At 49.6% G+C, this 121,896-nt stretch overlaps 1 protein-coding gene and 1 pseudogene across 4 annotated transcripts; one reads left to right on the top strand and one right to left on the bottom strand.

Moving 5' to 3' along the window:
- Positions 1-3,552: 3,552 nt before the first annotated feature.
- Wscd2 (WSC domain sialate O sulfotransferase 2) lies at positions 3,553-115,838 on the bottom strand. 4 transcript variants are annotated; one of them, XM_021257317.2, is made up of 9 exons: positions 114,819-115,838; positions 53,153-54,062; positions 44,095-44,209; positions 39,753-39,937; positions 27,178-27,299; positions 24,061-24,235; positions 18,745-18,909; positions 12,740-12,890; positions 3,553-5,623 (listed from the first exon to the last, which is right to left on the bottom strand). In XM_021257317.2, the coding sequence occupies exons 2-9, from the start codon at positions 53,529-53,531 to the stop codon at positions 5,224-5,226; spliced, it is 1,692 nt and encodes a 563-aa protein (XP_021112976.2). In that variant the 5' UTR covers positions 53,532-54,062; positions 114,819-115,838; the 3' UTR covers positions 3,553-5,223. The 4 variants fall into 4 exon arrangements, with proteins under 4 accessions (XP_021112976.2, XP_004843677.2, XP_087054564.1 ...); XM_004843620.3 differs by having other exon boundaries at positions 12,690-12,890; positions 114,819-115,833; XM_087198438.1 differs by lacking the exon at positions 114,819-115,838 and adding an exon at positions 97,582-103,457 and having other exon boundaries at positions 12,690-12,890.
- Positions 15,494-15,644, top strand: LOC147821982 (U2 spliceosomal RNA; annotated as a pseudogene).
- Positions 115,839-121,896: the final 6,058 nt, after the last annotated feature.

Below are 121,896 nucleotides of genomic sequence, written 5' to 3'. Positions count from 1 at the left end.
AGCTATCATACAGTAGGGCGCTTTTGTCTCCCTCCTCCTCCTTTCTCATTTCTCTAAAATTGAACATATTTTTGTTTTCCCAGTAGGAAAAAGTGCCAGATCAATGATTTAAATCTCTCTCTTCCTTCGTGTCTCTCCATTTTCTATCCCCTTCTTTCTCTTCCACCTTCCAGACAGGCTCTGGATCATTCCCAGCCTAGAATGTCACTGACTTTTGTGTCCTAAAGCAAATTACTTAACTTCTCTGAGTCTCTCCCACCCTTAAGGCTGCTCTTGTTCGAGGAATTTTGGGGGACAGGGAGCTATATCTCCTTAACTTCTCCCCCACCCTCACCCACCCCTCTGTCCTGGTTTCTCAGTCGCAAAGGAAACCCCCTCCCGGGAGCTGCCCCGGCCAGCATCTTGGGGTCATTTACCTTTTTTTGTCTCTTCTTCCTTCCTACATCCAACCTGTCTGTCACTAAGTCCTGTGGGTCCTACCTCCTGTTCTCTCCTATTTTACATGACCATTTCTGATCCCAACTCTTGTACTTTTGAGTGTCCCTAAAGTAAGAGATATAGAGCGAGTGTCAGACCACTGTCCCCTCTTCTGAGGGTCACTACAGTAGGGTGTAACTGTCTCCAAGTTTATCTCCCCCCACCCTCACACCATCCATTCTCTTTCTCTTTCTCCTTACTGTAGCAGCGAAGGGGACAGGCCATTGCAGCACGTGCCTGCAGATTCTGTTGCTAAGGAAACCACTTCCTTGGTTACCAGCCCGGGTACCATTTGTCTCACTGTGTCTGGATCCTGCAGAGTCACCCCCACTCTCCAGGATGAGGAGATGGGAGAGGCAAGCAGGGATGGGAGTGGGGGGAGAATGAGAAGGAGAAAGAGACAGAGAGCTCAGAGATCAAGAGGTGGAGAAGGAGAGACACTTGCAGAAACCTAGGCAGCAATCAAGAAGGAGAAAAAGCGGAGATGATGGGAACAGGGAGAGAGGATGTGAGGAGAGAACAGAGCAAGTGTGGAGAAAGACAACAAAGAAAAGTGGCTCCTGAGCAGCTGGAGAAATTCGACCATAAAGAAGGAGATTGAGAGCAGGAGGCAGGGTAAAGAAAAACAGAAAGAGAGGAGGGGTGGGAAGAGAAAGACAGCAATGCAAGAGAGAAGGGCAAGGGACCAGGGCTGGATCTCTGGAAGGTGATGGATCCGCACGGGGTGTGCCCCCCTCTGGGCACCCCCGTTGCCTTTGCTCCTCTCCCTTCCCACACTGTCCACTGCAGACATTCGCCGCCGCCTCCAGGGTCTTTGGAGAACTCGGGAATGAATCTGCAATCTGCAGATACTGAGCCCTGCTTGCTCTGCAGTCCTGGGCCCACAATAAGGGCACAGTGGGGTGAGAGTCTGGTGTCTCAGCACCCAGGCCAGGCTTGTCACCTGCACTGGGGACCGCTGCGATCTATAACTTTTCTTCCTGTTCTTTTCTGCACATGGAATGGACCCTTAGGCCCTCGAAGGAAAGGGCAGCGGCCTCAGCTCTGCAACAAATCTCTGCATCTTGGGCTACTTACTGCACACTTTGTTCCCCGTATAGAAAGAACTAACCATCTCCCTTCCACCTACCTCATGGGGATGGTGAGGAATGGCCCACAACCTCCACCCTTACCTTCTTTGTCCCATTACCATCTCTGCAGAACCTTTCTATCATTCTAAAGATATCTGCTCTCTACCTAGTCAAACGTAAACTGCAGGAATGGAGACTGTCCCTCTTTCAGTCCCTGAACAAGGAACTAGGGCCTAGGGTTTTCAATAGGTGCTTAACAAACATGTGTTGAATGAATCAGTTCTTTCTGAGCTCTAAAATACAAAGATTTGGTTGCAGACAATGAAGTGTGGTACAAAGGGCGAATGTTAGCCAAAGACAGAGTTGCAAACTGTCCGTTTCAGCCCCACCTTTGGCCCAGAGAGGTTTTACACCAGCTGCCCCCTCTCACTGGCAATTGCGGTGAGGAGGAGTAAGCAGCTGGATATGGTGTAGAATCTATGAGATCTGGAGAGGATCCAGGAAAGCTGGGTGCTTTGTGGTTCCCTCATTTCCAGCTGGGAGAACTTGGTTACACAGGTGATATTTAGAGAGGGAAAAGGAAATTGGCACATTGGTTCAGGGCTCAGCCTGGCACAGAGTCAAGGTTTGGTCTGAGACCAGGCCAGGGCTCAGAATGATCAAGGCCAGGGCTCCTCCAGGGTAGGATGGGGCTCAGTTTGTGGCCAGAATCAGAGCTCAGGAGACAAAGATTAGGACTCTGTCAAGAGACACTATCAGCATTTGTTCTGGGGCAGGTTGAGGCTCAGCCTAGGGCCCAGGTTGGAGTGTAATAAACAACCAGGATCAGGGCTCAGCGTGCTGGGAACCAGAGTCGGGACCCAGTCAATGTGGAGTTTGGAGAAAAGATCAGTGCGAGACGAGGATCATGGGTCAGTATATGTCCAGGATCGGAGACCAGTCTGTGATCAGGGTTCAAGGGTCTAGGACTGGGCTGTGTGTGACCAGGGATCAGAGGGCAGCCGGAGCCCAGACCAGCGCTCAATCAGCCATCACAGGATGGTTTCCGTGAGCCAGTGCACATCTCCACGTCCCATCTCTCCTTGAGGTCTTTCTTCCCCTCCTTATCTCATGATGCCAGGACCCTGAGCCCTGAGCTCTCCCTCTGGATGAGGAGAAGCCCTTCCCTCTCTCTTCTGCCTGTCCCTGCTCCTCCCCCACCCTTACCACCCACATGGTGGGGCCTAAAACCTTCTTCCTCCCTTGGGCTGGGAAATGGTCCGGGCACCAGTACCTCTCTGCAGAAACCTCTCCAGTGAGAGAGGAGCGAACCCAGGGTCTCCCCTCAGCTGTAGTCAGAGGTTTGGAGATGGAGACTAAGCCCCCACTGCTACCACCACACACTCCAGGGAACAGAGGGGCCTCTCAATGCTCTTGTATTCTCACTGGCTTCCCTACTGCCAAAACGTGCATAGCACACGCTCAGCATCTCTCTCTCTGTCACACACACTCACACACAAATATATGCAGAATGGATACCTTCCATAGATGACTTCTTCCATACCCTTGCACAAACCCAAACAAGGACACTTATTGTGGCTGTCTCTTCCAGCCCACATGTCCACCCACATCCCTTACAGTTACCAAGGACAAAAGGAATGTGCAGAAGGCAGCTCCTCCCAAAACAGACTGACAGCTTCTCATACTTGGGTAAACCACACCAATCACTTCCCTCTATCTACACACAATTCCACACAGATGCATTAAGAATGGGCTGATCACCACACCCATGGGGAAATATGGTCTCACAACACAGACATGATTTGATACAGAGGTACAGAGTTCCTCCTCACAGGGAGCTATGCCAGAGACAGACAGACGCAGAAGCAATTACACACAGCTCTACCTCCAGACATATCCAACACACACACACACACGCACATGCACACACATGCACACACATACATCCCCCCCAGAGAAAACATCCCCTTTGTGAATTCCCCGTACATAACACTCCACCACATGGTAGAATTATCAACAAAACTTGAATTTAATGATAGTGTTGACCTGAGGAATCTTCAGACACAAGCCTGTGGCCAGAGGGGGCCACCAGCAAAGAACTGGCCCAGGTCTTGGACCAAGAGTCTTCCAGAGAGAGCTGGCTTCCATGTGAGAGGGGAGGCCAAGCCCTCTCCTGCTTTGTGAAAGACTAGAAATCAGCTGGGGGAAAGAAACAAGGTATAAAATACATTCAGAGCCCCCTGGCTGAGCCATGGGGTGGCCAAAATCCTATAGATGGGGGAAGTTGGAGAAGGATAGCACAGGTCCAATCCTTGTGCCTTCTCTTTGCGTGGCCAGGGGTTAAGGGGGAGGAATGTATTAGTCATATTCCTCTTAAAAAAATATATTCTTTTCACTTGCCTTCTCCATAGTCCCTTTGCTCTTTCGGGATGAGCCTTTACTTGCACCCCAAGGTTGCAGAGGGACTTGGGGGGCACTCCAGACAGAAGAGCAAAGAGGCTGTGACCTATGGCTTTTGCATCTACAGGATGGGATGGTGCAAACGTGGGCTGGGTGTCAAGCCACTGGGATCCCAGGTCTGGAAAGAGAAGGGGTCCTGGATTAGTGTTTTAAAACAGACGATCAGTGACTCAGGTCCTCAGAAATCCTTTGGTTTGGTGTCTCAGCATCAAGAGAGCAGCGTTACAATGGAAACGATGAGCCGTTGGTCACCCCCATTCCTTAAAGGACCCTCAGGGGAAGCTGGTCCTGTTGAGCTCTGAGCGAATGGAGGCTGGTAGTCTGGGCAGGTCGCGGGAGTCTCTTGTGGGTACGGAATGGCTCCGCCTGATTTGGAGCACTCATGCTCTCTCAGCTGCTCAGCAAAGGACCCACTGGCAGGGGTCAGGACGGGAGTGTAATATGGATGTGTTGGGCCACAGTGGACAGATGTGTCCCCGGGGCCGCTAACGCCTACCTAGATTCTGGGCATGGCATCCTGTTGGGTTAGCTGATGCTGCTCAAGGAACCCTGGGAGTGGGATAAAGGACCTCCAACATCACCTCCTAGACACAGCCGGGGAAGAACAGGGCAGGATTGGAACCCTAGAGTGCAAAGGCCACCAGCTGGCTCTTTGGCTGCAGTGTGGCTAGGGTATGGGTTTACGGTGCCAGGGACCCCAGGTGGTGGCTGTCCACCTACTGTGAGCACCACTGTCTCCCGACTCTACCCGGAGTGTCACACACCCAGGGCCCTGAGGACAGGTCCAGCAAGCTTTCTTCCCAACAGAGGGTGGCTTAAGAGGGAGACAGTGCCAGGGCTTCCTGAGCAGAGAAGGAAAGGGGTGGGAGATCTCAGCCCACGGGGTGGCATCAGGTCCTCAACAACTACTGCCCAGGGCAGGCAGGGCCCAGCATGTCTCCGTGACTATAAGAAGTCCTCTCTCCCACCAGGGGAGCCCAGAGTGGGGGAGACAGGGACACAGGGGCAGGTGGGTGTGGGTGAGAAAAGGGTCCATGTGCCCGGAACTCTCCAAACCAGGTCGCCCATGTCTCCCAGGGGAAGCGGTGGAGAGCAGGTGGGCACGCCCGGACAGCTCTTCCCTCGGGTCTCCTTATCATGCAGGAAACTCGCTGAAGGCCACAGCAGCCAGGGGGATGGATGGTCCCCAAACCAAAGACAGAACAGGTCAGGGGGGTCACCAGAGCGTGTTGAGGGCTCCCACCCCTCCCCCGCACCGCGACATCATCTCGGATAGTAGTCGTCGGGCACGCCCGTGAGGTTGCGCCCCTTGAGGGCCTCGTCCACCAGCTTGATGTAGGCCGAGATGCTCTTCTGCATGTCGGCCGTGTACGGGTCGTACTCGAGCTTGCGCAGCCCCGAGCGCTTGAAGTTCCCATCCTTCTGGCTCTCCACGCACAGCAGCCGGTCCTCCCTGACGGCCACGCCCAGCAGGCTGACCATGCGGCCCAGCTGCGCGAAGAGGTCCTGCTTCAGGTCCTCGAAGTGCACCACCAACACCTTCCTGCCAAACTTGAGCCAGTCCAGCGTGTGCGTGGCCCACCAGGGGGCGTAGTTGCGCACGAACTCCGGCCACTCTGCGGGGAGGAGAGAGGGTCAGCCTGGGACAGCGACCTTTGCTCCCCGCGACTGCACGGCCCGCCCGCGCCTCGCAGGGGTATAGCAGGGACAGTACACCCCTCACTTCCAGCCTATCTGTCTCCGGGACAGCCTCTCGCCCCGCTGTGCTTACTACAAGCCAAGCAGAGCCCGCTATAGACATGTATGCTACTGCAATATAGACACGTAATATGCAGGTATATGTATTTATACTCATTTTGGATTAATATATAAACCTATAATAGTGAGTGTCCACTGCACTGTAATTATATATAAACAGATGTAGGTGATACACATAATTATATAAATTATATAGTATACCATGTGTGATATAAAAATCACATATATTTTATATATTATACTCTATATTATATAAAAATATAAAGTATATTATTGTACACTACATATTACATAAGGTATACTAATATGTAAATGATATATGATAGGTATATAACTATATTACATTATAATTACATGTTAATAACTGTATTAATATATCTCTTCATTCCACTTAATCCTCACAATCACGTGAGGTCGGTATCATCATTACCCTCATTTAACAGAAGAAGAAACTGAAGGACAGACAGGTTCAGTAAGCTGCCAGGGTCATTCAGCTAGCTAGCAGGGCCGGGGTTTGAACCTAGGCAGTCTGACTTCAAGATCTGGGTTTTTAATTACCAAGGCATCCTGTGCTAGTGCCTATTCATGGGGTAACCACAGGGCTGTTATTCAGAGTAAGCCGCACAGCACATGAAGTCGTCAGCATGGTGACTTGCACCCAGTAGGCTCTTATTGCTACTGCTGCTAATCTGTTCTCAGGTAAGATGCCACCTTCTCCGGCTTCCCCGGGCTCAGGCAGGTGCCTCCTCTTGGGTTTGAACCCTCTCTCCTCCCCCCTAAAGCCCACAGCACCGACTACACTGTGCCACGACTCCCTACCCACACTGCCTGTCTTCCTTTCTGCTGTCCATTACCTCACCATGGTGAAACCGCAGGATGGATGTCACCCAGATGGGAAGGGGATGCTTGGACTGTCTGACCAGGTCACAGGGAACATAAGAAATTCCCCGGGGAGCCTTGGTGAGGACCTCAAAGAGGGAGGCAGCCAGGCCAGAGAACCGCTGTGGGGTAACTGCAGAAGGGGGACCAGGAGGATGCAGGGAACACAACAAAGGAATCACAGCCTCAATTCTGAGCCCCATCTGAAGGGAGGCAGGGTAGGTCCTCAAAGCTCTCAACTGAGACCAGAGGACAACAGGGGGCCCCAAGGTAGCCTGGGGAGTTCTTTAAAATAAAAACATAATCCCTGGCTGAGTGAGGGAAAGAACTACTGTTCACTCTTCGTTAGGGAGGAAATTGAGGCTCAGAGAGCTGCAGGAACCTGCTGAAGGTCACAGGGCCGGAGGCACCATCCGGATCAAGCTTGCCCCATTCCAGGCCCTGATCTTCCCAGGCACCAGCAGCCCTATCCCCACTTCCTCCACTGCTTCCCTCAGCAGGGGCTTCACGAAAGGCTGCTGAGCTAAATTGAAATTCCCAACCACCAAATTGCGATGTGATGAAGGGCCTCTCTTCTTTGAAGAATACATCAGAATCTGTGTGAGCTCCTGCTCCCCAGGCTGTCCTGGAACCCCATGGGTTCTTGGGCAATATTTATGTGATGACAGGAGATTTTTTATTCTCAAAATAGATTATTTACAATGTCCCTAATTGAGCCCGTACTGTTATAATGGGTTAAGACCAGATGTATCTGGGTGATTAGGCAAAATCTAGTATGCTGATGGTCTGTTTTACTTTTTCAGAATTTCCCAATGACCGAGTCACCTTGCAGCATCCCTGGAGATTCGGAAAGCTGCTAATGCTCCTGGGAGAAGCCCAGGTGATGCGGGTGGCATCTGTCACCCAGCACCATGAAGCTGGCCATCTCTGGTGTTGCCAAACGACAGTTGCAGAGTGGCCCTAAGGAAGAGGGAGGGCTGGGCTGCATGATGGTTGGGGTCCCCTAGGTCACCCCACATGCCTGGCCTTGGATGCAGTGGGATGAAGATGATATAGTGTTGTTGCTGACTGCACACTTCTGCGGGGCACCAGGCTCCTCAATCTGGGGAGCAGATTGGGAATGTATGCTGCCTGAGCACGTACTGGGTGTCAGGAGCTATGCTGGGCTCTTTATTTGTGATCTCATTCTGAGCTCTCAAGAAGCCTGGAGAGCCAGGTGTGGTGTCACTTGCCTGTAATCCCAGCACTCTGGGAGGCTGAAGCAGGAGGATCCCAAGTTTGAGCCCAGCCTGGGCTACTCAGAGACCCTGTCTCAAAATAATGTAACGTTTAAAAGGTATTTTTTTAAGGGCTGGGGATGTGGCTCAGTGAGGTTCGATTGGTAATAATGTAAAAATGACAGAGAGAGAGAGAGAGAGAGAGGAAGAAGAGGAGGAGGAGGAGGAGGAAGAAGAGGAGAAGGGGAGGGCCAGGGGGAGGGGAGGGGAGAGGAGAGGAGAGACCTGGAGGGTAAGAATTGCTAGCACCGTTTCAGATGCAGGGAAAAGGAGGCTCAGAGACATGAACCAGTTGGCCAAGGCAATAGGGGATGTCCCAGGCGGAATTGAAACCCATGACTAGCACATACTGACCAGGGAGCCACCCTGCCAATGAACTCCGTAAGAGCTGGTGACTCGTTCAGCTGACGCCCTCTTTTGCTCTGGGTCCAGAGCAGCTTCCTGGTCTACCTGCTGTGTCCTTCACCTTCAGACTGCTCCCTGATACACAAGGTCCGTACACAGATAACTTTGCAGTCCAATTGCCCAGGTTCAAGACCCAGCTCCTCTCCACATGAGCTGTGTGACTTTGGAGATTTCATTTGATCTCCTCGGGCCTCAGTTTACCCATCTGCAAACTGGCGATGTTGATAACACCTGTGTGCAGACAGAGTGTAAGAAGTGCAGAAGTCCTGGGAAGGTGCCAGGGATGCAGGAGGAGCTGAATACATGTTGGTCACTGTTGTGATTATTTGTGCTGATGCTCCCTCTTCGGGGCATCTCCTGTGATGTCCCATGGGCCCTACCACATTGTTCTGCGCTTCCTCCCAAAGCACCACAGATACCCAACCTGTTCTGGCAGCAGATATTTGCCCAGTCCACCCCCTCCTATGACAAAGCTCCTAAAATACTGCATCGGAAAGAAGAAGAAGAAAAATTGAACGCAAAGCCCTCAATCAGCTCAGGATTCCTGGTAATTGATCACTGCCCACACATCCAGTAATAAAGATACACAGGGCTATGGAACACAGGTAACGAGCCCCGCCTCAGCCTGAACTGCCTCACAGGTGTGCCTGGCTGGGCACAGCTGGCCAGTCTCTGCCGCTCCATCTTCTTGTGGACCGAAGAAACCAAGTCCTGATTAATGGCTTCACTGTACTTAGTTCCCCATGGAATCATTAAATACAGTATCTGTTTCATTAAACAGATCCAGGACAATTCACCTTGTGTAATCATATCACATAAAATTTTGCTTTGGACTCACTCCACGGAGATTATAAAATTAATGTTATGGAACCAAAGGTGTGGGGGGGGCATGGGAGCCTCGACTCAGCTGTAATTGGAAAGGAGACAAGGGCAAGGTGGGGTGGACATGCTCAATGGCTGAGTGGCCCCTGCTGTCCTAGGGTGACCCTCCCACCCCACACCAAGGGCATCCGAGAGCAGCAATTCTCAGACTTTCAAGTGCACCCAAAGCCCCTGAGAAATCTGGTCAAAATGCAGATTTTGTTCTCCTGAGCCTGGGCTGGGCCTTGCTGGACACCTGGCATCTGTGCAGCTGGTCCTCTGGCTGCACTTTGAGTAGTGAGGGTTACTACTCAGTGGCACCTCCGCTGGAGTGCTCATCGGAAGACCTGGGGGCCATGTTGCAAGGAGCAGGGGCCCTCACTGCCAGGGTTTCTGATTCCATAGGTCTCAGGTGCAGCCTGAAAATTTGCATTTCTAATCAGTTCACCAGCAACACTGCTGCCAGGGGATGAGGAGTCAAAAGCAAGGGTCTCAAACTCAAGGGCCAGGAGCATCCAGAAGGTGGGTGCCAGTGAGAGGAATGGCCAGGGTGGACACTGATGGCTCTGCTCTGAAGGGCCCTGGGTCTGGCCTGGGAGGAGTGCTGGCAAAAGGCCTCCCAGCCCCAGACCAATGTGGGACTGCAGGCCCCCATAGAGGTGAGTGTGGTAGACCATCTTCCCCATGTGCCCTGCAGCCTCTTGGTTCAGCCCTTCCCAACTCCTTCCTCCCCCTGGTTTAAAGCTCCTGGCTGTCTTGAATAAGACAAAACAGGAGAGGTGACTCCTGGGAATCAGCAGACAGGTCTGAAGCCAAAGCAGGGGGCTCTGGAGGAGAGAACCTCTGAGCACACCAGGAGTCTGCAGCATCCCAGGGGAAGGAAGAGCAGGAGTGCAGTGGTCAATGCTGAAGTTTGGACCCCAGCTCAGTCTATGCCCAGGGCTATAGCCCAGTGACCTGCCCCTACCTGGGATGGTGTGCTCACCTGTACAGTGGAATGCTACTGAGTTTGTGGCAGCCTTTCTTGCCTCCCCTGGTTATCGGGGAGTTTAGGTAGCAAATGCTCAGTGTCCATGAACTTCCTGAGTCAATCCCCTTCCTCTTCCCTCTGGCATCAGGAGGCCTGGGAGCTGGGAGGGCTGGTCCTAGCGCCTGTCTTGCCACTAGTGCCCAAGTGACCTTAGCAGACTCTGACTCCCTCTAAGCCTCCGTTTCCCCACTAATAAACAGGGAATCTGAGGCTCTCAGCCCCACCTACTCTCTGGAAGGAGCTGAGATTTTAAAAATATGAATGTCTTGGCTCCACCCTGGCAATGGGTGGGGTGCAGTCTGGGCACTGGGCACTGGGGAGTCAAATGTGCAGCTCAGGCTGAGAACCAGGGGTTCAGTGATCCCCAAGTTCTTCCCAGCTCTGGTGAGCAGAGTCTGCTCCTGTGACGCTCTGCTGCCACCGACATTCAGTGATGTCTCCACCTGGCTCTGGCCAGTGCTCATTCTCAGCTGTTCTACAAAGAAATAATTCAGTGGCCTCTTTCCTCCAGGGAATAAACAAATGTCATCCGGCCCAGCTTCCAACCCCTCCAAGAGGAAGAGCAAGGCTCGGGGAGGGATGGACAAATCCCCTTGAGTGAGCTGGGAAGCCAGAGCTCAGCTGCTCAGGCCTGGGCAAGGGTTCGCATCAGCAGTATCAGTGTAGAGGCTGGAGCTGATGCCAGCCTGCTACGCTGTCTCTGAGGAGGATGAGCTGGGGGCAGCTCACATCCACAGAGCACCTCCTGGCCTTCCGGGACTCAGGAACAGCTGATGCACAGCCACCGATACCTCAAATACAATGAATTCCCCTGACCTACCAAACATCCCAGCTTAAGCCCAGCCTACCTAAACATGCTTCAGATGCTTACATTAGGCCACAATTGCTGATGTCATCTAACAAAAAGCCTATTTTTAATAAAGTGTGGAGTATCACATAATTTTTTGACTAGTACTGAAAGAGAAAGCAGAATGGTTGCATGGTTATGCTTTTGCACCTCATAAAGCCTCCCCATCATTATAAGTTGAGGACCCATTATAAGTTGAGGACCATCTGTAAACTATTATCAAAGTACAGTGCTTAACAGCATGGACTCAGGAGCAAGCCATCTTGGGTTCAAATCCCTACTCCACCACTTCACAGAAAAGCTCCTCCCACCCAGCTTTACCCAGGCGTAACTGGTATGCAGAAACCTGCACATAATTAATGTGTACAAGCCGGAGTCTGGATACGTGGATACAATTCTGTTCTATCCGTGCAGGTCATAAGCATTTTCATCATATCCTAAAGTCTCCTGGTGTCCATTTTCTTTGTGCACCACATGTATGTGCCTCTGTGCTAAGAGCACTTTACATGCAATCTGCCTTCCTGACAGTCTAAGCAGAGAATACCTTCCTGTTGCCCACAGAACCCACTCACCTGTGTAATGCACACCCCCACCCCGCAAAGCTCCCTGACTTCTCTGAACTAGGGTCGTCCTAGGGATACAATGGGAGGAATTACTGTGGGGGTTTAAGAAGTTGACCTCTAGCTGGGTTTGCCCTGCAATCCTAGCACTCTGGGAGACTGAGGCAGGAGGATCTTGAATTTGAAACCAGCCTGGGCAACTCGGTGACTTAATGGGAACCTGTCTCAAAATTTAAAGAGGGGTTGAGGATGTAGCTCAGTGCAAAGGCCCTGGGTTCAATCCTCAGTACCACAAAAAGAAGAAGTTAACCATTTCCAAAATACTCAAGACTTGATAGAGATCCTCATGTAGCTGATAGGGGATTTTAAAGACACTCAAGGTGACAGAATTTGGGTCTCACCTCTAAGCTCTGACCACTACCCTGGACGGCCACTCTGTGCTGAAACGTTCGTCACACAGGCGTCCTCTCTCACCTCGTAAGGGCCGGAGCGGAATCTCACACCCAGGTGCTCTTGGGGCCAATACTGTCATTTCTAAGCTCTGTGGCGTGAGGCAAGACCCAGGGCTGTTGAAAGGTTCGCTGAAAGGATGTTCTGTACCTAAGCTCTCAGGATCTCCCCGACACACAGCCACTGGTGTGGAGCTGAATTCGGGTCTCCTGCCTGAGTCTACGCCGCATCAGTCTCTCCACAGCGAGAGTCACACCCGCTGAGTGTCTGTAAAAGGAATAACCTCCCACATCCGCACGCTTTTATCAACCTGCCTTATAGATGGCACAATGCAAGGCTCAGAGAGAGGAAGGGGCTGTTCCAGGAAGTGGTTGGCATGGACTTGAGCCTGGCACGTCTAGCAGCAGAGCCTGCAAGCTTAACCACCATGCTTGCGACAGCCGGGCTCAGAGGCTGTCGCTTGTGGGCGTGGCGGGCAGTGAGACATGACCCTCCTGGGCGGGAGCAGGGTAAGCAGCAGACACAGGGACTAGGAGGGTGACTTCCACCTCCCGAACCCCGCCCCTCCCTCCCAGGCCAGCCCCCCCAAGGCCCCGCCCCCTCCCCAGGCCCTACCTTTGCCCTTCCAGTGCGCATGCGCCGCAAAGCCTATGTGGCCGCCGTACTTGCGGTTGAACTCCGCCATGAGTGCCTTGTAGGGGTTGCGGATGAGCAGGATGGCGGCGTCGAAGGCTTCGATCTCCTTCTGCCCGCTCTCATGGGTCTTGATGCAGATGGTCCGCCCGCTGCGCCAGTGGTCCCGCTCACCTTTGAACCCTTCCCGATCCAGGCCAGAGGTTAGGGAATAGGCAGGCTAGCTGGGGTGACAAAGCCCACCTGACCTCCGGATTTAGTGAGCACCTATTGTGTTGTGTGCTGGGTACTGCCCTAGGAGCCGAGGATAAAAGTGATTTGCAAAAAAGGAGCTGGGTATGGTGGTGCATTCTTGTAATCCCTTGTAATCCCAGTATTATGGGAGGCTGAGGCAGGAGAATTGCAAATTCAAACCCAGCACGGGCAATTTAGCAATTTAACAAGTCTCTGTTTCCAAATTTAAAAAAATAAATAAATGAAAAAAGCTGGAGATGTAGCTTGGTGCAAAGGCCCTGGGTTCAATCCCCAGTGCTGCAAAATAAATAAAAATATCCATGAGGCTTACAGTTTTTGAGAGTCAGATTATTCGAATAATGATGCAAATGAATTAGAGTCACAGTCATGCTTAATGCTGTAAAAGAAAAGTGTTAATGTCCAGGTGGTAGGAGAAGGACCTGGCAGTTCCTCTTTGGGTACAACCACTAAGTGTCCACTCCATGGGTGCCCCATAACACTTATTTTGGCACATGGGAAGAGGGCGGAGATGGGTCTCCACCAAAGCCCCAAGACATATCCTGTGTTTGAATATATCTCAGGCTCCTCTGCTTCTGCCATCACCATGGGAAGGACATCCCTGGGGCAGCAGAGGGCACTGATTGTAATTAGTGAGAGACACAGGACACACATGGTCTTAGCCTGCAGCCTGGAGCTGCCAGCCAGGTCAAAGGCAGGCAGCGACCAGGAAGGTGCCTGGGGTGGGGGAAGAGGCGCTGAAGCTGAGATCGAGAGGGTGAGGCACAATTTCCTTGCACAAGAAGGGAGGGCTGGGGGCAGGCGCAGAGGTGTAGAGTCCTGTGGCAGGTGGGAAGAAATGTGTTACAGGAGAGAGGGGCACAGAAACCAAGAGGGGAGGCTGAGGAAGTGGTCAGTACTCGACTGGGAGGGTCCAACGGCCCTTAAACAGATTCAAGGTAGGGATAGGACTGCTCTTCATTTCAGATGCTGAGGACCCACAGGGCTTCTGGGCAGGTGGGCAAAGAAGGAGCACTTTTACACGATGATGCCACGTGGGTCACTGGCCTGAGCCCTCTGCAGAGACTGGACCGAGTCAGTCTTCTCAGTGTTCCTACGCAGGATGTTACAGGTGAGGAAACTGAGGCAAAGAGGTCAAATAACTCATCCCAGTCACAAAGCCAGGGAGAGGCAGAGCCAGGAGACAAACCCAGGACACCCAGGTTTCGGAGCTGCACCCCCAGTCTCATGAGAATAAAGCATTTGGGTGGAATCTCAAGGGCCAAGGAGAAATGTTATCAGGCAGGTCTCCAAGATAGTGACTGAGCTTCCAGCTCGCGGAGCGATCCTGACATTATGTCACCTCCCTGGGCCTCAGTTTCCCCACCTGTAATACGGGATGACGCCTCCTCCTTCTCACGTGGCCATTATGAGAAGTCGATGGGGGACTCAGTCAGATTTCAGAAAAGGGCTGCTAGCACAGAGCAAGACTAAGGTGAAATTGTGTGCAGAGAAGCCACCTCCCCGCATCAACCCCCTCCCCGCTCGCTCAGGAAGTCCCGTCCCATGTCCCCCCCTCCCTCCGGAAGTTTTTAATGATTTGTGCTCTGGCTTTGAAAGTGGATGAAGGTGAGGGCTGGTGTGGTACCTGGTTCTCTTCCTGGAGTCAGGGGCCAGCCAGGGGTGGAATGAGCTTCCCCAAGTCAGGCTCTGTTTTGGGACTGACCACATCAAGTTGCAGGGATCAGACTAGCCTCGAAGTAACTGCTGGCCTATTTCCATGATCAAATATTCTCCCTCAGCCTTGGCGGCACATGGGATGCACGGTATTGCGGGAAAAAATCATCTCCAGAGAACAATGAGAAGCTTGAGAGTGTGCGGGACCTAAACGTTTCCCCACATCGCAGCCCTGGGTGCAATTTCACGCATTCCATATGGGGTGACTCTGAATGACAGGGACAAAGGGGCTTCCCTGTTTGTCTTATCTTTGCTAAAATCCATTTCATTATGTGCACGGTCATGGAAAGACACAGGCAGGAAAGCACGGAAGAACACACAGATTCTCAGAGAAGAACAATAAATCATCAGAATCGTGGTATCATGGTCAGACAGCTTTAAATCAGCTCTGTGCACTCTGAGGGCAAAGTCACATTTCCCCTTGTCCATGGTGTAGTCAACCTAGCACAGTATTTATGGAGATGAAAAACAAACACAAACAAAGAAACTATGAACACTGGGAAACATCTGCTTCAGATCCCAGAGTCTGGTCGCCTGAGGAGTTATTCTGTAAAGGAGCACTGGAAATGCAGCGCGGCGGGGAAAATTCCATTCAGCAGAGTGTCTCTTAGAGAAAGGGGAGTTCTGGGTGTGAAAGGAGCTACTGAGAAGCCACAGGGGATGGGCTCGCCCGAGGAAGCAATAGGTGGTTTCACAGCTGTCCCTGAAGGGCATCAAGTGGCACCAGAGATGCAAGATCAGGGCCACAGCGGAGTTGGTGAATGCTACCACCAGGGCTGCCTTTCTCAACCCTTCCTTGCCATAGGATTCCATTACCTATCGCTTCTCGGCCTTTTGGCTAAGATCAAGTGTAGGACTCCATTACATAAATGTGGCACATTTAAGTCACATTCCTTTTAAGAGTCACCAAAATATTAGTTTATCTTGGGGGCCTCCACATGACCTTTGAGTTCTGAAGGGGCTGCCTGCACCCACTGCCACCCAGGCCCCAGGGAGAGTGCAGCATTAACTGTGAGCGCTCAGACTGCAGGAAAAGTTTTTAAGCCCTGAATGAAAAGGCAACTCAAAGCCTCTGCTGCCTGTGACTGGCTACACACCTGCCCTTCTCAGTAGGGCCATCCACAAACAAGACGCAGCTGGAGACGGTAGTGTCGGGGATGGTTTGTACTTTCTTTCTTTCTTGGTTTTTTAAAGAATCAAGTTTAAAGTGTACGGACACCTATTGCAGTTTGGAGATGAAATGTCTCCCAAAGGCTCCCGTTGGAGGCTTGGTCCCCAGGGCAGCAGTGTTGAGAGGTGTGGCTTTTGGGAAATAATCGGATCATGAGGGCTCTGACTTCATCACTGGATGAATCCATTGATGAGTTTCTAATCTGATGGGCTATTGGAAGGTGATGGCTTAGTTGAAGGGAGGAGGTTCTTAGGAACAAGCCTTGGAGACTATATCTTGTCTCCTATCCATCCTCCACCCCTTCCCAGCTGCCATGAGTGAGCAGCTCTCCTCCACTGTGCCCTTCTGCCATGATATTTCTGCCTGGTCACCAGCCTGAGAACAATGGAGTCAAACCCACCATGGACTGAGACCTCTGAAACTGTGAGCCCAGATCAAGCTTTCCTTCTTTAAGGTGTTTTGCTGTGGCATTTCTCACAGTAATGGAAAGCTGAGTCACCAGCACCTCGCTCCAGTAATGGCCCATCATTATTGTGTAACACTAGATAGTAAAAGAGGTGAGCAAAGATGAAGTTTTGGAATATTACAGCTCTGAGGAAAAGAAGACTGAGTTCTTAGCCTAGAGCTGGGGTTTCAGCTCTGGCTTTGCACCAGAATCCCCTGGAGAGATTGTGAGAAAATACCAAGGCCTGGCTCAGCCCCAGAATTCTGGTGGAAAAAAAAAAAGTGTAAGGAGCAGCTGTCGAGACTTTAAAAGTTTATGGTGATTCCAAGTGTTTAGTCAGAGTCTAGCCCCTCTCTGACTTTGATAAGTAGCTGACACTACTGGTCATAGGTCATTTAAAAGATCGTGTATATATTTTACACCACAGCCTCACATGCATTATCTCACAAACATTATCTTATTACATTTTTGGAAAAGCTTTGAGCTCTTTAGTGACCTCCCCATATTATAGATGAGGAAGGCAGAGCTCAGAGAGGTGGCAGATCTTGCCCAAGCATCAGAGTGAGCTTTTAGAGTGAAGGCTGGATCACCTGACTCCACCGTAAGATTTAATTTCCCTTTTTCTGAAGTCAGAGACTGCGTTAGGTCAGAGGTAGCAAATACTTGGCATACAGACCGCGGTTCCCCCTTCTACACTTTCAACAAGTGCTACATTAAGTCACTCTGCTTCTGAGGGAGGACAGAACCGCCGAAGCTGTAACCCCGCATCCTAGCGCGTCATCTTCACACACGCTAATGCACCCCCATGGAGCTGACGCATGAGAGGAAGCTGCTCTGGACCCCTGGCCTCCGTGATCCCCAAGGCCCTTCTGTTTGTGACATTCGGCCATGCCATGAGGAGCCCTGCTGAAGATGGGAAGTGGGGAGCTGTGGATGCTTCCTAGCCTGCTCCCAGCCACTCTCCAGAATTTGCCTCGGCTCTTCCCAGCATCTCTCATCAAGACAGTGCAGCCCTGGGTCAGGAGCACAGGTACTGTTGCTAGCCAGGTCTGGGTTCAGATCCTTACACAAGCATCCAACACGCTCAGCCACACATAGGTGCTCAATAAATAACCACTGAATCCCAAACTAGAAATCAATAATTGCATGAAAGTTGGGATTTTACACTGGTCACCTGTTCCTCCGCTGATGACTCCAGCCTTTGGCCTCTCCCTCTTCACCCTTCATGACTTTTCTCCCCCACTCTATGCCTCCCTTCTGCTTCTTTCTCCAAGAGACCTGCCCCTGGCTTTCTCTGGGCTACAGTTCCGGGGTGACTCTGTCAGCCCCCAACCTGTGCATGCTGAGTCCCCAGTATCCAGCCCCTAATGCTCAAAGCCTATTTAGTATGTGCCAAGCACGCTACATATATTAACTTATCAACCTTGTGATAACCGAAGTATATAGGGTTATCTCTAATTTGTGCCTGATCAGAGAGGTCCAGTAGCTTGTCCAAGGTCACACAGCCAGGAAGTGGTCCTCAGCTGCTTTGTAGACGCAAAGACCATGGCTAAGGGTTGTTCCCTACATGAGTGTAAAACCCCTCACAGGCAGAGGACTTACTTCCCTGATGCCCCCACCATGCCAAGAGAGGGCTTCATGCCCAGTGTGCAGCCATGGTTTCTGGATCCCCAGCAAGAAACCCAGGGATTTCTTGCCTGGGTGATAGAAGGATGTAGAATCTGAAATCAAGAAAGAGTAGGGTGCAGTCCCTGATCGGTGCAGTCCCTGATCACTGCATTGAGAAAAGTTTGTGTGACTTTGGGTAAAGTATTTCTCCTCCTCCAGCCTTGTTTTTTGTGTCTGGGGAAGAGCAACATCATCCTGCCCCAGGCCTCATGTGCAGGATTAGGGAAGCGTGCCCCGTCTGGCCCATTTAGCAAGTGGCCAGGACATCTGTGGCCATCTGAACATCTGCAAAGTGCACACAGTTGGTGCTCTATGAATGCATGCAGCAAAACCAAACCTTAGGAAGCACATCCCAAACATAGCAGTGTTCAGGAAACATCTGCGAACTCAGTCTGGTACCCAATCAATGTTCCCAAAGTGAACGTGCACCTCTATGGACAGCATGGAGTTGCTGGTCAGTAAATATATGTGGTAAGGTGCTCAGCACACAGTAGGAGCTTAAGGGACATTTGGGTTGAACTGAATGAGGGAAGGGACCAGACATGATAGGTGATGGATAGATGTCAATTACTGAGTGGCTCCAGGTGAGGTACCCAGGACACAAAACTTGAGAAATGTGTGTCAGATATAAAAGAAGGGAAGGCCCCAAGCACATAATAGGTCTCAATAAATGGGTCCTGGCAGGCTCAGTGGTACACAGTAGGTGCTCAGGAAAGGGTAGTCCCTGCCCTGCCCTGGGTCCCTCTTGAAGTCCAGGAAGCCTCCCCCTCTGCCCATCTCCTCACCTTTGTTGTACAGGGAACCATCGAAGTAGTAGCTGCCTGTGTAGAAGCCAGTGGCCAGCTCGATGAGGTGTCGGGCCCATGTGTTGCCGGCACCTGGGAAGCTGGCCAGAGCAATGAGCTGCTTGGACTTGGCTGGAAGGAACCTTCTGTCCATGCAGCGGTTGTCTGCAAAGGGTGGGGCACAAGTAGACATCAGTGGCGCAGGCAGCTGGAGCCTGTCCAGAAGGGAGCGGGGGATGCATCCCACCGCTGCCCCTTCTCAGCTGTGTGACTCAGCACACATGATCAGAACTTCTGTGGGCCTTGGTTTCCCCATCGGGAACATGAGGCAAATGTGTCCTTCACAGGGTTGGGGTGAGGATTAAATAAGGTCCTGTATGAAAAGGGGTAAGCACAATGCTTAGCACACAGCAGGTACTCAGTGAAAGTCAGCCAGATGGATGGATCTTCTCTCCCACCTCAGTTTCCCCCAACAGAGCGAGTCTTGCACATTCACTGCACCCCTTCCTCTGGACTGAAACCCTCGGTGGTGTCCAACCACATGGGATGGGGCCCAGGGTTCTTCCTTCGGCCTACAAGGCCTGCAGGGCGGCCCTCGCATATCCCAGACTTGTCCCGCACAGCTGCCTCCTACCCCTCCACTCCAGCCACCCGCTCCTGCTTTCCTCCTTCGCTGCACTCTGCTTCTTCCTGATGTCACACCTCATGCCTGCTGCTGCCCGCTATTGCCTCTTGCCTGCTTTGGCTTCCAACGTGTCCTCCCTCATGGAGGGAGTGCTTCCTTCTCTCTTCCCTGACTCCTTGAGCTATCATTACTGTGCTACTATGTCCATCACCCCGACGTCCATTGCCACAATTGTAACTCAAGTAATGCTGCCACGAGTTGCTTCACAAAAGGGTTACTTTCCTAGAAATGCATGATTTTTTGAGAAATGCATCATTTCGTCATTGTGCGAACATCACGGTATGCACTTTCACAACCTGCTACACACTAGGGCTGCACAGTACAGCCTGTCATTCCCAGGCTACACACCAGCAGGGCATGCAACTGTGCTGAGTGCAGCAGATAACTGTGGCCCAGTCATATTTGGGTGTCTAAACACAGACAAGCACAGTGCAGATACCAGGTGACAGGAATTCCTCAGCTCCATTATAATCTTCTATCTATATACCTATCTAACTCCCCCACCCCCCAACTCTGTTGTTCTGTTGTACTGGAGATTTGAACCCATAGGCTTTTCGTTGAGCAACATCCCAGCCATTTTTTACTGTTTTGAGACAGATTCTTGCTAAGTCACTAAATTGCCCAGGCTGAGCTCTAACTTGTGATCCTCCTGCCTCAGCTCCTCAAGTACTGGGATTAGAGGTTCCATTATAGTCCAGTGGCACCACTGCTGTATACGCTGCCAGAAACCCTGCCTGTATTGTGCTTTGCTGATTCCCCGCTACTTTCCATAATATCTGGTATACAGTAGACACTTAATAAATGCCTTTTGGATGGCTGGAGAGATGGGCAATGAATGAGTGTGTGGCTGGAAGGATGACAATAAAATCTACTTTGCAGAAATTTTTGCAAGGATTAAATGAAATAATGCATGTAATATGTAATACTCTGACATGCTCCAAAGGAGTAGTTGTTATTTTTCCCTAGCCCTCAGTTTCCTAATCTGTGAAATGTGTTGGGTGAGTACCATTCTGATATTCTTGATTCTCCGGCTTTGCTGAGACCTCAGGGTGCCACTACTGTTGAAATTCCTGAAAAATGCCTGCTGGCTGTCTCCACTGCAACCCCCATGGGAGCCAAGAACCATCTATGATTTCCTTGGGTCCCTGCAGCTATGAGGGAAGCTGAGAGAAAGCCCAGCATCGGGGCTCTGGAAGAGAGAAGGAAGACGAGAGGCTCCCAGATGCAGGCTTGCAGCAGCCCGGGGCTCCTCCTGCCTTCTGCACGTGGGCAGGTGAACTCAGTCCTTCCTCACCACCTACCAGAAGGGAAGGTGGGCAAACGTCCTCACCTCCCCTGGCCTCTCCTCCTCCCTCCCACTTCTGGCTAAGCAGGTGTCCTCTGCTCCTGGTGGGCATTGCATTTCTGCCCTCTTCCCTCAGCTTCGTGCTCTATCTGTCACCATCATCCCTTCTTCTCCCTTTCAGCTGGCTCAGTATCATTAGTGTTCAAACATGAAGCAGCTCCAGCATTTAGACCTTCTCCTCCGGCAACTGCCATCTACTCTCCTCCACTGCGTAGCAGCTGCACATCCGATGGAGCTGTGCATGCGACCCACTTCGCATCCTCCCTTCCATGTGCTCCTCGGCCCTGCACCTGCCCCTCTGTGATCACTGTCCAGTGGCAGCTCTTGCCAAGGTCCCCAGGGACTGCCCAGTGCTCAGTGCTGCCCATGCTCTCCTCAGACCACTCAGCCCCTCTGACCGTTCCTTCCCAAGGTGCCACCCTAGTTCCTTCCCATTCTGCCTTAGCTGCCACTTATTGAAAAATCCTACCATGAGCCTCGCTGATTTTCCACAACAGTCCTTTGAAGGAGAAGTCTGACATTCCAGATTTAGGTGACAATTCTGCTATTTATTTGCTGAGTGACCTTGAAACGATTTATCTGAGCCTGGATTTCCTCATCTGTAAAATGGGACTATTATGTAACAGTGAATGCCTGAGGGTGTCAGGAGGCTTGACTTGGAGAGTGCACTTCGCACCTCACCTCAGTACAGGGCTCACACACTGTGGAGCCTCCACCACCCACCAGCTGTAGCTCTTGTCACTACCGGCCAGAGGTTCAATTCTCTTCTCGCAGTGTGTTGACTCTGGTCTCAAGGGGGTGGATTCAGGAGAGAACTGACCAAATAATGTCTGTGTGGCATCTGTGAGTGGTTTCACAGAAACACACCAAAAGGGGAATCCTAGCTGCAGGCACTTTATCTAGAACATGACCATGTTCTACTATATTTCGATAGGGGTGTGGATTGCCAAGTGGTCATTAACTAGTACACTTAAAATTTGTGCGATTCACTCCATAGAAATGTGACTTCAAAAAGTCCCAAGCAAGCACTCAATTACTGAAGTACAGTGGTGTTTGCAAATTCAAAACGCATCAGAAATAAGAATCAAGGGATGGAGAAATGTACAGATGTACAATCAAACAATGTGGCAAAAGTTAACAAATATAAAACCGATGAAAGAGCATATGGGTGTTCCTTGTGTAAGCCTTGATTTGTCTTAGGTTTGACATTTTCTCATAAAGAAGGGCTGGGGGTGGGGGTGGGGAACCAGCTTATAAATTTCCCCTGAAAACAGAATTCTCCATTCCAGTAATTCCTGGGAGAACAACAACAATGCTGAGGTACAGGCTGTTGTTCTCAGTGCTAAAAAGAAAGTTTATTTGGGTCTTAAGCCCCAGAAATCACAGCAAAGGCTGCTGGTCATATTCTAAGTGCTTTCAAATCAGACTCCTGGTTTTCCATCCTGGACCTGAGTGACACTGAACAATGTTCTTCACCTCTCCAGTCTTAGTTCCTTCACTTGTAAAACAGAGCTACTGAACCTCAGCATTAAATAGCATAGTGAATGTGAGGTATTCACAATGTCTGTTGAGAAGCTGTGGATAAAAACACAGTCTTGAGACCTGGGCTTGAATTTGCCTGGGTTTCAATCTCAACTCTGCCCTGTCTGAGCTCTGGCCAAGCTCCTCACTCTCTGGGTGTTGAGTCGCTTCACTTGGAAAATGGTAATCGCAGCACCTATGTCTTTGGATCATTGAGAAGATCAGATGAGGATAGCTAGGCAAAGGGCTTCAACAATGCTTGGTACACAATAAATGTCTAATAATTATTTAGTTCCCCTCAGGAAGACCAGGAGTTAGCATGCAGTAGGTTCTCCATAAATGGCAGCCAGGGTCCCAGGTAGACCAGGTTCTTGGCAGCATGATAAACCACATGATGCTCAAACCTTCTTTGTGTGTGCCAAGGTGACATGGAAACAGCCATAGTGACATGGAAAAATTGAGGAGCAGTGATGGCCTAGGGCAGGGCACTGGGAATGAGCAAACTCATCAATTGAGACTGTTTATCTACTGTTGAAAACACTCCAGCATCTATCCAGGCCGCCTCAGAGCCACTCATGGTCACAGCATAATTAATGTGTAACTCTCCCCTTCTGGCTGAGGCCCCACGGTTCTGCCCAGATGAACTGACACTTCCCCGAAAACTAACAACACTCAGTCCTCCTCGCTGGAGCATAAACGGGGCCAAGAGAGACACTTGCTCAGTAGGCCGTCAGCAAGATGTTAGCTGGCCTGGAAGCGGCCATGGCCGGCCACCACCAGTACCTATTATGCCAAACAGGGGCTAGGCGTCAGTGGGGCTGCCATGAGCTCCGGCAGCACTTTTGTGGAAATCAAAAAAGGGCAAATGCCTTTTCCTCTGGGCAGATGTGCTGCCATCTGGAATGCATGGTGTGATGGCATGTGCTGGCTTCCGGGCATCATTTTCCTGTATGATGCCCAACCTGCCCATCTGTACATGGTGGCCTGGTGACAGGAAGATGGGAAGGAACAACGTTTGGCTCAAAAATGTGTTGTTGGCTGTCCAGGCTTCAGAGGGTGTGGGGTTATTCTTCATACCGTGGGCAGAGGTTTCTAGTAGGGAGTTTGGAGTCAGAGACCTGAGAGCAAACTGCATTCATGAAAGAGTAACTGTGGCCAGTTCTGAACCCCCTGGTCTTGGTTCGCTCATGTGTAAAATGGAGATGATGATGATACTGCCTAGACCATCAGCTTCCTGTGGACTTCACATCCATAGATGAGATGAAGCTTGGCACGAAGAGTGGTTCAGAGTGGACAGTCAGTACATTCAGACACTGGGGTGACCCTTCGGGGGCTTCTGTGGGGCCGAGGCTCCCAGGGAGCAACGCCTGCACCCCCACCCAAGTGCCAACCACCATCATGATGCTTCAGTCAGGAGAAAGGTTTTCTCAACAATATGACTTCAGGCGAGTCCCCCACCTGAGGCCTGGAGAGGTAATGAGCTGCCCTTGACCACAGGTCTGTCTGGGAACCAGTGGGAGAGCCGGGTCTCTCTCCCCACTCAATCTCATTGCCTCTACTATTAGAAAAGAACCGGCAAAGGTCCTAGCGATGGTGGTCAGAGAGAAGCTTAGAATCTCCCCAAGCACTTCCTCTATTTTCTCCCACGACTTAAGCCTAGCCAAGTTCCCAGCCCTGTCCTCTGGCCCCCATGGCCAGGACACATAGGGCAGGGAGGCCCCTGGGAGAGCACCCGGGGCTGGGGGGTGAGGCTCACTTGGCTCACCTTGAACCTGCGTCTGATACACAATGAAGTAGCTGGGGGTCCCGCAGCTCTCAAACTCCTCTGCGCTGCACTTCTGGGCGCAGAGCTGCTCATCCTCTCTCTCGTGGAGGGGAAATCGTGTGGTGGGAAACCCACAGTGGCAGGCGGTGCCTGCGAGAGCCGCCAGTGGGTACTCCTGGGGATGGAGTGGGGAGGGAGAGGAAGAGAGTTACCATCCCTGCACAGCCCTGGACTGTGCACGGGGGCAGGACCTGCAACTGACCATCCCCTCCCTCATCACTCTCTGAATCCGAGTCTCCAAACTTCGTCAGTGAGCCCTGCCTTTGTGATTCTGTTCTATCTGTGCACCTCTGAGCCTTACTTATCTGATTCTTTGAAGTCAGCTCTTTTTAAAAAAAAAAAATTTACTTTTAGGACAGGGTCTTGTTAAGTTGCTAACTTGCCCAGGCTGGGCTTGGAATTTGTAATCCTCCTGCCTCAGCCTGGAAGAGTGCTGAGATTACAGGCCTGTTCCACTACACCTAGCTTAAGTCAACTCAATTTTTAAATTTTAAATTTCAAAGGAAATTTTACATCGCTAATTACTACAGGAAGTACTTGTGGAAGTAGCTCTTATGCATGTTTCCATACTATAAATGCAAACACCAAATACCATGGAAACAAAACAATCTGCAGGCTCCACACCCACAGATCCAACCAACCATGGATTGAAAATATTTGGAAAATATGCATCTGTACTGAACATGTTTAGACCTTCTTTTTTTGTCATTATTCCCTAAACAATAGAGTTCAGCAACTGTTTGCACCCAATACTGTTTGCACTGGGTATTAAAAATCATCTAAGGATGATTTAAGTATACAGGAGGATTGTGTACTATGCCACTTTATATAAAGGACTTGAGCATCCTTGAACTTTGGTGTCTGCAAGGCATCCCGGAACGCAGGTCCCTGGGATATGGAGGAGTGACTGTAATTACATTCTACCTAGGCACTCTCGCCTGCCAAGACGCTGAACCTGGGGTCAGCTCCATTTTCCCTGCAAAAGAGAGATTAGTTAAGGGACATACGAAAGACACTTGAGCCATGAGATGCAGCTTTCTCCTGGAGGACTTGAAAGAGAACTGGGAAAGAAATGCTTCTCTCTGTGTCGTGCAGCTGCCACCGTAAACACCCCCTTGCTCTGATGGCGATACGCAGGCTGCACTTTGGGGAAGACCATCTGGATCTGTCCTGTTGAGCCACAAAGGATGCTGACCTGATGCTTCTCCAAAGGCTCTGTTGAAAGAGCTCTTCTGATTGCTTTACAGCAGAGTAGGAGCAGGGGGTACCTGACATTTGGAGGGCAAGTGGCCACCCGTGTCCACTGTGCTCTCAAACCAGACCGACAGCCTGGCATTCCCCCAGGAGCTGGTCCAGGAATAGCCCAGTACAACACCAAAGTCCCACCCAAGTGGCTGCATCCAGCGAGCTGTCCCGTAGGTTTGACTTCTTTCTAACAGATACTAAATAGGAGCTGCAGTCTCTGGCTGAAGAGCAGAGGGAGAGGTGCTGATATGCAGGCAGGTCCACTTGGGCCATGAGTGATGACATTTTCTAGCTAGTGACACACACTGGAGCCTCCTCGGTCACACTAGAACTGTGTCACTTGGCAGCAGCGACTGTATCACTGCCCATCTGATCCCCTCAGGTTTTCTCTTTGGACCTCAAGGAGAGCTAAGAAGACAGGAGGAGGGAGGCTTGTGGAGAGGCTGCCACTGGTCCTGCTGGCTTGCCACGTGGCTGCACTGTCTTCTGCGTGGGGTCTCCCCCACTCTGGCTGATCTGTAGGCTCCTCCAGGTGCCCAGGAAGAAAGGAAAGTTGCCTGGAGGGAAGGCCTTGCAGGCAGGGGTTTCCTGCCCAGAGAGAAGGCCAGTCCAAGTGAGGTTAAGCCTCCTGTGGTCTCGTGGGCTTCACCCCTCACCTTCCTGGATGCCTCTTAGGGCATAGGGAGTGCCTGGAGACCAGAAGCATCCCAGACACTGGAATGGCTCTTAAAGCCCGTCCATGGGGTCTCCAGGGTAACATAGGTTTAGAGTCAGCCCCTAGTGCCAACCCCAGCTCCACACTCATTTGAGCTGTGGGCTTGGGCAAGGAACTCCATGCCTGAGCCTAAAGAGGCTGAAAATCTCAGTCTCATAGGTTGGTCTGAAGACCGTGCCCCACAGTGGTTTCAGGGAAGGTGTCCTGAGCACACAGCAGCCTCTCTGCCCTCCTGAAAGAGGCTTCGGGCATGAGGAACCATGGAGAGAAACAGCCCAGTAGGATGAGGCAGAGCAGAGTGGGGCCAGGAGTTTGGGGGAGGTCTGAGTCCCCCAGAGGAGGGCTCGGGTCCTCAGTAAATAGCAGCAGCCTCGAGGATGGACAGTGGGGCTTGTCAACTCACTTCCTCAGCACTCAGCATGGCGCCTGGCACACAGTAGGTCCTCTTTCAATATTTGAGAGCAAATGAATGGAAGAACCTTTAGGAGGGAGAGGAGGGATGGTTCTTCTCTGCACACACATGTAATTGGCTCCTTGTAAAGGAAGGCTGGAGCTCCTCAGACATCACTGATGGCCAGTTATGTGCCCAGCTCCGGACCAGGCACTGGGGCAGCACAAAATGTGTAAGGAGAGCTTCTGCCCTTGATCCGTTAGTCTGGCTAGGGCGGAAGGATGAGTGGTCAGCCATCAAAGACCTGAAGCTGAGGAGGGATCTGTGGGTTGTCCAATCCAGCTGCCATCATTGCCCTGAGTTCTGGATGCCAGCCCTGCCCTGCCTCTGCGTGCATGCCTTTGGAGATGGGAGCTTAGGTTGTCCCAAGGGGGCACTGCCCTTGCTTTGACCTGCCAGTCTCCTACTCGTGTGTCTATGCCCTTCAAACCCTGCCCTCGTTCCTGAGGGTTATCAGCACACTCTCCCTCTGAGGGACAGCATCTGCTCTCACTCCCCTGGGAACCCCGTGAAATGACCACATTCCTCTCCCAGGTCCCAGATCCATGGTCCAGACCTCTTCCACCCTGACTCTGGCTTCTTGAGAGAACGTCCTGCTCCTTCAGCCTCCCCCACCCAAGGGCTCTGACCAGGACCCTGTGCTCACCTTCTCAGTGCAGAAGTCTACACACTTGTCCACAGACATGTTGGGCATGGCAGCAGACACAGGCAAGGCCAGGGAGAGGTTACCGGGCCTGCGGAAGCAGCCTCGGAATACTGCACTTCCATCTGAAGAGCCAGAAGGAGAAAGAACAGTCAGCGGTAGAAGGAGTCAGATCTACATGGGAGAAGTACTTTGGAAGGAAGCAGTGGGAAGTTGAAGCCCAGAGAAGATGAGAGTCTTCCCCAAGGTCACCCAGCAAGCTAAACCAGAGACAGACAAGGCAGCCACATTTTCTGTTCTTGAGTAGGTCTGTTCATAGCCAATGAGCTCAATAATTCAAGGACCGTTCTCCTGAACCAAGGCACCTCTGTCAACATTCCGGGTCGCTGAGATGACCCTGGGTCACACTATCCCCTTTCCTAAAATTGGCAGCAATCCTGCGCCTCACTTCCTCATTGTCAATGTTGGGGAAAAGCCCATTCAGAAATGATAGATTCCACAGGGGGTTTTCAGTCTCCCCAGGAGATGGACAAGCATTTGAGAATTAAGAAAAGCAAAAGGCCCAGGAATTTCTGGTCCTTGCTTTCCAGTACCAGGGTCTCTCTCCCCACCCCTCATCCTGGGCTCAGGGGGAGACTCCACGGGAGCCAGCCCTTCCAGGCTGTGAGTGATGGCAGAGTGTGGGGACTCCCTGCAGGACAACACCCAGCAGCACAGTGGGAAATGTGGAAGCCACTGCTTTCTTCAGTAGGAGTCACCCTTAAGAAAACAGCCGGAGATGCTGCTTAGCTGCTTCCTCGGAGGCAGAGTCTGAGAGGAGTGTTTTATTGGAGGCTGCTCTCAACGAGGGGGAACAACCTCAGCTGCAGCACCTGCAGCCTGGCCCCACGGGTAGTGCGGGAGGGCAGGGAGTGCCTCAGCACTGTCTCCTCACGTTGTCACAGGTAGTCACCAAAGTAAGGGTCCTGGGTGGACGCCCATAGCCGGTAAGGGACTGGGAGGGTGTCCACTGGGGATGCGCACAAAGCCGCATCAAGAAGGCTGTTCACCACAGCTTTCTTTGAAATTACCAAGTGAAAGGCTGGAAACAATGTAGGTGTCCAACAATGAAGGACTGGCCAAACTAAGTACGGAGTGATCACCTCACAAATGGAATTCTGTGCCTCCACTGAAAGTAAAGTTGTTAAGGCTTATTTTAGCCAGATGAAGATATGTTTAAGATACAATGTTAAATAAAACCCAAGAATATAAAGTTCTACCTATCATAAAATAACAACTTTCTTTAAAAATTACCTAGTGGGCTGGGGATTTAGTTCAGTGGCACTGTGCCTGCCTCGTAAGCACAAGATCCTGATTTCAATCCCTCATACCAAAAATAAATAAAATAAAAATAAAAATCACCTAGTGATAGAAACCTCTGGAGAGGCAAATAACATGTTAATGCCATGGTGTTTCTGGATAGTCAGTATAATGGATCACTTCTGTCACTATGGCTAGCATATGGCATCCAGTTGTTCAGTCACAGATTAATCTAGTTTTGCTATGATAGTATTTTATATATATGATCAACACCTACAATTATTTGACTATAAGTAAGGAAAATTACTCTTGATGAGTGGGGAAGCCTTATTTAATCAGTTGATGGCCTTAAGAACAGAAGCTGAGGCTTCCTGGTGAAAAACGAATTGTGTTTCAAGACCACAGCATTAACTCCTGCCTGAGTTTCCAGACTGCTGGTCTGCTCTACCATTTTTGGACTTGCTGGCTCCCACAGTTATGGAAGCCAGTTCCTTAAAAATAAATCTCTAAATATGTATGTGTATCCATATTGCTAATGGTTTTGTTTCCCCGGAGAACTTTGACTGATAAAGTAGGATTGTAAATTTTCTCTCCATCTTTTTATACAACTTCTTTCTACTTCTTTTTACAATGAGCATGTGTTTTTATGTAGCAAATACAAATGAAAAATAACAAGTGGCCCCTGTCAAATTTATTAAAAAGCTCATGATGCATATTTAAAACCAGGCTCAGTTAATTCCTAGGTCCTGAGTTGGATGTACCTTCCCAGAAGCCAATCATCACCTAAAACAAGGGGCATTATTGACACCGAGTGGATTAAAACAAAGAATGCAGAGTAGGTGACACTCTTAAGTCCTTACTACATGCCAGCCACTCTGGCAAACACTTTAGACATCAGCACAGTCAGGTTTCTCGAAAGCTCTTCAAGATTTCTGCAAACTTTGGTTTCACAGGTGAGAGAAACAGAACTTAGAGAGAGGAAGTTACGTGACAAAGCTAAGGACCCGCTGTTTGCAAAAACTTACAAAGGCTCATCTTAGAAGCAAAATGTTCGTCCTCAGAAAAGACAAAGCAGGTTGTAAAAGCCATATGCCTCTATCTATATTGGATGCGGGTGTAGCTATAGCATAAAAACACTTTTTGCACACACATATTACTATTTATGTGCAGAGGAAAGATATGGAATTACTCCCTCAGCAGAAAGGTGGGGGGTGTTTATGAATGATATTTTTAAATTTTAGCCATAAAATTCATCCTAGCGATCATGTCCACACAATCTAGCACCTGGAAGCCTGAAGTTGTTCACTGTGCTGCCAAATCAAATGAAGGACATCTGATTTTGGTTATTAACTTCTGGATCATGCTGCAAGCTGACACCTGCCAGTGCATTCTGATTTTTCCCCATCTGTGGCCCCAGCCTAGGGAGAGAGGCTCCAAGGGTAGTGGTGGCTAAGATGCTGTTGACCTGCTGTGTGTTCCTTCCAGGCCTCAGTTTCCCCACATGTAAATGAGGAGCTGGGGTTAAGACTATTCGGTGACTCTCCTGCCTGCTGTCAAGGGAAAGTGTGGGACCACCTCTGATTGCCTCTGTGTTTGAGGCCTTATGGCACTTGGGACTGGGGCAGGCATGTGCATGCTCTGTAGAGGACAGCCCTCCATTCCTCAAACAAGGAGAAGTCACACCCAAATGCCACCAGCACCCTACAGGGGAACCTGGGCAGTGTCCCCTCCTAAGCCATGAGTGCTAGAGGACAGTCTCACTAGGCCGCTCAGAGGAAGATTTATGGTGCTCACACTGTGTGCCAGGCAAGGTGAGTGAAGGGAAGGAAGCTGGTATTTGAGCTAAAGACTTAGGGCAATGAGGTGGGAACCCCAAAGCAGTATGAATGAGCCCTGAGTCGACCGGCAAGCTCATTAACTGGATGCCACTCAGGCCCAAGGCTGCGAGACTCTGGCTTTGCTCTCAGAAACCACAGGGCTCCCCTCCCTTTCAACTCCACTGGCATTTGTTACATCCATGCAGACCCCAGACTATGGGGTGGATACTTTGGATCCAGTTAATCTTCACAGCAGCCACATGATGTAGGGGGTCTCAAGCCGACCATTACCCCCTACAGCGGGTCCTTCCCTGGGCCCCCTCCCACCACCCTGGAGTGCCTGAGACCCTTGCAACAGGACAGACTTGTGTCAAGAGGGGTGGAGGATGTTTGGACTTGTGTGTGTGTGTGTGTGTGTGTGTGTGTGTGTGTGTGTGTACCAGTGGGGTGGGAGGGGCTGCACATGAGAACTGCGAGTGGGACTCGAGACTGAAGGCGTGTCTCTCTCTGTGTGCATGCAGTGTGTGTGGCTGTGCACGAGTGTGTCAGTGTTACACCCCATGGTTATGTGTGTGACTGTCCGTGGCAGTGTAAGCCCGGGGGATCCACCTGTTTGAGCACTCGGGGGCCAAACTCTCAGGATGTGAGTGTGACCTGTGGACTGTGTGCATCTGTGGGCACGCGTGGGACCTCCTGCCTGGCTGGTTTGCTGACAATGGCCATCTTACTGTGGCCATGTGCGCTTGACTGTGTGCCTCTGGATAACTGTAGTGTCACACCAGACCTCCCTGGCACGGGTCCCACCGGGAGGTGTTTGTGTACATGGAGTCACTAACCCTAGAGCCTCTCTCTGCGTTGGCTGTCAACTGGTAGCTGATTGGAAGGCTCCCCTCTCCTGGTGCAGGGCCAGGATGAGCTTCAGCCACCCAACCCCTTCCCTGACCAGTTCAGTGCCACCAATGCTTCAGCACCTTTCGACTATCCCCTGAGCAGCCAGCACCTAGCTTATTTCCCCAGTACAAGAAGCAACAGAGTGGGGCAGGGGGAAGCTAGAGAGCAAAAGGGAGCAGGGGACCCTGCTGGAGTCCAGCCAGACTGGGTCTCTCCCCAAGAAGCCAAGAGCAACTGCTGTCCATAGCTAGGGATGCCGGTGTCTGTCTAGGTCATTTGTGTTACAGCAGATCATTTGTCAGAGCCTGAGAGCAGGCGAGAGCTGGAGAGTCCTGGTGGTCTTTAGGGTCTCCTGCTGTTAAAGATCACCCTTGCTATTAGGGTTGTCTTGCTGTTAAAGGTCATCCCTGCTATTAGGGGTCACCCTTAAGTCCTCTTGCAGGAACGACCTTGTGCAGTTGAAGGCACCAGGGCATCATTTCGGGGCTGTGTGCTCCCCGTCGGGAGCTCCATGGCCAAGTTCTTTGCCTTCCCCTGCCCCCAGCTGGGCACCTACTTCTTTGGCTCAGTCCATTGATAGGGCCACATCCCCATGCATCACCGAATGGCCCCAAGAGACCCAGCCCTGACCTGGGGCCCCAGATGAGGCCTTGCAGCTGGTGATACCACACCAGCAGGACATGGCACTGCCCTGAAACAATGCGCTCAAAATGACCCAGTCTAGAAAGCAGCAGAAAACTTGTGACTCTGGTTCTGCATCCTCTCTCTGGAGCTCTGCATTATCACCTGCAGATCAAGCAGCTCTTCTCCACTTGTCATCCACTGACAACTCCTGCTGCTCTTGTCCTTGACCATGAGCAAGTTTCCTTGCATTTCAGAGCCTCAGTGTTCTCATCTCTAGAATAGGAGCATGAGCATTGGGTGGACCATTCAGAGATAAACATGAATGAGACGTGTGAGCTGGTGGAACTGCTGAAGGAGGAGTCAAGTGCCTGTCTCTTACCTTTTGTCCTTAGACTGAAAGAAAGGGGAGAGGCACCTGGAATCCCTACTCTGGCATTTCTTCAGGTGATTTCCTCCAGCTTGCAGGAGGTCAGATTGCAAAGCTGGGAGGAGAAAGCCAGACTTTGTAGGCCAGGTTCTGCTGTGATTGGTCCCCTCTGGAATGTAAGCAGCTGCTAATAAGTCCTTGAGTCTCCCTGCTTAGAGAGGGGGCTAAACTGAATGCCCTGAATATCAACTAAGGTGAGGTTTTCTGAGGCCTTACAGGGCTCTAGACAATAAGAAGCTACTGCTGTGTGTCTGTCTTTGGTCAAGCTGTGTGCTGGAGGTGCAGGTGGGGAAGTAGCAGTCAGTTTCTGGAGGAGCAATTCATCTCCTGGATGGAGGATCTTCCTGCAGGAAAACTGTGGGGTCATAGAGGTCTTCCTATGTCCAGCTGAAAGACTAGAGAACATTCTAAACTATCAAGGGAATGGTTTACTTGACTCCCAGGAACCCAGGTAGCCCTTTGGAGGTCACTCCTCTTTGCAAGTGGCCTTCACAATCTACACCTTGAAAATACAAATGGTGACCAAGTCGTGTGATCCTTCCACTTCCTTCCTCCCCTCCATCTGTGATATGAGTCACCCGGATCTCTCCTTTGATGGTGAGAAGCTCTCTCTTCTCTCCTTTATTTTTTCTTGCAGTACTGAGGATGGAACCCAAGGTCTTCACACTGAGTCGTATCCTCGCCCTTTTAAAACTTTTTATTTTAAGAAAAGGTCTCAGTATATTGCCAAGTGGCCCAGGCTGGATTCAAACTTGTGATCCTCCTGCCTCAGCCTCTCAGAGTGCTTAGACTACAAGCATGCCTCTAGGTTAAGGTGCATGCCACCAGGCCCAGCTCCTTTCTCATCTCTTACATTTGAAAATGATTTTTTTCAGACAAGGTCTCCCTCAGTTGCCTTGGTTGAGTTCAAACTTGAGATTCTTCTCCCTCTGACTCCCAAGTGCTGGGATTATAAGCATGTGCTATCATGTGTGGCATACATTCGAAAATGAAAGTGAAATGACTAATGGATCCTCAGCCTTTCTGACAATCTCCCATGAAGTAAAGTTTTGGATTTCCATGGCAGCTAGAAGTTGCCCTCCTGTTTGCAGAAAGCTCTGGCACTCAGCAGAAAAGACATCAGCTTTAAGTCACACAGACCTGGGTCAGGCCCTTACTTAGCTGTGTGTTCTTGGGTAGGTGTTTTCACTTCTCTAAGCCCCAGTTTTTTCATCCATAAATGAAGAATCATCATATCTACCCTGAATGGCTGGGGTGGACATCATGGGCTGTCAGTATCACTTCCCGTTCCTTTTCCCATTGCTTGTCCACAGCATGTGAAGGGTGGCTGGATCTTATGGGGTAGACACTGCTGGTGCCGCATATTAATGTGCATTCCTCCTGCAGGATAGGCTAATAGTGACCATGACTCTGTGCCATAGGGCCTGTGAGGAACAGGCTGGACCTGCCAGGGAGTTAACCTCCCAAGAAGCCATCTTCAGCAAGTGATGGGTGAGAATTTGGGAATAAGTACTGCAGCTTCCTGTCCCTTGTGTGGGACACTCCTGAAGCACGTTCTTCACCATTTCCCAAAGATTCCCAGTGGGGTTAGGCTGCGGTTGTCCTGAGTAATGGCTTCCTCTGTAAAGGACCCTGCATTGGATTCATTTCCTTCCCCATCTCCCTTCTCCACCCCGCTACTGGTGCATCTTGATGCCATCCCCCAAGTCAACTAAGGCTCACATCCTTGTATCTGGGGAAGCCCAGCTTAAGCATCTTGGATCGCTGAGCATTTTTAACTCATGAGGAAAATCTAACATGGGGATGAAGGCCACTGTCATTCACAGCTCATAGTCCCTATAAACAGTACTCCCTATAGCCTCTAGCAATGTCAGTGACCCTGAGTGGCATCTTCCCAATGCCCAGCCCTTTACTAAACAATAACAACAATGGTAATGACAGCTGTTTACTGTACATCATTAGTTCTAAGTGTGTTACACACTCAATCCTCACAACAACCTATGAGGTTGAGAGTGCCATTATCCTGTGTTATAGGCAGAGACCCTGATAGTTAGCAAGATCTGATTCCCTTTCCAAGCCACCTAATGGGGAGAACAGTTGGGATTTGACCCCAATCTTGTTGGACATCACATTCTAGTTTACCACCTCACTACTATTCTGCAGGAGGCCCGCCCAAATTCTAATGTGGTGAGGCAGCAGAGCCATGCAAAATTCCCAGGATTCTTTTTGGGTTCCCCACAGCAGGAGCCCAAGGATTGCAAAAGCCCATGCCCCACATTCTGACAATGTCAGCTCTTCATTGGCAGGCTAGCTGTGATGGTGCATGACCTCAGCAGCTTGGGCTTTTTACTAACAAGAAATGAGCAGAGCAACTGCTCATCAACTCTCTTTACTGGGGGCAGACAAAGAAGAGGCCAGAACCAGCTGCAAGTACCTCTGAAGTCCTATTATCTCTTTGTTCTGGAGCTTCACAAAAATGAGGTAAATGTCACCAGGCATCAGCTTAGAGGCAGGTGTGGAAGAGTTCTTCTTGGTTTGAAAGAGGCCACTACCCCCTGGGTAATTGGGCCAAGCTCCACTGCATTAAAGATGGGGGTGAGGAAGAGCAGCAGTGAGCTGGAAGCAGCTCATGGGTAGCCAGCAACCTATACTTGGAGAGAGAATGAATTGCACAAAGAGGCTCAATGTCCAGGGAGAATTTGAGCTGGCTATTTTTAAACATCACCAAAAGATCCCGACGGCTTCTGGAAAGTCAAATATCTCAAATTGGGTGTTTCTCAGGGTAAACTGGAGAGTTTTCATTGGAGAAAAGTGACATTTCTCTACAACAGGCACCATACCCGGTGCTTTTTAGACGTATCCAACTTGGTGACCCCGACCGTTGTGAAAAGTTGGAATTGCCCCCATTTTACAGATGAGGCTGGTGAGGTTCAGAGAGAGTCAGGGACTTGGCCAGAGCCAACACAGTGAGCGAGTGAGAGATCTGGAGTAGGACCGGGTCTGTCGGATTCCAAAACCCACATTGCCCTCAGTGTTTTCCTGCCTTCCTGGATTTAGCTGAAGAAAGAAAAGCAAATCAATTCCTCCCCATTATGATATGGGAGAAAATTTTTCTATCATCTTCTCCCTACACAGAAGAACCTATGAATTATAAAATTCAGGAGTCCCAGACACATACTGAAAGGAAGTAGAGGGCTGGGAAAGGAAGAAAAAGACATGCTCCATGCAAGGCAATGTGACTTTTCTGGACTAGCTGAGGCTCCCCTCAGCAGAAGTAGTTGGAATGGAGCACTGGAGAGAATAAAATAAAAGCATCGCACAAAATTCTAACTTTCAAGTACACAAAACCCACCATGTACGTGGTGAAGCACAAGTCGAGTGTCTGTTTTTCAGTGATAGTGTAAGCCGTGAATACCTTCATCACGGTGAATGTTGACAAATAGCAAGAGGAAAAACGTTCTGAGCCTTGGGAGAGGCTGTTGTACAGCAGCAGGGTTTCAGCTTCAGTAACAGGCGGTCAGCACCACGGACAGCCACCCACTCACCAGACCAATGTAGTTCTCTGCAAATTAGTGTTTTGTTTTGTTTTTTTTTAGTACCGGGAATCGAACCCTGGACCTTGCTCTTACAAGGCAGGCGCCAGAACCAGTGAGCTAAATCCCCAGCGTCTGCATATTTCTAATGAACCTTGTAGCCCAAATCTTGCAAGACCCTTTTAGGCAAATGGAATTCCTTGCAACAGCCTATGAAGTCTCCTCTGGGAGGAGAACTCTACTTGCTGACACAGTTAGCAAACTGGCTTGAAAAATAAAACCCAACTAGGGAGGAAGTCCATTTCTTGGTTCTTTTGTAACAAGAGCACAGAGTCCACATGCCCCAGAGTCTGTGTCAAGGCAGAATAGCAGGGTGCCTCTAGATATTTACTCTGCCGACCTTGTAATGCTTTTGCTACTGTAGAAGCAACCTGTCACCTCTGAAACACGTCAGCTGGCTCCCTGCACCAAGCAGATGCCCAAATCAGTGTAGTGCTTGGGAGATAATAAGCCTCCTTTGGTTCTTGCCAATCAGAACGAGTTCTGTACCACTGCACAGGGAAATACCATTAGGAGACAGAGTTAATACCAACTAATAACTCTACAAATGGGATCTGATTTCCACCCTATCTGTTTCTTGGCGTGTTTACTCATTTCTCTGCCTGATGTAGCACATACTAGGGACATGTACAAGTGACTTGGAAGGTATCCTTCTGTGCATGAGGGTCAAGGGTGCCACTGAGGCAGAGAAAAGGCATTAAAGATTTTGTATTGTTCAGAGTCAGGAAACAAAGCAAAAGGAGAGATGGGTCAGGGAAAAAGGACTTAAGTTGGAACTAAGGCACCCCCGAAAAACAGAAGAGATGGAGTTCTGAATCCAAATCAAGGAGTTGGGTATTTACAATGCTGTAGTGAGTGGGCACCCAGGATGGGAGTCAGAAATCTGGGTCCCAGCCCAGGCTCAGTCCAGAAGAGGCACCAAGGCACTGGAAGTCATGCCTGACAATCATTTCCTGAATTACATAGAGATTGCTGCATACTCAACCCCATTGCCCATATTTCTCTCCCATTCCCTGGTGACTTGTCTTGGGTCTGGATATCCTCCCTTCTCCACCATAAGATCTTATGTATCTTTCAAAGTCTTCATCAAATGTTTCCTCCTCTATAAGCCTTCCCCTGGGGTTGTTCGAATTAGCCACTTCTGCTCTCTGTGCCTCAGTTTCTGCATGTGTGAAATGGAGACACCAATCAGGAAGGTGTTCCAACATAGCATTCAGCCCATCACCTTGGCTATCTCTGGATTTTTGCCCATGGTTGGAATACACGGCTTTCCTATTCATATGAAATCTCTTTAGAATAAGATTCAGCTCAAATGCTTCTCTTTGGCTTCTGCAGACAGAGCCTGTACAGTTCTCTGTTTCTATCTTCCGTGGTTGACCTCTTCCATATTGGGTCTGTTGTTCACCAGATGGTGACTTCCTTGAGGACAGGAGCTATGCTTTACTCCCCACTGAGCCTCTCCATACCTAGTCCACAAGTGTCCTGGCCCAGTAAAAGCTCCCAGGAGTCCCAATTGGACGTATCGCCCAGCATCTGCCTTCTCACCCATGCTGCTTCCACTCTAATCTCAGCCATGGTGGCCTCAAGGTTCATATGGCTTAGATTTTCCTTTAGCATCTAGCTGCACGTGCCCAGGCTTCAACCCTAGTTCAATAACAAATCAGAGCCACTGCGGTGATCTAACAGAAACTAGGACTCCATTCCTAGGAGAAAAGAGTGTCTTCTTGGACATAATACACAAATGTTTTTCTCAGATGGTGTAAAACCCCATCCAGGGCAGTTCTACCAGCAGCATCTCTGCTGGCTCCCAGCAGCCACCCAGCCATCCCATTGCAGCACAGGCAAAACCCACCTATTGAAAGAGATTTCCATGTATGTGTTGAGGCTTATATATTTGAGCTAATTGAACAGTATCTGATGGTCCATGAAAGTACCATTATACTTATATTGGTGGTCACAATTGTGTGCATGTCTAGGGGAGAGAGAGGGAGAGGGAGAGAGAGAGAGAGAGAGAGAGAGAGAGAAGGCCTATTTTTTCCACCCATCTGAACATTAACCAAAGGGATGTCTGGCTGATGACATATACAACCCAAACGTGGTTATCTGTCTCTGCCTCATCTACAGCATATTTTAGCAGCAGCAGCAGCTTTCCCTCTGAACCCCTCTGACTTTGAGGCCATCTTTTCAGAAGGTCAAAGAGTCACCCTTAAAATAACTTGAATATTGGCACAAAGGGGATTGGTTGTGAGGATGATAAATCTGGCATCAAGTTAAAAACTCATTACACTAATAGCTGAACCAGAAACCCACTGTGTGGACACTCTCCAGCCTGGATTCACACACTGCCTCTGCCCTCAGCCAGCCAGGCCTTAAGACCTGAACTGAGGTGACCATGGGGGAGGTAGATGGTACTTCTGTTTTTAGAAACTGGCAAGCTTGCAAATTAATTGCATACTCCACTCTATTTACTGCAGAGCAAAGTTTAGATAGGGCTTCAGAAATGTGGGATTGAAAACATTGCATATAGTATCAAGCAATGAATTTTTATAAATAATGAAATTCACACAGAAGAACCCTTGCTCCGCAAACAGGTGTTAACTTTCTGCAAATTGACCTATGTGGACAGAACTATATTCTAGGCAAGAGAACATAGGGATTTAGTCTCATTATTCAAAGTAGGGTCCATGGGTCAGCAGCTGGAATCATCTGGGAACTCTTTAGAAATGCAGACTCTCATGGACTTGTTGAGCCAGACTACACTCAAGCAAGACTCCTCTGGGGAATGCCAGGCACACACAAATTGGAGAATCACTGGCCAGAGGGTTAGAGAAGTATTCTGATGTCTGTTATTGCCTCCCACTGACCGCAGTGGTTGAAGGTGGGGTGATCTCCAGAAAGCCCAGGTCTCCAGCCCTTACCAGCTCACTGGTTCTTCTCATAGGTCAGAAAGTCACCTGGAATCACACTGGGTGACAACCAAGAAATCCCCCTCTGAAGATGGTAATATAAAGCCAGCACGGGGATTGTCAGTGCACAAAATTAGACTGTGTGACCTTTGGCAAATTGACTTAAATTTATTAACCCTCAGTCTCCTCATTGTAAATGGGGATGACTAACAATGGCAATTACCTGAAAAGGAGTAGGGAATGTAAGTGAAATTGGGCATGTGCTTGGCTTCATACAATATATGGCATACAGCAGAGTCTTGACGGACTGTCTGTCACAAGCTGTTATTAAACACCCGTCTCCTCTCGGAGCTGTTGGATCTATCTATCTATCTATCCTGTGCTGGAGGAGGAACCCAGGGCTTCTTGCATACTAGGCTACTGCTCTGCCACTGAGCTGTACCCCAAGCCTCCCCCACTTCAGGAAGGGGACAATGACGGGACAATGATCCCTGTCCTCTCCTTCCACCTCCTCCTTTCCTGAGTATGGAAACCAGAGAGTTTTTATAAGGCTCAAACCAAGAAGCCCAACAAAGCCCTGAAGAGTTGTCCCTGAGACTCACTTTCCCCATCTGTAAAATGGGAACGAGTAAAGACTAGTGCCCATTTTGAGGACCACTGTGAAGATCAGACACGCTAGTCCGTAGGACAGGGTTGTCCTGTCAGTGTCATAGCTGCCAATGTCATCACTGTCCTTGTCATTAGAGACCGTCTGCTCTGGGAAAAGTAGGACGAACAGGCACAGTTCAGGCTCCAACCCAGCTTCAGAAGCCAGAAGATGGGTGAGAAAGTGGGGTGCAGCTGGTGTAGGAGGCAAGAGGGAACAGGGCAGTGGGCGTGGAAGTTGCTGGGGCCGAGGTTGGCCTTGGGGACAAGGCTGGAGAGGGACAGTGGGGCCTTGGAGGGACAGAAGCCAGGGAAGGCGCAGGGCAGAGACTGGGGCTGAGAGCCACTGCGGTGGGGCCAGGGCCAACTCACGTACACCTGCGGGCCGCCTCCTGGGCCAGCTGCAGCCGGTAAACGGACAGGCGCCTGGCCCCGCCGCACACACCGCCACGCTCGCCCTTGCACTCCATGTCGCACTCCGCCTCGCTCGCGTTGGACGCCTGGATCTTGTGGCCGCAGTAGCACTCCGCACCGAACTCCAGCCCGGCGTACAGGTAACCCCTGGGGGAGGCCGCTGTCAGGCAGGGCAGGTGCCGGCTTGGAGCCCAAGGGGATGGGGAGACGCGCTGAGCAGAGACCACAGACGGGGGCGGCAGGCCAAGAGACCGGCCCTGGGTGGAGACAGGGAGACCCGGGGGGAGCAGAACACCCCAGGGACCAGCCACCTGCCCTCACCTCTGCCTGAGGGGTCACACACCCTACAGCCGACCCACAGGGGCACACCACGGCCACATTCGTACCCGCCCGCACATGCCCCAACACCCAGCACACACGCGCGCACGCACACACACGCACACACACACACACCAGATCCCGTGGACCCCCATCCCACTGGCCCCTCGGCTGCTCCCTATAGGAGACATGAGACAAGGCCCAGCCTCTTTATTCCAGGAAACATCACCCAGGAATGATGCCTCCAGGTCCTTGGAGAAGGGGAGGAGGGAGGAACTCTCCTGGCCCTGTGGGGGATGGCCGGCTGAGCTCACCTAGGCAGCCAAGTAAGAAATTCCTTCCTCTAAAACACAAAAATCCAGGACTGTAAGGTTATCAGCTATTTTTTTCATAGTCATGGAATCATTTCCTAAAAAGGCTCTCAGTAGATACTCGGTCTGTAAACAAATGGAGAGCTCTGCTTGCTCAGGCACTGGGTGAGGATGGAGAGAGAGGATAAGGCAAACCCCGCAGGGTTCTTTCATCCAGCGCAGCCTCTGGGACATTCTCCAGAGGACTCTTCAGGGAGCAGCCTGCAAACCACAGGTCCCATGAAGCCCCCAGTGGGGACTGTCAGCTTGCATCTCACTCTGGATGGCAGTGTGCTGGCTGGAGGGGCTGACTCAGCCTCTACATGCCGTGGGGTGGCAGGTGACATTGTTCTACCTACCTACCTGCTCCCCCAGGAACATGCAGCCAGGGAAGCACAGGCGATCTGAGCATCTTGGTATCTGACTCCCAGCAAAATCCTGGGGCTCAGCCAGGCTCCTCCACCTGCCTGCCGCAGTCTCTCTTTCTCTTTCACCCCTGGTTCTCGGAGGTGGAGAGCAGAGGCAGGGAAACCCATGCAGGACAGGGTTTGACAGTTTCTGGGCCAGGGAAAGAGCAAGCAGGCTGGAAGATGTCGTGGATCAGGAGGACGGTGCTTCCAAAATGTGTTCACCAAATCGTGGGCACCCCTTCCTGGAAGGAGTGGAATTTACATCACTCCTCTGCTTTGAGATTGGGCTGAACTTAGTGACTGCTGATGAATAGAAGATAGAAGAAAGGTGCTGTAGTTTGTATCTTGAGTGTCTCTCAAAGGCTCATACTGGAGTCTTGGAGCTTGGTCCTCAGAGTGTTGCTACCTAGAAGTGGTAGAACCTTTAAAAGGTGGGACCAGCTGGGTGTGGTGGTGCATGCCTGTTATCCCACAACTCGGGAGGCTGAGGCAGGAGGATTGCTGTGAGTTTGGGGACAGCCTGGGGTACACAGTGAGTTCAAGGCCAGCCTGAACTACATAGCAAGACCCTGTCTCAAAAGAAAAAAAAAAAAAAAGGTGGAAGCTGCAGGGCCATCCTTAGGCAACTGGGGGAGTGTGAGATTGAAGGGCCTGGGGGACCCTAGCCCCTTTCTCTTTTTCTCTTGTTCCTTGGCCCACAGGTAAGAAATTTTGCTCTACCACATGCTCCCACCATGATGCACTGCCTCACCATGGGCCCAAACAATGGGGAAAATCCATTGTGGAAACTCTGAACCTGTGAGCCAAATAAACCTTTGGTGTCTATGAGCCTTGGGTATTTTATTATAGTTATGGAAAACTGACTAACACAGATGGTTTGTACTTACTGAGGTGCTATGGTTTGGATAGGCTTTGAGTGTTCCCCAAGGGCCCACATGTTAAAAGCTGGGTCTCAGGGTAGTGTGAAACCTTTAAGAGGTGAGCCTAGTAGAAAGCCCTTGGGTCACTGGGAGGCAAGACAGTGAAAGAGATTACGGTACTGCCCATGCAACCCTTGGTGCTTCCTGTGAGAGGACTGTTATAAAAGGAGCAGGCCGAGGGGCCAAGGATTTAGCTCAGTGGTTCCGCCACCTGCCTCAAAAATGGAAGGTACCAGAATTTGATCCCGGGTATCCAAAAAATAAAAGGAGCAGGCCTAGGCACCCCCCATTCTGATTCCTGCTTCAAGATGCGATGTTTCCTTCCACACATCCTGCTGTGACTACCTATAAAACTCCTATTCATTCTTCAAAACCCAGCTCAGCCTCACTTTTGTAATTTGTCCTGAACCCTCCATGGGGAGCCCTGTATTTCTTCCACCTTCATGACTCCCCTGCTTCTGTATCGCATTTTCTGCTCAGTGCACCCATCGAGCCAAATGTCTCCATGCCCCAGTTTCCTCAGCTGTGGAGTGTGGTTTATACTATTCCTGCCTCATAGGGGCCTTGTGAGATTAAAGACTTGATATTTGCAGAGTGCTTAGAACAGAGCTCACACACAGCAAGTGCTGCCAAAGTGTAAGCTGTTACTGTTCTCTGGCCCAAGCCTGCTCATACCCGAGGGCAGGGCTGCGGCTCCCTCACCCCTTCATCTCCAGGATACTTGGACAGCCAATCAGTACTTGCTGAACTGAGTGGAACTGCTTGAGTAGCTCCAACCCTTTCTTCCTTCCTTCTTCTTTTTTCCAGCACAAGGAATTGAATTTAGGGCCTTTGCACTGAGCTACATTCCCAGCCCCCCGTTTTTTCTTTTCTTTTTAAATTTTGAGGCAGGGTCTTGCTAAGTTGCCCAGGCTGGCTTGAACTTGCTATCCTCCTGTCTCAGCCTCCAGGAGTGCTGGATTACAAGTATGTGTCCCCGTGCCCTGCTTCCAACACTTCATTGCTACCACTTCTGAGAAGTCCTTTCCAGCACTCAACAGGTGAGACCTCTTCTGCATTACCATCTCTGTGAGAATCTTGTATCCACTCTTCTCTCCCCTATGGTCCTTTCTGATCACTTGTCTGTCTTCCCTTTCAGGCTGTAAGCTCCATGAGGAGAGGGGCTGTGTGGAATCCATCTCTGTCTCCCCATGATTTGGCAAATTAATTAATAAATCCACATCATCAAGGACTTGTGGTCCTTCCCTAGTTGGAGAGGGTCCTGGGCTCAGGACCTCAGTGGTGGGCTCCTCAGGCAGCTGATCAGTGAGTGTTTCCTAATCAGAGACAGGAGGAAACGTTCCTCAGTGGCCACTCGCTTGCCCATTTCCACACCAGCCATGCAGCTGAGGTCAGCAGAGCTTGCGACCACCAGAGCCAGCTGGCTGGAGTCTGCAATCAGAAGCCTCTTCAAGAGCTGCCATAGGTCAAAGGACCCCGGAGGTAAATAGAGGAGGTCAGCTCAGCCCCACAGCACCCCAGGGACCCTGATCACCAACCCTTTGGGGACTCATCCACTCTTGAGAAGTCAACTCCATCCCACCTGCACCAGAGCATGTTCTATTCAAAACCATATCCTCTTAGACTGGAAACCCTGTCTGTATAAGAGAGTGTTTCTCTTTGGGAGAAAATCAAGGGCTCTCTGTGCTCAGAGACCATGAGATATTCGCTACACCCAAGCCCCTGTTTCTTCCTCCACACAGACGTCCCACAAGTCTCATGTTTACACTTGCCCAGGAGACACATGCACACTCGATCATGCCTTTGCAAGTTGTGTGCAGTTGCTGATAACTCTGCACATTGTCAGTGCAGTGCTGCACATTCAGCAATGCAATCAGCTACCTGCACGTACAAGCACAATTCTGGAACCTCACACACATATTCACAAAGACTCCTCCGCACACCACCACAATTACTGAAAGATCATCAAGGATTGGTGTTAGGCTCACAAACATAACCAGCTGTCCTACACACTGTATACCACAAACTCACTCCCAGGCCCGCGTGTGCATACACACACACAAATTTCACATAGTTGCACTATCACAAACTCCCACCGACCAATTCTTGAACAATCTTGCTCAAGCAAATGTAAGTAAATTTACACACACACACACACACACACACACACACCCTTGCATCACCATTTCCTCATGGTCAGGGGTCATCCTCTGACACAGCCCCCCACAGCAAGACGGAGAACATCGTGGTAGGACCCTGAGGAGGAAGGGGTTGGATGGACCAGTCAGGGGGTATCAGGGCCCTACCTTTCTGCACAGTTGTCCTGGCAACGGAAGATGGTCATCTTTTTGTAGTCAAAAAAGGATACACCTCTCAGGGCCCGACTCTGGGTGTCATCCAGGTAGCAGCCGATGTACTTGGCTTTGGGGAAAGGAGAAAAGTCAGATGTGGCTGGGGACAAAGCTGACAGGGTTACAGGAGGAAGCCTCTGTGTGCTCTGGCTGTTGGCCAGTGGCCTTGTTGAGCTTCCGGTACCAATTTCTGCCTCTGGGAAGAATGGGAGACCGAAGGTTATGGGCATTGGCAAGGTGGAGCCCTGTCCACAGGAGGGTCCTTCCCACTCCTGGTCAGTCTACAGAGTCTGTGGCCCACCCTTCTGTGGACAGGGCTCCACCCAACCACTAGGGGTTTTCTTGTGACAAGTGAGTACCCAGGAACCCAAGCCAATGGGTTTCAAATACAAATCCAGTCACAAACCATACACTTAGTTTTCTTAAAGTACTTCCTGGTAAATACACAAGATAACACCTTACAGTTTGTGTAAAGTCTTTTCCCATTTATTCTTTAAACCCTTATTATTATCTGGTTATACACTTTAGCAAGTACTTTATACACAATGGCTCATGGAATCGTCATAATGACCCTATGAGAATATTACTCCCCTTCTGTCCAGAAGGAGAAACTAAGACCCAGAGGGGTTAAGTCCCTTGCACAAGGGTCACAGCTTTACACGGGAAGGTAGAACTGGACCCAAGCAATCTGGGTCCAGAGGGCATGTTCTAAACAGCTTGTTTCTTGAACCAGGAGACGTTTGTAAAGCGCCATGTGAAGCAGGAACACTGGCACCTTCATGTTCTTTACTTAGAGGGCCAGAAAGGTGGAGTGGCCTGCCTGAGACATGCAGCTCATTGGTGGGTGAGCACACTTTAATTCAGGTTTGTAGGACCCTCACCCAGCTCTTCCCACTACTCCACTAGAAGTAATGGGGGGTTGGTTGTGGATCCAGCCAGCCCTTAGATTCAAATGGACCTCATAGAGAATGACTGAGGAAAATACTACACGCTGCCAGTCACCTGCTGCTGCCCATTTCCTTTCGTAGGGAGCAGGATCCTGCAGAGGAGGCAACCTCATGGCTGAAACATTGTGCCCCTTGGCACTGCCCTGCTACGTATGGGGGTCATCCGCCCTGCTGGAGACTGGTCTTGACCTGGCTACCTTAGGTTTCTTTCAAAAGATGGCAGTGATTTCCTTCACTGAGAACTGTCCATCTTTACAGGGAACTTTGCACCCCTGGAGCAGGCTCATCAGACAGTGACAGCTCTGGGGCTGGTGGGCTGTGAATTAGCTTTGTGCTTGCTCTACGACACATGCCTCAACTAGCCCAGATCCCAGCCCTTGATTCGGGTGGGTGCTGGTCCACCCAAGCTGAGCTGGGAGAGAGAGCTTCACAGGCATGTCAGGGAGGGCTTCACACTCACATTAGCTCAGGCGCTCACTAGAGGACAAAGAGCCCAAGGTGCATGGTGGGAGGGGCTGGAGGAGAAAGGCATGGGAGAGAGGGAAAAATAGAGGGAGGGAGAGTGGAGAAGGGAGGAAAAGACAGAGGGGAGAGAGGCTGGTTTATTTTGCCAACCTGAGATATTTGTCATCAAATCAACACATTGCATGAGAGAGAAAGAGAGAACAAAACTATTGTGTATTGGGGATCTACCACGTGCTATCTATTTTAGGACGGGCCATGTCCCTGTTTTGTTTTGTTTGCAGTACTGCAGATTGAACCCAGGGTCCTGTGCATGATAAGCAAGTGCTCTGACACTGACTCACACCCCCAGCCCTACCCCATTAAAAAATTTTAGTCTTCACTAGCTTCTTATAAACCCGTTTTATAGATGAAGAAACTGATTGTCATGACTCTTCCAACTGTCAGCCTTAACAGTGAATCTTAGTTTGAGTCTGTGGTGTGTGCTTGGATTGGTAATTACTCACGTTACTTCTATGTTCCCTTTTCTAAATGACATGAGAAGCCATGTAATTTTCCCAAGTTCTGAGGTCTTGCAAGTATCTCACTTCAAGTTTAAGCCAAAGTCTGTTGTCCAATCATTTCACACTTGGAAAGTTTTTCTCCTTTCAAACCCACAGGTTTGAAGATCATAAAGAGCTACTGTAAGACCTGTAAGAAGGGATGCTCCTGCCCCCGTCACACTGGGCCTGTAGCTGGATGCAACACGACTTTGGGCAGTCTCACCTTAGGAGGAGAGTAGGTGCATTTGGCTGCCTGTGGAGCAATGATGCTAAAAGTTAAGATTTTTATAATATAGTTATGGGAATAAGCACACTTACGTGCAGGTAGGTACACTGGAATGGTCTCTGTGGCATAAGAGGTGGACTGTGGTAGGTACTTACTTCTGCTCCAAGTACCCCTCTCCCTGTTTTTCTACCAGCAGACCTTACCTGCCTGACCATAAGATACACTGACTTTGGCAGGGAGGGTCAATCACTCCACCCACCACAACACTTGCTCCAGGGAAGGGCACATGACCCATTCATTGGGTTCTTAGGATTGAAGCAGGAGAAAGACATCTGCATCTCCTGGGTGATGATGCTGGATTCTAAAATCCCAGAGCTACCAGCAGCCACAATCCCTGGCACCAACATCACTCTGTGTAGGAGAGCAAGCTAAGGCAAAGACAAGCAGAGATGGGCTGGGGGAGATGTCATAAAGTCTCCTTTTTAGCTGAAGGTAGCTCAAGTTGGTTTTTATATCCCTTGCCACCAGGAAGGCACTGACCAATATGGGACTCAAGTGAAGTAACAGAGTCCACCCAGGAGTGAGAGTCTGAGATCAAATCCACACTGAGGACTGTCTGTTCCAGAGCTACTGCTTCCCCTGTACCATACCAAGCCATGGCTCAGGAGGCAGTGTCTCCACCTTCCACAGACTCACCCTGCAGGGACCCTTGGGAGAAGAGCCAGGATTTAGCCATAGGTCTATCTTCCCCAGTGCCTGGGATTTTAAATGCTGTACTACTTCCATCCTTACCCTCCACCAGGCTGAGATGTCCCACACAACAGGTGCCCAGAGACGTGAATGAACAAGTGACTCTCAGTTTCCTTACCTGTCAGCAGGAGGGATAGGATGACACACAGTCCTTCATTAATGCTTTGAGCAACATGGGCATTTGACACATCACAACCTGATGAATGGGCTGAGCTCTGCAGTCAGAATATAAATATTGAGCATGTTTCCTACTTGTCCCAGGAAAGCCCTGGTGACCCCTTCCCTGCTGGCCTTTAGTGCAGGCTGCAACCCACACAGCAGCAGCAACCCGGTGCTAGTTTTAGCATCTTGCTGAGCTCATCGGTGTGGGTATGGCCAGTCCACTACCACCCTCTTCTGCCCTTCCTAGGGGCTTGATCTCCAAATCCTGCTGCGGTCGCAGAATGTCTTGAAGACAGTGAGAAGTCAACTACGTAAAGCAGGGACAGAACCACAGGCCACTCGAGGGCGGATTAATAGCCAAGTTCACACAATCTATCAGCTCGTCTCCACGGCGACCCAGAGACTGCTGAAATAGCAAAGTCGCCTAGGCTCAGCTATTTATCTAAAGCCCAGAAACCAGCATACAAAGCACCTTCCTGGTGGTGTGGGTTTTTCTCCTTTTTCCTTTTGCCTCAATTAATCTTTTTGTGAAATTTTGCTGTCTCTGATAGAGGCCATTTGTTAAAAAGGCAGCTTAACACAAACTAATTTGTATGTCACTGACTTATTGTTTGTGACTAGATTTACAGCAAGAGGCATCCCTTTGGTATTGGAGGAAGCCACCAGAGCTGGGTTCAAATCCTAAGTATGGCACTGTAGTGGTCTCAAAATATGACTCAAGCTCTTCTCTCTCTCTCTCTTTTTTTTTAGTACTGGAGATTGAACCCAGGGCCTTCGCACTGAGCTCCTTCCCAGCCTCTTTTTATTTTTTATTTTGAGACAGGGTAGTTTCACAGGCTGAGCTCAACCTTGTACCCCTCCTGACTCAGTCTCCCAGAATGCCCATGCCACCGTGCCTGGTTTATTCAAGCTCTAGGAAACATGATTTTCCCACCTGAGAAGTGAAAACAAAAAATTGGACTAGGGGGATTATAAGTTGAATCATCCTCCCCCTATCCCAAGAAAAGATATGTTGAAGTCCTAAGCTCCAGAATTTCAGAATTTTGTCTTAGGTGAAATAGAGTCACTGTACATGTAACTAGGTCATGAGGCCAAACTGGAGCAGAATGGGCCCCAATCCATTCATTATTACTGGTAGCTCTGTCAGAGGATGGCCACATGCTGAGACAGAGGTGCAAGAGGCCACCTTGCAAAAAAGGAAGCAGAGACAGGAGCAGGGCAGCTGCAAGCCCAGGAATGCCAAGGTTTGCTGTGACACTAATTATCAGGAGGTAGGCACTGAACAGATTCCCCTTTAGAGCCTCCTACAGTGAGGGGCCCCACTGATGCCTTGATTTTGGAATTCCAGCCTTCAGAAGCATGACAGGGGAAGCCTCTGTGCTTTAGGCCCTCTAGTCTGTGGAACTTTGTTGCAGCAACTGTAGAAAACATATATAAGGCTATTGTTAAGAGTGCCATCAAGTGAGGTGGATCTATATACTGAGCCAAACACAGATCCTGGCTCAGTTTAGAAACTCAGGAAATACTTATTCTACTGTGGAGATTCCCCATCATCCTGGAAGGGGTCCCTCAAGATGACCACTGGTGCTGTCTGGGTTTCCTTGTGCAGGTGGTAGCGTTTCTGCCCATATGCAGGTGTCCCTGGGGCAGAGGGACACCCCATTCACTCTGGTCAAGGCTAGGGGTCCTACAGGCTGAGCCTCATGATGCTCCCCAGGAAGCCAGCAGGGGATGATGGGGCCCTCCCTGGGCACTCCAGAAGTTTCTCCCATCATAACTCTCTTCTCAATGGCTTTCCCAGGACTGTCCACTACTCTTTTTTCAAATTAGATATAATTGTGACTCAGTGTAGAAGACGTGTTAATAAAATAAAACGGGGAAGTAATGGAGAAACCAGGAAACACTATATACAAAATATATGCCCTGGAGATCCCACACAGAGGAGAAGGGCAGACAGGTGATACGCCGGTAGCATGGCCATGCCTGTGGATGGATGGTAGGATTGTGTACCATCTTGTTTCTGTCACTCTATTTTTTCTATGCTGTGCACACATATATGACTTTGCTCATTAGGAAAAGAAGATATTTTGAAAATACAATTTATCTTCTTACTTACTTATCTCCCCCTCCCCCACGCCAGGACTGAGAATAAACCTCAGAAGGAAAACTGGGCTTGAATCATTATAAGTGGGTGACAAACAGGGATGAATGAATGACTAAGCGAATGAAAGGAGCCAGGGATTGTATATTCTTAAGAAGAGACTCTATAGCTCAGTGGTTAAGAATAAGAGCTTTGAACTTAGACAGAGCTGGGTTGGAGTCTGTTTTGCCTCCAAGCTGTGTGACATTGGGCAAGTAATTTAACCTCTCTGAGCCTCTGTTTCTTCATCTTTGAAATGAGGCTCAATAATTCTTACATGTTATGGGGCTGAAGAGAGGGTAGGGGTGCACAGTCCCCAACTCAGAGCAGACCCTCTGTAATCTGAGGGACATGGAGACAGCGCAGGCTTTGAAATCAACCTGGGTTTGGTTCCTGGCCCTGCCCTGGCCCCGCCCCAGACAAGTTGTGTGATGTCAGGTAAATCACATCACTTCAGTGCATCCCTGTTTCCCCTGTGAGATGAAAGTGTTAGCAGTACAGCTGGCATATATTCAGTGTTTAGTGTGGGCCAGAGTCTGAGCAACAAGCAGGTGATGTGGTGTAGACTCAGACCACCCAGGTTCCCCAGCTGGAGAGCCCTGGGCAAACTGCTAAACCTCTCTGTACCTAAGTTCCCTGCCCCCACCCCCCCATCAGATGGAGTTACTATCAGTTTACTGCATTAGACTTCTATGGAGATTCAAGAAGTCATCAATGCACAGTGCTCTGAAAAGTGCCTGCCACTTCAAGAATTTATCTGCATGAGCATCATAACAGCCATCTGATGTTAAATACTCTCTATGCCTAAGAGGAGACTCTCAGAGAGGAATGGACCTGTCCCAGGCTGCACAGGCAGCAAATTGTAGGACTGGGATTTGAACCTGATTTGGCTGCTCAGCAAGGCTCTTACAAGGGTGGGTGAGGTGTCTGGCACATTCGTAGGTTCGTTTGCACCTGGGGATTCAGACTTCCTGCCCAGTGCCAACCCAGCCCTTCCCTCCCGCTCCTAGCCTGTGATGGGCTCTGAATTTTCTGCAGCTTACATCAACACATACAGCAGAGCCCTTGCAGGCTTAGGAGAAAGCCAAACGTATTTAGCATCAAGTCAGAGAAGCATTTCATTTTTATTAGTGTTAATGTAATATGTTGTCTTTCCTCGCTGAACTCTTGAATAAGTTCATCAAGGACAGGCTGTATTTGTGTCTTCTTAATAACAATCCCTGACTCCAAAGGCTGCCAACTGAGAGCCCTGAGTCAGGGCTACTTTATTATGTTCTCTGTCTTTTCTCTTTCCATTTCATAAAATGTGATTGCAGGTCTGGGAGTAGGGGGGATTAGAGTGGTATAAAAGAAGGATCACAAGCTTCGGAATTAAACAGATCTTATTTTAAACCTGTTTTTCTACTATCTACATGTCTAATTCTGGGTAAGTGAATTATCCCTGAGTTTCAGTTTTACTACTTGTGAAATGGGATAAAAAGAGTCTCTAACTATCGAAGCAATGAAACACTTATAACATGGCATAGTCCATGATGACCATTCAGTAGCCATTAACTACTACTACTAATGACAGCAACTCTTCAATGATCTATAATAAAATAGAAGGTGTGATAAGCACTTTACATATATCATTTTGTGAAAAGCAATAGGAATAGTGACTGCCATGAAGTAGGGGCTCAAAAAATGGCAATTATTGTCATTAGCAGTAATAGCTGCAAAACAGCCTCTGGGTTCCAGGACCCCTAAGGAAACCAAAATCCATTGATGCTCATGATCCTTATGTACAATGGTGTAACATTTGCATATAACAGACACACATCCCTGTGTATATTTACATCATTTCTAGATTACTTATGGGACCTAATACCATGGCAATGCTACGGAAATTGTTGTCATACTATATCGTTTAGGAATAATGACAAGAAAAATTTGTACAATGTTCAGCACAACTTTTCTCCCAAATGTTTTCTATCTATGGTTGGTTGAATTTGAGGGTATAAAACAGATATAGAACCCTGACTGTATTTAATTCTTGCAACAAATGGGAGATGTTATTATTTTGTGTGTATCAACTTTACATTCTGTAGGGAATCTAGCCAAGCACAGGCAATTACTGTTCATGTAAAGACCATGACAGGGAGCACAGAGGAGAAATTCCCAAGAGGAGAGGGGTAGGGTTTTCTGGATGGTTCCTGAGCCCAGGGTAGGACTGGGAAACATGCTCCTGTGGACAAGTTCCTTCCATTAATGCCTCAATGGGGAAGGGATTTTTTTTGTGAATTGAATTAGAGTAGAACACAAAAACTGGAAGGATTTCCCTCCGCCTTGATCAGACTCTCCCATCCCATCTGCCTGTGTCCCCAAAGTGTTCATCCATGTGAATCTCACGGATGGCAGAGATTGTGGATTCTTCCCCAGCATAGGCAGATGCAGCAGATTCAAGGATGCTGTCATAGAGAGCCAAGCATTCCGGCCAGACGGTTCTGATTTCAACTCCAGCACTGCCTCTGTCCAGCATGGGGCCTGGACCCAGCATCTCCACTGTTCAAGCTTCAATATCTACATCTGCTCACTGGGCACATGATGGTAAATGCTTTGTTCAAGGCCATGAAATTTAGTGATAATCAATGGAAAGCCCTTTTTGACCATGAAAGGCTGAGAAAATGTAGTGAAATACACCCAGGGCAATGATGTCCCCCAAGAACCATCAGCAAGGGACCAGTGTGGTGCACCACGAGTCAGTCTGGCAGACTCCAAGCCCTGCCACATACTAACCATGTAATTATGGTGACCCCATTTCCTCATCTTTAAAAATGGGAATGGTTACAGTAATGCATAGGGTTAGTTAACAATTCAATACACACAAAATGCTTACAACATTATCTGTGCCTGAAGGGCCCAGCGAATGCTGGCTGTTTGTATTTTCATGTGTATTTAATATGGAGTGAAAAGGGCTTCAGGGGTAGGAGGCAAGCTTTGAACCCTAACAGATGTGGAGTTCAAATCCAAACTTGCCTACTGATGTGCTATGTGACCTTGTGCAAGCTACTTAATTTCTTTGAGCTTCAAGTTTTCTCCCCAGTGGCTGGGGCTGCAAATGAAATCTGCTACATATGTGTAGCTGTAACTCTATGACAGCTGGCTCCAAAAATGGCACATGTTTAAATTTTCAATACCCATTACAGTAAAAGACACACTGCTATTAGTTCTCCTCAAAATATTCCCTCTTGCTTTGAACACACTTATCTCTCCATTCTTGTCCCTTTCTGAAGCAGTTTGGGAGTCCTCTTTTGTGAGTGGCTTTACTTGTGCAGTCCTGGCTGCCTCAATGTCCTGGACAGATTCAAAATGTTTACTTTTCCCGGTCATTCTGACCATGGGGAAGAGCCTGAAGTTGTGTGAAGGTGCCAGATCTGGTGAGTAAGGTGGATGAGGACACACCATAATATTTCTACAAGCCTGCCTTTCTGTTCAGCGGTGCTCATACCAACATTCACTGCATTTATTTTTTATCACACCGTGTGAAGACACTCACGAAAGAGGACTTCCAGAACTGCTTCAGAAAGCGGCAAGAATGATGGGATGCTTGTGTTCAGAGCCAGGGGGCATATTTGGGGGGGGTTCATGGCAACGTGTCTTTTACTGTGATAGAAAAAAATTTTAATTTAAATATTCACCATATATTTTGATCACACAAAAATGCTGAAAACTGGCAGCTGTTACGATACCATCGCTGTTCCTCCTTGGTCCCTTCAGCCCCTCTTGGCGGTCCTCCCGCCCTTACCTCGCTCCTCCTCCTTCTCCCGGACGACCCTCCCCTTGAGGGCACGGCTCCAGGCCCCACCGTAGTCGCCCAGCTTGGCTCTCTCGCTGGAGTCCTTGCCCTTGAACGAGGGTCCGTACCTGCGGGCAATACTTAAGGCTTCACCCGCGTCGCGGAAGCCTCTGGCCAGGTGCAAGTCTCCCAGGAAGGGCAGCTCAGCGCCCTCGGCCGGACCTCCCGCGGCAGGGTTGGCCTGGTTCTGGGAGACCGCGGGCTGACCCACGAAGCCAGAGTGCAGGAACACGAGGCTCCCGGCCGTCAGGTAGAGAGCCAGGAAGGTAAAGAAGCGCACGGGTTTCCTGCGGAAGTACCGCTGGAATTTGAACCAGAGCTTGGCCATAGCGGGATCATTCCGGACTGGCTGGGCTGGCAGGGTGGGGAGGGGCGGGGGGAGGCCTGGTTCCCCAAGCTTCCCTTAAAGATGGAACCCTTGGGGGTCCCCAGACTCACTCCCTCTGCACAGGGCAGCGCAGAGGCCAGAGGGCAAGGGCAGGTCCAGCGCTTGGCTGAGGCCAAGAGAAATGAGGACAGGGCTCAGTGGCCTCCCAAAGTCTAGGTGAGTTTCCTGGGGCCAAGAAAGGGGACACATGGCAGGTAGTTCCATTTTCCTACATCTTGTTCTTCACCTCAGACAGGTCCCAAAGAACTCCAAAAATAGTCATTGGAAAGGGGTCCAGGGGTTAGCAGCCGCCACAAGTCGCTCTTTTCCCTTCCTCAGCTCGGCTCCGAAGGCCTGTCGGAGCAGAATGTTCACTGAGGGCCTTGACTCTGGCCTTGCCCACAGCTGGGGGCAAAGCTCCGAGTGTCCACCTTCCGGGAACAGAAGCTGATGATCTCCATCCAGTCAAGCATCAGGGCACAGGGCTGCCACCTGCAAAATACCACAGATAAGGCCCTCACTGAGCCCCTCCCTGAGGCACTGGTCTTTTTAAAGGCGTCTTGAGCATCCTCAAGGGAGGAGTCAGCGCCTCAGAAAGGGGAGGAGATTGCCAACAGCACAAAGCAGCTCAGCAGCAGAGCTGAGAGCCCCAGCCTGAGCCTTCAGAGCACTGCCTTCCCTTTAAAGCAGACAGGAATGGGTTGGGGGAGCTTGAATCCTCCAGGGCCCCAGTTTTGGTACAAACTCCATCTCGGCCAAGAGCAAGTCCTTATGGGGTGGTGGTTTAAAGCTGGTACCCATGGCAATTTGTTCCAGGACCCTCCGTGGCTACCTAAACCCACAGATGCTTACATCCCTTCTATAAACTGGTATGGTATTTTCATAGAACTTAATGGTGTCCTCCCATATACTTTAAATCACCTCTAGATTGTCTATAGTATCAAATACAATCATGTTGTGTAAATAGCTGCTGTGCTGTATGGTTTTATTGAGAAGAAAAAGTGCATATGTTCAGTACAGATACAACATTTTCTGAGTATTTTTGATCTATTGTTGGTTGAATCTGGAAATGCAGAACCTGCAGATATGGAGAGCCAGATGTACATTGCTCTGCATTTCCTACATATTTGTTAAGTAAACACTGATCTCCTTAAGTCCAAAAAGCAGTTCCTAGGTCCATGTGGAGTTACCTTCAGGCTTGGTGGATTCTCAATCTGCCCAAATGCATTCATAACCCGCCCCCCCCCCCAAAAAAACCAAAAACATTTCATGAGAACTAGTATGTACCAGGTACTGTCCTAGTAACTGTCCTAGGTACTGGAGATGAAGCACGGAGCCAGAGACAATATTCCTTTTCTCACAGGGCTCACATTCTACTGGCAGAAATCAAGTCCATGGGCTCTCTCTTCCATCCAAGGAAGAAAAGAGAAATGAAAGGATGCAGGATTATTTAGCAATGCAGTCATTCATTCAGTATTTATTGAGTGCTTACTGCATGCCCAGCTTTGTTTTATGCCCTCTCCAAGTATTGCCTCCCTTATTCTTCTCTTCATTCCTATGGGAGGTAACTACTTCCGTATTTTACAGAGGAGAACAATGATGTTACAGAACTGGTCAATGGTCAAGCTGGGATGTGAAGCCAGAATGGCCCGAATCCCAAAGCACTGCTCTTGACCACTGCCTTTTTGATTCTGCCTTTCTTCCACATAGTCTGAACATCACTTGGGAATTAGAGACATGAAGCAGTATACTATCTCCACTGTGTCCCAGTTTCTGGAAGTGGCTCTCCCTCTGTCAGGATTTCTGGGATGATAGTCTAAAGAAGCTCTGATTCAGAAGCCCCTGAGCACTTGGTAAACATGAAGGAAGATCTCTGCCTTCTCTAACCAGTATCTCTGGTTGAAGCAGAAACCTACAGGCATCACAGAGTGCCCTCAGATAACAGTGATAAGCACAGAGGGTTAATAACCACTGCTTCGTGAGTAAATGCTCAGGATCAGGAGGAAAATAGAATGTAAATTAGAAAACAGAGAAACTCCATTGGGACCATGTTGTTTCATATTGCTACCAGGAGGGGGCACCACGACAATCTTAGCCAAGGCAATGAGATTCAAATGTTGACAGTGGATGATGTGAATTCTGACAGCTCCTCCTCATTCAGATAATACCCTGGGATTTTAACTGTGGTTTAGGGTCTCGAATCCTATTTATTCAGGAACTAATTACTGAGCACCAGTCACCTCATAGGCATTTGGAATAGTGAACAAAACAGGCAAAAATCCATGCTCCTGAGGAGTCAAACCATCCATCCATCCACCCATCCACCCACTTGTCTTTCATCCATCCATCCTTCCATCCTTGTATCTGTTTTCATCCATCAGATCTCTTATTTGTCTACTTAATAAGTCATCCATCCATCTATGTCCATCCATCCCTCTGAAGTATACAGTCCATCCATCCATGCAACTCCCTACTAATCCAGGTATCCACCTACTCTTCCATTCACTTAAAAACCCACTGATTGTCTACTATGCATGTGCTAGGAATGCAGGAATAAATAATTCAGAATTTCCACTTTCTGAGAATTGAGAGTCAATGAAGGGAGAAAGCAGTTTAAACATTAACTATACTACATAGGTAATGATAAATCCTGTAGTAGACACATGTGTGTGTATGTGTGTACACATGATACAGACCCAAATTAGTAATGTTTATTGAGCATTTAACATAGGCCAGACTGTTTTTTCTCTACACATACATACTCTGATATTCTTCTCATTACAATTCTGCAAGGGAGACTCGTATCTATCTTAGAGTTGTGAAATGAGTATCAGAAAGATTAAGTAACTTGTTCAAAATCACACAGCTGGTAAATGGCAGCTGGGCTGTGAATCTAGGACCACCCAACTTCAAAGCCATATTACTAACCATGCCCCCATTCTGTGTCTCTTGAGAATGATGACAACTACATACATATACCCAGAAAAGAGCCTTTACACTTCAGCTTTCGGACTTTGGCTTAAAATTTCAGAAGGTTGTGGACTCTGGTGTGGGAAGACTTGGAAGGTGGGAGCTGAGGCAGGGAGGATCTACCCTTGCCTGGGGGATCAAAGACAGCTTCCCCAGGAAGTATCTTTGACTTGAAAGGTCTTGCAAAAGGAGCAAAAGTTCTATGGATGAAGGAGCACCAGAAGGATAGTCTGGGGAGAAGGGACAGCACACATAGAGGGCAGGAGCCAGACCACAAGGGGCCTTGATACTGAGCTCAGGAGTCTGAACTGTGTTCCAACAGCATTTGTGGAATCCACTGAAGTTTATAGCCACACCGACACATGAAGAGCAGCCTCTTTTCAGCTTGAAAGCACCCTGGCCGTGGGCTGTGCCCCATGGTATTCCATGTACATCATGCACACATATGCCAGGATGAGAAAAAGCCAACAGCCCTCATAAGGTGCCCTCACTTCTACAGACATTTAGGCTGGAGCATGTGCTGTGGACACACACTGATCTGGGTTCAAATCTTGCCTCTTCCACCCAACAAGCGGGTGACTGGGGCAAAACTCTTCACCAACACTCAGGTACCTCACCTGTGATGTGGGCTAAGAATACCCGCCCTCCCTGAGGGTGACATTGTTGTAGCCAGGATGCCGGCATGGAGGAAATACTCAAGGAAAGCTCTCACCCACCCTCCCCTCTCACCATTAATGACAGCAGCCTTAACTTCTTCATGATGGGGCCACAATTCATATGTCTCACTGATAGGTGGCTCTGAACCACCATGGTACATACATGACTGCCCCTGGACACTCATGCACGTACCGCTGGTGGTTCAAGCTGGTGAGAACGTGTTAAAACCCCTGCCGCATCAGCCTGAGGGCTGCCGTGGAGATGCAAAGCCTGCACCATGGGTTCCCTGTGGCGCCTTGCCTCTCAGGGGATATTTCTGGGTCTCATCCTCCTTTGTTGCTCCTTTCTTGTTCTTTCATACTTCATCACCTCTTCCATCTAAGTGGGTGCCAGATGGGCTTTGAGAGGATACTGAGCTCATTAGCAGCTGGCAGGGAGCAGATAGAGACCGGGCTTTGGTGATGTGGGATGGGAAGGGAACCCGTGGTGAGAGGGACAGGCAGGAGAGGCTGAGTTCACACCCACGTTCGGAGCTCCATCCCCTTCCCAGGAGGGAAGGTGCCGACCTGAGCCACCCACAACATCCTAGGAGGACAAGCGCCCTGGAATCTGAGTCCCCTGTGGGCCATGGTGTCTGTACCGGCGCCACTTTCTCCCAAGCACTGGTAGATGAGATGAGTGAGAAGAGATGGACCGGCCCCTAGGGGGCGCCTAAGTCTACAGCCACAGCTTCAGGCCGAGAGCCAACACAACCAGGCTATGGCCTTGGGGGGCTGCAAATTCAGGGCTCTGTGAAGGCAGTAACTTGCGTTATTCACAGCCGAGTGGTTCTGGGATCCCTGCTGAGTGATAGTCCCTTGCCGCCAGTACTTCTCTGCCTCCCCATCCATCAGCCATTCTCTCTCCTGTCTCTCCATCTCTGTCTCTCCAAACCTCTACCTCTTACTAGCTGCCATTTGTTGAACACCTGCTCCATGGCAGGACCTGCCTGTACAGGCTTTACAGACATGTTCTCACATGTCCCTGCATCCCCACAGTGTGTGAGGCCAGCCTGGTAGGTCTCCCCACTCCACAGACAGGTTGGCCTTCAGCCAGCCCCTTCCTTCTGCACGTCCGTTAGCTCAGAACATGTGGGGATCATGACCACATCAGCACCCTCTTCCCCCATCAGATGGGTGCTGCTGGCCCTCTGGGCTGCAGCTTTCTCTCTGCAAAGTGAGCCAAGCAGAAAACGGTCCTGGGCAGGGACCAGACAATCCACAGGGCTGGCGTCACCACTCACCAAGACGGTCATCCGTCCTCGCTTCATACCAGGCTCCCCGAGCCTCAGTGTCCCCATCTGTTGAATGCAGGGATGTCCTCGACCCAGCCTCCCTCCAAGGGTTAGCAGAGCATCTGCAGGGACCAGGCTGAGGGCTCCTTTGTGGGATGGCAGCCTTCGTTACTGAGGTTGTGTTTCCAGCAGGAATCTCAGACTATTTTTAGCACCAAAATGAACCTCTGGGGTTGAGCTGCCAAGAAAAAGATGGGTGGGGTAGAGCTGTCCTGTAGGACGGGGAAACAAGATGCACAACCTGCCCTGTGCCTTCTCTCCAAGGAGTGAAAAGGGTTTCCCCTTCCAGATTCATGGAGAGGGAGAGGCAGGTCCAGATGGAAGCCCCCTAGCTTGATATGGGGGACAGAAGCAGGCTGGAAGAACTGGGCAAGTCCAGGGACCAGTTGACCCTCTGACCACCCAAGTTTGGCCAAGAAACGGCTCTCAAGAAACCTGATTTGCAAAGGTTTGCCGTCTTCACAGGGCTGGGTAGGAGGCCCCCCGAGGAACTGGGGAACCCCCAGGAAACAGGGAAGCCTATGCTAGACGTGAAATCTGCATCTTAACCTAATAATACAAAATACCAGAAATCACTGTTAAGTGCTTACTATGTGGCAGGCACTGTGCTACGTACCTTATTACCATTGTGCTGTTTAGTCCTCATCATAATCTTGTGAGGTGACTACTAACCTCTCTGTACCTCAGTTTCCCTTCTGGAATGAGGAAATAATGGCATTTATCACATGTTGTTGATGTGAGAAGTAAATAAGTCAATATATACAATGTCTTAATATATGTTAGGTGTATCCTTTGTTATAATAATTTATTGAGAATACACGTGGTCAGGTCGGCCCAGCACCCCTTTTTTGCTGGTTTAAGGACCCACTATTCCTTCACGGAGCTTCTCTGTCACTAATCGTCAGCTCAGTGGCTTGGGTGGAATGGATTCCCCTCACCAGTTGCCGCGAAATTCTTGGACCTCTCTCCTGAAATGTGTGTGCAAGAATTAACGTAGGGTGTATAGAGGCCTGGGAGGGAACTTGCTAGGTCTTCCCGATGAGCATCTTCAGACAGTCCTAAGAACTTCGATCTTGTTTTCCAAAGTGGCTACAGACATGGCTCCTGCAGCAGAGTCTGAGCACTGCTGTTGCTCTTCATCCACTCAGTGGTGTCACCTTTCCATTTTGCCAACCTGGTACAGGGGCTGGGCCCACCCCACCCACAGACAGATTTCCCAGTGCCCCTGTCTGTGTCCCTTTGCCCCTGGGCTTTCTCCAACACCTTGGACGCTCTCTATTTCTGTGTGCCAGCACCGCTAGGGACTTAACCTTTGTTTGGATGAAGCCCCAGCTGGTACCTGAAGGAGCCAGTGCTAAACACCCCAGCTCCCTCTCCCCTCAGTTGGCATAACTCTTTGAGTTTCCCCAGTGGGATTTAGCCTCTGTTACCCTCAGTATCAGCTGACTCAGTAACACACCCTGCATTATATCTTTCCTGCCTGTCTGGTTTCCCTGCTCTGGTAAGGGCAGAAGTCAGTGTGCTCTTTATCTCCCACTTTCCAGTGGTATCTGGAGTAGACCATGGTTTATATGATCTTTCCCTTACTGCTATATAGGTGAAATATTTCCAATTTTCTCTCCTTATGCGCAAGTCATGCTAGGATCAAGATTCTAGGAAGACAATGTAGACTTTCTCAACAATGAAGCATAGACACACCAATGTCCATTTTACAGAGGAGGATGTTAAGGCTCTGAGAGATTAAGGACAAGCTGGCAAGAGGCAGGGCGTGAACTGATGTGCAAAACTTCCTGAGTCTCAAGGATGGGATGCAGTGGAAGGTGCTGAGCAGACCAGCAGGACTGCCGGCCCCCTCTCTTAATGACTGCATCTCTCAGTGGAATTCCATCCTTCCTGTGTGTGGAGACATAGAGGACCACCCCTCAAACACATTTTCTCCAGGGAGGTGGACCCCCAGTTCCTTTTGTCAAAGTTTCTTCTCATTCCTCTTGTTTCTGGGGCCAGCTATTTGACAAGTGAAAGGTGCAGTGAAAGAGCTTGAGAAGAAATGCCATTCTAGCCAAGTGTGGCGGCCCCCGCCTGTGACCCCAGCACTCTGGGAGCCCGAGGCAGGAGGATCACAAGTGTGAGCCCAGCCTGGGCAACTTAGTGGCTTAGCCAGACCCTGTCTCAAAATAAACATGAAAAGGGGATGGGGGTGTGGCTCAGTGTGAAGGTTCGGGACTCAATCCTCAATACTGGGGTGGGGAGGCCGGGAGAAATGCCATTATAGATGACGAACTGCTGGCTTTTACTTGTGGTCTTTAAGGAACCCTAACTGTGTTAACTGGCTCACTCTGAAGAAGGCCTTTACACCCCACAGAGGTGGGGGTGCTTTAGGACACTCTCCTCCACTCTTCGGTGTGCTGTGGTTTAGACCCTGCACCGAGATGGACAGGTGGGCTTCCTCCGTCTCTGCTTCCTGGGCAAACCTGCAGGTTACATCTGTACCTACAGACGACCTCCTGGGCTGAGTGCTTGGGACTGCAGCATCACCAGCTCTGCTCACTGAGGCACAGGCAACTGTCCCCAGGTCCTGAGCATACACACAGCCACCCCATCGCCCCAGGAAGAGTCCAGGAGTCCCCACTTCCCTCTGTTCCCAGGAAAGGGACTCAGCTGCTACCACCCTGTGCTCACAGCCTGTCATCCTCATCCATTTCCATTCATCTTCCCCAAATCTCAAGAAAATAAATGGGAAGGCAGAGCGCCATTAGCTTAATGGCCTTTAACACCCAGCCATCTGCCATGATGTAATTAAATAAAAAAATCAGAAGGAGCATATGGTGCCCATTATAAATAAATATTAAAATGTTGTTTCCCTGGATAATGACTCCAGTCCTTTTGCTCCACAGGCAAACTTTATGGCTTCTGTCACTTGTTGCAAGGAGTGCAATTGAGCCACAGTGATCAGGAAGGGAAGTGATGTGGGAAGAGTCAAGGCAGGGGTCAGGCATGCCTGCATCTGCACCTGCCTTGGCTCCTCCGTGCAGGTGTATGATCTTCAGCAAGTGGCCTCTCTGTGACTCAGTTTCCCTGCCAGCAAAGTAGGATCCGTCCACTTTGCTGAACTGGGAGGGTAGAAGGGCTGAATGGGCTACTGTGTTTAAAATACATAGCTCCCTAAAAACTGTGTGAACTAATATTTACTGAGCACCTACTGTGTATATGGCATTGTTTTAGATAATAATTAAATTCTTACAATAATCTCATGAGAAAGATCCCATTTGTTGGGCTAATTTTTCAGATGAGGAAACTGAAGTTCAGGAAGGTTAAGTCATCTGCGCGAGGTCACATCTAGCAAGTAGGAGGACAGGATTACAGGGTTCACACCCAGGCAGTCTTGTTCCAGAGCCTTTAGTCCTAAACATATGCTAAGCTTGACACAACCATTTCTCAATAGATGGTCACTTTCTGTTCCAATTTTGTACAACCAGAGAAAACATTTACCTTTTCTTGTGGCAAAACCATTTACCCAACCTTCATCTCAGAAAAAGATGGAAACTGGTCCGTGCGTTGGTGCAATACTGGTGAGCACCCAAGGCAGGCATAGAGGATACACCTCTTTTGGGATCCCCACCACTGCTCAGAAGGGGAAGCCATGGCGACCACACCATGCCACATAACCCTGGCACTGCTGGTGGAGGAGGGATGGGCTCAGATCTCAGACTGGTCCCTAGGAACCTGGGGTTGGGACTTGAGTCATTCCTGTCTCTGCTGGTTATTTGGATAAAGACCTGTTGCCTCAGGAAACCTTATCATGTGCCCAAAGAAAGAGCAAATATTAGGCCACAGTGATGAAGCGAGGAAAGAAGATGAACAGAGGAGAGATTCTGACAGTGGATCTCAGTGAGTGGTAGGTTCTTGACCTTGGAGAGCCAGAGATCAACCTTCCACGGGTGTAGCCAGCACTGAATTGGAAGATGTGGGTACTATTCTTGCCACAGGGCTGGCCACACTTTAAGGGTTCAGTAAGTCTCTGCTACAGTTAGTCCCCAGAGAGCAGCAAGAGTATAGAACCCAATATCCTCTTAGCATTTCATCCAGCAACTGTGCTCCTTGGTATTTACCCAAGAGAATCAAAGGTTCATACGCATCCAGACAATGGAATATTTTATAGTGCTAAAAAGAAATGAGCTATCAAGCCACGACGAGATGTAGAGGAAGCTTAGGTGCATATGACTAAGTTCTAACAGGCTATGCTCTGTATAATTTCAACTCTACAACCTTCTGGAAAAGGCAAAACAACAGAGACAGGAAAATGATCAGCCATTGCCACGGGGTTGGAGGAGTGGGTAGGTCACAGAAGACACTGGGGACAATAAAAGTGGCCTGTGTGACATAATGGTGGCTCTAAGTCACATGTTTGTCTAAACCCACAGAATGTACACCACCTAGTGTGAACCCTAAAGTGAACTGTGGACTTGGTGACATGAGGTACCAGCGTGGGCTCCTAGACGGTGACAGGTGTGCGGCTGTGGAGAGACATTGATGACAGGAGCGGATTGTGTAGAGACAGGAGGCACATGGAGAATCGGGGAGTCTTGGCGCCTTATGATCAACTGCTGCGAACCTCAAAGTGCTCTAAAAATACAATCTATTGAACTCTAGAAGTAGGATAACTACAACTGACAATAATTAATTGTGTATTTCAAAACAGCTAGTAGAGGGGATTTTGAATGTTCCCAACACAAAGAAATTACAAATGTTTTTAGTGGCAGATATGCCAGTTACCCTGATCTGGCCATTATATGTTGTGTGCACATACTGAAATATCACACCATACTCCTTCAATATGTGCTATATTGTGGCAATTAAAATTTTTAAATAGTCTATTTTTTAAAAAAGAGACAATCAAATCCCTGCAAAGGCTGAGCCCTTGGATGTAAGGAATCCGTGATGTAGATTACCAGCTCTGGGCTAGGGGAAGGGCCGAGCTGCAGGAAGGCACAGGGTGCTGGAGGGGCACAGGGGTGAACAGGCAAGTCCCTCTTGTTCAGCCCATAGATGAAGGGGATCCAGGCTGCAGGTCCCCCAGTCTGCTGCCCTCCTCAGAGCAGGCAGCTGGCGGCCCTCGTCTGGGCCCGGATGGTTGCCTTTCTCAACAGGGGCTTGTAAAGAAAGGCCCTGGGTCCCTATCATTAAGCCATCTGCAGTCATCCCTCTCCTCCAGGGGTTGCTGTGGCGTGGGTCAATTAGTGCACATTTGCATAGACTTTCTTAATAGGCTGCTAATTGTCTGGGGGGATAATGGATGTCTCTGCTGTTTCTGGGCAGAGTGTTTACCCAGGGGGCAGACCTAAAGGAGGGTGGAGAAGCACTGGATGAGGGGGCAAAGGAGGGGACAGAGGGGAGGAAGAAAACAGGATGCAGCCTTCTAGCACTGATGCTCAGGCAGCAAGGCAAGGGGTTATTTGCAACCTTTTGCTTCGGCTGTGTGTGTGCCTCTCAAGGCAAACGCCTTTCTCACTGCGGGCCTGGTACAATAATCTGAAAGCTCTAGCGATGAAGCGTGGGAGGGAAGCTATGAGGCAGAGGGTGGCACCGGAAGGAACCGCTGAGAAGACACGTGAGCTGAGACCTGAAAGTGAGAAGAGGAAGGGCATCCCAGGCAGACGGGCACCGCGCAAAGGCTAGGCCGGGGGAAGGAGGAGGCACCGCCTCTCAGGCGATGCATTCTGCTCAGGGTTGTGGCTGAGCTGTTGGGTGACTGGACACCCGGTTCCTAAAGTCTCCCCCTCCCAAGGTCCAGGAAGGTCCCTCACTCCCATCCCAGCGGGATCGGCCCACATCTCAGTGGCTCTGCAGCTGAGCCGGGGTGGACAGAGCTTGTTGACACCGCAGCTGAGAACAGGTCACAGTCCAGGTCATCAGCACTGCTCAGGGGGCTCTAGAACTTCTTTCCGGGTGGGGTTGGGGTCATGGGGGCCTCAAGGCCTGAAATATTTACTATCTATTGCTTCAGAAAGCACCCATTGACGCTGGATCTTCCTCCACAGTGAGAGCTGACCTGGAGATTATCGGGGCGGGGCACGGGTTAGGGCCAGGGAGGAGGTCACCTTGTCCGTGCTCACAGCTCAAAGCCCACCCTCAGGCCACTCAGGATCTTCCTTAGAGCAAGTCCCTAGGAGCTAAAAGGACACCTGGAGATTCACCACCTAGCAAGATGGCCTTCCCTCACAGAAGGGGAAACTGAAGCCCAGAGAAACTCAAAGGAAGCAAGCTCTGTCAATGTGAAATGCCTAGCATGGGCCTTGACCCAGGTGAGTGTTCAGTAAGTTTTAGCTATAGTTTTCCTAATTGTCACTATACCATAAAATCCTAGAGTTCTAAAGGTTCTTAGAAACCAGCTAGTGCAAGTCTGATGTGTTACTGATGAGAATCCTGGGGCTCAGAGAGGCTGATAGAGTGGTGCAGGGTCACACGGCCAGGCCAGAGCAAGCTGGCTGTAGGACCTGCTGCCCTAGAGATTTCTTCTCAGTGTCCATGCTGCCAGTCCTCATTGCTCCCAGCCACAGTTTTGAGCAAATGGCCACTTGCTGGCTCCACGCTGACCAGGATGGACTAAACTCTAATTTAGGGATGGTGACAGCTTTTATTAGCAACTCTTCCCCAGGAAGGAATTTTCCACCGGGCGTGTCCTCAGCAAGAACTGTTGTCCCCACCCCCAAAGCCCAGTCTTCCTGACCCAGCTATTCATGCATGCGTGTGTGTGTGTGTGTGTGTGTGTGTGTGTGTGTCTGCCTGTATGTGTCTGTGTGTGTTGTGTGTCTGAGTGTGTGTGTTGAAGGGGTCTCTGTCCCCCACATGACTCCACAGAGTCAAGGGTCTCTTTCTTGTGGAGCACCCTCCCCAGCAGGACTGACAGGCGGGCTCCCAGCCCATCAGAGCAGGAGGAAGGACTCTCCAGTCACCTGGCCAACTTCCTCACTGGCAGATGGGGAAACTGAGGCCCAAAGGGAGAGAGGAAGGGGCTCCTATAGTGATGCAGTGCCTCCTCTCAGACCCCAGTTTAACCCTCCACACCCTCCCCAGGAAGAAGAAGAGTGGCTAAATTATTACTGATTGCACATCTGCTATGTGCTAGACCCCTCCATTCACACCGTCCTGGCCTCTCTGAGAGGCTCTGGGCAGCAGTTGGTTTTGTTCTCACCTCACAGGTAAGGAATGCAGGGCTGGAGAGATCAGCTGGCTTGCCAGCTTGAAGGCAGAGCTGGTGATTGGCAGAGCAAGACCCAAACCTAGGCCTGTCCGACTCTAGAACCCTCCATGATAACTCGTTTCTTCCAGGCTCTGAATTCTGATCTCTGAGCCTGAGGCCTCCTGCCTGTGGTCAGTGGGGCTGTTGGGAGTCCTCCATCCTGGGGAAGCCTTTCTTGCCTGTGTGCTGGAACCTGTGTGGGCCATTAGAACCTTCTAAAAGGCCCAGAGGTACCTAGGTGCTGGGGCATCTTCATCAAGAGTTTTGCTGTCCCCTGCAATAGAAATCTGTCCCCTGCAACAGAAAGATGTCTCCTGAAATAAGAAAATGTCCTTCCAACAGAAAGATGTCCTTCTTTAACAGAAAATTGTCCCCTCCAATAGAAAAAATGTCCCCTGCAACAGAAAAATGGCTCCTTCCCAAGAAGGCAACCACAGCCAAAAACAGAATGACTCTTTCGCTACTTGGTACAGCATCCAGACACCACGGTAACCAGGGAGATGGTGGCACAAGGCCCATAGTGCACATACCAACAGACCCAATCATGTGTGAACACGTGCACCCCACACCTGCCACCCCCAGCATCCCTATCTGACCTGCATTCCAGCACATGGCAAGAGCCCTGAAACCCAGTTACACACAGAAGATGCTATGCAATTCACCAAGAAACCTGGTTAGTGTTGGAAGTAAAGCCAGAAACAAGATTCTTCCTCCCTTGGGATGTTCAGGTGAATATACCAGCATGTGCCTTAAACAGCCTAGACCAAGGGTTCGCATACTCAGCATCACCGATATTATGGGCTAAGTTTTTGGTGCTGGGGGAGGGTCCTGTGCATTGCAGGGTGGGTGGAGCATCCTTGGAGACCAGTATTGTTTCCCTGTCTTTGAGGGATGACTGATGAATGTCTTGAGACACTATTCTAGACCTTCAGCTTGTGGGGAAGCAGAAGAGTGAACCAGACCTTGGTCATCAGACTCCACATTCACAAAGCTCTAATGTCAGCTTCAAGAGCATCAGAGGTTTCTTCCTAGTGCCGGCTCTCATAAGATGGTGTCATGAAGTTCATGCCAGGGCCCCAGTTTCTGTGCTGGGTTACTACGGTCTGGTTCTGTGTATGTTAGTTCTATGTATGTTGATTCTGAATTTCTGTTTCAAGCTCCTAAGATTCCATCTCCTCCCATAGCAAGGCTGCAATTCTCCCTGGGAGATAGTCATGCCTCACTGCCTTCCAGGGACCAGGATGAAAGACGCACCCATGAATTATATATCGAGAGTCATCTCAAAATTGCTCGGCAATTACCGAACACCCAAGGTCAGCTGCCAGGAGCAAGAGGGAACAGCTGGATGGAAACTCACCAATATGCATAAAAACACTGCCTCCTGGGAAGCAGGTTTAGGGACTATTTTATTTTTTCATTTTGTTTATCCATCTTTTTATTTTCTATAACTAACTGTGGTTTAAAAAAAGAGACTGTATGAGTTTTGATGTCAATCAGACTTAAGGAATTTGAATCTTGGCTTCATCATGTAGGAGCACTGAGAGTATAGGTGAGCCACCGGAGGTCTGTAGCCTCGGTTTCTCATTCATAAAATGGGGTGAAGCTGCGCGCAGTGGCACACACCTGCAATCCCAGCATTCTGGAAGGCTGAGGCAGGAGGATTGCAAGTTTGGGACCAGCCTGGGAAACTGAGGCACTTAGTGAGACCCTGTATCAGAAAAAAAGGGGGGAGGTGGGGACTTAGCTCAGTGCAAAGGCCCTGGGCTCAATCCCTAATGCTACAAAGCAACAACAACATCAAAACAAAAACCAACCAACCATCCAAACAATACAAACAAAACAGACACATATGGGCACTGGGGGATATAATGGGAAGTGCTTAGCACAGGGCCAGGCAAACCCTTGGACCTCAGTGCTATGCCAGACATTGCTATTTGCATGTCAGAATTAACCCAGGCAGCCAGGGCAAGCAGAAGGCCCAGGGGTTCTGGGATGCGGAGGAGTTTTTCTGAGTCTCTGCTTGGCCAGCTCCATCACTTGGCAACTCAAGACAGCAGAGAGAGCGTGCCACTTTTCTGAGCCTTCATTTTCCTGACTGTAAACTGGGTATAATCCTGCTGTCTCTCAAGGCCCCAATGAACACCTGGCTCCTCTAGGTAGAAGTTCCTAACTATTGCTATCCTGGGCTGGGGGCCGATGGCACCACGGGAGGACAGGGGCAGAAGTTAGAAGTGGGGATGGCCCCTTCTCTACCAACTTACTATCATTCTTCAAGAAAGTCCTCACCAGCCCCAACATTAATAGGTCACTGCTGTCATGATGGCTTTAAAATTAGACAAACGCCCCCATAGACAACCACGAATTCGCCCACATAACCCCAGGAATAAAGCAGCCAGGCTAGGAGGGCGGACGGTCTGTCTGGTTACAGCCCGGGGAGGGAGAGGGAGGCAGGAGAGCTGGAGTGTGGTGCTAGTGGCTGCAGCCCCTGGGGACTTTGAAGCCTCCTCCACCTTCCTAGGGGGCCCAGGACAATCTCTGCCCAGAGCACCAGATGAAGAATCTGTGATGCTGGTCCCATGAAGGGTTGTGAGTTCGAATCTAGATCCCGAACAACAAGCTGGGCGTCCTGGGTGCCATCCACAGCCTGAGCTGGAGCTTCCTCATCTCTAGACCTACGCAGCCCCGCTGGGCTTGTGCCCAGAAGCACATCCTGCTCCATTTAACACTCTGCTCTTGCTGTCTGGAAATCCTTAAGTTGTGAACAGGGAACCCTGCACTTCCCTTGGCTGTGAGGCTTGAAGGAAGCTCCTGACCTTGCAGTCACAGCTTCATAAAGGGCCTCTCACTTCCTTTCTTCCTGCCCCACCTTTCAAGGTCACTCTATGGCTGTGTGGCCCATAGCAGGTGGATTGCCCCCTCTGCTCCTTTGGGTCCTCCTTGGTAAAACACAAGAGCAAAACCAACTTTCAAATCTCTTCTGGTCCCTACTTCCTGCAACTTTCTCCTATATTTAAGCTACAATTCACTCCTTTATTCAATCAACAAACAGGCAAGTGCCAAGCCAAGATTTGCCCCACAGACCCTGCCTGAACTGGGGGATCTGCCCACAGGGAAAGTTTGTCTTGCACCAACTGCATCATCTCTAGGGGAAACTCCTTCCTCACCCCAGAAGATCTCTAGGGAATGAGTGTTCTCCTTCCAGACCCAGTTAGGGAGCAGGGGACAGTGAGTTTTCATTTCTTCACTCCACAAACATTTACTGAGCACATCAGGTGCTATGGATACAGCCCTGAAGATGTGGCCCAGCCCTCAGGAAGACGACAACCTTACAGTTTAGCTTTGAAAATCTTGGGGCCTGGGCTGCTTTCAAGCACCAGTGAGAACGATTTCACTTACTGAGCTTCCAGAAGCTTGAAATGCATGATTTCTAATGGTCACTGTGACTCTATAAGGCCTGCCCCTTATACTGATGAGAAACTGAGGCTGAAGGTCACAGGGCTCACAAGTCCCCTCAGCCCCTTGGCTGTCTTACTGCTCAGGACGAGGCCTCTTCTAGAAAGTCCTGATTGCCAGCCCGGAGCACAAATGCCAGGCCCACCAGACAAAGGGGACGCCTCACCCAGCACATTAATCCTTAGTCTCTCAAATCAGAGAGGATGGCACTGAAGGCCAGAGAGAGGCCCTCCCTGGCCATTGGTCCCCTGGGGCTGACGCTTGCATCCCACCTGGATCTGATTGGCCTGTGAGCCCGATCCGGTTGGATCATTACTGTAGGATCTTCAGGGAGGGCACCAAGTGAGGATTCTCAGAGTAGGGTGTGCCTAGGAACTTTGCCGGGGGGGGGGGGGGGATCAGAACACAGCTTACTGGCCCTGCCCCCCAGATCCTGAGGAAGCCAGAGTGGGGGCAGGTGAAGTGTGTGTCCAAGGTCACAAGGCCAGCGAGGGGCATGGCTGGGATGGAGTGTGGCTACTTGCAAGCTTCATGCCCATAACCACTGTCATCAGCTGCCTCCTGCCAGCTCCTGTGAGGGACAGCCCCAGGATCGCAGAACTTGGCAGCCTGTTTTTAATCAAAACCACAAGAAGACAGTACCACACACCCAGTGGGAAGGCTGAAAACCAAAAGAATTCAAAAAGCATAAAAGAGCTGGAGAGGACAGGGAGGAAGGAAGGGGAGCTCCAAGCCTTCCACTGCAGGGCTGCAACAGGGCACACAGTCCCTCCGCAAAACTACGATTGTGCTCTACAAGATGAAGAACATCCACCTAGCATAGACCCAGAAAGATCACTCCTAATAGTCAACTCAAGAGAGAAGGAACCCCTGCTCACACAAAAGCTGCAGGCAAATACAGCAGCTCCATCTGTAATTTCCACAAACAAAGCACCCTCATGGCTAGTGACCAAGGTGGCACATCCATGCCATGGGGAGCTTTGCCGCCATACAGGGACCTGCCACTGACACCCCCACCTGTGCCAGTGCATCTCAAAAGCTGATGTTGTGTGGAGTGAAAGAAGCCACAGTGGAAAAGCTGCAGGCCCCATTTGTGCAACGTTCTTGAAAAGGCAAGAGGAAAACAGATCGGTGGTTGCCAAGGGTGCGCATGGAGGGAGGGAGGGACCACAAAGGGCACAGAGGTTGGAGGGTGATGGAACTCCTCTGAGTCTTGGTTCTGCTGGAGGTTACTTGTATGCATTTGTCAGAGGTACAAACTAAAATGAATTTATTTTACTGTAGGTAAATTATGCTAATAAAAGCTAAAAAAACAAAACAAAACCCACCAACAAGGCACTGTACATTTCTCCAGCGATGCTGGCTGCTTCCCAGAGGAAGGATGCTTCCCAGAGAATGAACACCTGCTTGCTCACTTATCTTACGTCCCTAGGATGTTCACCTGGAGGGAAGGGAGGAGCTGCTCAGCCAGGCGGGGGCGGCTCCCGAGCACCTGGGCTCCCATGTGACCCGGGCTCCTTGCCTGCTCTGCCCCAAGACCGAAACATTCAGGGTTATTTTTGCTCAGCGAAGTACCAGCCGCAGGGTTCTTTCTCCGCAGCCGCCACCCCCTGCTGTGTTTATATAAAAACACATTTGCACAGGGTTTTGTTTTTACTTTTGCCTCAGCGGCCTGGATCCTATTAAACGTGGGGAGGCCTGATTATCTGGCTGGAAGCAGCAATGAAGGCGGCTTGGAGGGAGACTTGGGCACTTGCTTCCTTCCCACAAGTCCCTGGAGCCCTGGGGTCTCTGCACAGAGGTGACACAAGTGTTCACTGGTGCTCACGCGTGTATGCGTGCTTTGTCCCTGCCCTACTGACATTTGGGACAGGGAGCGTCTTTGTGGGGGAGGGGCTGTCCCCTGCTTTGAGCAGTGTCCCTGACTGGGCCTCACAGGAGCCCCCAGCACTCACAAAGATCCAGTGCACCAGTAGCCGCTGTTAGATGTCTTCTCAGCATGGCATGAGGATGAGCCCCATTAAGAGTCACTAACCCTGCTGCGCAAGCGCAAGGACCCGAGTTCGATCCCCAGTACCCCCCCCCAAAAAGAGTCACTGACCCTCATAAAGAAAGCTCGTGGGAGAGCCCAGCCCTGCACCCTTCTGCCTCCCAAGGCTACCATCAGCACCCTGCTCTGTGTCCCCCACCACTGGATCACATTTGTGGCTCTTACTTGGCACAGAATGTGCCTGGCACATTTCCCAGGTCAGAAGCTCAAGGCATTTTGTGGCATGAGCAGGCCATGGTGACAGACAGGATGCCAATGGTCATGGGCTTCGATTTGAGGTCACTGTCCTGCAAGTGCCAGCCACTGGCCACTGTGTTTGGACTGTACCGTGTGCCAGCTGTCCCACATCACCTCACCAAGTCCCCCTGCTGCCCCAGTCTGGAAATCCACAATGACCCCGATTTTACAGGGGAGGAAACTGATGCACTGTACTAGTGGGTGGCAGAGCTAGGATTTGAGCCTGCCTGATGCCAGAGCCCTGCCTCTTCACTATCTCACATTCTCCTAAGGCATTTCTGCCTTAGCATTTTTGAAGAATAAGATACCTACACAGCGGGAGAGGGAAAGTGGGTAAAAAGCTGAGAACTTGCTTGAACTTCCTGATTCAAGTATAAACGCAGTGCAAGGAGTACAGACTTCGGTGCAAGACAGATTGGTGTCTAACTTCTGCTCAGCCTCTAACCAGCTCTGTGAACTTGGGCAAGTAACTGGGCCTTGGTGTCACCATCTGTAACATGGGGACGATGATTATAATATCACATAGGGTTTTGTAATGCTGCAAATTGCTTACTGGGGCCTGGAAAGTGGGCTGCACTCAGTAAATACAGGCTGAAGCCGGGCATAGTAGTGCACACCTGGAATCCCAGTGGTCTGGAAGGCTGAGGCAGGAAGATCATAAATTCAAGCCCAGCCTGGGAAACTGAGCAACAGACTCTGTTTCAAAATTTCAAAATTAAAAATTAAAAAGAGCTGGAGATGTAGCTCAGTGTGGAGGCCCTTGGTTCAACTCCCAGGATGGCAAATAAGTAAATAAATATTTAAAAAATAAATAAGTGAAAGCTGGGTGAAGACTCATGAGAAGTGTTGAGGAGAATAGCCCAAGCTAACCTGGAAACCAGAGCTAGAGTGAGTTTATGCTGAATCCCTCAGCAAGGCAAGGGTGTTCAAGTTGCAGACAGCCCCGATACACACACACACACACACACACACACACACACACACACACACACACTCTGACCCCTGAGCTGGTCTTCTTTGGTCTCCTGCCCTCCTCCACTGGGACCAAATAAAGATCCCCTGTGTGTGCTGCAGTGACAGGACACCAGGAGACAAGAGCTCACTCAGGCCTTCACTCAAGGAGTCCAAAGGATGCCAGATCTTTGTAGACTGCATAACTGAATTCAGCATCCCTGGATGTGTCTTCACTCAACCTCTAGATCATCCACCCTGCACCCCCAGGGCCTTTGGCCTGGCCTCTGATCAGTGGCTGCCCACAGCCTCTCACTATGGAAAGGCAACATTGACCTGCCCAGCCCTGACCAGGGACAGAACCAGGACAGGGGCACAGGGGCCCCCAGCCATGAGCCATAGGAGGTTCTGCTTCTCATTAACTCAAGAGCATCTGTGTCTCCTGCAGAGTGGCTGAGAGCTCTCTGGAGCTGCTTTTCTCCTGAAAACAGTCATTTGCAGGAACTCACACTGCATGGACAGAAGGGATTGGGCTGCTGACCACAGTACCTTGTGCACGGCTCAGGTTCTGAGGGCTACTTAGACACTCAGCAGCTGCTACCAGCTGCTGGGATGTCTGGGCTGGGGACAGGAGAAGGGCACATCTCCAAGCTCCCCGGGATAAGCTGGGATTCCTACAGTGAGGCGACAACAGCAAGAGCACCATGCCTGGTGTCACAGCCACTCAGCTTCTGTAACAAATACAACAGACAACAAACGCTTCTTCCTTACAAGTCAAAGATCTGTGAAGTCCACGGTCAAAGTGCCGCCAGATCTTATAACTGGTGAGGTGCTGGTTCTTAGCTTGCAGAAGGATATCTTCTCACTGCTCCACCTGGGAAATGGACCAAGCTCTTTCCTGTCCCTTTTCGCCAGCACATGAATCCCATGCAGAGCACGTCTGCCTCCATGACCACCTCCCTTCCAATGCCCCTAGCTGCAAATGCCATCACACTGGGCATGAGGACATGAGCATGTGAACTTTAGGGTGCATTAGTATTCAGACCATAGCACCTTGTGAATTAGTGTCCCGGGATGCCATAACAAACTACAGTAAACTACAAATTAAGTGGCTTAAAGCAGCAGAAGTAGACAGGCGCAGGGGCACACATCTGTAAGCCCAGCACTCTGGGAGGCTGAGATAGCAGAATCACAAGTTTGAATTCCTTTTCTTACCAAGACTTTAAAATCTGGTGTGTATGTCACACTTACAGCACACTTCAATTCAGCCTGGCCACATTTCAGGTGCACAGCTGCCACACATGGCCATTGGCCACCAGAGCGGATAGATTGGTCCTAGAGATATGGATGCTTGCTTGTGGATTTTTTTTTCCAGTGCTGGGGATCAAATTTTGTGCATGGTAAGCAAGGGCTCCTATTTGTAGATTTGCAGGGCTGGAAAAAGATATCTAGATTCTTTTGACTCCAAAATAAGAAACACTATGGCTGTGATTCTTTGGCTTTGACTTGTGTCTCTGCCTCCCAGACTCTTCCAGGTTTCAGGTGACCAGTTCACCAGCCCAAGAGCACCAGCCTTCTGCCACCATAGCCAAGCCCTGGCTGAGGGTGGCTCCAGGCTACTTCGGTCAAGGGCTTTGCTGGAGGCTGACCCAGGCCAGCTGGCTCTGTAGCCCACGTGGATCATGTGGGTCAGAAATATCTCTGCAGAGATGCCCACAACAAGTGCTGCAAGGCAATAGGACTGTGAGTCCTTGGCTGCCTTTGAACCCCAACTCAGCCATTCCCAGCTGGGAACACTTGCCTGCTATTTTGTAAAATCAAGGTCTTTTCCACGGGTTGGCAGGAGGGTCAAAGCTAGAGCTATAAGTATCACATCAGACATCAGGTAAGCATGTTACCCAGAATGGCTACTTTTATCCCCAATTTATAGATAGGAATGTCGAGGCTCTGTGAAACAAAGCAACTGCCCAGCATCACATAACTGGCAAGTGATGGATTTAATAACCGGGGTTCCTTTCTCAATGGGTGGTTGTGAGGATTAAATAAATAAAGCACTTTGAAGATGGCAGGGCAGTAGATTTTTGTTATATTATCAACATGTCATCATCAGCAAAATCATCATCACTGACATTGACATCATTCTCATCATGATGCCTGGGCACTGCCTTTGCCATCATCATTGATGTTATTATCATTGTCATCCTTATTTTCTACCTCCCAGTGTGTATAGAGAGTACAAAGCATAATGTTGTGTACAGAGGAGCTTGACTTAGCAATAAACTGTATTGAGTCAAACCAATAACACACACAAATAAAGGCAAGGCTGGAAGACAGCTTCCATTTGGAAAACAGATATCCCACACACACATGTACACCTGGGATATTTTGGTTGGCCAGAGAAAGCTGCCAGTCCACAGCTTCAAGAGTGCCTTTGGGGAAGAGAAACAAGCTGCCTGCTGTAGGTTCTGAGGAGGCTCCCAGCTCAAGGAGACTGAGCGGGTACAGCCTCCAGCTTCCACTTCTTGGCCACCCCTTGGGGAGGTTGTCAAGGAGAGTAATCATGCTTAGGTCTGCTCCCACAGAGGGCAATTCTACCAATACTGCAAGTCCACAGTCTCTGTAAGCCAAGCTCTGGGCAAACCACAAATGTGCTCTTCAGCTACCTGTCTTCTCCACCGTGGAGGAGCCACTTTCATGACTTCTTCCCCCCTCCACCCCTGGCCATGTCTTGCTCCAACTTGCTGCACGTCTAACAAGTTCTTTAAAGCCAGAGGCGGGCAGTGGGAATGGATTGAAGCATGGGTATTCCCCAAGACTCTGGGTGGGTGGAACTAGAGAGAGCAGAGAATAGGATTTCAAAGAAGAGGAGAGAATTTAGTGCCACTGAAATCTACTACACAGGAAGCCTCCTCCTTACAGTTCACAGTGGCCTTTCAGATTTGATCTTCCTGACGAGGCCTGCGGCCAACCTACTTATGCAGTTCCATGCTATGAACAGAGCTGGGGATGCCTTAGAATACTCTGAACTGGGACATTTATTCAACAGTTTTTATTGAGTACCTGCTACGTGCCAGGCACAAGGCTAGATATTGAGGTGTAGAAGAGAATGATACAAACCCCTAGCCCCATATATCTTACACAGTGAGAGAGGGAAAGGTTGATTTCACTGGCTTGGGATTTCACCTGGACTCAGAATCATTTTCCAGCTAGCATTTACTGAGCCCAGGCCTGAGTTAAATACATACAGAAATCATCCAGCATAGTTATTGCAATCATCCACAAAATAGGTACTGGTGGCATTATTTCCATTTGATAGATGAGGAAACTGAGGCCTGAGGTCAATAAACTGGGCCAAAGACACTCAGGGTGTACATCAGAAAGCTTGGATTTAAACTCTAAAGTCTGTGGCTGCAGAAGCACTCGCAGGGGTACCACATGCCGTTTGGGGATGGAGAGTCAGGCTGAGGCCTCAGAGATGGGAAGGGTGACCTAACGGAGGAGTTGGGGCAGGAGGGTGGGGATTTGGGAGCAACACAGAGACAGTGGCCCAGGGAGGAAAGCGCCTTGTCCAAGGGCTCTAGCTCAGTGACACAGTGTGCTCAGGATCCAGGGGTTCTGCCTCCAGGCCCAGGGCTCTGCTCCTTTTTCTATCCTTGACCTCAGGAGCCTAGCACTCCAACCAGCTAAGCCAAATCAGGCCTCAACTGGGAGCCTGAAATTGCTACAGATGCCAGAAAAAATTAGTGCCATGTGATATGGCCCCACTCATCACTGTGCCTTCAATCTTGTTATTTTCAGGCAACATGGCACTGGGAATGAGGGGTGTGTGTGTGTATTTGTGTGTGTGTGTGGTGTATACATGTGCATGGACTTGAGAGAGAGAAATGCATACTCTCTTTCAATCCTGTTGCACTGCTGGGTTTCTAATGGGAAATCTCTTATTGCTTTGGCTGAGAAAGATATGGGAACATTAGTTGACCACAGCCCCAACATCCTTTCCCCATTACCTCCATCTTCCAACACTGATACACTGCAGAATCAACATCTCCTCAAACCAATGGGGTTCAGTAGGGTTGACCCCATATTCAGTTCCAAAAAGAGGTCCTGCTTGGCCTAAGCCAATCAGTATGGGCCACCTACCTCACTCATCTAGGAGTAGGTAGACAATCTGATCAGAATCAATTTGGCTGGGAGAGAGAGATTCCTGTTTCTTACGGATTTGGACATCAGGGAGAGGTGAGGTTGGGCTCCTGGGGTCATCTTACTACCATTAGGGCAGCTGAAGCCTAGGGGAAGCTAGAAATGCAGAGAAACTAATATCCAATGGGTTTGTCTGAGCCTAGATCACGTCACACCTTAAGCAAGACACGTGGATTTTGGTGTCTGTGAGCAAAACAAATTATTCTCTTTTCGAAAGCCCATTTGAGTTGTGTTTCAGATACTTTCAGCCTAAAAAGTTTTACCTGAGTCAGAGCTGCCACAGAACACCTACCCAGGCTTGTGAACAAACATGGCCTGGCCTGTGGGGGGTGCACAGGCAAGAAGGGAATGGAGTCTGGGGGGCAAGTGGGAGAGAGACATTCTGAGAGGAAGATTTAGGATGATCATGAGTTCAAGAGGGGCATTCAGCTCTTCAGAGTATTTAAATACAGTCCCTGACTTCCCCCCAATGGTAATAGCTATGTTTGTCTGTTAAATACCCTGCTGTTGTGTTTTGTGCATCATCTCGTGCTATCTTCCTTACCATCTAATGAGGTAGGAGTGAATATTCCCATTTACACATGAGCAAACTGAGTCCTAAAGAGAAGTGGTGTGCTCCGGACACACAGTAGGCAGACACTGGAACAAGGCTAGGACCCAGATGGGTCTGTTAGAGAATCTGCCTCTTCCAACTCATCACTGCAGCCCAGGAGCAGGTGTACTGGGAACCTCCTGCTTACCCTCCAGAGGCTCTGATTAAATGTCCCAGCCTTTGAGCAAATGATAAACCAGGGCCATTTTCTGCACTTAACCTTGGCAGGATCCCAAAGTAATAAACACTCCCCAGGAGGGTAGATGACTCTGCCTAGGGAGAGGAGCCCTAGCAGAAGCATAATGTCCTGTGTGTTCATTCCCATGTCCACTTCAGTCTTTAGATACAGGGTTCATCAGATGACCCATTCACAAACCCATCAAAAGCAATTATCTCTTGGCTGTCTCATAGGCCTCAGAAATAGGTGCTATGACAATTTCACTATACAAATCAGGAAGTTGAAGCTCAGAAAGGTGAGGTCACTGATCCAATATTGCAGAGCTAGTAGATCATTCAAGAAAAGATCTGATACCCAGTCAGAAGATTTTTTTAATACACCAGTGTTGCCCAGAGTACAGATGCCCTCTTGGCATAAAAGATGATTACAGCATTAAATAATCTCCCATCTCAAAGCGAAAAATTACTTGCTTTTAAATGTCTTTCAGTCTCTCTGATTACATCAAGCGGTGTCTCAATTTGGGACTGATAGACCTTTAACACCTCCCTAAGGCTGGCTAATGTGTTCAAGACACAGACCTAGGGATCAGTGCCCCAGGCAAGGAAGGGCATGTGGCTGGGATCAATCTTCCTTGTTGGGACTTTGAGTGTTTATCGTGATTAAGCCCTACTTAGGGAAAGGCATATTGATTTCATATTTGCAGGTAAGTTAACCTCCCCAATAAGCAATTTTCAGCAAAAAAGTAAATCAATTCCAAGAAAAATAAGCAAATGTGGGGAAAATCATGGAAGTGGTAAGCTGATGACTTAGGTTTGGAAGGTATCTTCACCCCACATTCAGCTGAAACCCAAACTTCTACCTCATCAACTTTGAAATGGAAGGTCAAACACAGAAAGAATGTGTCCCCCTTCCTTCTCTACCCTCTCCAAAATCCCATCTCTACAGAAACCGCCAGCTCAGAGAAGGCTCTCCTGGACCAAGATATGAGGGACCCCCTGGCCTCCTTGTCTCCCAAATGTGGTCAGTAGTGCAGCGCAGGACGGAAGATGGGTCATTCGGAAAGAAGACTGATGTGGGCGAGGATGACCTTCCTAGATTTAGGACCAGGCTGGAAAATTGGGCTTGTCCACAAAAGCCAAATCCACTTACCTTATGAACCTGTAATTCCACTCCCAGGTGTGTATCTGATAGAAATGAGAACACATATCTACCCCAAGACTTGAACCAGAATGCTCCTAGTAGCTCTATTCATTAGGATCTCAAAGAGGGAGAAGCTGGCCACATGTCCTTAAGAAGGAGAGTGGGTGCTGGGCATGGTTAAATCCATCACTCTGGGAACTGGAGGCAGGAGGACTGCAAGATGGACCTCAACTTGGGTAATTTAGAGACTTAGTGGGATGCTGCCTCAAAAAAAAAAAGAATATACGGATAAGGGTGTAGATTAGTGCAAAGGCCCTGAGTTCAATTCCCAGAACCACCAAAAAATAAATTAAAATTCAAAAAGAGCATGGGTATAAATCAATTTGAAAAGGCAGGACTGATACATGCAACAGCGTAGGTACATCTCACAAACACCAAGCAAAGGAAGCCAAGCACCAAAGCAAAGGTAAAGCATGGTTCCATTCACATGAAGTTCAAGGTCAGGCAAATTACTCTCCAGTGATGGGGGTATAAGTATTCGAAGTGATGCAAAGGAATGTTATAAAAGGTGAGCATGTTTTTTTTTCTGGTACCAGGCATTGAACTCAGGACCTTGCCCTTGCAAGGCAGGCAGCGGAACCACTGAGCTAAATCCCCGGCCTGGATGATCATGTTTTATATCTTCACATTAAGGATGTATCCATGGTTCAATGCACTTATAAAAATTCATTGATTTTTCAACTTTGCTGTCTGTAAGCTACATCACAATAAAAAATTTTTTCAATTACTCCACTTCCAGAAAAGATTTATGATTTAACAATAAATGAAGTACTATATGAATGTAAATGGAGCACCAAGTGAACATAAATGAAGTACTACAATGAACATGAATAAAATTTGGGGATTTAACAATGAATGAAGCACTATATGAAGGAACCTGAAATAAATGAAGGACTACAGATTCTAATGGTAATGCCAACCTCTCCCACATAGGTCCTGGGCCCTGGAGAACACTGTGAGCCTCTAGGATATGAAGCGGGCCATTGTTAATATCACTGTGTGTCACTCATTCATTCTCTGGACAATCATTTATTCTTCTGGCATCTTTTCCTATTTTTTTCTCCGTATAGTATATTATAATTACCACAAACTTGGTGGCTTACAAATATTATTTTATTATAGTTCTGGTGGTCAAAAGTCTCAAATCAAAGCTCCACAATGCTAATTCCTGCTTCAGGCTTTCGGGAGATTCATTTCTTTGCCTTTTCAGCTTCTAACAGCTGCCTACATTCCTTGGTTCCTGATCCCTTCTTCTCATCATTCCACATCTTGTGTCCATGGTCACATCTCCTCAGACTGATTCTGACTCCCTGCTTCCTTCTACTAAGGATCTTGTCAGTGACCTAGAACTCATTTGGATATTCCAGGATCACCTTCTCATCTCAAAGTCCTTCATTTAAACAAAGTCCCTCTTAACATGTGGAAGGTACCACGTCCACAGGCTCCAGGAATTAGAACATGGACTGCTTTGGTGGGATGGGGACTATAATTCAACCCACAACACTCAGAGAGAAGGATAGCAGAGACTTGAAAGAGCACAGATTTGGGATCAGTTAGATGTGCCTAGGCTCAGACAACTTATTAAATTCATGTCCTTGGGGCTCCATTCAGCCTCTCTTGAATTCTCAGTTTTCCTGCCTCTACAAGGGGGTAGCTATCCTTCCTCTTGGTCACTGGAAGGTATACGAGCTGGGATGCATCAGGCAGCCAAAATGGCACACAGTGAGAGCTGAACAAACAGCCTGTGCATCAGCGATGCTTAATGAATGAATGATACTGATAGGGAAGGCCATGTGCTCAGTGCCGGGCACTCAGCTATGCAGGTCTACCTGACTTCAGAATCCTTCAGCAACATCCCTGGAGGGCCCCAGGTCTGGACAGAGTCACCTGGAGAGGGGAAAGTGACCATCATGCTTCCAGCCCCTTCAGAAGATGATAACACATGTGTTTTCAGGGTGCTGGGCCTGAGCCCTCTTCCTGCACCCAGCAGGGGATAAGGACAGATGGCAGTTTCTCCACTGGCTGCTTGGTGTTTATCAAAGGTGGAACTTCTCTGGCACTTTGGGGAAAATAGATGGTGAGACACAAACACTCTTTAAAGATTCTTTTCCCTCGAAGCAAAATTCAGCTCATACATAAGCAGGATGCCTTGATGCAGTGGAACAAAGAAGCTTTGTGAGCCCCAGGGGACCAGGGACATCACTTTTGTCTGAGTGGGAAGTGGGTTCCATGGGGTGAAGATCCCCTAGTCCATTTCCCATGCAGATTTCTGAAGGACAGGGCTTGTGACCTCTCTCAAGAGAACAGACAAGATTCTAGGAGCTGGGGGATGATATGTACCTGCAAGAGAGACAGAGGCTGGAGAAGCCCAGAGGAAGGGGTGACAGTAATCTGCCCAGTGTCACCTGCAGGCTTGGAAGAGATCCTAAAACCTTGAGCCTCTCTGCCTCACAAGAGCTCTGTGAGCCATGGACACTCATATTTGACTCTGTCTCTGCCTTTTGCTCTCTGGTACTTACCCTCTGTGAGCATCAGTGTAACATGTAACATGGAGAAGGCAATGGTGAGGGTTCAAGACTGCAGTGCACTGTGAAGTCATGGTGAACTCTGCACACTGGGGCCTGTTCATTCATCTCAGCAGGTGGAACTTTCAATTCAAAGGCAAGGGAACCAAGGGCCCAGAGAGGGAAAGCAACTTGTCACACAGTCTAGCTTGTTAGAGGATATTGCCCAGACATTGTCTGGCCAATTCCAGACCCAGCACAAGCTACCCAAGAATCACAGGGAAAAACACAGTAAAAATAGTAAAAATGCCAACAATGCCATGCAATGGGCAATCACTGGGCCAGCCTCTGTGCTAAGTCCCTGTGCTGTTTAATTCACTGGCTGCCAACAAAGTACTGCATACCACCTGCCTTAAGCAACACAAAGGTACAGTGTCACAGTCCTGGAGGCTGGAAGTCTGAGAGCAAGGGTTCCCGTGAAGGACTGTGGGGAAGATCAGCTCTGTGCCTCTCCCCCAGCTTCTGGTGGGCTGAGAGCAAACTCTAGTGCTCCTTGCTTTGAAGAAGCATCATTTCTGTGTCTGCCTGCATCCTCACATGTTGTTCCCCTGTGCACAGTGTGAGTCCACACCTCCCTGTCTATAAAGACACTCATCATACTGCAGTGGGGCCTTCCACGTTCCACCGTGACTTCATGCTAATCTAATCCATGACATCTGCAATGACCCTATTTCCAAATAAGGCCATGTTCTGAGTCCTAGAGGTTAGGATAACATATGAATTGCCTATTATTATAGCCTTTAAAGGCATCATTTCATTTTCCTACAGTAGCTCTGCAGGGAAGACTGGATTAACATTTCTATGTCACAGATGAATACATCGATTCAGAGGGTGAAAACTCATGTGAAGCCACAGATAGCGTATGTGTGGTAGTGACACCAAAATTTGAACATCAGGTCGCACAATTTCAAACTCCAGTCACCCTACTGTCTCCTTGTGCATGCTTTTTATCTCTCTCTCTCTCTCTCCTCTCGCTTTCTCCCCATCCCTTCATATATGTATATATTTTTTAAAATTTGAGACAAAGTCTCACCAAGTATCCCAGAATGGCCTCAAACATAGGATCTTCCTGCTTCAGCCTCCTGAATAACCAGAATTACAGGAGCAATCCCACCATGCCCAGTGGGCCCTGTTATTATTGCTACTTTACCAATCCAGAAATGGAGGCTCAGCAAGGTACTGGAGCAAACCCGAGGGGTGCACAGCCAACCTGCAGCCCAGCTGGGGCATGAATCCAGGCATCTGCCTCCCCACTTTGTGCTCTTGACCATTTCACTCATCTGCTCTGTAAAATCCTGAGTTTACCGCACAGTGCAGTGGACAGAGTATGACACAGTCACCAACTTCTGCTCAGGGGTTTCTGACTCTACAATGGTGTGAAAGTGATACCCATTCATTTCGTATTTCGGGTTTGATCTCTGATCGTTCTCAGCGTGGTGAAGCTTCTTGATGCCGGGCAGTGGCAGTGAGCACAGCCTCCCCTGCTCCCCACCATCACGAGGAAGAACCACACTCTACAGTGTGCTGTGTTGCTAAGTTGCAACGTTCTGTAGTCTTGTTGCCAGGGAAAAACCTAAATCAATCCTGTAGTTTCACTTGCTCTCCGTTGATTGTAAAAACCAATCACTAATTTTGGAAGTCCCAGAGCTTAGCAATACTTTGTCTCCCACTAGCTTTGCTGTGGGCTTTGCTGTAGATGATACCTCTGACTGAAGCCACCCAATGGGTTAAAAACTGTCCCCCAACAAATGTTATATCCCCCTGTCTTCCAAAGAAAATAGCCTTTTGCTATCTTCCCCTGTTCTCAGGAGGAAAAGACACCCTTTTTTATCCTAGTAATTAACTATTTCTGGGCAAAGAAACTAAAAGGCCATGAGTCATAAGACTTTCTCATCAGTAACTTTTCTTTAGGTTTATAAAACCGAGAACCTCTGGTAACCTAGGAGTAACTGTAGTGAGTGTGTAAGAGAAGCAGACCACTGACATTTGTCATGGCCCTGGAATCTGGAATCGGCCTGGGAATGCCTATCTGATAGGCCACCCCATAGCTGCTGCAGAGGCCTTGAGCCTGTGCCCCCCAGGTGAGGTGCTCTTTGTTGGCAACAGCTTCATCTTCTAGGTTTTCTAGCTTCCCAAAGAAGTCTTTTTCCTGGCCCCACTGGCTTGTCCAAGTCATTGGTTGTCTTGAGTGGTGAGAAACAAACATGAGTTCATGATTAAAGTTTAGTCATATTAAATGTATTTTGAAAGTATGGATTTTTCAACTCATAGTGGGTTTATCAGGATGTGACCCCATTGTAAGTTGAGGAGGATCTGTATCGTACTACAGATCATGTCATACCATATCAAAACATATGTCATACACTGTTATGGCATATATCTAGATTCCCCACCCCCAAAGCCACATGTGTCAATAGATGGGGCTTTGGAGAGGTCGCTTGATCATTGGTGTATGATACTGGAATCAAGAGTATGTGGTAACTAAATTAGTTTAGCATAGTTCTGGTTGTGGATAATGGGAAGCCCCACCCTAGGTGTGGGTGGCACGAACCATTAGGCCTGAAACCCAAACAGAATAAAAGGGAAAGATGGAAAGCAGGCTGCAGGCTGCTTGCTGCTTTGCTGCCTCCTGCCTACCCTGCCATGGACTGTTTCTCCTCTGTGATGCCCCTCTGCCATGCTGCCCTGCCTTACAGTCAGCCAACTATGGACCGAAACCTCTACAAACTGTGAGACAAAATAAATTTTTCTTCCTTTAACTCTGGGTGTCAGATATTTTGTCTCAGCCACAAGAAAAGTAACTAAGTCATACACCATGCCACACCACATTATAGCACACCACTAGCATGCCATGTGATAGCTGCATGTCACATCATGTCATGTCATGTCACACATCACTCCATATCTAACTGCAGAGAACCAGGACAGAGTTCCAAGCCAGTCCTCCACTCTGCAATGTGACTTAGAGCCAGTCCATTCCAGCAGCCACCTCCCACAGAAGTTACAGGCACTGCTGACTTTCACCTTGGGTCTTCAAAGAAGCTAACAGTCAGTGATCTCACTCACAGGATACTGAGGGCCAAGCAGCCTGAACCCCTTATCAAGCCAAACTCCTAAATTAACTATGAAGCTGGAATAAACAAGCTGTGGCTCTCATGTTGCTGTATCATGTCTGATATATTCACTGGGGACCCGGCAGGGACCTGGGTCCCTGTATCTCTTTATCTCACCCCAGAGGCCCCTGAAGCGAGAAATATCCCATGAATTCAAGGAAACAGAATCCTTAGAACCTGTTTTTCAACAGAGGCAGTCTGCATTGGAGAAAAGGTCAGATCAGAGAAAAGCAAGCAATGGCCAGACCTGCCTCCCACATCTGTGTTCCCAATGACAGATGCTTCAAAGTGCCAGGGGCTCTCTGCGGCAGGGAGACTGATTCCTCTCCAGGCAGAACCAAGCGCTAGTCAAAGAGGAACAGTAAGAATCCCCAGTTCAGACAACCCCAAGAAGTTCAAGCAGGGCTTTTGTAACTACTAACTTATTTGCTCAGCAAGACAATCACTCATCATTCAATGAGTTTGTTAAGCACTTACTATGTGCCAGGCCCTGTCTACTGGGGAAGCAGAGATGAGCAAAGTAGCCTCCCTGCCTTCATGGGGCTCCTGATTGATCCCGATTGATCCTGATTGGCCAGAAGCAACTCTACTACGGTTCAACTTTTAGCCACTGTGCTGCCTGGGCCTTGGTTCTCTCATTGTAAATGGACCTAAGCAGTAAGCCCTACCTCACAGTTTTCAGATCAAAATGAGCTAACAGAACCAAGAGGCTTAGAGGAGAGTCTGGTACCCAGAGAGCCCAGTATATACATTGGCTATCGTCACCATCAGGGCTGGGACGGGGAGGTAGAGAGGGCTAAAGGGGACTGGTTGGAGATCCAGGAGTCCAGAGTGACACCTGAGAAGAAGACAATGTCCTATGGAGATCAGGATGCCAGGTGACCAAACAGCAAGGGCAAATGTCCAGAGGTGAGAAAAGCTAGATCAGTTTCAGAGACAGCATAAGAGACCACACCGACCAGAGCCTGGTGGGTGGGGCTGACATACTCTAGGGCTGTGGGAGTTGCAGAAGGTGTCTCACATGTGGGCCTGTGTTGCAGGAAGAACTTTGACTGCAGGTGGGGGATGCTACAGAACCCAGGTGAGAGACAGAGGTGGCCTGGATGGCTGGGGGTGAGGGTGTAGGCATCGAACACAAGGGACATAATGATGAGATGTTGGTTTCATGAGGGCAGGGATGGGGTCCATCCTGTCCACTGCTACATCTCCAGCAGCTGGCACATCGTAAGGGACTTAACAAAAACTATAGGCTGTGTTTAAATTTAGAAAGTAATACAGTGAAAGACACATTACCATTAATCCCCCTCCAAACACTCCCCTTCAGTTTGAATACACTTTTCCCACTGTTCTTGCCACTTCTGAAGCAGTTCTGGAAGTCCTCTTTTGTGGGTGTCTTTATGAGAGGTGATAAAAATACACCGAATGCTGCGGCCTAGTGCCATCCAACAGGAAGACAGTCTTGTAAAATCATTATGGTGTGTTCTCACCTTTCTTATTCAAAGGATTTGGCAAAGCAGAATTTCTAGCTCTTCTCCAGGGTCAAAATGACCTTGAAAAGTAAATTCTTTGCTCAAGGCAGCCACAACAGAGCAACTAAAGACAATCATGAGAGAAGACTTCCAGAACTGCTTCAGAAGGTGGCAAGAAAGATGGGATAAATGTGTTTGAAGTAAGGAGTGGGTATTTTGAGGGGGATTAATGACAAGGTGTAATTTTTACTGTAATGACTTTTAAAATTTAAACATTGGGTTTTGATCGTTTCTTGTAGGTACCCAGTAAATATTTGGGGATTTCATGGCTCTGGCACATGAAGGACAGGGAGGACTTGAGCATGATGACTTGGACAGAGAGATGCAGGGCTGAGAAATGAGACCTGGCAGCCCAGGGACAGACAGTCCTGTTTGCTCTATGATGAGTCAGACATTATTGCCACCTCCCTTTGCCAGAGATGGAAATGGAGACTCGGGGAAACAAAGCCACTTGCCCAATACCACACGGCAAAGAAGGGGCAGGCACTGGGCCATCCAGGGCCTTGTCAAGGCGGGGAGAATGGGGACACAGGCATGTCATGTGGTGTATCACTGCTTAAGGACTCAGGTTCTTCTCTGGTAAAACCCTGCAGCCAAATTAAAGGGCCTCCTTCCTGGCTGCGCCTCAGCAGCATGTGCACCCCTGAGCCTCCCACTGGCTCCTGGGCAGCCACTCCCCTTCCCCGTGCCACTCCAGGGGCAATTTAATCTCTGGGTGTCCAGTTCTCTGACTTGTTCCAGAAAGTGGGTGAGTCGGATGAATTGCAAAAGTCTCATGAATTATTGACCCAGAGCTGTAGTGGCCAGCGGAGACTTTGTGCGTAGCCCAGGCCCGGGCTCACAGCCTCCGGTGACCAGCAGGCAATGGCCATGCAGAGAACAGAAGCACCATAACCCAGTGCAGGATGCTGGCTGACCCCAGGCCAGCCTCACACAGCTGCGGAGCTGGTGTTTAAGGGGCTTTGGAGGATCCTCCCTCCAGTCACAGGGAAATTTGTTTGCATTTCCTGTCCCTACTATGTGTCTCTCTTCCTATTTGAGCAGGTGGCCCAGCTTGTTGTGACACTTGCCCTCGGGGACACGTTTGCAGGGCAGGAAAACAGCAGCAGCCCATGAGACAAAGGCCGTCTTAGTCTTTGAAGGAGGCCAGGCCTGGTCACAAACCCCAATGCCTACAGGGGCCATGGAAGGATGAGGAACACACAGACGGGGATGAGGAAGAAAGAGCAGAAGAGCCAACTCCTCTTACCTCAGCCCAGAGGGGCCTGGGATATCTCTATTTTTCAAGAGATCTTGGACATCTGGATATTTATATAAAATAATCCACTTTTTAAATCTTAAGAGCAAAATTAATTTTTAAAACTACAGAAAAAGTAAAACTATTGAGATGGTAAAAAAAAAAAAAATCAGTGGTTGCCAGAGCCTTGGTGGGGAGGGAGGGAGGGAGGGAGGAATGAGTGGGGGAGCACAGAGGATTAGGGGCAGTGAATCTAGTCTCCAGGAGGCTGTAATGGGGGATACATGTCATGATGCATTTGTCAGGGGTGGGATGTAGCTCTGTGGTAGAGCACTTACCTAGCAGGCACCAGGCCCTGGGTCCCCTCCCCAACACTGAAAAGAAAAAATAAAAAGACTACATCATCAGCCCCCATAGCCTGTGCAACACGGACTGAACCCTAATGTAAACCACGGAAGTCAGTAATAATAATGTATTGATATGCGTTCACTGAATGTACCAAATGTCACCCACTTATTCGAGATGTTAATAACAGGGGAAGCTGAGGAAATGGGGGGACTACAAGGGCGTACAAGAACTCTCTGTACTCTCTGTTCAATTTTTCTGAAAACTGAAAACTGTTCCCCTCAAATAAAGCCTATTACAACAAACAAAAAGCAAATGAACACATGTACCAGCAAGCCAAAGTGAATCACCTCCAGCCGTGTTCACTCTGATCGTGGATACTGTTGAAAGCTTATGGATGAGCCCAGGGGGCATCCCAGGGAGAGGTCAGAGGTCAGCAAGTGACAAGTCCTGGGAGTGCCCATGAGAACAGCTGGACGCTTGGTGCCAGAAATACCAACTGGCCCACAGTTTCCCTCCTCAAAGCTCAGAGCAAAAAGATAGGGCTTCTAGATTTGGGGGCCACCTGTGAGATGGGCACATGGGGCTCGCTGGGACCCAGGGGCACAGGTAAGTCTTTGGCAGTAGCCACCCATCTTGGGGAGAAGGGAGCCCCAGTAATGACTAGAACTAAATTTCATGCAACTCAGTAGAGATTCCAAGTTGAATATAACATAATTTAAAAGGATTTAAGAAAGTTGATATTTCTGGTACACCTGAATTTGGGGGCTTAAATGGATTCTATGATACTTTCCACCCACACCTGTCCGCCTCCACGGAATTTAGCAATCTGTCAAACCAGACTCCTCAGTGTGCTGGCTCCTTAATATAGAGAAAGGGCTGGCTTTCAACCCATTCTTAGAAAGGCTGTCCTCAAATTCAACCAAAATCCACCCACAGGTCTCAGTAATACTAGACGGAATTTATGGGAAAATTAACATTGATGTGCTGGCCACTTCCCAAGTGTTGCCACAAAGGGTTCTAACAGCTAGAGTTGGCTGGGCACTCTTTTGGTGCTGAGCTCCCCTCTCGGGCTAACCTGTCACACAGAGGAGGCAAATGCTCAGGGATGCTAAATGGCTGGCTTGGGGTTCCTGTTGGGAAGTGGCAGGGCTGGGAGGTGACACACAGCACAGGCTCCTCCTCCTCTGTGCGATGAATCAACTCCTCTGCCTGCCTTTTCTCTCCATCTGACAATCTAGCACACAATGCAAAGCCAAATTTAAAAAATCTATTTTCTGCTCACGTGAAAGCTTTAAGTTTTGGCGAGCATGTAGGAAACCTCTCAAAACACTTTCAAAATCAGACATTTGAACAATATTTGAATTGCAGCAGATGGTATGTTGATGCAGAACAGTGTGTGTGTGTGTGCACGCTTACACACACACACATGCGGATGGGCACAGTATAGGGGGATTCCAATGTATATTTTAAAGAGAAATCAACATGTCACTTTAAACATGGAGTCTGCAGCAATTTCCTACATCTCCTGAATAGCCTCAGTGAGGCAAGGAGTCTTATCAGGCAATGTGGGAGGCAACTTGATAGCAATAACAGTATTTGTAATTGTTAAAATTTATGGAACACTCTGCACCAAGGACCTGAGCTATATGTACTTTGCATGAATTATCTCACTTAAATCTCAACCACAAACTTCTGCAGTAGGTGCTACTATTATCCTGTCACATAGCTGAGAACACTGAGGCTCAGACAGGTGAGGTAAGCTGCCCAAGGTCACACAGTTTATCAGAGGTAGAACTGGGATTTGAACGCAATTGTGACTGGCTCACAGAGCCCATATACCCACCGTTAAGTTTTCTGCCACTTTCTCATGCTCCTTGTTGGCAGTACACATGCACACTTCTACTTTCCCTAAAATGTCAGTGATTCTACACTTAATTTAATGGAGATCGTTAAAAACATTATAAGGAAACCTCAAATCTAGATTTCTCATGCATCCTCACTGAGAAGCAGCTGAATGAAGTGGTGAGTTGATTTAAGATCCATTTAAAGAAAAACATGCAGCTCTGGGGAAATTCTCAAAGGCAGATCAAGAAGTGCTAGAGTTTGGGAACATCATTAATCTGAACAAAAGATGCCAGTGGAGGGGAGTCTGGACTCTTGAGCACTACTCTGGGAAGGTATGTTCCCTCTGGGGAGCTTCCTAGAACCTCTTTATGGTGGGAGAATAATGCCCCCGACCAAATGTCAACATTCTAATCCCTTGATCCTGTCACTTGGCATGCAAAAGGGTTTCAGCAGATATGGTTGAATTGAAGGCCTCAAGATGGGGGCGTTAACCTGGATTATCTAGTGGGTATGATGTCATCACAAAAGTCTTCATAAGGGAAAGAAGGAGACAAGAAGGTCAGAGTCAGAGATGTGATGACCAGCAGAGGTGGTGCTTGCTATGGTTTAGATCTAGAATGGTCCCCCAAAGCTGTGTGTTCGGAGGTGGGGCTTTTAGAAAGTGTTTGGATCATGGGGGGAGGGGTGCTATATTCATCAGTGGATTAATCCATGACGAGTTCATGGCCTTCTAGGTGGGGCCTGGTTGGAGGTGGGTCACTGGGCCATCACCTGGAAGGGTGTATTCTTGTCCCCAGCTCCTCCCTCCTTCTCTGCTTCCTGGCTGCCATGTGGTGAGCAGCTGTCCTCCACCAGGTCCTTCTACCATGCTGTTTCTGCCTTGGAGCCAGGCAGCCATGGACTGAACCCACTGGTAACTATGAGCCAAATAAACTTCTCCCCCTATAAGTTGTTGGGGTTGAGTATTTTGTCCCAGTGACAGGAAAGTGACTAACAAAATGCCACTGCTGGATTTGAGATGGAAGACAGTCACAAACCAAAAAACCTGGTCAGCTTCTAGAAGCTAAAAAAACAAGAAGCCAATTTTCTCCTACAGACTGAAGGATTTCAGTCCTGTTATACCTTGATTTTGGCTCAGCCCAGCAAGACCTGATTTGGACTTTTGGCCTCCAGAATAAACGTGTTTAGCCATCAACTTTGTAGTGACATCAGAGCAGGGATAGGATAGGAAACCAACAGACCCATCAACATCTCTACAGGGGCACTGACCACTTGGGACACTCGGAGGGGCCCCACACCCTTCTCAGTGTTCTGGCCTCCCTGCTCCATTAACAATGAAAATATCTTCAATTTATTGCTGCAACCATACAGCAAACATCACGCTTAACCTAGACTGAGAAAGCCACCCAGCATCATGGACATAGGTCCTTGTTACTCAGCTCCACAGCTATTGTCCAGATCCCCTCTGCTCCTCCTCTGCCCTGCTGTCTGCTAGGTGGTCTATGCAAATCACACCAATGGGCTTTCTGCTCCCTTCTCTGCCACATGGGCTTGGCCAATGGGGGGCACCAGGAGGAACCGGGGAGGTGGGTGAGCCTGGTCAGCATATCCATTTCCCCTCCCAACTCCCCCTTGCTGCAGGGCCACCAGGGTTGACTGAGCCCCTCCGCCATGGAAAATGGAGCTGCAGGTGACCCCCTACACACAGCCACTTTCTCCAGGCTCCTGCTCTTTGCCTTTCAGGCCTGTGGGTGGTAACAGCAACTCATCATTGCTAACTCTGGGTGCTGTACCGTCCCCGCTTATTTCCCCAAGTTGTCCGTGAACTTGCATCTCCTGGCAAGATCCCTAGGGTACCACAGATGATACAAACATACCACAGACAAGTTATCACCTGTGCAAGGTCTAGAGCCAGGAAGGGGCAAACCCAGTGCTGGAACCCAAATCGGCCTACAAGCCTGGGCCAGAGCTTGTCAGGTGGCTCGCAGGCTGTGGCCCGCACAGAGCCAGGGGACAGGTTTTATTAATTTACTTTACTTGACTTCATTGGTAATACTTAATGATGAATTCTTGCTTCTCATGAAAGATAAATTCAGCCAACATAGTTTTGAGTACTTTCAGTATTGATTCCTTTGATCCTCAGAACAATTCTACAAGGTAAGTACCAGTACAATTCAATTTTATGTATAGGAAAACTGAGGCACAGAGATTAAATTACTTTTCTGAGATCCCTCAGCTAGCATGTTCTGGAGCTGTGACCTAAACCTACCACACCCATGGGCTTTGGAAAACAGCCTTCTGTTGTAGCACAAGCTCCCCACATTGCTAAGGTCTACAACAAACCCACCTTGTATCACTTGCCTGGCCCCCCAAAGCATTTGAATTGAGTTTCTCTACTGCATTTCTAAAGAAGAAAACCCCAGCTCTCCCTTTGGGCTTCTGGGTTAGGACTGGCTAATTCCTAGGTGTCACCTTTATCCTAGAGCAGGCTCTGTCACCAAGCAGGGAATTTATCATCATCCTGAACGTGGCTCACCAGGAGAACATTCTGTCCGGGGCTCCGTGCCATGGCACCAGTGCCTCCCTGGCACACTCTTCTCTGGCCACATCACGGATTTCTGACTGTGGCCAGCGCCTGGCTGGAGCCTGTGGGAGCCCAGTGCTCATGCCCCTGTGCACACAGCACACAGAGCCCTTGTTCTCCTGGCTCCTGCCCTGCTCAGGTTGGATCCTTGCCTTGGGCTGAGTGGGGCTCTAACTTTGTCCTCCCTTGGCCACCATCCCCTATCAGCCCACCCAGAGGGAAAATGAGCCATGCACAAGCACTGTCTAAACATCTGTGAAATGAGAGCTGGCTGTGCCTCCTTGCAGGGCATCATGCTCAGAATGGGCTGGATTTTGTTTCTCCTCTCAACTCTTCCTCAGTTTCCTGAGTGCCCCAGGGGATCTTGGGGAGAGTCCCACTAAATGCCCTCATTGCGAGAGTAACTGACTAGTCCCCAAACCCTTGAGATGGATCCAGAAGGGCCGAGGCACCTGCCTGCAAGGGGATCCACGGCCTTCTTATCTCTGAGGAGGTGGGCGGGAGAGAGTGAAGAGAATTGTTGGTAAGAACTGGTTTGACCTCAGGGCAGGCAAACACATTCTAGAAAGAGATGAGAAGTGTTATCTTGCCAAAGGGAACACTTAATTGCCCATTACCCTGTGGAGTAGGTTTTCATCTCTGAAAACTCTGAGATAAGAGAGGGAACTAGATCAGTCCCAGGGAGTGGCCTCAATGGAGTCCCCAGGGGGCGTGAGGCTCATAAATATTTATGTGGTGCTTCTGTGCACAAGCCATTCTGGGAGGTGCCTGAAGGACTGCCCGAAGGAGGGACAGGGCAGAGTTGGGCCTAGATCCTAATCTTGACTTTGATTCTTAATGTGCACCTTGGGCATTTCCCTTTCCCTCTAGGTATCGATTTCCCCAAATATAAAATGAGAGCATGTCCAGATGATCTTAGCTTGCCCACCTCTAATCCACAAACTCCACACAGGGCTCAGAAGCGCGGCGAAGGGTGTTCATTTGTCCCACTGCCCCACAGCAGTGTGTTCATTCAGCTATGAACTCATTGGTGCATTAACCCACTGATGGGCATCTCGCCTTCATGAGCCAATCACCTTTCTGAAGCCCCGCCTCTGAGCACAAGCCTTTTGGGGGGCCTTTATATCTAAACTTTAACAGGGCCAACACAGAGGGCCACCCAGGTGCTTCCCAGCCATGACACAGGACCCCCGAGGGCATTCACACTGGGCTTGGTGCCTGGTCTGGATTCCACATCCGGATGGGGCCACCGAGAAGCATCAAAGGAAGACCAAAGTGAGGATCCTGATCTATTCTCAAGCATGCGCAGAGTTCCAACTGCATTCAGGGCCCTGGTCACCTCTCCCGCTTTACTCCTCCTGTCCCTGTGCCCTGGCCAGGCCTGCTCCTGCCTCTGCAGGAGACATCCTTGAGGCCTCCCTTACCCTGGTGAACCAGCATTCTGCACTCCTTGGCTGAGCCATGCCCACGATCCCCACACCCACTGCCACATCTCCTCTTCAGAATGACCCTCTGACCCCCAAAGTAGACACAGTCTCCTTCCTGGATGCTCCCAAAGCACTGCAGCCCCTCCCTTCGGGGGAGCTCATTACCCCACCTGGAAACAAGTTCCTTTGAGTACTACTGAAAATCAGCCTGGCCAGAGGGGAAGGACCACAGAGTGCTAAAGAGCACAGCCTTTGGCAGCATCGGCCAAGCCAGGTTCAGACTTCAGCTCTGCCACCCATAGCCCTACCCCAAGTATACCAGCTCTCCTTTCAGAGCCTCAGTTTCCCATTGCTAAAAGGGGGGCACCCATGGCACCGTCCTCAGACAGCGCATGCCCAGAGCATGTTAATAATCCTTTATTATCATTATTGCTGTCGTTGTGCAGTGGTTCAGAGCATGAGCTCTTGGGCCAGACAGAAGGTAAATGTAAAGGTACATAAAAGACTTGGGCCTCCGAAGAGCCCCCATCTGCTTCTCCAGGAAAGCTGGGAGCAGAAGGCTGAACCTCACCTTCCTCATCTGCAAAGTGGGCTCGTAGGAGAATTTCTCTACAGAGAAAGTGTGGGCTGTGCTAATGTCTAGCTTGGCAGCACATGTGCTGTAACCCCCAGCCCAGTCCCCGCCCTGTCCCCACCCAACCTGGGGCCTGGAAAAGTGAGGTTAAGGACCTGAGGTTTCATGAGGCCAGGGGCTTCGTGAATTTTTCAGTGTCTCCAAGTCGCTTTGAAGCGCAGCCTTCAATAATTAAGGTACCAGTGGGAATCCTTTGATCATTTCTCCTGGCTGACAAAAGGGAAAGGAAAGGTAGTTTGGGATGAGGTCCATGGATTGTGCCTCCTTTATCCCCTACCTGGAAGTCAAGCAAAAGGGCTCCAGTCATGGCTGTGTGACTCTGGGCAAAACACTCCACCTCTCTGATCCTCAGAGGTCCCATTTGTAAAAACAGGCTGATTGTAGCCATCTCATGATATGGTTGGAGGCTTCAATGAGGTGACCCACATACAAGGCCTGGCAAGTAGCAAGAGCTCAGTAATTCTGCACCCTATTTCCCAAGACCAGGCTCCAGCCTAGATCTACCACACATTACTGTGGGGCCCTCTGCCATAGGATAAAAGGAATTTGAGCCCTGGGGAGGATAATGGAACGGGTGGCATTGTCACCATAATAAACACCATGGTAGCTCTACATAGTGTTTGCTCCTATCACTTAACTACTTTACTTCTCAAACCTTTCCTTCACCATCCCCATCGCCATTACCCCAGCTCGAACCACACTCACTCACTCATTCATTCAACAAACATGGAGTGAGCGTCACTAGCAGCCAGGCCTCACTGCAGGCAGTTCTCCACTGGAGGCGATGCTGCCAGCCTCCTCCCTTTCGGGCCACTTGGCAAAGTCTGGAGATGGTTGTTGATTGTCACAATGGGGCGAGGTGGTGAGTGCTATGGGCATCTCTTGGGTTGAGACCAGCCATGCTGTTAAACCTCCTACAGTGCCCTCCACAAACCCAACAACAATGCCCATCATGCCAAGGTTGCAAAGCCCTGTCCTAAGAGGGAGACACAGACCGTAAATGGAATAAAGAAATCATTCCTGCAGGGCATTAGGAGGTGATGAGAGGCATGGGGAAGAGTGGGGGCAGGAGCTGGGTTCCCTGAAGACCTATGCGGGTAGGAGGGAAGAAGACAGTGGCCAGAGACAGCAGCAAGGGCTCCGGCCAGCTCAGCGAGGAGGAGGAAAAGCAGTCCCACCCACGGAGGATCTGCTCTTCACCTCCCCTCCCCGCCAAGCCTGCCTCTATTCTGCACCCCGCAGCCAGGGCAGGCTAACTGGAAACTCCTTCCCCCACTCCTCTTCAATGCGGTGGTGCCCACTGTGAGCCCCAGGCTTGTCACGACACAACCCCTCTGGGTCCCCTTGCCTCCAACGCTACCCTGCTCCCCAAACCACCCGCACCTTTGCCTGATCCTCTTCCTCTCAAAGGGCTCCGTTCAGATGCCTCTTCCTCCAGGAGGTCTCCTGGCACCCATCATCTAGGAGAGGGGCCTCCCCGGGGCTTCCTCCAGGGAAGTGACTGCTGACACGATGGCATGGGACTTCCTGGCTCCCTCCCCAGGCTGTGAGCTCCGAGAGGGTGGCAGCAGGGCAGCAGCTCACCATTCCAGGGTCTGCCCAGGACTGGGGTTTCCGAAGACCTCTGGGTTTTCAGTGCTAAGGCAAGACACGCAGGGCAAACCCAAATCAGGTGGCAGCTATGATCATATTTGAGGTTTGACAGAGCCTAGCCCAAAATAAACTCGATTCACACCTGTTCTGAGAAAGGCAAAACACGGAGACATGTTTCTTAAATGGACGGATGAATTAAGTTCATCCTCAGTGGCTACAGAATCCAAAACCATCAGGTCGACTTCTGGGAACCCTTTAAGACTCCAACCCCATCCAGCCCCATTCAAGCTTCAAAGACCTGCAGAAATGAGAGCGTCCACTCTCCAGCTGGGCCGGGTTCAAGAGCAGAGCCCAGACCCCGCCTCCCATCTGCAGAAAGGGACTCCGGGACCTGGGAAAACCACCGGGATGGACGGCAAGTGCAGACACCGAGGCCTCCTGGCCCTGGACACCAGCTCCCCGGGCCCTGGGGACCTGTGTCCTCATTCCAACCCTGCCCCACACTGTCACCTGACCCTCCCTGAGCCGCCTTATCTCCCTGTCTGTCAGTGCCCTGAAAACCAGGGCCTAGACCGAGCGTCTCAGGTTTTATTTTTCTCTTTTTTTCCTATTTTCCTTTTTTACTCTTATGTTTTTCTGGGGCAATCAAATCCAGCCTTATCACCGTCCGGAGAAGGGACCCTCTCACCTCTGGGCAGGTGGCCCTTGTGCCAGGAGAAAAGACACTCAACTTGTTTTCGCACATGGGACTTTGGACCCCTGAGGGCCCTTAGGGACCGAGGGGGACACACCCCACACCAGGACCTGTGGCACTGAAGCTAAAGAATAAGGTGGTTGAAAACAGGAAGTCAAAGGATGATTTCTGTGCATGAGGCCTAAGCGACAATGGCCCAGGTGGGGTTCCCCAGAGGTCATTATCTGGAGGGACACAGGGGACTTTTTCATGGGAATCATGACCCACATACATATAAGACAGAAAGGTACAACTGGGTGAATTCTTGCACGATGGATGCACACCGTGTGACCACCATCCAGGGCAAGAGTCCACACTGCCGGCACCCCGAAGCTCCTTCTGTACCCCTCTGCTCAACACCTATCCTTCTTCCCCACACAAGCTAATTACCTTCTGACTATCATGGTCATTTTTCCTTAGTTTTCTTTATAATATTTTCACTAAGCATGCATGCCTCCAAGACACTGTAGTTTAGCTTTCTTCTTATAACAAGAATTACGCAGCATGTGACTCTGTCTGGCTTTTTGCTGGCATTGTTTTTGCATGATGCATCCTTTCTGTGGCATGCAGCTGTAGGCTGGGTGGTTCACTGCCACTGCTGCAGACTATTCCTGTGTAGGTCTAAACCGAGCTTTGCTTGTCTGTTCTGCCATAATGGACATTTGGGTTGTTTCTGGCTTTCGCCATTGTGGATATTACAGAAACAACAGAAGAAAACAGAACGTAGTCATTGCTATTCAGGGTACAGCTCAACATTGGGCCACAGGGGGCACGCTGCACCACGTTAGAAAGTTCTGTTGGGTTTTCAAAGCAGCAGCACCAATTCACACTCATGCCAGCAATGCATGTGTGTATGTCCCAAGGCCTCCTTTTAACTTCACCCATGAACTCCACAACCTCTGTGTCACGTGTGGTAGGCTGGGACTGTGACCTCAGAGGGGAGCTAAACGCAACACAGCAGTACCCTGACCCCCCATGCAGTCCTGTAGAGGTGACACAGGTGACTTAAACCATCACCAGTGCTGCCGTCATAAACCCCGAGGAATGATTTGGAGCTTGGTGAGCACAAGGCAGCCCCCGAGGAGCACTCAGAAGAAATGCTTCATTCTAGACCTGAAGGGGAAGTTGTAATTAACCAGGCAAAGAGGGAGGCATGTTGGGCCGATGACAGAGCATGTGCAAAGGCCCTGAGATGGGAGGGAGAAGAGTGAGTTTCCAGAGCTGGAAAATAGGCCCAGAGAGGTCAACAAAGTCCCCTGAGATGACACAGCAAGTGAGCAGCAGTGCTGGGCTAGGACTCCGCTGCATTCATGGGTACAGTTGGTGTGAATGCAAACAGTTACCTTGGAAGACAGGGTCAGCTCACAAGAGGCAGGGCTTCTAGATCCAAGGAAGTCAAAGTTCAAATCCAAGCTCTTCCAAGTCCTATGTGTGTGACCTCTGACAGCATCTTTTGTCATTCAGAGCCTCAGTTTGCCCATAGTAAAGCCATTCATTTCCAGGCTGTGGGAGGAGTAGAGGGGATTGTGGCAGGAAAGGACCTGGCAGAGCAAATGCTCAGTACCTACAAGTAGCCTCAGAATCATCCTCCCTTTCCCTAGGCTGCTGGGGCTGCAGTATCACCAAAAGACCTGTTTTACTGAGCACTTACTATGGATCCAGCACCTCTTAGGGGCCAGGAACTATGAGGGCCGCTCCCCATGCTGCTGATGGGAAATCTGAGGCTCAGAGAGGTCAAGTGACGCACCCTACATCATTCAACTGCAAAGTGGGAGAGCCAGGATGGAATCCCCCCTGCCCAGAGGGACAGCAGCTGAGTTATCTTCCCAACCTCCGCAGGAATTTTAACCCAGGACATCAACAGTGTCCAGCAGGAAATCAGACAGAAGCTTCATGATCTCAGGCAGCAAAATGAATTGCTTCTAAGCGCCCATTCCTGCTGAGTCCCATCCAGAAAGCCCGTCACACATGGCACAGCTCAGAGTAAAACAGGCCATCCCAGGGACATCAAAGGGGCTGCCATGCACAAAGAACATGCCCCCGGCTTCCAGAGCAGTGGGCAGTGTCTTCTGGAGTCACCCCCAACACATGTTCTCTCCAGTCCACATTGGGAGACAGGAAAGACCTGTCCTTACTTACAAGCAGCCGCCCAGAGGCCTCCTTGGCCACTCTATGTTAAAATTGCCTGAATTGGTGACCAACATTCACCATTGGGTAGATTTTGCATGCAACCTTGGGATTAATTAAAAAAAAAATAAACAAAGCTGTGTGCCCACCCTGGGCCAAGTCCTTGTGTGGAAAGAGGGGTCTGGGGTTGGGGACAGCCACCTTCCCTCCAAGACAGGCACTGCACTGGCACATGCCTTGGAGACATACCTGCTTCTGGAGGCACCTGGAGTTGTGCCCCTAACCTGCATCTTTTGAGCCATCCTGGCTTTTATTTGGGAAGGTGACAGGAGGACAGTGAGAGCTGCTTTTGTCAACCAGAAGGGAAGGGAAATGACCAGAGCAAGATGGCGCGGAAGTCAGTGGGATGTCCGGGCTGAACAAATCTAGGGGTGCCTGTCGCTGTTCTGAACCCCACTGACCTGTGTGGTCACCAGGCCAATGGCAGTCACAGAGACAGTCACAGGCAGTATCCACCATGCGTACTGCACACTTGTGTCCTTGGCTCCCTTCCACGCTCACAGCTCTCAAAGGAGGGTCGCCTAGCTTGGGATGGGTCCTTTCCATGTACATAGCAATCGGTTCCCTCTAAAAGTTAACCAGGCAATGGCTTCCTCTGGGGACTCACTCAGGAAGCCGTAAAGGCCCACCTGTCTGGGGTTGGCCACAGGACCCTGGCCACTGGCCAGTGGGATTGATCCCAGGAAATCACAGGTCCCAACTGCAGCACTGCTGCCACTGGGCTTGCAGGTGCCTCAATGCCAGCATGAAGCCACTCCTGCGGTTCTGTGCCTGGAAGAAAAAAGTCAGCTTGCAAAAGAGGTCCCTGAGAGAAAAGGACAGACAGGAGGCTGGTAAAGAGGAAAGGACCAGAAAGGGACAGAGGATGCAGAAAGGAGAAAAAGAGAGAGGGAGAGGGAGACACCTATGACATTGTCAAACTCCTGGATCCAGCCAAGCCTGAAGCTAGACTTTTAGTTACAGGAGTCAATATATTCCCTTTCCAATCTGAGAAGAAACAGAAGGGTAATGCTATTGAAGTTGGGCTTTCTGCCACTTATAACCTAAAGAATCCGACAGAAGATGAACACTGGCATTATGTCCACATTATATACGAGTAGCTGGAGGTTAAGGGGATTGGAATAAATGATCCAAGGCCACAGGACAGTGAACAAGCAATGCTTGCCATGAGCTAGATTCTGTCGCAAGTCAAGCTCTTCAGGTGAGGTCTTGAACTCTTCGGGGCTGTCCCTTGCCCTAAGGGAGTCAAGAGTTGGGGATCTTAGAAACAGCACTTTTTCAGAGCTGCTGAGACTGTGCAGTGTTTTGGAGAGGCCAAGGTGGGAGGAAAGGAGGTTGCACTGAGATGAAATATATAATTATTATTTAAATCAGTTCAGATACCATAAGGACAGAAACCAAAGCCTTCGGTGGCATTTCCCCAGTGCCATTTTTTAATTCTGTCTTATCAAAACACAGCTGGGATTTGTTTTTCAAAAAGAAAAAAAAAAGCTCCTTTAATTAAAAAAAAATAAAGAAAGAAAGGAAAATTCTCTAAGAAATGTTAAAATAGCGCACAGGCCACCAGGTGACAATGGAAGAAAGGCTGGGGCATTTTAGCAACTTAAAGCAGATTAAAAAACTAATTTGAGGATTCTTTTAGCCAGCATTGCCTTCTCCCTGGGAAGGCTGGGTGTTCTGCATAATGAGGCTGGAACTGGGATTTCAACGGGCTCCCACCTCAGGTGGGGGCGGCTTGCTTTTTTTTGCTCTGGCCAGAGTTTAATGGAATCATTTCACTTCCTGGACTCAAACTGTACAAGGCTTCCCACTGCTGGAAGAGTAATAAAGAGTAGAATGCTCATGGGGCCCTCAGGCCCTTCAGACTGCCCAGTTTCATTATATGCCAGCTCCTCCCTACCCACCAAAACCCTAATGTCCATCCCCTTCGGTCCATGCCACTGTCCGTTTCCTCTATCTGACATGCTCTTTACATGCCTGGATGTTTCTCTGGAATTATCATTTTATACAGGACCACGCCTTGCATCTCCACCACCTGCACAGGGCCCAGAATACGTAGGTACTCAATGAAAACCTGAGCAGGGAAATGAGTGACCTGCCATCCTCATAAGGATTTCCAAGTGTCCAGTTCGGTGATACTCGCATTATTGTGTAATTATCACCACTGTCCACCTCCTGAACTTTTGCATCTTCCCAAACTGAAACCTTGTCCCACTTCAACCCTAATCTCCCACTTCCCTCTGCCCCACCATTCCTGACACCTGCCATCCTACCTCTGTCTCTATGGCAATAACTACGCCGGGGTCCCTGAAGCGCAGAGTCACATGGGCACCGGTCCTGCTGTGTCTGGTTTAGGTTACTCGGCATAAAGCCTTCTAGGCCACTTAAGGTGTAGCCTGTGTCAGAACATCCTTCCTTTTCAAGTCTTTCTAATATTCTGTTTTTCACAACGCAAACACATCATGCTTTGCTCCTAAGTCATACTCTGTTTATTCTTCATTCACGACACGGACGCTTCCACCTGTGGGCAGCTGTGAATGCCGCTACTGCAAGCGTGGTGGAGCTCCTGACCTGAAATGGGAGATAATCCAGCTCTTCCCTGGGTGGCCTGTCCTGCAGACCAGCGAGTGACAGCAGCCATGGGCAGAGCACAAGGTAAACACCTGTACCCCTTGGGGCCAGCAGGTGGCAGGCGGCTCACCCTACCCCGGTGGCCTGGAAGAGTCGCTGTGGGGAGGGGAGGGTGAGATCCAAAGGGAAGGGTGCAGCACCCAGAAAAGAGCAATAGTGGTAGGAGGCGCTGTCACCACCTGGGGCCAGAAGGGACAGGAGGGGGAGAAGTCCCAGCCTATTCTCACAGCCCGAAGCTGTGGGCAGCCACGCTGCTCATTTATCTCCGTGCGTCATGGCCTCCTGGGCTCAGTCACTGCCAGGACAGGGGCTCTGCTGCTTGGTGCTTCACCCAGGGCCTAGGCTGAGCCTGACGCAGAGCTGGTGCTCAGGATGTACCCATACCCTGTGGCTGTGAGCACAGGACGAGCGTGCTGTGCGGTGTGAATCAACACGGGATGAGTTGTTCATTTACTCACTGGTAACCAAATAATAATAATCACTCCCCAAAGATGCCCACGTCCACATCCCTGGAACCTAGGAATACGCGACCAACCTGGCCTCCGTAGGAAAAGGAACTTAGATGCTCTAGGGAGTGGTTTGAGACCACGAGCCATGGAATGCAGGCAGCCTCCTAGTGCTGGGCAAGACAGAGAAGCAGCTTCTCACCTGGAACTCCTAGGAGGAACACGGCCCTGTCCACCCTCCTTAGACTTCTGACCTCCTGAACTGCAAGATAACCAACGTATAGTGTCTGTACCACTGCATTAGCAGCCAAAAGAAACTTACACACTTCCACAGGGAAGTAGCAGGAGATCTATAGGGCCCTGGGCTCTGCCAGAGATCAGGATGTAGAAGGCCCAGGTTCCAGGGGCCACAGCAGGGGCAGTGCCTGCAGAGCGGTGGGGGGGTTTACCTCTTCTGATGAGCCAGTTACTCAATTCATGGGGCACAAGCAGAGCAGCGGGTGACATGAAAAGAACTGACAAAAGGAAGCGCCTCTTGAACTTTGGGGATGGATTGTGGGGATCAGCCCAAGGCCAGGAGCACTCGAAGACTTCATCCCTCTGCCTGTGGACAGCTTGTGGGCTGCCTGCAGCTCCCTGCAGGAATCCACCACTGACAGGGAGGAAATGAAAGCGGCCCAATGACAGTAGGAATGTGACCAACTGGCACAGACAGAACTTCACCACATGCCATGCTCTGTGCTGTGCACTGAATTTTCACACAGCCTTCCAGGCAGGGAAGACTCATCTCAGCTTTGTTTTCACAGTACTGGGGATTGAACCCAGGGCCTTCACACTGAGCTACATCCCCAGCCTTTTCTATAATTGATTTTGAGACAGGGTCTCAGGAAGTCCCTAAATAGTTCGGGCTGAGACTCAGGCTTGTTATCCTTCTGCCTCTGCCTCCCGGAGTGCTGGGATTACTGGCGTGGACCACACAGCTAGCTTACTATCTCCACTTTACCAAAGTGGAAACTGAGGCAAAGAGCAGGTAAGCAACGACCAGGATGGGAGTGGCAGGACCAGGACTGGAGCCCAGCGGCTATCTCAGGCACAGATCGGAGTGGCCCCACCGTCGGCTCCCCACAGCCCTCCACCTCCCGTTCCCGGTCTGTGCTGCAAGTTCTCCAGACACGAGGTCCCATCGTCTTTGCCACAGTCCTAGAGCCGTCGTTCCACCAGCGCTTTTCATAGATGGGGAATGGCGATCGAAGCCTGGCACGCTAACCAGAGCTCCCTTTCCATTCTCTCACTGAGTCCTCATGATAGTTCCGTGAGTCAAGACTCCGGTTTCCACTTGATGCTGAGGATGCTGAGTCTCAGAGAGGTTCATTCACTTGTCCAGCTTTGCACAGCCAGTAAGTGGCAGAGCAGAGGTCCTGAGCCTGGGTCTGTCTGACCCCACAGCCTGTGTCCCGACCACACCTCTCCCACCCGCTCCTCTCTGCTACAATCACCTGGGTCTTTCCAGGTGGGGGTCATGAGCATTTCAGGAGCCCCCTAAAGGCTGCTTAGCCTGTCCTCTCCCTCTCCTTTAATAACCTGGCAGGGGCCTGAGCCAGGCCCGGAGGTCATGGTCACTTGGTCTGTCTCACCCCAAGCCAGCTGCCCCTCCACAGCTCTTCACTGCCTGGTGAGGTCCTTATCCTCCACTGGCTTCAGGCAACAGCACCCTGGCCAGACATCGCGGAGCTTCATGAGAAGGGGTGTGTCCTCTCCCCAGTCATCACACTAATAATAAATTTGGGGTTAATGGGAATTAACTTATTAAACACTCGCTGCAACCCTAAGAGAAGAGATACTGTGAGCATTCCCATTTTACCCAGGAGAAATGGGCATGGGGTCAAGACACCTGCCCGAAGTCAGCGAGGAAGTGAGAGGCCCTCGATTCAGCAGCAGAGCCCAGAGCCTGACTGCTAACTCCTCTACTACTCAGCTTCTCGTTCACTCACTCTAGGGTGCATAGCACCCCAGCCCCACCCTCCCCACCCCAAGCTGAGCTGAGCCAACTCTGCGGTTCAGGCTCTGGGTCTGCTGCAATCCCCGAGTCAGCAGGGCTGATAAAGGATTCTTCCATAAAAATAGAAACAAGAGCACCTCCTAGAATTATTACAAGCCTTCCAGTCATAAATTCTCTCTTGTTTGAAAGCATGTTTCCCTCAATTAATTCCACCTCCTGTAACGATCAAATTTTATTTGGAGATAGACCTGCTCCAATGCCTAGAAAGGATCCAAGACCTGATACCGTCCTTTTCTTCTTCCTTGGGTAGTAAACTGAGGCTGCTGTGCTCAGTCTGGAGCCCAGAAATTTTAGGGCTTAGATGGTAAGAAGACCTGCATATCCAATAGAAGGTGCATTCATTCACTCAGCAAACACTAGGCAGCCACCATGTGCCAGTTTTGTCTCAGTGCAGGGCACAGCTGTAAAGGTTAAGAGCACTGCCTTCCAAGGACAGCTTTCCACGTGCCTCCTCCATCCTCCCAGGAGGTGCCCCCACCCAGCTCGACCCAGTAGATGCACCTCCCAGGGCCCAGCATGGACCTGGTAGGTCTGGCATGATGTAGACCCAAACGTGGAGCAGTGGGTAAGTGAATAACCACCCAACATCTTATGAACCAAGTAAGTCCCTGGAGCTCAAAGCAGAAACTTACTAGAGGTGCCAGCTGGTTTTTAGAAGACAGGGAAACCAGCAGATTCATCTTCCCTCTGGTGCTGAGTGGAAGCCTATGGGCTATTTAGTACTGAGAGGCATCTTAGTTACTCATGGCTATTTGAGACAGTGACATCTCTTCTGGCCTAGATGACCGTTGCCAAGCTCTTGCTCTACCCTGAGCTTCATCTCACTGCATCCCCATAAGAACCCAATGATGTAGACGTTATTGTTCCCATTTTATGGATGAGGAAATAGAGGCACAGTGAGCCAAAGTGACTTGGCCAGAATCACACAGGTGACAGAGGAGATGAGCGAGAGCCTCTTCAGTCCTAAGACAGGCTCCTGGCCTCCACTCCTGCTGTGGACCAGAGCTGACCTGGGCATCAGTGCCCAGCTGCTGGACATGAATGGAGAGCACCACAATTCCTTGAGGCGGTGGCATCCCTTGTGGCTGACTCATACCGTTCCATCCCACATCCTGTCCTAGTAGGGCCGGGAGGGGTTATAGGCTCACACACAAAGAAATGATGCTTTGATTTCAGCAGAGCAGTGGCTCACGTGGAGGAGGAAGAGGCCAGCGAGAGCCACTCACCTTAACAAGTGGCTGAGATCTAAGCCCGGAGCTGTCTGACGCCAAAGAATGTTTCTTTCCCAAATGTCTACCACGTTCCACACACACTTCTGGGTACACCTAGATGTCGCTTGCCGACATGGTGGAAAACAGAGAGTTCCTTGCAAGGGAGTTTTTCCAGATACCTGCAGCTCCTACCCAGAGCATTTGTAGTTTAGCCACGGGAATGGTATCTTTTATACGGCGACTGACTCCTTCCCCTTTGTCCTGCCTACTACGTAGGATTTAACTGTATCTTGGAGTTGTCACCAAACCAGCAATTTCACTGTCCTATAACATCAAGCCGAACACAGGCTACTGAGATGTAGATGGGCCCATTTGACCCTGACATTAAATTCTCCCAAGCAGTGACTCTTACATTTTTATGCTTCTTATTTTTATAATCTCTTCATCTGTATCCTTGTTCCAGGCTGACAGCTGTTGCTTCTCACTGCTGTCGCTGTGCCTCCTAACATCCTACACACTCATTTGTCCCTTGTCTATGTGATCATCCTGGAAAATCAGGTCATCAGGCTTATTAGAATGGTGTACAAAGGGAGAGTAAACAGGCCCCCAGTCAGACAGACACCAGCATTTCACATGGACTCCTCTCTCTCTCTGTGTTATGCATGGTTGGGCTTCCAGTACAGTCAGCTTACAGGCATTATGACTGATACCCCTCAGAGCTACCTGAAAAAAAATGGGAACTAGTCTGATTGCTCCAAAGACACTGAGTGTTCTACCTGTCCTTCAGGGTAGGCTTTCAAACTGCAGGGCCCAGGTCACTGGCTTGTAAGTGGCCACATGGGATGGGGAATCAGGGCCACAGTGCTGACACTTCCAAGAGTTCCTCACAGCAAATGTGGGGTAGCTCCAGCTTCCTGGGGGCTCAGCGTCTTTCCACCAACCTGCAGAGCCAGAGCCTGGTGTGCTCAGTTCTCAGGCCCATATTTGTCATCTGCCGTCCTGGAGGGGGCCCTCAAGGTGTTCACAGCTGCCTGTGCCCACCTGGCCTTCAGCCTCACCAGGAGAGCCAGGTTCACCATCCCAAGGCTATGAGGAAGGGCCCTGGCCCAACCCATTGGCAAGTTGCTAAAGGAGAGGGAGTGGAAAGGGTGAGCGATGTCACAGAGGTTCCTGAAATGTTCATCACCTCCACCTGGAAAGACAGGGGTCACAGCAGAGTGGAGAAGACAGGGAGAGGTGTGGCTGAGGCTGGGACTGGGAGGTCAGACAGACCTGGGCTCAAATCTCTGCTCCACCACTTACTGGCTATGTGACTCTGGTCAAGTGAATAAAACTCTTCGAGCCTTAGTGCCTGCATTTGTAAAGTGGAGATCCCTCAGCTCACAGGCCTGTCACAAGGATTCAACGTGGAAACAGAAGACAGGGATGACCCTGCCAAGCATAGGACACTGTACTCCATGAACGGAGGGAAAAGGATGTTGATTCCCACGGACACCATCATCACCGGCATCAGGAGGCTCTGCAGACTGAGGTCCTGGAAGGCCGCCTTGGAGAAGAGGCCAATGTATACCAAGGCTCTGGGGCCACTCCATGTAGGAAAGAGAGAGGGACAGAAGAGACCAGAGTGGAGAAATTCTTAATGACCATCCATAATCCCTCTCCTAGTCTCCAGATGAGAAAACTGAGGCCCAGAGAGAGGAAGGGGTTTGCTCAAGGAGACTTAACTGGTGTTTAGAGCTGGGACTCAGGGCCCTTTGCTTCCCATTCCAGAGCTCTTCCTTTTGCCTCATACTCACAGGACAGCACAGAGAATTTACAGAAATCAGCAGACAATATAATATTTAGCAACTGAGCTAGAAATATGAACAGTTAGACAGGAGAAATACCATGCTGGGCTGAGCCCCTGCTGCCCGGGGCTCCCAGATCCATTTGCTAAAGTCAGGGCTGGGAGGGGACACAGCTGTCCTCCCGGTTGTCCAGGCAGGAAGATCAAAGTCACCTGCCTCCCCTGTCTAGGTGGCCGTGGGAAGTCTTCTCCCTCTCAGGGTCTCTGTCTCTCCATCTAAGAATCCTCCAGCTCCTGAGCCTCTGGGTTCCTCACCCATAGGGGTCAGAAACTCCACAAGACACTTGATCCACAGTGATTCAGCCAAGTTCATCAATTTCTTGGCTCGGTCTCCTCTCTCTTGGCCACAGCTAGGAGTACTGGCTGGGATTTTTAGCCCAGGGCTCAGCAAATGTTTTTCATTTAAGAGGCTAAATAATAAACACTTTAGGGTCTGCAGACCACGTGCTCTCTGTCACACCTAGTCATTGCCGCCCTTCCTACTCAAGAGCAACAACAGACAATATATAAATGAATGAGTGTGACAGTGTGCCAATAAAACTTTATTTACAGAAACAGGTAGTGAGCCAGATTTGCTAGTTCCCTGTACCACATCATTCCAGGCTGAGCCTGACACCTCCTCTGTTACTAGGGGAACCAGTTTGTCTTGATTTGTGGGAGACTTTCCCTGTTTTAGCACAGAAAGTCCCACGATCTAGGAAAAACTGGGTCTTAGACAAACCAGGATGGTTAGTCACCTTCTCTGGGATGCTGAGGCCCCTGGCTTCTTCCATGAGAGGAGAAGGGACAAGAGGAAGAGGGGTGGCCATCTACTGTGGCTTCCAATGTGGGGCCAGGCAGTGTCCATGGGGCTTTATCAACATCAACTCCTTTGGTCCTTACAAGGGTGCAACAAGATGGGGCTGCAGGGAAGGGCCAGACAGGGCCCAGCCAGTACCCCTCCAGCACTCAGCTTCCCACTTCCTCTCCAGACCACGAGCTCCTCAAGGACAGAGGTGGGCCAGCTCCTCTCTGTATCTTGGGTGTCCAGCACAGAATGTGAGCAAACATTGATGCTGATTGAATGAATATATGAGTCAGATGGAAAAAGGGAATGGAGAGAGAGGGGGTGGATGGGTGCATGCATGAGTAAGTGGGTGGATGGATGGATGGATGGGTTACTGGATGGATGGATGGAAGGACAGGTTAGTGGATGGATGGATGGAAGGACAGGTTAGTGGGTGGGTGAGTGGATGACTGCAGGAAGGGATAGATGGATGGGCAAATCTCCACACATTCAGACAGATACTTCACACTTCTGTGGCATGATTCATTCCTGCCAACTCAACCTCCAGGTGAGCTAAGGGAAAATGCTGAATGTATGCTATGACATCGGTTACATCAAACCTACCCAATAGCACTGGGGAGGCAATGTGACACTGTGATTAAAAACACAGTCTTTGAAACTGCTATATAGATTCAATGCAATCCCAATTGAAGTCCCAACAGTATATTTCACAGAACTAGAGAAAACAATCCAAGAATTCATTTGGAACCAGAAGAAACCTAGAATAGCAAAAGCAGTTCTAGGCAACAGAGACATGGCAGGGGGTATCACAATCCCCAACTTGAAACTATACTACAAAGCCCTTGTGATAAAAACAGCATGGTACTGGCAAAGAAACAGACCTGAGGATCAGTGGAATAGATGAGAAGATGCAGAAACAACTCCAGACACACTGAGCCACCTCATCTTTGACAAAGGACCCAACCATCCTCATTGGAAGAAAGATAGCCTCTTTAATAAATGGTGTTGGAAAAACTGGATTTCAACCTGCCAAAGATTAAAACTAGACCCTTATCTTTGAACATGCACTAAACTAAAATCGAAGTGGATTAAAGATCTAAATATTAAGACAGAAACACTAAACTTGCTGGAAGATAAATTAGGTAGAACTCTCAAAGACATTGGCATAGGAAAAGACTTTATGAACTAATCCTCAGTAGCACAGGAGCTAACACAAAGAATCAACAACTGGGGCAAGGGCTGGGGATGTAGCTCAGTGGTGCTGCCGCCTGCCTCACAAGCTCAGGGACCTGAGTTTGATCCCTAGTACCAAAACAAAAAAAAAAGAAAGAAAAAAATATCTAACAACTGGGATCTCATCTTATTAAAAAGCTTCTGCACTGCAAGAGAAACCACCAACAGAGCTAAGAGACAACCTACAATATGGGAAAAAAATCTTACCAGCTGTTCCTCAGACAAAGGTCTACTACCTAAAATAGATAAAGAACTCAAAAAAAAAATCAGACCCCCCCCAAATATAAAGACCCAATCCAAAAATGGGCATCTGAAATGAACAGACATTTCTCAGACAAAGAAGTAAAAGCAGCAAATAAATATATGAAAAAATGTTCAACATCACTGGACATTTGAGAGATGCAGATGAAAACAACACTGAGATTCCACCTCACCCAGAAAGAATGGCTGCTATCATGAAATCAACCAATAACAAATGGTGGTGTGGTTGTGGGGAGAAAGGAACCCTTCTCCATTGTTGGTGGGAGTGTAGACTGGTGCAACCACTGTAGAAATCAATATGGAGATACCTTAAAAAACTAGGATTAGAAGTTCCATTTGACCCAGCTATTCCCCTGCTGGGGATCTTCCCCAAAGAATTAAAAGAATTATACCACTGCGATATATGTGCACCCATGTTTATAGCGGCACAGTTTGTAATAGCTAAAGCTTGGGAACAACACGATTGCCAATCAACTGGAGACTGGATAAAGAAGATGTGTGTGTGTGTATGTGTGTGTGTGTGTGTTTTTATATAAAATGGAGTACTATTCAGCCATAAAGAATGAGAAACTAGAGTCATTTATAGCTTAATGGATGCACATGAGAGGATACTCTTAAGTGAAATAAACAGGACAAATGTGTAAATACTGAATAGTTTCTCTGGTGTGAAAAACTAAAAGTGTAAATAAGGATCAAAATGTATAACTGATAACTGAAATAGAAAGAAAAGGTCTAAAGGAGTAGGGGAAGTGGGAGGGATAGGAAAAAGGAAAGACGGGAAAAGAAAAAAATATGAGAAAAGGAAAAAATGGAAACAAAGTCTTTGTAAATAGGGAGGGGTGGAGAGGGTGAAGGGAGGGCAGGGAAAGAGGGAAAAAATAAGAACCAAGCTACATCGTGTAAAAGGGTACAAGATCCCAATGATGAATGTAACTGTATTGTATACCTAAAATATACCAATAAACTTAATGGAAAAAAAAACCCCACGGTCTTTGATATCAGGTAATCTATGAGCAAATCTCAGGAAAGTTTCTCCAGGACTGTGTGACCTGGGCAAATCAATTCACCTCTCTGAGGCTCACAGATTATGAAAAAAAGAGATTATAACAGAAACTGTCTAATAGAGTTGCTATGAGTGACAGATGATAGATAAAGACCTTGACATGGTGGCTGTACCTAGTGAACACTGCATGTGTTATCTATTACTGTTATCATTGTTCACGTTGAGGTAGACAGAGAGCAAGGTCGGGATGGGCTAGCAACGGTAAGAAGTGCAGGATTTTATTATGTGCCTCTGAATGAGTTCCAAGGTCAAACAGGAAAAGGAAATATAGACTATTTACTGGTAACTCCATCAGTTAGCTATGACCACAATAATGGTGTGTAACAAATAATTCCCAATGCTGGGGAAAGAGAAGAAGCAGCATTCGCCTAGTGTGGCCAGCTGGGATTTAAGTGTGCTAGTTTGGCTGCTGCTCTCCACTAGGGTTGAGCCTGGCTCAAGAGGCAGCAGTGACCTCAGGGAAGCTCTTCCCAGCCACAACAGAAGCACATAAGGTTCCCTAAGGCCTAAGCACAGTGGACATATTGTCACCTCTACCCCATCTAGTGGCCAATGCTAGTCACATGGCTGAAGCCAAGCAGAAAGATGAGCAGCACAAGCCCTGCCTGTCTCTTGGTGTAGAAGACAGATGAAGTCTCCTGACTAAGGCATCAGCCTGGGGTGGGAAGAACTGCAGCCAGTGATGCTTCTACGAGCTAACAAGCCCCAGGCGGACCTTGGAAAGGGGCCCTGCTGCCGGCCCTGACCAACTCCTCAGGGTCTCAAGTCAGCTCCTGCCTCAGTCACACTCTGGAAGGGCCCTGAGCATCACTAGTACTGTCAGTGCATGGGGACCAAAGACCCATTCGTGCCCCACCCCAGTTCCCATCTTCCCAATATCTGGACCTGCTCCGGGGAGTCATTAATCTCAGGCAATTTCTTTCCTCACTTGATTTGTTTATTTAAGGAAAACAAGTTGCTCCTAATTAGAAACACTGCTGTCAAGATGTTCAGCACATCCAAAGCTGCCTATTTTCAGACCTTTTGCCTAAAATTATACCTGCTCTTTCAACATCTGTGAGTTTGTTCAGCAGTAGCCCTACGTGAAGGCTTCTGGCAAGAGAGACCTGGGCTGTTGCGAGGGGCAAGGGAGGCAGAAGTGGGAGCACACAGGGGTTCGGAGCACCAGCAGGCACAGGCACTTGGAAATGTACGCACAGCATGCCAACCCTCCTCAGAGCTGTCACCAACTCCTGGAGCAACACTCGGAAGGAGCCCAGCATGAGCACAATTCAGACCTAAAGCAGGCAGGAGAGTGAGTGGTCCTCCGGGTTCAGGTTGGTTTCTGTTTGAAAGTGCACGGGAGCATTTGTGCACACACACACGGACACTCAGACCACAGCCTCTGAGATATTCATGCTTGGGAGTCCACATGTACACATCAGGCTCATGCAAAGGTCACACCACCACACACACAGGCAAACACCTCAGAAACACACCCATGTACACCCAGAGACATGCAAGAGGATACAGTGCAACAGCCAGGAATGCTCACTCAGCCACTCGCTCACAGGTGTGTGCAAGTTACACCACAACACACAGAAATACACACTCAGGGCACACTGACATGCACACAGACACACTCAAATGTACACTGCAGCTAACACACCCAGGTACTAACACTCAAACATACATGTACACAGAGAGATATAACCACATATGCAATGCTACATACAGTCACATACTCAGAAATATTTCTGTACCCACAGAAACACATGTGTGCAGAGACACAACCGAATGTACCTTGTAACAATCACAGATACCCATGTGGAGCAACTCACATGTATACACAGACATGACAAACAGGTACACACACAGACAACTGAGTGTGCAATGCTATACAGAGAGACACACAGAGGTATACACAGAAATGCCCTGGAAAACATGCAGATACCTATGCCCATAGGTGCATAGTACTCATCCACACTCATTGCACTTCATTGCACACACATGCACACTCACACACATGCAGCACTCACAAACAGCCAGCCACTAAAACATGCACCCAGGCAGACATGTGCAGCTTCTCAAACACAAGCATTTCCACATGGGGCCTCATAGCACTCATGTGTATCTGTGCATACACACACCTGCTTGTGATACATCCACAACCACTGAAGCCTCACCACTTGCACTGATACACATATGCACCTGTTCTCTTGCAGGTGCACACACACATTCACAAATCTACAGACATGTACACACTCATAAATCCACCAGACATCAAGGACACACTCATACGGACATGGCTCACATGTGCACACACACACACACACTTAAGGTTCTAATGTAAGTTATACTTCCGTAAGCAGATGGGCACAAACCCTGAGATGCACACATTCTCATACGTGTCCACACACACACTACTCTACCAGGAGCACAGACTGTTCATTTCCTCAGAGTCTAAGCCAAGTTAAGGCAGCACGCAGTGCTCTGGCTCCTGCTCGGTCCCTACCACATACCCTCAACTCTCCTGCACCAGTGGGGATGAGATCTTCCCTTCCATCAGTGGTCTCAAGCAAGGACTCAGAGCCACCCTCAAGCCTCAAAACCAGTCAGAAAGAAGTCAGAACAGTCTACCATGTTCCCCCTCAGTCTCAGCCCCCCATAAGACTGTACAAGAGTTCTTTCCCTGGTGTGGCTGTGCTTGCCAGGAACAGCAGCCTCCCTACCTAATGTGGAGCAGCCCTCAGCCCCTCAGCAGATGGGATGCTTGACACAGGACAGACAGGACTTCTAGGCTCTGGGTCCCCAGACAGCTACAAAAGTGAAGCCATAGGGGCAGCTTACCACCACCTCCTGTTGTCATGGCGACACAGCAGCTGGGTGCATCCAGCCCTCCCAGACTGCCCTGGGCTCCCCACTGGGAGCAGTTGGTCCAGCAGAGCTTCTAAGAGGAAGCAGAGTGGGGGTGGGGACTGTAGGTATCAGGTGATTGGAGAGAATGGGGACCCTGCCCCCTAATCAAAGATCACTGGTGCTTGGGGTGGGCTAGAGAGAGCCAGTCTCCCCAGGGAAACAGCAGCCAGGTGCCCAAGCTCGAGACCCCAAACCGGAGAGCCTGCTGTTATCCATGCTGAGCTCCGTGCTCTGCTAGACACTGGGCACTCTCTTACTCCATCTCACTCAGTGCTCCCAGTGTCTTTCCAGAGTAGGAACTGTGACATTGTATAGAGGAGGAATCAAAGCTTGGTAAAAGAAGTGACTGTTCAAACTTGGATCTGACTTGAGACCTGGGTCTCTTAAACACCTCCTGGGTTTTTGAAAATCTATGTGACATTGCTCAGAGGCATCGGGTGTCTGAATAGAGAGCTTGGAAGATACATGTCATCCTTTCACGTTAGAGAAGCAGCAGCTGGAGCCCAAAGAGGGCTAGTGATTTGCCCGAAGTCACATAGCAAATTGAGGGCAGATGTGAAACTCATCCTCCTGACCCGGAGCTGAGGCTCTCGCCAAGACATCAAGCACCAGGCCATGATATCCTGGAGGGGTTCCTGGGTTCTGGGAGCCTAGGAAAGCAGCTCATAACCTGACCCCAGGTCAGAATCCAACAAGGAGAGGAGGTCCTCTGAATTGCATCTCCTGCCCTAAGAATTAACTGTCCAGGAAGCACACAGGAACGCTACTCCCCGAGGCAGGCACCTGACCCAGCAGGCAGTGAGTATAGCACCTGGGCAGTATCCTGACCCTCCAGTCGTGACCAGAAGCATATCTGGTCTCTGCCTTGCAGGTACATCAAGTCCCAACCAGTAGGACATCGAGCTGGCCCCAGCCTTCAGCTGCAACTGCAGCAGGGAACCCTCCATGGGGCTCTGACCGAAGAGGCAGCTCCAAAATCATCCCTGGAGTCTAGGTGGCCTCTCTGGAGCAGGCTTTTCACAAGAAAGAAAATAATAATCTGGCCAAACTCATGAGCTATGTATGGGACTCCGCAGAGCCTCCAGGGGCCTGAAGTGTGGGGGGACCACCCACATCCCCAGAGCTAGGGACAACTGTGCCAGGATGCCCTGTACACTCATCCCTTCCTGCTTTTTTTCTGCAGAAAGTTTGCACCTCCTCAGGCACCAGCCTGAATGGTCTCATTGAGTAGCCCAGGAAACTTCCCCCATTTTTCCTCCCTCACTTAAAAAAAGCAGCCTCTTTGGAGCTACAAGGAATGGGAGGTGACCTCCACCCCTTCTAGTAGCTCCGCCAAGGAGGTGAGTTGTCTTCTGTGATGATACTTGGGACTGCTGGAAGGGCTTGAATGGGGACGATATAGCTAAACGAGCCTCCCAGCCTCCAATTCTCTCTTCCTACACACACTCTCACACCTCCGAGTGGACACTTCAAGTGTGCAAATCCCTCTACACAAAGCCAATCACTGCCCGGATACAGGGAACCTCATCTGCCAGTGTCAGCCCCAACCCACACCTCATAGAGCTAACTTGTAAATATGATCTGCTCCTTCTCCCTGGGAACTCCCCCTGGCCGGGAATGGGTGATTCAAGAGCCAAATCAAAGGACCCTGCCTTGCCCCTGAGGAGCTCTGCTGAGAAGCCCTGATGGGCAAGCTCTAGGGAGCCAAAGAGATCCCCAGAGCAGGGACGCCTGATGAGCCAGCTTGTCCCATCCTAGGCCAGAGGAAAGTTTGTCACCTACCCAGGGCTGGGTTTTCGCAGCTCTGGGTTCTCTCTCGGGGCTCTGGGCGCTGAGCCCCAGTCTGCGGGAACGTGGCCGGGACAGCAGCCCCGCCTGGGGACAGGAATCCTTGCGCAGCAGCCCTGCGCCCCGCTCCCTTTGGGGCCTCCCAGCATCTCCAGGACCCCAGTTCTTACCTGCGGAGTCCCAGCCACTTGCGAACTCCGGCAGCGGAGCTCAGCCTGCTCCCGGGGTCCCTCTCTGCGCCTCCCGCGCCCAGCTTGGCGCGCCCGTTTCGTGGGCGCCGTCCCGGCTGCCAGCTGCTGCAGTGCCATCAAGGGAAGCGGAGCCCGGATTTCCTTCCTCGCCACCAAGGGTGGTCCAGCCCGGCCGGGAGGCTATTTCTCCCCGACTGCTACAGGGGGCATCCTCCGCGCCGCCAGCGGAAAGTGCGAGAGCGTGCGCCCTGGATTGCAGCAGCGGAGGCGACAGCGGTGGCCGGGGACGAGGAGGCGGTGGCGACGCCAGCCGGCGAGCCGGGGAGGCGGGCAGAGGCAGAGGAAGTGAGAGCCCGGCCGCCGCGAGCCTGGAAGGCGGGCGGGCGGCACTGCGGGTGCCCCGCGCCACCGCGAGGCCCCGTGCAGGACCCGCCCGGGGATGCCTGGCCGCCACGCCGGATGCAGCCGCCTGGCCTGTGGCGCGTTGCCTCCTCGCCGCCTCGCTGGCCGCCCCGGACTTCGCGTCTCCAGCCCCAGCTCCCCGCGCCGCCGCCAGCAGCGCGCTTCAGCCCGGCGCGTTCCTCGCCGGAGCCACAGCGCTGCCTCCCGCTTAACTCCTTGCGCGCCACCTGGTCCTCCCCCGCCTCCCGTGTGGAGCCCGGCTGCTGCCCAGGCCTGGCTGTTGCAGAGCCCGGCCTGAGGCCGAAGCCTCCAGGCCTCAGTCTCCTCCTCTGTAAAATGGGCTCGAGACCCAGGTCGTAGGGTGGTTGGCAGAATTAACTGAGATGATTACGCAAAGGACCAAGGTGCCTGGCAGTGAGTTATCTCCCCATACACTGCAGACTGCTTGCTACCGCTGCGGCTCCGAGGCTTGGCATATGGCGCTTTGCAAACAGTCAATACCCAAAGCAGGGCAGTTTTGCTTACCGGGGTTTAGTTTGTTGTTTCAACAGGCTGTATAGGTTTTAGCTTGTGTGACCTGTGGGTAAGCCTCTCTCTCTCCCTCTCCCTTCCCTCTCCCCTTCTGAGCAAGCTCTGTGACCTTGGGCAGCAGAGCTCTGAACCTCTGTGTCAGCAAAGTATGGCTGGCAATGCCCAGCGTCAAAGGACGCCCAGCCACTCTCTGGGGAAGGCCCCCATCTCCTAGTGACAAAAGCAGAGCCTCTTTTCTGTCTTGACCTGATTGGTACCTTACACAGATGTTTGTGTCACGTCACTGGACTGTATGTTTCCATATCAAGCTCTCTTCCACACATGTGTTAAATTTTAACTTTTGAAAACTCTGGGTTTTTGTTTTGTTTTGCTTTGCAGTGCTGGGGTCCAAACCCAGGGCCTTGGACATGTTGAAAAAACTGAGCTACACCCCCAGGCCCCTAGATTTGTTCTTTTGAGTGACAAATCTTGAACCAATCAGAATTGGGTTGAGCTTCAGGTTCAGCTACTTTCTGGCTCTATGCTCATGATCAAGTTGTTTCATCTCACCAAACCTTAATTTCCTCAACCACCAAAATGGGAGATGAAATCATAGATCAAACATGGGGCCTGTCCTCAACCCATGTCAGTGGTCATGTGTCCTACAGTGTCACCGACACCTCAGGGAACGGGGGTGTCTGAGAAATAACTGGCAGCCTGAGTGTGAACCTCAGGAACAGTGGCAGGTAAAATGCAGGATGCTGGATTCCATGTTTAGTGTTGAGGCAGGAGGTAGAGAGGAGAAATTCCTAAAAGGAGGGGACCTGAAGGCCACAAGGAGATGAGGAAGCTGGGTCTCCAGTAACCACAGAGTGACAGCTACAGGACAGCAGGGGAATACAAGAGGATGTGTGTATGCGCTGTAGACTTCTGGGGGCCTAAGATAAGCTCTCTGAAAACCACCAAGGGTACCCACCTCTAACGATTAAGCCATGCCTGGGGACACTTGTGCTACAGAATCTCCTAAACCACCAAAAGTGACCCCAGCTCAATGAACTGTAATGTCAATGAATTAATTGTAATCTCATTTATATTGTGGGCTCTGGAGGCCATGACAGGTTCTCAAAGGTCTATTTAGGGACAAAAATTCCCTCCTTCAACAGAAAGGAGACTTGTCCCTGATTGGAGTGAATTGTCACCCTGTTTAAAGAGCCACTCCCTCCCTGTAAAACCCCTGTAGATGCTGACACATGGCATCTTCCGGGACTATGAGCTCTTTTCCCTGCCCACCCTACTCTGAAGATCGGATCCTCATGAAAAAAATCTATGCTTTTATTTCTACTTCTGTGAGTCCTGCTCAATTCTTTGTTCAGGATACCAAGAACCTAAGACAGTCGCAACCCCCAACAAACAGTATCAGTCTGAAATTTTACATGGGACATACTTATCACTTCTTTTTTCATCATTTACCTGGAATTCAAATATAATTGGGTGCCCCGTATTGTTATTTACTAAATCTCGCCATCCTGACCCCATGGTTATCAGCTGTCGGCCTTGGGCTCAGCTACTTTCTGGCTATGTTGCCTAAAATGGAAATGAAGATCCCTTCCAATATTGACAAAGAAATGAGCATGATTAAGTAGGTAGGTGAGATGTTCCTAGCATAGATTAAATGCTTCCAATTTGTTTCTTATATTTCCTACATCTCCCTCCTTTTTCTGTTCTTCCTCATTGTCTTCGTGTTTTTTGTTTTTTGGTACCAGGGATGGAACTCAGGACCTTGTGCTTGCCAGGCAGGCATGGTGCCACTGAGCTACATCCCCCGCCCTTCCTCATTTTCTTTGCCCACATCTTGGAATTTGCAGGGCTCCCACCGCCTTGTCTAGCCCTGTTGCTGGTCTTCGAAACTAACAGATTATGATTGGATGTAAAATGTAAGCAGTGACGTGGTAGGACGTCATATAACACACAGGCAGTCAATGAATCAATACTGGCAGGAAGGAATGATGTCCGGTTCTTGGAGGCCCAGCAACAGACAAACAGTAATTTTTGCTGAGGCCTTGCCCCCCTCTCAGCTTATCCCTGTCACCACTGGTCTCAGATTTCTGACAAGAGCCTCATCCTCTCTCCAGCCTTCTGTGTCAGCTCAGGATCTTACTGTTTCTGGCCAAATTCTGCTGCAGGTCTCCTGGAGAAAGGAGAAACAAAGCAATCTTTAAAATAAATTCTAAAGCTCAAGGCAGAGAGTGATGTAAGAGAGTTTCCAAGCATTAGACCAGGTAACACCTTTGAGTTTTGTTCAAAAAACGAGCCACTAACTATACATCACTGTCATTTGAACCACAGTGTCTAAAAATAGGATTTGTTCTAATTTCCTGAGTAGCTGAAGCAAAAGAGGAGACTGTGTGAGTAGTGAGCGGGCTGTGTCTGGGTGTAAGTAACTTCTCTTTGATGGTGCTGCTCTTATTGGTAAGGAGGGGACTCACGCCCAGATGTGTCAGGAAAATCCTGGCAAAGATGGAGAACTCTGGAGACAGTGCAACCTGGGATGGACCCCAGTTCTGTCTTCTCCTACCAGGACAGCGTTGGGTAAATTACTTACCTGTTCTGAGTCTTTTTTTTTTTTTTTTTGTACCGGGGATTGAACTCAGGACCTTGCGCTTGCAAGGCAGGCTCAGATTGAGTCTTGTCTTTTCAAAAATAGAGGTAGTTGTAGTGCCAAGCTAATGAGGATTTCGTGCAGTGTCAGCGATGAGCATCTATGGTCTCCACACGTGAGTCACGATCTAGTATCGTAATGATTCCAGATGGACAGGATACACCCAAGGCAGAGGAAGGATTCTAGTCCCAGAACTCAAGCGAATGTAGAGAATGTAGATTTCCCTATTAGATGATTTTTTTTCAGGCACTGGACAGCTGACTCACACACGAGAGTTACTGTGTGGAAGAGAGAATCCATCAGGTCATGGTCCGAGGCCAGGTGCACTGTGCAGGAGGTCTCTGAGTTGCAAGGAGCTGGGCACGCTGCCCACACTGGCCAGCCACTCTCCTGCTACTCCCTGCCCTGTGCGAGCCTTCATCACCCCATCTCATCTGACGGGCTGAGGCTTGGTCTCCCAGGTCAGCTCCTAGAGCCAAAAGCTTTGTCTTGTAACCAATTCTGTGTCCCCAGCACCCAGCAAGGGCTTGGTGCATAGTAGATGCTCAGGAAGAAGCTGATGAATTAAAGTGTCCGGTTTTATCAAGGATGTATGCAGAGTAAGAGAAAAATTCTTATCTCCATCTGTTCAAGCTGCTCTAACAAAATACCCTCAACTGGCTGGTTTATAAATATTCCAAATTTATTTCTCACGGTTCTGGAAGGCAGAAGTTGAAGATCAAGGTGTGGCAAACTGAGTGTGTAGGAAGGCTCTGCTTTCTGGGGTAGAGAAGGCACCTTTCCACCACCTCCTGGAAAGGCTAAGGGGCTGGCTAGCTCTCCTGGCTCTCTTTGATAAAATACTAATTTTAAATCACGAGGCCCCACCCTGCTGATCTACTCACATCCCAAAGGTTCCACCTCTTAAGACGATCACCTTGAGGGGTAGAATTCCAACATAGAATTCCAACATACACACTTAGGGGAGGATATTCAGGCCACAGCACTCCGTACAATGAGGAGAGCTCACCCCTCAAAATTCTGGTACACAAGTGTGAAGACTGCCTGCCGCAGCACTTTGTAATGATGGAAAACTGGAAAGAACCGAAATGCCCATCAATAAGAGAATGGGATAGATCAATTCTTAAAGGGCAGCAGTGAAAGTTAATGAACTAGAACTCTATGTATCATCATGGATAGATCTCAAACATGATAGTGTTGAGTCTGGGGTGGGGGAAGCTACTCAAAAAGGACACTAGGATAACACCACTTACTATGACTGGAAACCTGAAAAGCAATTTTGGATGTTTTTGTAAGTAAATATATATTGCAAAGCATGGAACAGTTGCAAGAGGGTTAAGTATGTTTTCAGTGTTCCCTTGTTCAGACAGTTGGATAGATACATTGCATTGTTCCCTGCTTGTTTTTGTTTACCTGAAATAGTTCTTTAGAGGAAAAAGAAAGAGGCAGCAGTGAGAAATGAAGACTAGAATGAAACTGGCCTCATTCCCACCCCTGATCTGATGGGCTCTGGCTGTGCATCCTGTGGGAGGGATTTAACATCTCTGAGCTTCAGTTTCCTCAACATTGCAGTTGTTCCAACTATCTTTGAAGAATTAAATGAGGTGACGTGCAGAAATAATTTAAAGCAACACAGGCACTTAACACACGACGACTGTTCATATCATAATAGTTATCAACCAGTCAATCTCAACTTGTTTGAGGACTGGAAACATTGGAGGAGATCACACATTTCTAATTGCTTTTTCGTAGGCGCAAGCCCTGAGACCCTGAGCCTGGAGAGGGTGAGTAAATTGTCCAAGGACAAATAAGAAGGTTAAGAGCATCTTTTTATTTTACTTATTTATTTAAATTTTGTTTTGTTTTTTGAGACCTGTCTCACTATGTAGCCCAGGCTGGCCTTGAACTCTTGGCAATGCTCCTGCCTCAGCTTTAAGTGCTGGGACTATGGGTGTGCACCACCACGCCCAGCAAGAGTAACCATTTAGAGGGCCCCTGGGCTAAGGTGCTGTGTGGCCTCCCTTCAAAGACTTCTCCCACAATATGCAGAAACCCCTACTTCCTTCTAGAGGACCAGTTCTAGTCACATGGGGGGCCTGACACAGCTGGGACATGTCCCGGAGCCCAGGGCACATATGCCACTTTAGCAGTCTTACTGTGGCTTCGCCCCCACCCTTCCCCAATTCTAAAGTATATTTATACCATCATGAAAGAGGCTACAAGTAATCATGTTGTAAGATCGTCCCTTTCTAATTCATCTTTTTAATTAGCCAAAAATGTGATACTTAACACAAGTGTCTTGACAAAATACACATACTCCGGTGCAGTCTATGATCGCCCCAAACTGGAAATAGTCTGAATGGAAGCCTATGGTATTCATTCAAGGGAATACTATACAGTTGTGGGAATGAATGAACTATGACCACCATGACCATATGGATAAGCCACAAATTTAATGTCAAGAAAAGAAGCCAGACCCAAAGCAGTGCGTGTGGTCTGCTGCCATTTCTATAAAGTTCAAAACTAAACAGGCTGCTCACAGGCAGAGGAGCGGTTACGCCTGAGCAGAAGGTTGTAATGGGGGAGGGAACCGTTGGGGGGATAGGGGAGAATTTTGGGAGCTGATGTTCTATTATTGCTCTGGGTGCTGGTGATGTGGAAATGTTCTTTGTGAACATAAATTGAGCTATATGCTTATTGTTTGTGCAGGTATTAGACTTCATTAAAAATGTTCTTTAAATGTAAAAATCAGCGAATTTCAGTGCTTCAATCTTTATTAGTTGTGGGTGCCTGATCCCCACGCTGGATCAGCCACATAATAAAGGTGGATGTAAGACTCTAAATTAGCTTTCCCTCCTAAACCTTGACCTTGAACAGGCTGGCTGAAACCAGCTTTCATTTCAGGTTCACTGAAAAGGGGATTGTCCAGGAGAGGCAGGCCAGGTGGGGACCAGGCCATTACTTGGGACATATGATCCAGAAAGACAGGCAAACCAACCAAATTATCTGATTGGGCAGATGGGCGGGATCAAATGACCCAGATAATGGTCGTCCTGCCATGGTGACACCACACTCTGTACCCAAAATACCTGCAAGGTGGACCGATTGGCCCGGCTGAGGTCTGTGGGCAGAGCGAACAGAAGCCTGTGTCTCCCTGGGTCTGATTTCAGCAAGAGGAGCCTTGGGAGCATTTACAGGGGCCACAGAGAGGTAGGGCAGCACTGGACCTAGAAGGGCAGGCAGCCCCCTAGTCCTGCCACTCCTGCCCTGAGGTGTTTCCAGGCCACAGCCCTGGGCCGCAGAACATGGATTATCCCATTTGATTCCCACTTCATATCAGGAATACCTGTTTTGCAAAGGAGGAAACAGGATCAGAGCAGTTGAATGAGCCACCCAAGAAAGTAGTGGAATCACTTGTTTTTTAGCTGATCCCTACACTGCATGTTTCCTCTCCCAGGAGGGCTGTTCCCCAGCTCCCTCCCTGTA

The sequence above is a fragment of the Heterocephalus glaber genome, unplaced genomic scaffold (assembly GCF_053883595.1).
Source record: "Heterocephalus glaber isolate CG9 unplaced genomic scaffold, H.glaber_assembly_v1.0 deba00001687, whole genome shotgun sequence".
NCBI lineage: Eukaryota > Metazoa > Chordata > Mammalia > Rodentia > Bathyergidae > Heterocephalus > Heterocephalus glaber.
This window is presented reverse-complemented; position numbering and strand designations above follow the sequence as displayed.

What these genes read in the sequence shown, in the direction of transcription:
- Wscd2 (XM_004843620.3), bottom strand. Translation starts at nt 53,531, where the DNA reads ATGGCCAAGCTCTGGTTCAAATTCCAGCGGTACTTCCGCAGGAAACCC. An exon ending in GTATCAGACGCAGGTTCAAG is followed by an intron (nt 18,910 to 24,060) that starts GTGAGCCAAGTG and finishes CACCCTTTGCAG; the next exon opens with ACAACCGCTGCATGGACAGA. An exon ending in TGCGCACTGGAAGGGCAAAG is followed by an intron (nt 5,624 to 12,689) that starts GTAGGGCCTGGG and finishes TCCTCCCCGCAG; the next exon opens with AGTGGCCGGAGTTCGTGCGC.